This window comes from Maylandia zebra, linkage group LG23 (genome assembly GCF_041146795.1).
Source record: "Maylandia zebra isolate NMK-2024a linkage group LG23, Mzebra_GT3a, whole genome shotgun sequence".
Classification (NCBI taxonomy): domain Eukaryota; kingdom Metazoa; phylum Chordata; class Actinopteri; order Cichliformes; family Cichlidae; genus Maylandia; species Maylandia zebra.
This window is the reverse complement of record NC_135188.1, coordinates 33,992,713-34,125,002: the sequence shown is the minus strand read 5'-3', so window position 1 is coordinate 34,125,002 and position 132,290 is coordinate 33,992,713. Positions and strand designations below refer to the sequence as shown.

The following is a 132,290-nucleotide window of genomic DNA, read 5'->3' as shown; positions in this document are numbered from 1 at the left end:
TTTTTGTGAAAAGGAAAAAGATTCGATTGATGCAAATGATCCATAGCCAGTGTACCATCAAGTGGTACCTTTTTCCTAAATTGGTTTGAAAACCACGTAAAAATTTGGCTCCAAAAAGTTTTCAAGACAGGGCAATGCCAAAATACAGGGAGTGCAGAATTATTAGGCAAGTTGTATTTTTGAGGAATAATTTTATTATTGAACAACAACCATGTTCTCAATGAACCCAAAAAACTCATTAATATCAAAGCTGAATGTTTTTGGAAGTAGTTTTTAGTTTGTTTTTAGTTTTAGCTATTTTAGGGGGATATCTGTGTGTGCAGGTGACTATTACTGTGCAGAATTATTAGGCAACTTAACAAAAAACAAATATATACCCATTTCAATTATTTATTTTTACCAGTGAAACCAATATAACATCTCCACATTCACAAATATACATTTCTGACATTCAAAAACAAAACAAAAACAAATCAGCGACCAATATAGCCACCTTTCTTTGCAAGGACACTCAAAAGCCTGCCATCCATGGATTCTGTCAGTGTTTTGATCTGTTCATCATCAACATTGCGAGCAGCAGCAACCACAGCCTCCCAGACACTGTTCAGAGAGGTGTACTGTTTTCCTTCCTGTAAATCTCACATTTGATGATGGACCACAGGTTCTCAATGGAGTTCAGATCAGGTGAACAAGGTGGCCATGTCATTAGTTTTTCTTCTTTTATACCCTTTCTTGCCAGCCACGCTGTGGAGTACTTGGACGCGTGTGATGGAGCATTGTCCTGCATGAAAATCATGTTTTTCTTGAAGGATGCAGACTTCTTCCTGTACCACTGCTTGAAGAAGGTGTCTTCCAGAAACTGGCAGTAGGACTGGGAGTTGAGCTTGACTCCATCCTCAACCCGAAAAGGCCCCACAAGCTCATCTTTGATGATACCAGCCCAAACCAGTACTCCACCTCCACCTTGCTGGCGTCTGAGTCGGACTGGAGCTCTCTGCCCTTTACCAATCCAGCCACGGGCCCATCCATCTGGCCCATCAAGACTCACTCTCATTTCATCAGTCCATGAAACCTTAGAAAAACCAGTCTTGAGATATTTCTTGGCCCAGTCTTGACGTTTCAGCTTGTGTGTCTTGTTCAGTGGTGGTCGTCTTTCCGCCTTTCTTACCTTGGCCATGTCTCTGAGTATTGCACACCTTGTGCTTTTGGGCACTCCAGTGATGTTGCAGCTCTGAAATATGGCCAAACTGGTGGCAAGTGGCATCTTGGCAGCTGCACGCTTGACTTTTCTCAGTTCATGGGCAGTTATTTTGTGCCTTGGTTTTTCCACACGCTTCTTGCGACCCTGTTGACTATTTTGAATGAAACGCTTGATTGTTCGATGATCACGCTTCAGAAGCTTTGCAATTTTGAGACTGCTGCATCCCTCTGCAAGATATCTCACTATTTTTGACTTTTCTGAGCCTGGCAAGTCCTTCTTTTGACCCATTTTGCCAAAGGAAAGGACGTTGCCTAATAATTATGCACACCTGATATAGGGTGTTGATGTCATTAGACCACACCCCTTCTCATTACAGAGATGCACATCACCTAATATGCTTAATTGACCCAGTATGAACCTTCCAGATCCCTCAGGTCATCTGGATCCGGTCTTTTATCAGTTCCCAGAGTCAGAACCAGACACGGAGAAGCTGCATTCAGCTTTTATGCTCCTTATATCTGGAACAAACTCCCAGAAAGCCTCAGATCAGCTGAAACACTCAGTTTATTTAAATCCAGGTTGAAGACTCACCTATTCTCAGCTGCATTTGAATAAAGCACCAAATCCACACTTTTAAGCTTAAATTTCAAAACTTACATTAACTACTGATTTTATCTGTTTTGATTTTATATACTGTTTTGTTTGTTTGTTAGTTAGTTAGTTAGTTAGTTAGTTAGTTAGTTAGTTAGTTAGTTAGTTAGTTAGTTAAGTGGGTTTAGAGCTCTGGGTAGCTCCCCAGCTGGGTCTAGACTGGGTCTAGAGAGTATTTTAAATTCAGGGAATTTAAAATAGAAAGTAGCTCGTCCACAGAAGGACTGGTAGCTCCCCTTACGATAAGGGTTCAGATCGCACGAACAGGTGTGAATGTGAATGTGTGTGTTTAGTTAGTTAGTTTGTTTGCTTGTTTTAATCAATTTTAAATCATGCTTTTTTTTGTTTTTGTTTCTAATGTCTCTGTAAAGCACTTTGAATCACCTTGTTGTTGAATTGTGCTATACAAATAAATTTGCCTTGCCTTGCCTTGCCTTAATTGGTACTACCAATTAAGGCAAGGCAAGGCAAGGCAAATTTATTAGGCTTTCGAGCCTATACAGCTTGGAGTAAGACAACACGCATGAAGAGGATGATGTGGACAAAATACTCATTTGCCTAATAATTCTGCACTCCCTGTAGATGTGCAAGGGAACCTTCACCGATATTACATCTATCACATAAGGAGGATACAGAATTATAGATCCGGTTAAGTTTAAGTTTAGAAAAATGTAATCTGTGAATGACTTTAAACTGGATTAATTTATATCTGGCATTTATTGAGCCTTTCTGAATATTGGACAAACAGTTTGACCATTGGTCCTCAGACAGAGGAACACCGAGGTCTTCAGCCCATGTACTCTTAATTCGATCAGAATCAACTGGGATTATAAAGCACTTGACAAACTGAGATATCAGATGTTTAAAGTCTGCTTTCCGAATTATATCAAAGTAAGTATGACTTAGTGGCTTCAGTGGAAAGTCTAAAAAGTTTCGTTGAACAAAATTCCTTATTTGAAGATAACGAAAAAAATGTGATTGAGGTAACTGAAACTTTTGTTGAAGTTGAAGGAAAGACACAAATTTGTCATCTATATATAAGTCCTCAATGCATTTCAATCCCTTGCCAACTTTCTTCTGATTGGCCAATTCTTGCAAAAAGCAGGTCAGAACCATAGCTGGACTGGCCATCGGCCCCCCTGGCAAATGCTGATTTTTCGTTTTTATGGGCCAATGATTTTTGATTTTTTTTGTAGTAACGGTATAAACAATGAAAGGTGCTGAAAGGTGCCAGATGCTGGCAGATATGTAAAAATAACTCAATTGTTTGGTGGTGGCTATGGCAGAGCTTCAACAGAGTCCAGCAGGTGGATGAGGGAAAGGGGAGGCAGGAGGAGGAGAGATCCAAGGCGGCTGCCGGTGCGAGTGTCAGGTGAACTGAACTTCAGGTAAGAAGTTATGACCTGCAGTCTATCTGGGTCAGATATAAACCAACTTTAGGTGTAGTTTATTTTCGTTGTGCTGACTTTTTACAGTCAGTTACAATAACTCGTACTGTGTACTAGCTAGCATGACAGAGCTTACATAGAGCTGCTGGGTGGGTGCAATGATGTTACTGATAGTGAACTTTATTTCATTCATAAGGTTAGTTAGTAGAGTTGCCAACCGTCCCTTAAAAAATGGAATCGTCCCGTATTCAGGGAAAATATTACGGGTTTCGTATTGAGCCGAAAAGGAGCACAGTTTGTCCCGGACTTCAGCTAGAATGGAAAAAGACACAAAGCTGGATTTATTCTGCGTCTTTACGCTGTCAGCTGTTTCTTCTTCTCTCATTCTCTCCCCCTCCCTCTCCTGTTTCTACTTCAATCGTGAAACTGATCAATGATCAGCTGATCGGCTTTTCTCTCTTGTTTGTTTATCGCCCACTTTGCGCCAGAAAGAGGAAACCAGCGGATGTCGCGCTAAACAACAGCAGCAAGTTTAAGCTTGGTCAGCTGTTGTTAGAATTTATTTAATATTAATTTCTAGTATCAGCTGATGTTTGCTGGAGCCACAGCTGTAAAAGCTGCTGGTCATGGTATCAGTTTGGATATGTGATGAGAGGGAAACATGAAGATGAAACCAGGAGATGCCCTTACTGAATCATCAGAGCTGAACAGGTGATGGAGAAACAGGTTTACCTTTATAGGTGGTTTGAATGAGTTTAAGGGAAGTTATGAACTGTTTCTGAGAAATAACACCAGGATCCTTTTCGGTGTAGCTGACAGCTGGTAACTGTGCAGGGGTGGGTCTAGCAAAGTTCTGTCAGGGGGCCATGTAGGGCATTAACAGGGAAAGGGGGCCACAAAGAAATACTTTTCTTTCTTATTCTCATTTAAAATGTCTCGCTTTTATTAAATAATTATCTGAATCTTACAACCAAAGTTTTTATCTGACATAAAATGTATAGAAGTCATACATATACCAACAAGACAGTGTACATGACTGTCACAACAGCGTCTGTTTTCATTCAAAGGCTTTATGGCTTTTCCTATAATTTTCCTGGTGGGCTGGTCTCTAGTCAAAATGCCCGGGCCGATTTTTTGTCCCAGTCCAGCCCTGGTCAGAACAGCAAACCGTCTGTGCTCACAGCTGTAGCTGTATGTGTGCTTGACCTGACCATATTAGGGATCTGCTTTCTATGACATCATACGCATGTGTCTACATTTTTTTTCTTCTTAATCAAACCACACATTACTCTGTGCTCTATAGTTTGTATTTACCCAAACCTATTTTGGCTGCTCCCTTATTCACAAGGATTCACCACAGTGCACATTTGATTGGGCAGACTTTTACACTGGATGCTTTGTCCAGACACAAGGCGTGTCTCCTAATTTACCTACTAGCAGTCAAATGCCATCCTTAGGAAGCACCAACCCGAGCTTGATTTACTGCCGTGTTTGGCTGTTACTTTCACTGAGGGCAGGCCGTACTAATTGCAGACTCATACAAACCCTCCCTGCAGCCGTGAACCTCTGTTTGGTCTTATTACTAGCTCATTAACTTCCCCTGAGTGCGTGCAGTACTGGTGGTCCAGGAGTTGCTTCCAAACCATTTGTCTTCTGCTTCTGTCCTGGGTGCTGCTGCTGGTAGCAGCTCTCCAAAAGCTGCAGCCAGCCTAATGAGAGCATTTATCCCATTAGGGACATCATATTTCAGCAATGCTGGATTTACAGCAGATGTTTGCATCTCCAGATCGTCGGGACTGATAATCTGCTCCTGTGAGTCCTTTTAGGGGACCAACGGCAGCACTTTGTACTCACAAAACTGCACAAGGAAAAAGAGCTGGTTGAGTACCTCTAATTAAAGCCTGTCACTCAAACGCTCACTCAGCATCACCTGGAAATAGTGCAGAGTGGGCGTTGGGTTACAGAGTGCACATTGAAGTACATAATATTTTTTTAACTACTAATGAAGACAGTTTTTATCTCTTATTTTGACAAATTTGGCAGAAGACTGCTGAAAAACATGCCTTAATCTTTATCAATATCTTAAGCATAGAATTTTAATCGCAAAACTATGCAACAACTCTACAGGGAATCTAACAACGTGTTAACAACAGGCCATTATTCACAGTATATGATTAGGAAGAGGTGTCTCATCACTTATACTTTAAAAATGTATTCATGCGGCATTTACACATAACAAAGCCCAGGGCGCCACAGGCAGCTGCCTGCACCTTAGAGATGATGCTAATGAAGGTTAGAACATATCAAAGACTCCCAAGACTCATCAGTGACATTTTTGAAGGCAGGAAAACATGGCCACATCTTTGTTGGAGGGCCTTGAGCTGAGCCAATTTTAACGTACCCCCCGTGTGGTCCCTTGTTGAAGAGCTGAGGCAAAGGCCATCGCTTCACACAGATGTTGTCTTTAAGAAAATTATTAACAAATTGTATTTCAAACCCCTTCAGGATTATTTATTAGAGTCGTACTTCATACATAATGACACAAGAGCACAAAAAACAGGAACAGTTCAAGACATTTTTCTTACATTAAAGGACACCACGTGAAATTGTCTTCACTTGTCATGAACACGCAACGACCTCCAGGGTGAAAATTGAAGGCCATGTGAAAGTGCCAAAAACTACAGTTCCTCTAAAGCCACGTGGCACTTGTTCCAAAAGCAAATCAATCCCAAAGATGAATATAGCTGCTGTGATGCCTCAACATTAGCATCTGGCTATCACTTTTGTGGAGCCAGAAGTTACTGTACTTGGACAAAAGGAAGACGTTTTTAGCTAATGGTAGCAGGCTGTATTCACAAACACACAAGTAGCAGGCTAATAAAACCGAAGCACAAACTTTGATAGTTTGCACCACAGAGCAGGTTGTATTACCTGTCACATCTTTCTATTACAAAGGGCACAGACAGTAACATGCAAACACAAGTCCAATTAATGAAAGTGAGACGGTAGCAGATGGCTTGTATCTGGACACCTCTAATTCAAGTATCCAAATGAATTGATTATATTAAATTTATATAAAAATTTTCTACTAGGATGTGGTAATTCTGTAAAGTTGGGCATTTTAACATGGGCGTCAGTGTGGACTTTTGGAGCCAGCATCAAATGGCCATTAGAGGAACTGTAGTTTTCGGCATTTTCACTCCAGCTTAATCTTTAAACCCTGGATGTTGCCTCTTGGTAACTCGCCATAAACTTCAAATCTAAAATTTATAACTCTACATTATTAAAAATCATGCTTTCAGCCTGGTGCACAAAGTGTTTGGGTCTCTATGGATACTCTTTCCCTCTATGACAACTGAACAGGAGGTAAATGTTTCAGTAACTCACCAGCCATATGGGTAAGACGTGACACATATAGCTATCGCCAAAAACTTCATTCATGTATGTAACTGAAAGAATCCTGCTGCTGGTTCCTTTTGGAGCAATATTATTATCTGGAAAATAATGTGGCTTGCTGTGAACTTTAGATACCAATGAGTAAAAATCGCAGTGGCCATGCACATCTTTCATTTACAGTCTATGATCATGTTGAGTGTCTTCTTAGGCTCTGGAGGGAAAGCTCCAAACGTAACTGGCTAAACAACCTCAGATTTGATGTTTTCCCAATGGGTTTGGAGAAAATGGATATTTAGAGGCTAAGGTCGATCAAATCAAATACACTGTGGAATCATGGGAAACACGAGTCAGTTTTTCCAGGTTCAATTTGAACCATTATTTTCTTAATCTCTCTCTCACAAGTCCGTCAGCTTAGCTAAAGTGAAACATGAAACCACTGGAGCGCCCCTTCACAATGGACAGATTATTATGGCAGAGCATTCCCTTGCTGCTGCTCTCTAATGTGGATCATTCACCGAAATTACTGTCAGAATTAAACCTTCCATTTCTGGTTAATTGGCAAGTCTCCTTTCTGCTGCAGAAACAGTTTTAATAACTGCTTGGCTAAAAATCTGAAAGAAGGAAGGACCGACCCCCATCCCCATTCTCCCAAAAAGCATCTGAACCCTTCATAATGATTCTGAGTTTGGAAATTGAAAAACCAGTCAGCAGCCTATTCATTTAAAATTAATAATAAGCTGTCTCGTTAAGAACACAAAAGACAAAACTCACAGAAACTGAAAACCCTGAGAATTAGTGTCGTTGGAGTTTTCATGCTGTAGATTTTATTAAAGAGTTTATTCCTAATCGTATTAGGAACAAATTAAAAATGCTGAGTGTCCATTTAAATGTACTAGAGCCTCTTCAAGCCAGATATTCAGTGTCATTCATCACATGCCCTGCTTTGATTGAATCAGTCACCCATGTCTCTTTTACTATCTTAAACTTCCTCCTAAAGCAGCGCCTCAGAGTTCTCAAATCCAGAAGTCTTGTTGCCTCTGCAATAATAACATGTGAAACGCCTTCCTCCAGCTCTTCCACCACTTTTCCTCCATGGTAACGAAATTCCAATGCCCTGGTGTCCAGGCAGGTGGCAGGTATGGCACTTTTAGGGTCTCCTATGTCAGCAAATCTGTCCATATATGCTGTGAACGGTCTGAACATGCTGGTTGGAAGGTCATCCCAGCCGTAGCGTCCCTCCACCTGCGTGACATTCACCTCGTTTGCTGCGTCTGCGCTGCTGATCCTGTTGAACACTTCCCGCAGCTGCTGCTCGTCTGTGTCAACAAAGTAGCTGTCACCATAGCTGTCGTACTCCTTGGCAAAGTGCTCCCTGGTGGAAGGCGACATGTGGATCATGTGGCGGGGTTGCCATGGAACCACCTCCTTCTGGTCCAGGCACTCCAGCAGCCAGGTGGCCCAAACTATGTCATGCTGGTTGGATGAAATCAGGTTCTTCACGCGCATGTTCTCCACACCGGCAACCACGCAGTAGGTGTCCCGTCCAGGGTTCTGAACTACAAAACCTCCACACCTAAAGTGGGAATTACATAAAAAATTATTAATTATTAGACACTCAGTCATAACCACCACCTGAAGTTTCTTCCTGTTAAAAAGGAGTTTTTCCTTACCAGTTTTACCAATCGCTTGCTCACAAGGGGTCGTCGGGGTTCTCACTATTCTCTGTATTTTAGGGTCTTTGGCTTCCAAATGAATCCTTTCATGCATGAATTATGACAACCTCAATCAGGATTTTTTTCTTGAGTATTTTTATTCATCTTTAGGCATGAAAAAAAGAGTGACCCCTATGCGTGAAAGGGTTAAAGTGCCTTGAGGTGATTATTGTTGTGATATAGCGCTATATAAAGAGAACATTTGAGACTTTCCTCCAACAGCTGGATAGACTCCAACTCTTGGAATCCAGTGGATAATGAAAGTCCTTGTCCTGTTGTTGCCTCTCTAACCAAACTTAAAACACATGGAAAGCTAGTGCTGCTATGCTATAGCTTACCATGGCTGTAGAGCAGAACAAATGATATTGTTTCCAGCTATAGTCCAAGATAGTCGAATTGGAGTCATCTAACTGGTTGAGAACCTTTTGGAATTACAATTCATTTAAGAAAGCGAGGAAGTGCCTCCTGAATGCCAGTGCCACTTGCACCGCCACAGTTCTACTTATCCAGATGTTGTTTACTCAAACATAAACACAGAAAAAGTGATCATAATAACAAAAGTTGAAACAGATGTTCCCTGTTTCTTCACAGGGCTTGGCTAACACACCATTAAAGTCCCTACTGTTAGCTAAAGCAGTAAAGCTGTATCTCTGCCAGGGCTGTCACATGTTTACATTTATTAAAAGTTTATCCATTTACATTTTCTTACAATGTGTCTTCATCCTGTAGACACATTATAAAATGTATTTATTAACAACTTTATTAAAGTGAGAACTCAGCCACGATATCAGCGCTTTACTTTAAGATAGACTTGACTTAATCATAAAAATTTCATTAAAATACTAAATACGTAAAAAAAATGTTGTCTGCCCAAAATTTCTAATTCAGTCATATTTTTTTCTTTAACTAAAATACCAAACTAACATTTACTTTACTAGAAAAAAATAACTTCTGTTACCTGGCCACACCCTTTTCCAGTTCAGACTTGGGATGATCTTCGGTGCCATTCAGGATGCAGAACTCCACGTCCTCAAACATATCTGTTTCCTTGGTCACCCCGGAAAGGTCCTGGGGCTTAAATTGGTCAATGACGCCGATCACTTTCTTGGGTTTGACTGGGAGCTTGCGCTTCTTCTTTTGCGGTTCATCGTTGTCAATGTGAAGGTGCCGAGAGGCAAGTTTCCCAGACGCCTTGCTGCGGAACTGATCCAGCTCTGCCAGTGTCATGCACTGGTACCATTCTTTGTCATCTCGAATCTTCTCAATCCTGGGGAAGCGCAGAGTACAGTTGGTTTTATACATGTCGCTTCCGACTATCTCAGCCGCTTTAACCTGGATGATAACGGAGTTGCAGGGTTCAATGTAGACTTCCGGTTTCTCTGTTCCACACAGGATGGATGCTGGTGGGTTGTTTTTCCGGTAGACCTTCCAGTGTTTGGTGAGCTTTAAACCAAGGTCATACAATTCTTTCATGGTGTAGCCGGAGCCAATGCGGCAAAGGGTATGGAAAACTGAAGGTTTCTCGCCAGGCTCTGGAGCTTCGGCCACAGCACATAAGAAATGGGACATCATGCCACCCCTTCTCCCTTTTCCCCAGTAGCCACCAACAATCAGCAGGTCAAGCTCATCCATCAAGCCATCCACATATTCTGGTTTTATCTTCAGCCAGCCTTCCCCTCGCTTGTCAGGTTTGTAGATGGATAAAGGATCCTTCACCATGATCCCCTCTTCTCTGCTGTCAATAGCATCGTTAAGAGCATTCACCACCTCCTGCATGGTTCTGGCTTCAGCCTTTGGCACCAGATGCAGCCTTCCCTTGGCTGGAGTGAAAACTGTCTGAAGAATCTCATGTCGCTTCTTGAGAGTTTCTTTGCCTAACTTCTGATCATTTATTAAAAGCACGTCAAACACACAGAAGCATGTCTGCAACTCTGAGTCATCCATCAGCCTCTTGATGTCAAATTTGCTCCCTTTCTGCATGAAGGTGTCTGCTGCCGGGTTGTATGCCATCATCTCACCATCAAGAATGCAGTTCACCACATTGCTTTTAAAAACATTGTGGATATAAGGCGTCAGTGATCCTTCCAACGGGGATCCTCCAAACTGCTGCGTGTACTCAAAAGCATTTCGGCTGAAGTACTTGTACACATCCCCATCTTTGTGCAGCTGAATGCGCTCTCCATCCAGCTTTGTCTCAATGTAAAAAGTGCTGTTTCCCATCTGTTTCTCCACGTTGCGGATGTTAGCCACAGCTGCCAGCATAGGTTTGAAAGCAGAAAAAAGTCCAATAGAGACTTCACTTAAGGACACGGCTGGATTGTGTAACTGCTGGCACACCTTGTTCAAGTCTGTGTTGACGTTGTAGAGCTCAGCAGCATCTGGGTGGAAAACTTGGAGAACGGTTTCTTTGCTGATCCCGAGCTTCATGTCCTTCAGAATCATTCTAATGAGCCACTTTTGCTCAAGAGCTGAGCTCTGGGTGATGAGGTGCAGCAGACTCTTTTTGACAAGATCTTTCTGCTTGGTGGCATTGCTGGTGGCTACTGAATCCAGGAAGTCGTTGACCTCTTTAATACTGAGATTTCCTTGGCTGGTGCATCGTTTCTTCAGCACAAAATACGCCATGCCAGCAAAGTCTCCAGCTTCTCCTTGGGACGTGGTCGGTGCACGGTAATTCAACAGCTTATTAGCCTCAGGGCCATTCTTTGGGAGGCCTAATACATCAATGTAGAGTTTAGCCAGCATGCTCTCTTTGATGCCATATGCCACTCGCTCTCGTTCAAAAGGCGGGACTATGAGGCGCATGGCAGGATAGAAAGAGTCTGTAGTTTTGGAGTTGTCTTTGTGGAGGGCAGAATGAAATTCCCGCCATTTCTCAACGAAGTACCCAAGGATCTTGGATTTCTCTGGACGGAGTTTGGACTTTTGAATTTTTTCTAATGTGGTACACAAGTGAAGGAAAGGAACCTGAGAAGCAACAGATAACTGACTGGAAGCATCAGTTTTGGAAGTGCTGTCCATGGTGAAATCTGTAAGACCAGTTAAAAGAAAGAAAAAGTCTGCTCAGTTTAGCCCTTCCTTGAATTCCTCTATTTACCAGCATTTAACAAATTAAATGAGTCATTTGAGAAATTAGTTATTCAACAACAACAACAAAAAGAAACAGATTCTTTTAATAATACAACTTTAAAAGAGGGAATTAAATCTGGTACCACATGTGAGGACTTAATGCTTTCCCCATTTTGTGTGAAGCTGAATATATATTTTTAGACATTCAGACAAAACAAGATGAAGCCAAGACTTGACATGCTCAGGAGCGCAACAATCCAGTATCTAGACTAGATGTTGACAAGTCCAACACACACACACACACACACACACACACACACACACACACACACACACACACACACACACACACAAAAAAAAAAACAAAAAAAAAAACACTGAATGTCAGTGATAATGAGCCAAACTGTTCCATTTCATCCTGTGGTATTCCATGTTTACTACACCACTCGTCATTAAAGTAAAAGATCAAAAGTTAAAAGATCTTTTGCACTTGCTATGATAACATGTTTAGACTTGATAGCATCACAGAATTCTTGGCTGCACATCCATGATGGGACTGATGACTATGAAGGCAATTTGAGTAGTTGGAGATGATGCATTCAGCATTCAGAAGATTGATACATTGTGGTCATTAAGGGATGGACATGGTCAGTGATAACACTCAGATAAGCTGTGGAGTTTAAACAATGGGGCCTAAAGTGGGCCATGAAAATATCCCCTACATTATTACACCATCAGCACCAGCTTGAACCACTGGTACAAGGCAGGATGAATTCATGGCCTCACCAAATTCTAACCCTACCATGCTTGGTTTCAATTCCAGCAGGTCACCTTGACCATGCGTGCATGCCTAAATGCACTTGCTACCATGTGATAAAAAAATGATTGCACATCTTCTCATCACAGTGAGAAATAGTATGTTAATGTGATAGCGGTATTAACTGGTACTTGAAATCAGCAAATATATAAAGCCAAGGTATAAGTTGGAATAAAGCATGACTATAAAAGCGCAATACATTGCTGAAATAAAAGCAACACATTTGTAATAATAATGATAATAATATTACTGCTAATAATAATAATAATTTGTTCTCTCTCACTTTCAATAGAACAACTTGTTTTTAACAACTTGTTTTTTGTAGTTTTTTTTTTTTAGCTCAACTACAAAATAAAACTTAATTCAGAAATAAGCAATCAACTTAAACCACTGCTAAATACTTGTGGGTAAAAATACATTTTAAAATGACTTAACTGCTACTGTAAGTTTACAGCTGCACAATCGCTGATTATTTGTCTGTGAAGGTTCTCAGTCATCCAGGTCATCGTAGTCAAAGGAGCTTGCAAAGAAAAGCGTCTGGACTTCTTTAAGTTACTTGAAGACGTTTCACCTCTCATCCGAGAAGCTTCTTCAGTTCTAAGGTCAAATGGTGGAGAGTCCCAGATATAAACCTAGTGGGAGTATCCCCCCACAGAGGGACAAAAGGACCCCCTGATGATCCTCTAATCGCCTGAGCCAAGGTGTGAAACTGGGTGTGGGTCCCAATCAACCAGAGTTTCGGTGTGTTCATTGTGAAACCTGGCCCCACCTTATCATGCGAATTCCTGAGGTCCGATGGCCCAGGATGTGAGTGGGCGTTAAGGCGTCTGGGAAGGGAACTCAAAACTGGATTATAGATGGCAGAGAGTTGGTGTCGTAAACCACCGCCTCTGTTCAAAGATGGTCGCTCACAGTGGACATAGATGGCTTCTTTCACTCCTCTTTCAAACCATCTGTCCTCTTTGTCCAAAATGTGAACATTGGCATCCTCGAAAGAGTGTCCTTTATCCTTAAGATGCAGATGGACTGCTGAGTCTTGTCCTGTGGAGGTGGCCAAACAGCCACTTCACAAGCGCATGGCACAACACAGAAGAGCCACCTCCACAGGACAAGACTCAGCTGTCCATCTGCATCTTAAGGATAAAGGACACTCTTTCAAGGATGCCAATGTTCACATTTTGGACACAGAGGACAGATGGTTTGTGGGGGGATACTCCCACTAGGTTTATATCTGGGACTCTCCACCATTTGACCTTAGAACTGAAGAAGCTTCTCGGATGAGAGGTGAAACGTCTTCAAGTAACTTAAAGAAGTCCAGACGCTTTTCTTTGCAAGCTCCTTTGACAATCGCTGATTATTGTTCCACACAGATCAAACATGCTCTGACATGTCTCACACTGACTATAAACTCGTTAAGCAGCAGACACTCCTACAGAACCGGAAAACTGTCTTTACCTACCTACCTTGTAAGTATTGAGTTAATAATAGCTATATATACTGAGAACTTGATGTCTGGTACCATAAAGAAAAGCCTTTTAAAGTGTTTGAAAAAAGAAGCAATTCCGCTTACGTTTCAAAATAAAAGTACTGTTGTCGTTTCACATTTGTGTTCGTCGGGGCATGTCTGCTCACAATGAGTTCAAGACCCTTAGTGACAAAAGCTAAAACAGATATGAGTCATTTTGTGTTTTAATTATCTGAGTGAAATATTCCGTTCACACAAAGCAAAACGTGAACTAAGCGCATCAAACACTCTGCTAAAGTAATGCCGGTTCCGTTTGAGAGAGTAATGACACATATTAGCAAAAATAGTGAAAAATAAAAGGTTAAAGATTTACCGTGTTTGCTTATATCCTCAAAAACGGCAGTAAAAGACTGATTTTTCTCACCACAAATACATGTTTACGCTTCCTCAAACTTTAGGTGGGGAGCTTCAAGGAAACCCTTCCCATAGAAACCGAAATGGAAACTTGGTTCCTAGAGACAATGTTTCCTTCCTTTGAAAGAATTATGAAAAATAATTACAAATTTTCTAAAAACCCACAGGTTTAGCATTCAAACAGGACAGGAAGCGCATCAAAGGTTTGTTCTCTTGGTAGTGCAAGCAACTGAGAGACGTGAATTATTTCTGAAAACGTGAAACGCCATGTCATTAATAAGACGTATTCATTCATCAAACCGGCTTTTGTCGAAAAGTGTCTCCGTCCTGTATTTAAAGTCACTGCTGTTCAGACACTGTATTCATGGGGTAAGTTATTGGGTGAAAAGCTGTGTTTGTGCAACGCGTGAAAAACAGAGGTCAGAACAGAAGGGGTAGTCCTCCTGGCTTTTATTTGGATTGGTAATCATTTCTACTCTTTATCTTTGTTTTGATTCTTTATTGTGCTTTGTTTTCTAATGTATGTATGTATTTATTTGTTTTATTATTATTATTATTATTATTATTATTATTATTATTATTATTTGACCTGGTTTGTGGTTTTTCTTCACCGATAACTCTTCCTCAGTTCAGTTTTATTTTTTTATATTGGGCTCAGCGGTGATTTGTTTCTTGTTTGTGATTGCAGATTAACGTCTGCTTTAAAAACACAAGCAAAAAATATGGTTTTTGTCCTTTCTTTTAATGCTCAACAAATTTGGCAAAAGAGACAAAGGATATAGTAGCATATGATGTTGTATTGTAAAAATAAAATAAAATAAAGCCAAAATCATTTTTCTATATTTGAACAGCAGGTTTTGGTTAAATCCAGTGAATGCACCATATATACCACACAGGATAACCCTTCCTCCATTGCAATTAAAGATTAAAATAAATTAAAGGATCTTTGTGTGACTCATTTGATCAAGAGGTTGGTTTAAACCTTAAACACATGTTTCAGTATTAGGAATGCTTTTTTCATAACTACAGGGCTGCTTATAACATTTGTTGCTATCTTAGTTAATGTGATTATCAAACTGTGGACATGTTCTTATTTTTATTTGACATAAACATCTTCTCCTTTAAATTTCCCTCGATATCATTTTCTTTTTCCTGTATCCACCAGCAGAGGGCAGAAATGAAACGCTGCAGTGCTGATGGAGGTACAGGTGGAGGTTGTTTACTACTCTGATCTTGGGGCAGCTGAGTCCGAAGCAAAAGTAAAAGGTAATTATGCATTCATACTTACTGGTAACCATGAGGCCATTCTCCTCACTATAGAGTTTGTGTAATCACTGACCAGAGTCCACCGGAAGGAGGAATGTTTATGTTTTCTGATAATTTAATAGATTGTAACTACGTGCAGTGTTCTCAAGTTTCAGTTTACAGTATTTGGGATTTACCAGTGTTTACTCAGAGAGTGCAGTACTTTCCAGAGTCCCAGCTATATAAATAGAAAATAAATAAAAGCCCCTGGAAGCTTTCCAAGATAAATGGTGTTATTGTCTTTTTCCACTGTGCGGAATCTGTATGGTCTTATCTTTACCTGGCATGTCAGGTGTCACGTGCAGCACATGTAAGTGGGAGAAGTGTGATTCATTGTACTTTGATGGTTGTAGAGCAAACAATATCAGAACAAGGAAGCACTTTTAGCCCTACTGCAAAACTTTGCCAGATATTAACAACAACAACAAGTTGTTGATCAGTAATCTGCCGTGTTGAGGCCGTGTTCTGCAGAATTCTGCAAAAACTGAAAGCCTTGCCTCCTCTTTATTCTAAGCACCTCCTAACACATACAGAATATAGGGGTTAAATTATGACTGGGCTGGCTCTAAGAACACCGGGAGAACCATGTAGCGGTGCAGCATGCATGTGGAAACGACTTGCAGAACAATTTGAGCTGTAAACTTAGTAAACTAAGATTAGTTTTCTTTGTGTACACGCTGTGATCAGGTGACCTGCACTTCTGCTGCTGCTCTGAGATTTACTGCTCTTTGTGGATTTTCCCAACAGCATTCTGCAGTAAATAAGAAGATATAACATTAGCCAGAATGGCTGCTTCACAACCCCTATCCAGTGTAAAGCAAGAAAAGATGATACTAAAGAGCTTCATGATCTTAAATTCAACCTAACCCATAACCAATCCCCGAATACCACAATTTGCCCTGCACCAGGTAGTTGCCCTCCAGCACTGTGAACTTTATTACAATACTCCAAACCCAGTTTTATTTATTATGATTCATTTAGCTGTAAATGACATTTCACAGTATAATATAACAAGAAGCACTCTGAGAATACAAACCTCCACCTCCAATTGTATTTTCTATATATTCATTTTGTTTTCCTTGTTGTTGTTGTTGTTGTTGTTGTTTTTACTTCAAAGGATTTTTACAGCTGTAAAAATGAGGTCATTGATCAAATGTGATGTGATATTTAAAATCGTTATGTGGTAGTTTCTATATGTCAACTATACACACCAAACTTGTAAGACCTTTTGTCAATTTTCAACTAAGAAATCATTAAATTGACCTTGAGGACCTTGATGGATGCAAGGGAAGTTTTAATGAATTGTCATAACCTCCCTGGTTATCATACACAGATTCACTGTCTGATTAAAAAGCCTAAACTTGAGTGCTCTGATTTTCCTGCCTTTCTCACATCTTTCTCCATCTGTAAATTCTGTCACACGTAAACATTTTGTTTAATTTACCCATTGTCCCCGGGACATACAAAAATATAGTCAGTCAGATTAGAAATCAACTCTCTGAAAAGTTGCATTTGACATGATATTAGCGACCACTGATTATTAATAAAGAGCATCAGCTAGATGATGAAATTGTGCCACTGCAGCTTTATTGACATCTGCTCACGTGAACACAAGAGAGAAACAAGAAGGTGTATGTGAGTCTGTATTTCCATGGCACCAGTCTGAAGGGATGCTGGGATCCAGCACATAAAAAATGACCAGATGTTATGATTATTAAACAGCCTGCTAGATTTAATTACTCATAAATTAAAGGTACAGCCCTGTTCTGGATCATTCCAGCCCACCGTAACCCCTGTATATACGAGATTCGTGTATTCTCTTCTCTGTTCTTTGTATGTCACAGACCTGATCATGATTTTGAAAAATGAACTAACATAAAACCCAGTGAAGGTGCAGGAATCAGCGTCCCCTCTTAACCACTTGAACTACAATGTGCTGAAACCATTAAAGATTACTATTAAAGATTTTCCATCCAGTATGTTGCATACTCCAGCTTCAGTGCATATAATATGATTTACAAATTCAACATTTGACAGTTCTGCCATGTCCATGTGTGAGGGATGCAAAGGGACAGCTCGACTGCTTTTTAGCCATCGGCTTTGTTTCCATTACAAACTTGTTTTGACACTTCATTAGCTGGTAGCTGGTGTGTTTCCAAGTACACGCCTGTTTCTTTTAAAGTAACGCGAAATCGTTCCAGTGGCATCTGGCTTCAAATCAAAACTATTTGAGGCATGTGCTGATGTGGAATCCAAAAAAACACAGGTCACATTCCACGCCCGTCCAGGCAGGGCACATTCTTTGAAAATAAACACAGATGCTCATTTCTCCGAAACCTGGGATCTGAGTCTGTTGGGCGTCCCTATTGGATGGAGCGGCTGAAGGCTTTTTGTGCAGTTTGATCTGTTATTAGAATGGCAGCTCTCCTCCAGCTTCAGAGGTGCTGTTCAGTCAATGACTCTAACTTCTGATCTGTGTGTGTGTGTGTGTGTGTGTGTGTCTCTCCCAAGCTTTACTTTAAAGAGCACAAATCAGCACAAAGAAAAATGACAAGTACTGATAATGTATAGGTGAGATTCTGTCATACTATGAATCTTAATAGAGAAAACGTATTCATAGACGTGAGACACATGCTCCATTAACACTTAAACAGTGACATTGAAGCTGTTTACAGCTGTTATAAAGTATTTATTAGATCAGCTTAAATAAATTGCCATGAAGCAAAAGGTCACCAACGATAAAAGCATTCAGGAATATCACAAGTGAGCTGTCACTGTGACCATTACCAGAGATGACAGCAGCATTTTTTTAAAAAGACAGAATATCTGATCTATTGGGAAAGATGAATTCAATTCTGCTTTATTTATATAGTGCCAAATGACAACAACAGTCGCCTATATTGTAAATATCTGTTTTATATGTAAAGACTCTGCAATGATTCAGAGAAAATCCCAACAATCCCCTACAACTATCCTCTGCAAGCAAGCGCGCTTGGTGACAGTGGGAAGGAAAAACTACCTTTTAACAGGAAGGAACCTCCAGCAGAGCCAGGCTCAGGGAGGGACGACCTTCTTCTGAGACCAACTGGTGGTGAGGGGAGGGAGACAGGACAAAAACAAACTGTGGACATCAGAGGTGTCTCACTTTTTACATGAACTCTCTGGCGATAACATTATGTTTAACTTTTTTAAAGATCAGTAGACGTCCTGTTCAAGAAGGTTCGGCAAGTTTATCTATTATAAGCTATACATGATACATTTAAAAAGACCATGAAAACAATAAAATACAAATTGGGCCACAAACCACTTTAAGGAAAAATGCCAAACAAAACATTTCAAGCACAGTCCAAATCTTGCATGTTATGAAACACTCAAATGAGTGCAGAGAAAATGCAGCTTAATCTGTTATTTGTCTGGTGTTTCCTCTAATTTAAGCACTGACATCAGCTCAGTAGGAGTGGACCACCTGTCTAGCAGGAGGACTTAATTTTGACCTGATAAATAAAAAAGACCCCGGCTCCACTTTCACTTCCTCAGCAACCCAAATTTGGTTTTGGTCATTGCTTCCTGTTGCCAGCAGGGGGCGAAGTGTGTCCACTCTCGAAAAGGCAGGCAGCTGTGAGCCAGAGTTGTTTACCTCTCTGCTGATGCTGCAGCAGCAATGGAGGACTGTGGCGTGTGTGTGTGTGTGTGTGTGTGTGTGTGTGTGTGTGTGTGTGTGTGTGTGTGTGTGTGTGTGTGTGTGTGTGTGTGTGTGTGTGTGTGTAGAGGGGGTCCTCTTGGAGTTATTATGTGCTCCAGGAGTGAAACCTCTGTGTTTTCAATCCGTACACAATGCAGGCAATGGAGGGAAAAGTGTGTGTGTGTGTGTGTGTGTGTGTGTGTGTGTGTGTGTGTTTACTGTATGTCTGCATACAGTATGTGCATGCACCTGAGCTTATGTGCGTGGGGATGATGTATCGTGCAGGCTGCAGCATGAGACCCCCACCGACCCTCCCGCAGCACACACACTCTGCAGTAAAGCGTCCGTCATGCTGACATGAAGCAGGCAAGGGGGTTACATAAGCCCTGCTGGATGTGCTGCTGCACTGCAACGAGAGGCGACCTACAAGACAGTAAACAACTGACGTCACTGCTTCCGTGGCATGCGTCAGCTCGCACTGAAGAGAGAGAGAGGGGGTGAGAAAAACGAGGAGGGGGGCTTGTGTTTATAGCGTGCTGGTGGGACTCGGTATCCTGGCATGGAGGCACAAGAGGAGGAGAGAGAGGGGGGCTGCAGAGAAATCACGCTGTTTGTGATTAAATGGTGCTTCCACTTTCAGAGTGAGCTGTTGGAGGAGTGTGGCTTCAGAGACAGTGGTAAATAGGGCTGGGTATCGTCACTGATTTCTAGAATCGATTCAATTCCGATTCACAAGGTCCCGAATCGATTCGATCCACGATTCGATTTAATTCGATTTAATTCGATTCGATTCGATTTAAATCTGGGAAATTTTGACAGTCAGAAATATTATAATTCAGATCAGTACATTTACATATTTTTGTATCAATAAAAAGGAAGCTGACACACGCAAGACTTTATCACAGGTGTGAGCGTCACAGCAGATGCCTTTGTGTCAAAGTAGCTGAAGATAAAACACAGAAAAACATGAAGGTGAGTTTCCTGGCCTGGGATTTTATAAAATATTCTGCAGTACATCAAAAACGAAAGAAAACCATTAATCAACATATGAACATTACCTCTGAAGTTACAGCGGTTTTATTAGAGACACGGCTAAGCGTTTTGCATTTTGTATAACTTTAAAAAGTTTAAATTTGTTCAGTATTGAACAGCAGAAATGAGGTTTTCTTTTCGGAAGAATGTAAAAGGGAAAAAAACAGCGGCTGACAGCGCTGTAAACAACAGTAGACTTGTGCGTAACAAGCAAGCGAATAATGAAGAAAGGGAAACTGTTCTTGAAGTACAGAGAGAGAGAGAGAGAGAGTTGTGCATCGCGGTGGAAGCAAAACAGTAAAAGTCAGAGTGAATACATGACGATGTTTATGTGAAGCGTTTGGATCTTCTTTTGCTGCTGGTTCGGTCAATATTGTTTGGAGAGAGATCAAACTAACAGCTTTAGAATCGGCTCATAAAGGGCGTGAACACAAAGCGTGGACCCGCCGACAGATCAGAATCAGCGAGCTGTCGGCTTTCAGCCCCGACCGTGAGAAAGGCGACATCTAACTGATTCTGATCCGCAGGTCGCGCTGTGTGTTTAAGTCTATGTGCAGAATCCGTGTTCCTGCTCTCATTTACTGTCTTAACTGTTTGGTGGTTCTTGAAATTTTGTGAGATGTCACCAGAGATTCTGGCATTTCGGGCAAAATAAATTTATATTAAAAAAATCGATTCAGGATTTTAATGAATCGATTTTACGTTATCCAAGCCAGAATCGATTTTAATCGATGAATCGATTATAAAAACCCGCCCCTAGTGGTAAACACTTCCTGGCCCATGCAAGGGGGAGGCAGGGGGCTGACACACTGAGAAATGGGTTTGCCAAAAAGCTTCACCCACTTTTTTTACACTCTGCTCAGGTATGAAGGGGTGGAGGGGATCCAGGTAAAGGATGGAGACAGAAATGGCAAGAAACAGAGAGGCAGTTTTAAAAGAGCTGCTAATTTTACATGTGACAATCTGCTAACTAGTCAAGAGGAGTGCTGCTCAGCCGTGAAAGCAGTTGTATAACATTTTCTGTCAGCCCGGAGGGAGCTTTTTATGGGCTGGGAAACTAACCCTAATGATGTCAGAGTGAAGTCATTAGAGTTTAGAGTAAATGCTGTGCTTAAATTCCAATATCCCTGTTGGTAACACTCACTCTGTGTACACCATGTACTTGTTTGTGTAGTATGAAAATCCAGTACAAGCTGTTCAATTCAAGGAAGCGATGTGTTTGCAGCATTTGGAATTGATTCTCCTGCTAGCTGTGGCTTTTCTTTAAACTAACATTTAAATCTCTGAACTCGGAGCACACGATGCAAAAATCTTCCACACTCAAGCACGGTGGAACGCAACACCTGAAATCCATCTTAGAAGACCATAAATTCAAGCGTGGCCGCTTAACCTGTCAGATCAGCACATCTAAATGCCAGCTGACATCAGCTGATATGCTTGTGTGCATCTGTTTGGCAAATATGTTGGCTGATTTAACCTGTCCCTGCTCTAATTTCATTCTACTGTTGTCTGTACAATAAAGCACCTGTTGTGAACTGGACTCTCTGAGTCCACATATTGAAACTTATAAGATACAAAAGGAGTCAAAAGAACCTCACGACTAAACTGCTGTTAAATCCTGATTCTTTGCTTAGAACTTGAGCTTAAAATCCCTTACCTCTGGCATGGAAGCCTTCTATATATTCAATTAGCAAATATCATACAGGCCATGCTATTTAAGCTGCTTTGACCTACATCTGCAAGCCACTTTGGAACCAATTTCAACCCCAGCATCTTTGTGCTGTATCTGACTTAGACTAGTATTTATATTGCCTATGGATATAACAGTCTCCTTTTTGGCTGTAGTGGTCCTGACCGAACATATTAAACAGAAATGCTCGTTATAGATCTGAAGAGTATTCTCGTCCTGATGGTTCCTTCCCTTCTTCCACTAGATGCCAACCCCTGAGGGTAACAAGTGTACAAGTATAAGTTCCACACACTTTTTGGTAGTTTTCAGCATACTATCCTGGTACTGATAGTGTACTAAACATAGCCAGTGTAAAAGCAGTCAAAATACCCAAGATAACATAAACTAGGCTTATTTTGAATTGCGAATCAGGCAAAGCTACTATAGTAGAGTCCAGGAAATGAGCATAATAGGTGTCTTTTAAACCTACATTGTCAAACCTTACTGTTGATCCATCTCGAGTGCTCAGGGGAAACATTCCACAAACATTCTCCTGTAATTAATTACATTTAAGCATGTGACTTCATTGCAGCTTAACCACAACGCCTTTACCTGACTGCTCTTTTTTTTTCTATTACAGCCACAGTAATGTGGTTGCACAAGCTCAGTTTCAAAGATAAAAGTGAAAATAAGATAAAGTGGGTAGGTTTCCAAAGGCTGATAGATTGTTACTCTTTAGTCTTACCTCAAAATTCTTACGAATTTCTGTGCTGTTATATTTTATATACGGCAGGAATAGATATCCAAAAGTCACGTTCTAGTCCATTATCTGTGCTTACTTCATGTTTTTGGTGCTGCTGCATCACCTGAAATTCCTCAAATTCACTGTTGTTTACACTGTTGTTTGCACCGTTAAATGAAGCATGTTCTTGAAACCCCCGCGTCTAGTGCACCCGCTGTAAGCAGCAGCCCAAGGGCTCGGTCTGATATACATCACAGGGCTTACAAGCGTACGTGTTTTTCCGTACAGTATGTACCAACACGTACAAGTGCCTAATTTGTGTTCCCAGTAGTGGCTGTCTATACAGAGTGAGCAAAAAATAATCCACGCTTGCCAAAGCCACGTTTGATGTTGTGCCGCCGCCTCGAGACACAAATGAACTCCTCACCACATAATCTTACATAAATGTCAGGAGAGATGAGGACAGTGCGATCCTGTTTGTCAAAATTGCAGAGCACAGAATTTTGTGCGAGGCCTTTTTTCTCTCTTTTTTTTCAGCTGGCAAGGCGAGCCAGACAGAACCAAGAGATATTAGGATACATTAGACATCACTGTGATTCTGGAACTCTTTGATATCTGTCTGTCTTCCCTGTTTACTCCCCTTCATAACATGCTGTGTCATAACAGCACCTCCCCTCTCCCTCTCTCAGTTGTTATGAAATGCCATTCCTGTGAAATCCCTGACTGGACAGCAGGCTAACCTGTAACCTGTGATTATGTCATGTAGCATAATAGCATAGGGTTCAAGGGGTCAACACAGCAGCACAAACCAAGAGACAACAGCTAGTTCAGCCATAAAACAAGGCAGATGCACCCCTGGTAGCCAGGGTTAGATTATTAGAATGTGAGACTGTGAGACTTGTTTTTAGGAGCTAATTAAGTCATAGAAGTCATTCAACAACACTCGTCAGGTCCACTATCAGCACAGTAGACTTGTGTGAGTACATTAAAGGGAGGTGACGGGTTAATGCCAAACTCTCACTGATGCCTTTTATGCCTTAAACTTAAGCCCATTCAGACTAGTGCTTTCTCATTGTGCTGCTGCTTTTGGTGCCGCCAAATACATTATCCGAATTTATTAATAAAATTCCAGATTTCACACGTCAGGATCTAAATTAGATAGCTTCTCTCCTCTGTCTGTTCTACCGGAAATTTGCAGTCTCTAGTGTTTATAAACAAAATGAGAAAAACATAACCGCACGCCCACGCCAAAGCTGATATTGACTCATCAGTGCTTCGAGGTACGATCGCATTCAGAGCAACAGTGTCAGGAAAGACGAGGACAGGGAGATTCTGCTTTGCTAACTTTCAAAATATTATGTTAAGTTTTTGTTTTCCAGCTAGTGGTGTGGAACTATGGAACTAGTCTTCAAGCGAGAAGTGGTGTGTCTATAGTACAGTGGCCCTGAAAGGTCAAACGCATTGCAACTTAAAAAAATACCAACAAATCCCACCCCCAAAAGAAAATGCTGCAAAAGCACACAAAACACATCAACTTTGAATGAATGGAAATAAAAAATTTTCTTGAAAACAAAAGTACAAACTTCCTGTAAAGTTTATTCCACAGAGCAAACCATATTATGGTTCTCAGAGGTTGTCATAAAGGGGAAACTAATTATAAAAGCCCAAACCATTTTTTTGTACCGCGCTGTATATCAGTCTAGTTTCAGAGACTTCCGTAGAACTGAGTATTGAAGGTGCTCAAAGATGTGTTTTTAACTGCCGACTCTGGAAAAAGTACTGTTTTAAACCTTTTAGGCTTCTTTTAGATTCAAGTGAGCTTTTGTTAGCTCACTTGAATCTAATAAGGTATCTGTGAAAGGTATCACATTCAAGTGATACCTTTCAGCCCAAAAGCATCACTTGAATGTGCCTCAGGGCTCGATTCTGGGGCCTATTATGTTTGTGTATGTTATGTTTGTATCCTATTTGTTTTCAGCCTGGGCCCTCACTGTTTACAACCTTGCATTTATTTTTTTACTATTTCAGTAAATGACCATGAAGGAAGTCTTTGTCAATAGTAAAAGTTGTAAAACTAACAAAAACACAGTTAAAACTCCAAAAATGTATGCACTTCACCACATTTCTTTCACGAGGGGACTCAACTCAGCTGGCTGCCAGCTGGTTGTATTCTGGTTATTTTCCTATAGAACATGAACGTTGCTTAGCAGAAATCTGATAGTTAAGTGTTTCTGTCTATGTAGAGAGGAACAAATGTTTGATTTTCAGTGATTTATCATAGTTAATTGCTGCATTATCAGTAACAGATTGCATGTACTTTTCAGCATGACCCCATTCAACTGCAGACACACTATTTCTTATGGTAATATTTATGGCAGGTTAATAATCTCATTTTGCAGCAAAATGAATAACTACAGTGAGATAACTTTATCTTATTGTATAAAACAGATACTGACAAAGTTGAACTTTGAGGACATATTCGAAATGTTATAGATTGTGATATATCTTCCTGCAAAACCAAGAATATCAGAAGAATGTAAAAATCACAATGATATTGTATTGCTAGTGAAGTGTTGTGACAATGTTGTATCATGGGGTGTCTGGTGGGTCCCACCTCTAGTATTTGCATTGTTATTCTGTCCATTTCTAATGTAAAAGCAACACTGTACGGAGTTCCCTGTATTCTCAACCAAGGCTCTCTGCAACATACATTTGCACTGTTGTCATTTATAATGCCAGGCTTCTCCTCCCATAAGGTGATGTTGTTGATCTCACTGACGCTGCTGTAATTGTTATCTGCTGCAGTCTTACTATCTGAATGTTTTCTATGAACTCAGTGACTTAAAGAGCTTTGTCGTCAGGAAGAGCTGCTCCCATCCTGACCTTCAGCCTAAACATGACGCGCTAACCTTCACTCGCTGATAATATGCACAGTATCAGCCACCACAAAGAAGTCAAGACATTACCCTTTAATACATCTTATGTAACCTTATACTATCACTGGTCCTTCTCTAAAGTACGAAGCTCTGCACAAACAAGTCCTTACGTAACATTCAAATTAATGACATTTCTGAGGGACAAGGCATCTTGTTTGGTGAGGGGGAAAAGCTCTGATGCGAACGCAAGGGGTTGTTCCAAGACAGTAGGCTGTACACTTTGAACTTACTAACATACTGTTGGCTACTTCACTGCTGTGTTGTTTACTTTTATAACAATTTATTGTGTTTAAACTACAGTTCCATCATAAAAACATGAACCTAGATATTTACGCTCCTGTGAAATGTTACGATCAGCTCAGGATTAATTTATATAATAATTATATATAAATTGCATATACGTCGCTCTGTGTTATTGACATGTTTTTGTTTTCCTCAGGCCGGCACTCTGGCCCTGCGTGTGTGATACCAGTCTGGGACACTTGGCAGTGGCTGTAATCCAATGAGCAATTGGAGCGACTACAATCTGGTCATTTGTAAACAAACATTTGCTCGCAGCCTGTCTGGGTGGCCCAGAGCAGCACTGTCTCAATGTTTACACTCATTTGTATTTTGAAAATGCCAGACTATGCATGTCCAGGTCTGTGATACTGTTAAAGTCAAGCAATATTATAGAGTTAAAGACTTTAATCATATTAACATGTGAGCAAACCCTCAAACAGCCCATTAAGAGCAAGTCAGATTCACAGATCCTATGCGACATTACCTGCTAAATGATTTTTAGTTTGTGTTTAATGAAGTGATTTCTATCAATTACTAATGCTTTGTAGACTTATCTATAAAAACCCATTGTTGTTTCTCCTCCATATTAATTGAAACTTACTTAACTTCTTACCTTAACAGCATCTGCCTAAGCATGCTGTTAATGTAGCATTTTGAAACACAGTAAGTCCACTTCCTGAAATGATTTCTCATTCCTTTTTTCCACTGAAACTGATAAAGAACAACCCATTAGGATATTTTTGACTGTACAAAGATTGATTTGATTCAAACATGTAAAGGAAAATGGGAAAAAAACGCAAAGACTGTATATATATATATATATATATATATATATATATATATATATATATATTTATTACAATGAGGGAAATACTCCAACAATGCAGCAAATCCCAGATTTGGAGGTGAACAGGGTCCAGCATTCTTGAGTTAAATCATTTTTCTTTCTCTTAATGTATAGTTCTGAAAATATTTTCATAGTTTGTGTTGCATGTGTTGTAAAAAAACAACCCAGTTATCGATCACAGCACAGTGCGTAAATTCTGACTTCCTGATTCACTAAGCAAACTGCTGTTCACGGGTTTGGACATTTCCATGGTAACAGTGACCTCCACCAGTCAGTGACATCGCTGTTTCAACTCTGCTGTAGCTCTTTTTCATGACAAAGTGAATCGAACGCTCTTTTGTTAAAACAAGGTTGCTATCATGCAGACTTGTGTTTCTACGGGAGCACAGATCATCATTTCACAATGTCACACCTCCCACTAAATCTGCTTTGGATGGCTACAAGATTATGGCTTATACTCAAAATTCCTTATGGAGAGCCAGAAGTTTCCATAATTAGGTAAGAGGGGGGAGTGCTTTCCGTTCCATTTCTGCATTTGTTTCCTTAATGGTGTTTTATTTTAAATATTTCAGGCATTTAAGTATTTTATGAATGCAAACTTATATGTGAGGTCATGAAAAATAACAATTTTGATGTGACAAAAGTCAGTCCTATTCACCCTATTGTCATGTGTAAAATAATTATTTAGTCATTAAGTTGTTTTGTAAAAATTCATAAAGTTTTGACCTATGACCATCTTCAGCTTCAGAGCATTGCAACAGTGTGAAAAGCCTTTTAAGAGTCAGGTCCATGTTTAGGTAGAAAATAACATAACTGGAAGCACAATAGCCCGCTTACAGCCCCACTCACACCTGCAGGCGTGTCTTATTTAGTAAGCATTATGACAGGAAATAAAAGGTCATGCTCTGTTTACAACCATCTTACATTAATACAAAAATTGTCACGTTTATGATGTTCGTTGAACTCCTTGTTGAAGCTTATCACAGATTCCACCCCACCTCCACCCTACTTTATGTTGTTTCTACAAGCTGGCTTCAACTGTTTTGCACCTGCTGGTGATGTCAGAGCGATGGGGCATAGAGTTGTTTACTGGATTTGATCAGCAGGTTGCGTGTGCAGCTTCTTTGCGTGCTGCCGACCTCCATTAAGCCCCTCTGAATGTGTGTCTCCGTCTTACTCGGCCCTGTCTCTGTAAGCTTTAGCCGTGTGGCTGGGATGTTTGACAGATGATTTGCTTGGCTGCCATGCAGGCAAACATGCCCCCGATGTTACCTCGGTTGGGTGTTGTCGTGTCACTGACTAGGCTTTCTATAGGCACTAACCCATTCAGAGTAATGGGATTGTTTCAAATTGTGGCAGACAGCCATGTGTAGAAAGATCATATGGGGAATATGGGAAGCACTTTCACCACAGAGTTCTCTTACACATATAAACATATCTGTATATAGAGAACTCATATTTCAGGTTTTATGTATGTTCATGTTTGTAGCTACTGTATGGACATTAATAGTGAAACAACTAGTAGCACAATGTTCCAACATTTGGAAGAAGTAACTGTTATCACAAATGAGGTACAACACAAATGCTAAGGCAAAAGGAAGCCTGGATGTCAGGTCAGGGGGTAGATATCATCACCCCCACCTGAGATTAGGCACCAAGCCCCAAGTCCAACAGAAGGAGCGTTGAGTGCAAGAGCTGACCTGAAAGATAGCATCACGGTGAAGCCCCACTAAGACTGGGAGAGCATCTGGGAAAAGGACGCAACACATAACAGCAATGCTCAGTGGCTAGTAAAGCTAAGAGCAGACCATAGTAACCTCTCTGAACAGGGGCCAGTAATCTTCACAGTGGCAGATATGCAAGAATGAGTCTCCAGTTTGAAGACTTGGACACAACTGACCATGTGCTTAGTGAATACTTCAGGCAACAGAAACCCAAGAAAGAAGAGGAGCAAGAAGAAGAACCATCATAGAAGGACAGGCCTCTGCAGGGTGTGTACCACCGGCAGAGAGAAGAAGTGGCTGAATCCTAACAGCTGGACAAAGCTGGACTGAAAGACAGCACAGAGACACTAGTTATGACAGCACAGGAACAAGCTCTAAGTACAAGCTCCATAGAGGCTGGGGTCTATCACACCAGGTAAGACCCCAGGTGCAGGCTGTATAAAGCACTTGGTGCTGTGAACCCCAAGCTAGGCAGGTGGCTCCAGCAGATCCCAGGACAACAACCGAGATCTTCATCCAGAAGAACAGAGTCCTATATATATACATATACATGGGTTCTGCGCTATTTATGCATTTATTTTCATCTGTAAACCTCATGAAGTACAGTGCATTGATTCTAAAAGTGACATTTAAAATGGTTTTCTGTTCAATCTGACCCAATACTAAATTCTTTGCAGGGGGGTGGGGGCATCCAAGAGCCTTTGGAAAGAAATATCGACTTGCTGTGCTCATCAATAGCTCCCTAACATGGAGTGTTTTCAGCAAACATGAGAGGAAATTTCCATAGATTGGTCAGAGTATAATGGCAACACACACACTGGAACTGGTCAACAACTGCCCGAGGTGCATGTGTTTCCACTGTGTGTGCTGTGTGTGTGTGTGTGTGTGTGTATGTGTGTGTTCAGAATGCGTAAGCTAAGTGGGCCTTTATCTTTGTTGTGTGACCTTAAAAGCCCGGTTATTGGTCATAAAAGCGCACGCGTCAGGACACTGTGCGCAGACAGAGTGTAAGGCCTCAGCACCAGTGTGTGCAGTATGTGTGTGTGTTGGAAAGCTTAGCAGTGTGTACACAGGGTTTCTTTATTTGATCACTGTTTAGATATGCTGTGCGTGACACCAGAAAGGCCATATCATTAAAGCTGTTTGTTTGTGTGTGGGTCAGTGTCTGTGTGTGCTGCCCTGTGAGCCAGGTAACAGGGGAAAGTGTACTTTCTGATAGATTAAGCCTTACATAACTCCGCATTCCACTCAGCAGGTAAACAAGCACCAGGACTAAGGTCAAAAACAGTGAGGTACCAGCTCAACTGTGGAGCCAGACGCTGGAGCCTGAAGCACATCCCAGCCTCAGTGACCCACATGCTCACAAACCCAAGCTGTCATTAAAATCTGTATGGCTTAGAAAGCTCAGTAATCAACAGGAACTGTAAGCATCCATTTGCGTAGTCACTTAATTGCCACTGTAGTGCAGTGACAGTCTCCAGCAGAGGTCGAGGAGTGCTTGGAAGAATGTTTGGACATACAGAAAAAGCCTTTATTTACACTGACACACTCAAGCTAGGAAACGTACGGCAACTTGTTACATTGGGAATAGATAGAAAGAGAGTTGCTATAGAAGAAATTCATAGTTAGTAAATCTTGGCTTCGAATTTAACAGAGTCTACGTGCAAGAAAAGTGAGATCACAATTGAACTAACGCTGTGAGGTCTAAGTCACGATTGGTGACTGGGCTGACACCGCTCACATGTCTCTTTATTTATAAAACTGGAACCCGGAGAGCAGTTAGCTTAGCGTAATGACTGAAAACATGCGGGTAGACTGAAGTTTATAAACTGTGCTTCTACTTTTCTTGAGTAGAAAGCACATTTTACACTTCACCTACACACACATTCATACTTCAGCACTTTTAGTCTATCACTGAAATATCAGTGAATGCATCAGGGTTCAGCATCTTGCCCAGGGACACTTTTCACATGAGGCTCTTTGCTGTGTGTCTTCACTTTAGGTTATCTAATCTTCTCCAGGTTTGGGTAGTGACTGCAGCACTCTGAGCAGAGAATCCCAGACTTCCCTGACCCTGGCCACCTCTTCCAGCTCATCAGAGAGGACACAGTCTTTCCCAACATGTACACATTATGCTTACGTGTGGACGACTTTAATGCACAAGGCTAAGAGGCAGGCATGACCCTGGATTCACATGCACGAGCCTTGCTAATAGATTCACGGAGATGGAATTAGAGGAAAGTATTTGCAGGGAGGGAGGTTTTAACATGATTTGTAACAGGATCAAACTGCATTTGCATTGGAATTGACAACTGAATTTGCATCACTGACCAAAACATTCAAGTCCAATCTTCTAAATATATAAATTCATTTATAAATGGTTGTTCTGTGATGTACGTTTATTGTCCCAGTGTTAGCTGTATATATGTCTGCGTGTAGAGCTTTTATGACCATTTATACAATGCTTAAATAAACATTGTGTGATTGGTGTTTATCTGTGCATATGAGCACAAAATAAAGTATCCCAGTGGTATAGTAGCACTGAAATTTAATTAGCTCATGGACACTTTTTGGCAATAGCCTCTACTCTGATCCTTACCAGATGTACCTGACTCCTCAGACTATCAGATATTTTACTCTCACCTTAGGAAACTCACAGGCTTGATGGGTAATTTTCAATGCTCACTATACAGTTATTTTTCAAGCTGTTTGGAGAAATCCAGGAATTAAACTGACAGCTCGACAAATGAACAAATTCAACATAAATCTGACTTTCTGACCTTCTTGGCTTCGTAAATTTCTGGCAACATTCATCGGGCACGAGTTCAAGAACTTTAAGCACTGCAGGATTACCATGGACAACTCGGTGCTGTCATTTAAGTTTAATGTATAGAACCTTTTTTGATAGGTAACTAAAACCATTAAGGTAGCAATTAAACAGTCTTCACTTTTTGTCATGAGCCTTAGACTGCATTGTAAAGAGAATGATCCACTTCAATAAAAGACAGAAGCTGAACAGCTGAACGTCCTTTGTTAAATACCACATAATAAATTCAGTCCACCAACCAAAGTTGTTGGATAAATGTGTAAACCCCCTTACCCTCATGTTATCAGTTTGAGTCAAATGGCGCACAACCACACACAAGTGCAATCTGTCAGGAAGGTCACTTTACTATTTCCAAGATTTATTTGCTTACATTTAATGTCTTTTATTATTTTCTAATGTAAATAGGTGCAGCTAAAAACCAAAGAAAATGGTCCAAGTAATGCTTGAGGTAAACAGCGAGAGCCTGTGTTGTGTTGTACATGCGTGTTTGCCGATTTTAGGTCACCAACAGTATCATCCCAAATCCAGCGAGTCAGATTGGTTGTGTGCTAAGGCTGCCCTCAATGTTAAACTGCCATGCTCTGCATTATAGGCTTAAGCTAATGCTCATTAGCAACAGCGTCTCAGTGGATGGGTTACATGCACACATTTTTTGATTGAAAATTTCAGGTCAAATTTTACATGGAAAGTGATTATGATGATTCTAATGTTTGTGTGCATTTGTCTCCTGCTTATCTTTCTTTGATCAACTTCCTAAAAGTTCGCAATCATTGCAGTCCAGTAGTTATTGCAGACTGTTGTTTACAATTATATTTAAAAAAAATTAAAAATGCATTTTTGGGAAGACAAGAAATGTATCAACACATTGATGCCAAGATGAAGAGTGTGTTCAGAACAAAAAACTGCACCCAGAAAGTAATCAACTATTCAATCCACAAGAAGTGGGCTTCATGTAAAAGTAGCTATATGTAGTAAAGACAACAAACTAACTTGAATTGCATTGTCCTCCATTACAGAAACATACGAGGCTAAAGAAACGGGACAAAGATGCAGAGTGCATTAGCAATAAAGAAAGAACAGTATCACACATGGACAAACCTCTACGGCATTCTCCACATTATAAAGCTCCTTAGGTGTGTTCAAATTCCTGAGCATTTACCTCATGTGCATGAAAACATATGCCACCAAATGACTTCCCACTTGAACACTATAGCTTGGTAGTGAAACATTCTGCAAAGACGCCATAGCTAAAGGATTAAGCAGCGATAAAAAAGACCAACAGATTAGGCATCTTCAGTAATAGTGATAGAGAAAACTCTTTATGATGCTCTGCGTACAGCAGCATGGGTCTTTAAAGTTGTTTGCCCTTGGGCCAGTAAAGGTCGGAAACACAGATGGAAAACGTGGATAAGCCGACAGGATTTATGTGCCCGACTGTATGTGTGCACCAAAGTCACCATTTCTCCTAATCTTGCCTTGTGTGTTATGGTTTCTGATAGCGGCAGAGAACTCCACACTTAAAAATCCACTCATGTCATGCACACGCTGTGTTTCCTGACATGAGTGGATTAAGTAAACTGTGCATGGAAGCTGTGCTTTTACTCTATGTTGTGTTCCGTGACTTTAAAGACAATTGCATAATTACAGTGAAGGAAGAAGGAAGAAGAAGCTTGCTTTCATGATAAATAAAGGATTAAATGGGATAAAACAAATGTAGTCTTTGACCTTTTTAGCTTAGCTAGTGACATTACTCTAGGGATGCTACAGTGACTTCTGTCAGCCTAGACTCAAATACATGGATCTCAAATCATCTCCGATAGAGTGCAATTGTATTTTGGACATATATTTATTCATTGTACTGAAGATGACTTCTGATGACTTTCGTGTGTGATCAGATTTGAATTGTCATGCCACCACGTTGACATTTTTTGGCCTTGACTTTAATAGCGCAAATACTTTTTTCCAACCAATTCAGGATGAAAACATTGATGCTAACTTTAAAATTGTTGACATTCACTAAGATGGCATGCTAATCCAGAGGTTAGCTGCAGCAGCAGCTCACTATTGCAGGGAATTTATAACCTGAAACTTTAGCTGGACTATATTATCATTATATGAAACATGAAAAAGCACTTGCTGCTTTATTTTTCAATAATATATAAGAATGAAAACATTGTGGCTAACTTTAAAATTGTTAACAGCCAGTAAGATGACATGCTATCTAATCCAGAGGTTAGCTCTAGCGGCAGCTCACTGTTGCAGTGAATATATGACCTGAAACTGCAGCTGGACTGTATTTGTCACAGTTCTGGGTCGGTTCGACCCAGTAGTTTGAGTTCTGATGTTTTGGTTTATTTTTGAATGATTGTTGTGTTTTCGGGTGCTATTATTATTATTGTTATTAGAATTCTTTGTGTCTGTTTGTTCTTGTTTAAGGATTTGTTCTTCGGTCGTGTCTGCTTAGTATAGGTCTAGTTCCATGTGTCATTTTCTGTCTGTCTCTCAGTGTTGAGTCTGCGTCTTTGTGTGATGATTTCTTGTTCCTGTTTTATTGTGAAGGTCTGCGTCTCATGTGAGTGTGTTCAGTTTTACCTCTTGTCTCGTCTCGTTAATTACTCCCGGCTGTGTCCCCCACCTGTGTGTAATCTCCCTGTGTTTCTCTGTGTGTATTTAAGTCGTGTCTTCTGTCTTTGTAGTTGCTGGTCCGTCTGTGTATCTACCATGTTCCTTTCGTGTGTTCGCCCTGCTGTCACTGTCATGTACCATCTTCCGTCTTCCTTCGTGTTCAGGTTCGTGTTCTTGTTCAGGCTCAGTAGTTTAGTTGTCCCAGTATAGTTTAGTTCTCCGTTTGCCGTTTGTCTATTCTTATTTTTGTGTTCAATAAACCACCTTCACCACTGCCTGCGATTGGATCCTCCTTTATTATTTCCACATGGCTCATTTCACTCACTGACAGTATTATCATTATATGAAACATGAAAAAGCACTTGCTGCTTAATCTTTCAATAATATATAAGGCACTTTAGAGCTTTTAGTGATGCTGTATTGTGATTGTTAGTTTTCATTTTCTTCAGTAAGGTACAGTGCTCTCTGTTTCCAACTTGCGATTCCATGTACACATTTCTCTATATCTGCTCAAAAAAAGATAATCAAAATAAATGATGGGCACACCAAACATCTGTATGCAGGGGTCTGTAACTTGATGATCCAGGTATGTATTGTACCATCTTGCTAATTGCAAAATAGAAGGCTAAACCATTCTATGTTCACTTGCTCAAGCCAATGAGCTTATGCTGTTTTCTGCCTTCACTTAGTCTGGTTTCAAAATATATGAATTAAAATGACTATGGCAAAAGTGTTCAGCTTGAGGCTTCAAACTGAGACATGACTAATGAGTAACACTGTGGTGCCTTTGTCTATGTTTTACAGGCTATATGGTTCATGGCTAAACATCTACATCCTAGCATTACTACGCTTGCATGTTGGTGTTCTTGCGCACAGTTTAAAAGATCCCCTACTGTTGCTGTATACACTTAAATTGGCACAGTCAGAAACATTACAAAATTCCAAAAAGGAACCTGAAAACATATTAAATGTTGTCACTGGTAACAACATTGCCACTCTGGAAGTCTTGAAATGGAGCATTAATAGAAAACATAACTGTTATCTAACCCTGATCAGATGGTGTTGATCTCTTAAACTGATTAAAACAGGAGTGAAATGAATGAATAATGGTTGAAGATAATACCTGAAATGAGAGTGGAAGTACTGAACTTCACACTAAGGCTGATGTAAATAGTCACTGCAACACACACACACACACACACACACACACACACACACACACACACATTCAGTATCCAAAAAGCAAAGAACTTTTCTAAACTTACTGTTTGTCTGCAACATTTCCACTGATGTAGGTGCTGCTGTGATCCAATCATAGTTAACATTGGCTAATGTTCACAAGTTAGAAATATGACTATTTCTAATTTTCTTATAATAATATTATTATGTCTGTTCATGCTGTTGGCAAAATGATGAACTTAACCACACTCAGAACAGTCAAAATAATGGATGTTGCTTATATAAATAACTAGAAGATAAATATGGGACTCGTTGTTTGTTTTTATACAGCAAAATACCATCCATCCATTCTCTTCCGCTTATCCTTTTCAGGGTTGGTCTGGAGCCTATCCTCTCTTAGGGCAAGAGGCAGGGTACGCACTGGACCTCGACAGAGAACTCACGCAAACACGGAGAGAACGTTCAAATTCCACTCAGAGAAACACGGCCTGATTGTCCAGTTGAACTCAGTGAAGCAACAGTTCTAACCACTGTGCTGCCCTTTGCAAAATACATTTATGTAAAATTATGGGACTGCATTGGCTGTGCTTTCTCAGCCCTACACTCACCAGCCAGACACTGTTGACACTCCTGAAGTCTATAATAAAATACTAGTACACAAGATCTTCCTCAGTTAAGATGTTTTTTAATTCTCTTATAGAAAAAAAGAGGATTTCATAACTCAGCTTTCATTATGTTTGCATATTCCTTATAGTTTAACTATAGAGGTCAATGACATACATGTAACAATACATGATGATATGGAGGAAAAAGGGTGATTAACATGTCTTGAAGTCTCATTGCTTTAAATACATTTAAAAAATTATTTCTTCGACTTTCTCTAACAGATAGAATTAGGAAACATTCATTCAAACTGAAATGAGGAGTGTAACCTTGTCACTTTTTAATATTTTATAGCTCGTATTCACAGCAGAATGATGTTGGATGTTGATCTTCTGGGTTGCATGTTAGCTGATCGAGGCTTTATCAGCAAATCTTTCAGCTTGCCAGAAATTTGTCTTCACTTCCTTGTCAGCTGAATTCCCTTTTCCCAAACGGGACTAACACTTCATACACATCCGTTTTGCTTCTGTGAGACTAACATTCCAGCCTTAAACAAGTTTCAAGCATGAGGTAACTGGGTACAGGTTATGTGTTGGAAGACAAGAGGGGAAGAAAACCAGCCTGGAGGCTAGCAAGGTCAACCACAACGTATTCTGTTTTAGCTGAATCCAAAATTAGTAACATCGTAATGCTGCAGACATATCGCTCCCATTCAGCATGTCAGCCACTGAAGGTCACCAGAGATATAAAAATATATAAGCCTAGTTATGTTTGGCTTTTTTACAACTGTTTTCCCTGAGAATTCCCTCTGCAAAACATGTTTACAAGCTGTGAGAGTGTGTCGGCTGATAAGACAGCATGTGGACAAGCAGGCTGGAGTCTTCCACTCTGCTGCCAGCATGGCAAACACCAGTGGGAGTGTTTGTGAGCAGTGGGCAGGACCTGGACTCCACATGCTGTTCAAACACGTGGATTCTGAATGCCGTGGAGCAAGAAACACAGAGCTGTGGACCATCCCTCCCTCCCTCCACCCACACGCACACACACAAACACATGTATGCACAGGCTTCTTCACAGACATGTGCTCCTATTTATAAGAGTAAGACAGAGATGTCTTACTCTTATAAATTCTAAGAGAAATCCAAAGGTTTTAGACATAAATGACTAAGCACAGAATCCAGAGTTTCCTACCTGGGAATTAACTATTAAGAGATAAATAAAGCCAACTGACCTGCTGACCTCCCATTGAGATCACAAGACTAGCTAAAAACAGACTCAGATGACCTGATCACATGACCTCTCACCACTTTTTTCCGTGAATCAGCCTTTAACAATTTAATACCTACTGCATCAAGTTTTTGCTTCTCCAGCTTTTCTTTCTGTGCGATTACCAAACGAAGATCTCAGTTTGTTCAGTGGATGATGTCCACATATGTCCAATATGATTTATTCCCAACAGCCACTCCTCTTTATTGTGCTTTGTGTTGGATAAACAATAATGGTGAAAGCTGTTGTCATGGTGCGGCTGGCTGGGCTCAAAATCCTTATTTTCCTGTTTCTCTAACCCTTCTTGGTTTTAGTCTCAGGAGTTTCTCCGTTGCTGCTTTCTTACACCTGCTGTGCATCAGGTAATCAAGTGTTTGGTGTTGGAATGTTTCTCTGCCAGAGCATCATTGCCATTATGGTGAACCTTCAGCTCCCTCTCTTACCCATTGCTTATCTTTGTTTGCCTGCATTAATCCAGCCTCTCCTCACCTCTCCTAGTTGTCAGCTTGATGCTCCTGTTGAAAACTAACTAACTCACCTACTCTGTTACCCACTCTCTGCAACATGTCAGGACTTTTCTGCTTATCTGCCTGCCCACTCTCCACTTGTCACCTTTTCCAGTTCTTGAATTACTGCCAGCTGTTTATATACTCCCACCGAGTCTCCATTCCTTGACAACGCAAGTAACATTGTCTCAAATTATCATGTTTCATCCTGCAAACAGTATTTAGTTTTATTTATACAGCGCCAAATCACAACCATCACCTTAAGGTGCTTTATATTCTAAGGTAGAGGCCCTACAATAATACAGAGAAACCCCTAACAACCAGACGACCTCCTATGAGCAAGCATTTGGCGACAGTGAGAAGGAAAAAAACCCTTTAAACAGGAAACCTGCCCTACTGTGAACAGGTAGTGCTGTCCAATGTTTCAATGAATCATCTACTGATTATATGCTGTCCCCCTCCAACCCCACTATTAGAAAATTAGTTGCCCTCTGACAATAAACACAGTAAACTTTCCAACTGTTCTTTGAGTCTGCTCCTCGGGTCGGCTTTTTGCCAAAACATGATAGTTCTATTGTTCTATTTAATCTGAACATGGCCCTAAAAAAGTCAGTGACCACTGTGGAACTCTCTTGGTTTTTATTACCACTGTTCATTTTAAAGCTCAGTTTTTAAAACCTTACGATGTAACTACAGCCCAGCCCATGCAGCACTATATTAATGATTGACCTTGATTAGCTTCACTGTTTATATTATGCTAACATAGCTGTTTCGCTAGCCACCATGCAGCACATCATTATATACCAAATAGCCTAGGGTGACCAACCGTCCTCTTTTCCCCGGACATGTCCACTTTTCACGTTCTGTCTGGGGGGATTTTCGAGATTGATAAAAATGTCTGGGTTTTCCTATATTCCGACAGAGTACCCATGTGTGTGAAGTCATCCCCGAACTGCTGCTTTGTGAGCGCTTGTTCTGCGCTCACAGACGGGAGAGACAGCGTGCAGCAACGCGCCTAATGATGTTTAAAAGATCCCAAAGCGCAAGTGCATCTTTTCAGACAAACTGCAAAAGAAATTTCCCTTGTACCAACCATAGCTGGATTGGCCATCGGGCATACCGGGCATCTGCCCAGTGGGCCGACGGTGATTTTTCGTTTTTACGGCCAATGGTTTTGTTGTTGTTGTTTTGTAATGCTATAAACAATGAAAGGTGGTGGATTGGCCAGATGCTGGCCGGTGTGTAACAATAACTCAGTTATTTGGTGGTGTCTGTGGCGGCGCTTCCACAGAGGCCAGCAGGTGGATGAGTGTCAGGTGAACTGAACTTCAGGTAAGAAGTTATGACCTGCAGTCTATCTGGGTCAGATATAACCCAAGTTTAGGTGGAGTTTATTTTCGTTGTGCTGACATTTTACAGTCAGTTACAATAACTCGTACTGCGTACTAGCTAGCATGACGGAGTTTATATACAGCTGGGCGGATGCTATGATGTTACTGATAGTGATATGATGTCGGTTTGGATATCTGGTGAGAGAGAAACTTGAAGATGAAACCAGGAGATGTCCTTACTGAATCATCAGAGCTGAACAGGTGATGGAGAAACAGGTTTACCTTTTAGGTGACATGAATGAGTTGAAGGGAAGTTATAAACTGTTTCTGAGAGACAAATAACACCAGGATCCTTTTCGGTGTAGCTGACAGCTGGTAACTGTGCAGGGGCGGGTCTAGCAAAGTTTTGCCAGAGGGGCCAGGTAGGGCATTAACAGGGAAAGGGGGGCAAAAATAAATACTTCCTTATTCTCATTTAAAATGTCTGGCTGTTATTAATTAATTATCTGAAGCTTACAACCAAAGTTTTTATCTGATGTAAAATGTACAGAAATCATACATATACCAACAAGACTGTACATCACTGTCACCACAGCGTTTGTTTTCATTCAAAGGCTTTATGGCTTTTCATATAATACCTGGTGGGCCGGTCTCTAGTCAAAATTCCCTGGTCAATTTTTTGTTCCAGTCCAGCCCTCATACCGACCCAGTACTGGTATATTTTTTTTATGCAGATGAGGCATTATTTCTGTACCATTATTTAATTCCAGAGGTTTTTAAGTTATTTTTTTGCACTTGTTGACTTGTAAAAGCCTATATGACATATTTTATTTCACAATTAATTAAACACACAGAGAAGGCATCATTTAAATATGTTAAATATGTTTCTTTAAGCAAGTTCTTCAAGACTGAGCTAAGTGTCCTCCTTTTTGGAAATCAAAATATGGTCACCCTAAGATAGCCCAACTTCAGTAACCCTACAAACGTCACTACTGTCTAGTTTTCTGTCTTCATTTATGTTGGAAGTGATAGCAGAGCTGTACGTTTAATTTAATTTAATTTAATTTTTCAGAAATCTTTCAGTCTGAAGCTTACAACCAAAGTTTAGATGGAAACTAGTGAGCTAACTTCCTGCTAACTTCTAACTCCGTTAAACTTCATAAATGCTGTTTTCATGGATGCCTGGATGTTAAACTTAATTGTTACACCTGGTAGAGCAGAACACTGATCATTTTATTAAAGATGAAAGAATTTAGACAGTTTGTAACTCTCAGTGATGCCACAGTGTTTGTTTGATTTTGGGACCTGAAGCAGAGTTTGGACCTAGAAACAGCTAATGACATCAGACTTAAAGACCTGATAGAGATGGCCACCCCAGTGTCCAGTTTGCACTCAGTCAAAAATGAGAGCAAGAAGAAATTGTTTTGGGCAGAGTGAAACATTAAAAGACCAGGACTAAAAATTAAGCTAACACAGAAGCATGAAAAAAAATTGCAGCTTCTCTAATGGCCACTTGAGGCTTGTCCAAAAAGTGAGTCAGCATATTAAAATTCGTTTTAGACAGTTATGTAAAAACATTTAGTGCCAGGTGCAAAAAAATGTTTGGGCTTTATGGATAAAGTGCCCCTTTTCTTCCCTGTTTGTGGTGGTGGTGGTGGCATTTTTCAATGAGTCATCTACTGTTTATATGATTAGCACTAATAAACAGTATTCACTGGCTTCAAAATAATAAAATAAACAATATGGACTTTTTTTTAAAATCTTCAACAAGCTTTCTACATGTTTTTAATTTTCAAAACATTTCTTATGTGTTTTAATGCAAAAAGAGTTGTTTTTTCGTGTGGTATTTCTAAAATATATGTCAGTATGTTATGTTTTCATGCGTATCAGCAGTACTATGTGCCTTTATTGCCTCCTCTACGAAGAGCCAGGGCTGGCCACTGTAAGTGGGTCACAGCTCCACCCTGCTGCTGCTGTGCGGTGGAGCTCAGTGAGCCCGGCTGAAACCCTCCTTAGGCTGATTCAGGGAGAAATAATGGGGCCAACGACTCCCAATCCCCTCAAGAGCCATGGCAAAGCACGGCAGCAAGCTGGCAGGGAGGCCCAGTGGAGCACAGGGTGGAGGAGGGTTTCAAAGGAGCAGCTACTGGCTCACTAAGACCCTCTCACATGTTTGTAATCTACAGTGTATGTCACAGAGGCCGTTTTGATTTACAGTGCAGCAGGTCTATACTGTAATTAAGCAGAAATGCCTTTGAAAGTACTACCTGATATGATTACGTCCTATTTGGCTGCATTCTGCACATCAAGGCACTTACTAGTCAGGCCTCAGATATGAGTTTTATTTCACTCATGCTTTCCTTCCAGTTTCCTGTAGATCCCAGATGGAGGTGGACATACATGCCCCTTAAACTTATAGTACTATTTGTAGGCTGAAAATTAATTATCATTTTTGTTGCAATATTCTACAGTCAAAGATCCCAAAACTGATAATCAGTAGCTTGTCTATAAATACAATACATCACAAAGGATCATGTCACATGTACATGTTTGTACAGTACTTTCTGTTGCTAATTCAGCTAACATGCTGCTGTCTCTACATGACTCCTTTTGGAAAGTAATGTCAGCCATGTCTGTTGAAGTCAGAATTTTTGCCATATTCAAAAGAATCTGCAAAATTGAACATGTGGAGCTAGCCACTGGGGCAACCCTTTGTGAAAAAGGGGGCAGCTGAAAGTAGCTTCTTCCTCTTCTACCATCTTCAAAGATATCTACACACAGTTGAGGTTGCCAGGCTACTAAATCAAAGAGAAAAATGATGTTCAGCTTCAACAGCCAGGCTGAATTCTTTGCTGCTTGTCCGTGTGTGCGTGTGTGTGTGTGTTTACATATCTTTGTGGGGACCAACAACCTTATAGGTCAGACTCAAAATGTGGTTTTAGTGTCAGGTTAGGTTTAGATTAAGAGTTGGTATTACACATTCATTTTTGATGGTTAGGGATACGCGGCTAGGGAAAGCCTTATGTCAATTAGATGTCCCTACAAAGATATGAAAACACGGTGTGTGTGTCACACACACACACACACACACACACACACACACACACACACACACACACACACACTTTTTGAGAGCAGCATCCTGTAAACTGTATTTAGGAAGCCTTAGCTGTTGTAGCACAGGCTTGAGAAATCCACTCTGTTTAGGAAACTGTTTAGTCCCCTTTGTTGAGGAGCACAATGACAGAAGCGCTGCAGAGCAAAAACCTGCTGCTTTTCTTTCCTTCTCCTGTGGTTTGCCTTTGGATCAGAAATGCCCATAGAAAGATTTTTAAAGAAAAGGGAAAGGAATGATGCTGATTTAAAAAAAATAAAAATTCAGTTTCAGACAGTCAGTGTGGAGAGGGGTGAGGAACACTGTGTTCCTGCTGGTGGCTTGCTAGAGGGGTCTTATGTAAGGCTGGTTTCTTTCTGGCAGCAGTGCAGAGCCCCCGATGACAGTGTCATACTGCTAATTAATACACACCAGCTAGAGGTGAGTCCTCAGTGGCTGCTTGTGTGTGTGCTCATTTTTGTGTCTACATGGGAGACTTAGAAAGCAATGCTGATTGATTATTAAAGGGTCACAGATGCATTTTAATTACACTGTGAGACCTAAGGTGCCTGTCTGAAACTAGATTCTTATTGGAATATCAGTGTAGTCCAGATGTAATCAGTTTTAATGAAAGGCATTTTCAGTGGTGGACTAATGAGATCACCCTCAGCACACCCACTAAATGTATTGTTGTGGCTACAGGAAAGCTATACAAATACACTATTACTAATATATTTTAGTGTAGCAACTCCACTGGGGCAATTTCTTTTGAACGAAATCTTTAAAAATAAATGGATTCAAGTTTGAAAGAATAGACATTTCAGGAAATTATTTCTTATCATGTGGAGAGCAAGAATGCAAATTGACACCACTCTCGTGTTGAATCTCCTGACCTTCCAGCTCTGACTACACAGTCTTTTCTGGATCCAGTTGGCTTGGCAGGAAGTCATTGGCTCAGTATGAGCTTCCTGCTTCTGCCTCAGCCTGAAATAAAAACACAGAGAGAAAGTTCTGGCTGGAGACTCCAGCTCTTCACTCTCCACAGGACAGAGAAAGGATATCCTCCTCTCTTCACACACAGTCAGGGAGCTGTTTGACAAAGTGCCAAATATACGATGATATCCCCAGTGTTTCTTTCTTCTTCTTTTATCTCATTAATTTCTTCATTTAAAGTTACGCTTTCATTTAGAGCTGTTAAAGATGTTTCTTAGGATCTATAAACCTTCCTTCCTTTTCCCTTAAAATAAAATATCTAATAAAAGCATAGTTATTATATGAATTCGGTCACTTTAATGACACATATTTGCAGATATATTTAACATAGTTTTGCACATTTGAACTTAACTTAGATAAATAATGCACTGTGTAAAATAGCAGCAAAAAACATTCTTTGGCATTGTCCATACCTACATAGTTAATTTTACTCTCCATTTTGGCCTTTCATGCACATGTAAACAGCATTTTAGGTCGCTGGAAGTAGAGCTTTTAAAAACTGCTTTTTTGGAAACTCGGTTTGTGTTTTTACTTGTGGAAAAGGAAAATAAGATTTTGTCTTGCAGCATCAAAGCTGTGTACTTTTATTTGGTTTTTAGTCAGATTGTGTGTCATCTTATTGGCCAGTTTTTCTATATGGTTGGGGTTATATCACAACTTGTTTCTTTGGCATGCCTTTGACAGGACTTGATGTTTGTGTTTTCATATAGACAGGGATATTTTCTAAATTAAATTGAGAATACCGTGCCTTAAAAAGTACTGTTGTGAGTGTGGGTGTAATGTTACAAATCATAAGCAATCAAACAGACACTTCTTTCTGGATCAGTTCTAGATTTTGCTGCTGCAGCCTGTCTTGGTTTTATTATCAGCTTGTTAGCTAGCAAACTGTAGATGTAAACAGATATTGCCGTGCAGTTTGGCTTCATAATGATGCATGTTATGTATTATGTATTAAACATATGAAACAAAGAAAGAAATTAGTAATTACTGTTATGATGTAGTTTGCAAGAAATACAACTTATGGTAATGAAAAAATAAGGACAAAAACAGTAGCTCTTTAAATAAATTCATTTATTTCCTTAGGTTTGCTATTCATAATTAATACAGACAAAAGCAATACTCGACTACCAAAATTTATAAATCATTATAATCATCTCTTGTGTGCATCACAATAAACAGTATATTGAATTATGTACACTGGAAGACAACACATTCAAACTGAGTGAATCAAAGATGAGTGGATAAAGAAAAATCTGTCTATGGACACAGAAATGGGGAAAGCGCATTTAGACATGTCGCGAACAGAGTTCCCAGCCATGGAAGAACAAAAACACTTGGCAGAAAGAGAAATGTACAAAGAGCTAAGCAGCTCCTGCTCATCACAATAAAGAAAAAGAAATCAATGCAACATTACATTTGGTTCCACAGTTGTAAACTAGATTTTATTCATGTCACTATTGCATATGCCATTAGGTAAAGTGTGTCAACAAGGCAAAGAGATTTCTATAGTAAAATAGACAAAGATAATTTTTTTTCCCATATAGTCACTGTGAGGGAGAAAAGAATAACATAAACTGTATTTCCCAAAACGCCCCCGTCCCCTCTTTAAAAAAATCGGTAGCCAAAGTCTTTACAGAGGAATATCATCGCAACATATTTTAAATCTAAGTACTTTATGTATATCCAATAGATTTTTTTTCTTTAGTTAAACTCTATATACATAATATACACATTCAAGATTATGAAGATAAATAGATACCACGACTTAGTGTGGTAAAGCTCCAATATTATTTCACTCTTGTCAAAACCATTTGCACATTGTTTCTGAGGTGTTTCCACCAGCTCAACGATACATTCAGACATAAAATTTTACAATCTACTGTACACTAAAGGGGTAGAGAGCCAGTTGGAGTTGCCACAGCAGACGGCACAAAGACCACAGTTAGGATACCGATAGAGTGCTTTAAATTTACCTTGAAAACAAATACCCTAGCGGCCATTTTGGAGGTTCACAGAAAGAGTCTTGATTCAGATTTGTTTTTTCTTTTAATAATTTCCCCCCAACTGGATTCATCAAATTAAAACAAGCCAGTTTTTCTAAAGAGGAAATAACAAATTTTTCCTCTAGCAAATTAAACTGTGAATATTGCAAACAGTAAAGTTAAAGGTTTTGTGTCTACGAGTTAACATTAGCAACATTTGCTAACAGTCCTAGCATTACCGAGCTTTTGATAACATTAGCCAGTTTGCTTACTTCTGAAATTTCTTTAGACTTATTAGCTTTACACAGTATGTTAGCATGTTCAGAAACAGAAAAACATACACATACAGATTGTTCTCTTAGGAGTTCAGACATATATTGGTCTGGAATAAACAGTTGCTAATGGGGGGGTCACAGGTAGCCACAGGCTAATGGTAACTAATAATAGCAAACGTTAAATAGACACATTTGTGTGATACATCTTTGTTATGTCCATTTAGTTATCATTATATTTATTACTATTGCTGACTTCTACTCTTCTTTGCTTGGGCTAATGCATTGTACTGTCACGAAATAATTATTACATAATAATTCAATTACAACGGCTTGCTTTAATTCGTAACCTTATATAATTTTCTTCAGCTAGCTCTAATTTTGTTATACTGTCTGCAAAGTAATCATATTTTCCAGACAGCTGACTCTTCCGTGAGCCTCCGTGGGGGTGTCACATGTGGCTGTGGGCCTCTCTTGTGCTACATTTTCTTTGCTGCCCAGCCCTCCTCCCCCTCGGTGCCCCGTTCCCCTTTTCTTCAGCTCTCCCTTGCCGACCAGATATCGGCTCAACTGCGCTCCCCAACCTCAACAGCTATCGTTGGCTCCACCCCTCCGTTATCACCTCGCCTAGACAATTGTACAGTCAAACGATATCACAGCAGGGCGACCTGCATCGAGCTAAACAGCAGGCCGTAGGTTTGAAGGTAGGAGTGTGTGAGGTTTTCAGGCTCAAGTGACTGAGGAGCTGTGGGAGGTACAGTGCATTCAGATGCCTGGTGTTGTGGGGGTCTGAGCTGAGTTATATAGACATGCATAACTCTTGAAGACATTTAGAAATATATTTCTTTTAGTCCAGCACTTCTGATTGGACAAAAAATAAACTAAGGTACAATTAATAAGAAATTATTAATTAAGAAAATACTTTAATATCAATACAATAAATCAGCTCTCAAGCAGCCCCACAGTACTGTACATTTCTTAAATAATATATAGATTTAATGGTAAACTAGGCATTTTACTTTCCACAAGAGAATAACAATATAGAGATGTAGGTCCAAACAAACATACAATAATAGAATATTTATCACTTGTTTCATAGAAAACATAAGGACAGTATAGACATTAAGGCATTGTGTAGGTCTTTTCAGACATTCATCATCCAAAAATAAATAAAGTATCTAATCTAAGTATACTCAGTGTACCTTAGTATCCTCTCTCCCTTGGCCATTTCTAGGTTTCATTGTTCACTGGCATAACTGTTGGTCGTATTTTTGTCAGAAACACGCACACACATGCAGGCAGTCATAAAACTACCCTCAAGTAAATAAATAGTATTTGGGTACCATTAGACTTCTGTTATTGTCTGACTATCTTCTGTGCTTGTGCCAAAAACTGGGTCACAGGAGAAATGGCCTCTAAAAGTGCAGGAGACACACCGATTCACAACACATTAACACACCCATCCACACAAACACACCTGCCCTGCCATCAGCAAATCCATGACATGCATAGATGGTGATCTGCTTGTGTCCCAAGTGTGTATTTGTGATGCCGAGGGTCCACACAGTCTTTTCGGGCTGCAGAGCCCCGTAAAAGGGCAAAGTTTGGGTTTTTTTGTTGTTGTTTTTCTGTTTTTTTTTTTTCTCTCTTCCTTTTGAGCAGCAGGTCAGTCAAGATGCCAAGTCAGAGGACAGATCAAGTCCTTCAGTCTGGAAGAGATTACAAGAGAGAGAAAACAACAGTTAATAAAAATATTTAACATTTTCATTCTTACAGTGGCTAAGCCAAATAAACTAGTACACCTCAACTTGCACCCTCTAACAATCATATGCATATTTGGTCATTTGCATCCAACTGTCAAGCAAAGCACACTCAAATTCTTGGCATGTAAATCCATGCAAATAAGCCTCACTTTAAGCAGTTTAATGAATGGAGACTTAAAGCCTCAATTTTCTTTGTTTGGAAACAAAATGACTAAATCTTGTGCAAATATCATCCAAGATCTAAGAACTGTTTTTTCATAAAGCACCTGTAAGGTCAGCTGGCCAAACGCTGCTCTATAGCACCACTAGTGGCCAAAAAGACCCACACTGCACCTTTAATGCTGCAAAACATCCAATGACTTGACAAATCTGGTTCTTCGACAATTCAAAACACAAGTTCTTTAACTAGAAAACTGTAACAGTCATCCTAAAAGGAAATGACCCGTGTTAGTAGTCTGATAGTTTCCCCACAAACAACACTGGTGCCAATTAAGCAGCTCTCTTGAGGCAACAGACATGAGGGCCTCTGAGAGAACAGTGTTCACTCTGTAAGGTACACATGTACTGTACAGAGTGAACTCATTCACAGGCTCAGATTAGGGTTTTGTGTGTCACAATAACAAGGAGGCACAGGGAAAAACAGCTTAAATATCAAGTGGGTGCCACACACATGGGACAGTTCTGAACATATAGTTTTACACATCTAAAACAACAACACGTTTGTTTTTTTTACATCAATATCACACATGTTGTATAATCTGACTCTAGCCTGGTTATTGATTTAAAGGCACTTTGGTATTTGAAGCTATGCCTCTTATCCACAGAGCTAATGTTGGGTCATTTTGACCTCACATTTCTAGAGCTGCTACTGACTAAATATGAAGATCTTTTGTCCAATAAAAAGTATCCTGCAGCTGAAGGTGTTAAAAGTGTGTTTGTGTGTATGCTGGGCCTTATTGGATAGTAATGTTCTGATCTTAACACACCAGCTGTTTAGCCCAGGAAAGACTTGAAGGACAGTTTGTGTGTGGTGGGGCAAAGGGGCTCATCCACAGCAAGCATAATTACATAATCTAGGATGCAGAAAGATGAGGAGGGGGTGGGTGTTCCTGTCATGCTGCTCTGGACACACGCTTAGCGCAGCTACAAGCGGTACAGCAGCATCTCTAATATTAAACAAACGGAAAGGAACTGTGGCTGCATTTATGCTGCAATAGACGATAAGAATGGAACATTTGTTTTCTTTCTGTGGAAATGCAGCCGCGGTAGGATCTGAAAAAGACAGGGAGCATCAATGTCCTTAAACAGTTTGAGCTAAGAAAACTTTAGCACTGTAAGGCTGATGAAACCCTGGGGAAGAAAAAAAAAAGCCAGCTGAACGACCTCAAATATGCGCAGCGATCAGGCTGTTTGTGTTAGTTCCTGAAAAGCTGCCATTTTTGGATCTGTCATTCAGCGCTCTTATAAACAAGCAGCCCAGTTCTCTTTCACAGAACCACACGTTTAGATCTTTTGAAGATATTTTAGGCCCCATAAGATGATAGTGTAGCTGAGGAGGATGTTAGAGATGTTAATCACTAAATCCAAAGATAAGTCCCTCGATCTTATATGATTTTTCAGAGATTGACTATAATGACGAGATCATTTTACAGTCAGGGTCAGATTTCTGTTGAATTCAGCTTTATAAACATGTTCAAATTCGGACAAAACATCCTAAATGCCCGCACCTTACATTACGCATTCCCCAGCTCCTCTCCATGGAGCATCCACCGGCTCTTGCTGATCTACCCTTGGCCGTCTAATCTTGCCCGCAGAGGCTATAATCTCATCTGGAGCCGTGGCTGGTTAAATGTGGGGAACGCTGGCCACGCAGTTATCTAGCAGCTAGCGCTTCTGTCTGGAACATCCCGGCCTACTTTAGCCCCCCTCCTTCTCACTGAGCCGTGACACACACACACACACACACACCATTGGAAACTCTGACATAGGAGCCTTTGGCATTACGTGTTTGTTCTCCATATATCATGTAACATGGCATTTCTGGAGTTCCTGCTTTGGTTGTTTGCCGTTCTTTGTTATTTTAGTAAGATCCCAACTTCAATTTTCCTCTGATGCAGGTGTAAATAAACAATTTAACAGCCGGCATGCGTATGTGTTCAAGGGTCAGGGTATAGCAAGAATGGATTGTGCAATCAGGCTAATGGGTACAATCAGGTGTCATCTTTAGGAGTAAATCCACAAATTGCGGAAAAAAAAAAAAATGTTTTTTTAAATGTGGCTGTAAAATCCAAACAGAGCTCTTTGTTGGGGTAAACATTTAAAGAGGATGCAATAGTTCCAATGCAACCATTAAATGCACAATTTATCTGCTAGTAATTGTGCCATCAAGTTTTAATATTTCGAATGGAGTTTGAATTTCCTGTACAAAAACCCATTTTTAGCAAAAAAGCAAAACAAGATACTTTTCCCCCCTACCATTTATCTCGTGACGCATAACACAAATCTCAGCCCTTACTTTGGGAACTGAATAACAACCTGGTCTACTGGGCATGCTCTGAGTAACTTAGTAATGCATGGCTGGGCAACTTAGACCGCTTTTGCTTGCTTCCCCCTCTGACATCAAGGACACGAATCAGTGGAAATTTGTGTAACAGATACACAGTGCATGCAGTGGGTGCATTTACCCACTGCATGCACTTTGCAATGACATCACTCACAATACAACCAACCGAATGACGTCAGGGGGGAAGTGGGATTTGAGGAGATGGACGCGGATGTCTCTAATCTGGCCAACAAATTACACACACACACACACACACAGAACTGATACACTCTGTAGCCTGTGGGCGCAGCAGATGGTCTGGGTTGGGGGTGGGGGTGGGGGGGTTAACCGGTTTGGAGTTTGGGTGTGTACTGCAGAGAGAAATATAGCAGGATATATGTACGTTTACCAGGTAGTTTGTATGCATGTGTAAGGGAAATCAGTGTAATGACAGTGTGTAAAGAAAGAACAGGATGGCAGGTGTTTCACCTCCCCCCCCAACAAACCCATGCGCACTCCGGAAAATGGCCATCTGCCACTAGCACTCAGGAGGGACTTGAAGTGACACAGCAGGGCTCCTTTTGGACTTGCAGCCCCCTTAGGCCTCAGTCTATTTCCCACCTTCTGCTAATGTTTAGTTAAAATTGAAGCCCACAGATAAACACCGCTATTCTAGGTATAGATTTATAACACGTGCATGTTTCCAGTTTTTGGAAAGTTTCACTAGTTTGCTAACTATTTCTGTTTTCAATAAGTGTCTTTCTAGCAGTAGTGTTCCAAAGGTTTCAGACCAAATTACCTTGCTATTATTACAAGTGTGCCACAGAGCTCCATTCCTGGACCTCTTTAATTCATCCAGTACACACACACACACACACACACACACACACACACACACACACACACACACACACACACACACACAATATCACTTGTGCAACCCAAAACTGTACCGTGTATCTTAAGACAAGATGACATCATTTCATACGCCATTATTATATAGCTTCCCTTGATCTGGCTATTGCAGTTCTGTTTTGGATACATTTGAGAAATCTCTTGCTAAACACTAGGTTTTTTTAAGCTCAAGGGAGCTCAAGATTGCTATGTCACAGTCCAAGCTGATAATAAAGTATACAGAGATGGATGCTGCTTTTAAAAGTTAAATTGTGCATGTCAGAAACTCATTCTGAAACTCATCAGAATGGTGAGCTGCTATGTTGTAATTTGATACAACTGTACAGATGACTGTTATGTCTATTCTGATAAGTATATTAACAGCAGAGAAAGAATTCTGAATGCCCAGTTCCTTGTATGCATACACATACACGTGTACTCAATAAAGCAGATTCTGATTCTGCGCTTTCCAGACTGGAAATAGCAACAAGAAGCTGAGGTTTCAGAGGCAACAGTGCATGGCTTGGTTAGCAGCTGCAAGAAGGGCAAACTTCACCTTTAACAACATTTTGGAAATTATGCTTTTGTGATCACTGCAGTCGTTTTGCATCAGCCCAAAATATGGATCTCTTGTTTTGAATGCATGCAAAGTGTCCAACGTGAACACAAACACATCTGCACCATGAGCATTTAAGCAGGTTATTTCCCCAAAAAGTGATACAGAATGCACTTCATCCATTCCTGATGCTTGTTTTTTTACATAAAGATGCTTGCATCACAACTTTCTGAAAAAAGATGTGAAATCCACCTAATTTTAAGGAAAGTGTCTGACAGTCAAACAGATCAGGTCCAAACCCACTGCCTAATGTGTTCCCCTCAATGCTTAAACAAAACGTACAGCCGTAAGTCTAGTGAAGGACAATCATATCAATACAGCATTAGGAATGATCTCTTCAATCATCACAGGAAGCAGGAGCTGATTGGTGCCGTCAGATAAAGGTATTAGTCAGAGGTGGTGGAAACAGAGACGGCTGACTTGGCTAATCTGAGTCTGGTACAGAACATCCACCTGGCTGAGCTGCGGCTAGCCAGGGCCGCAAGTGGAGACAGCCTACTTGGGTAAGCGCGGCAGTAAACACCGCCTCTGAGTCACATGGCCTGGCTCCCTGACAAAACAGGAGGTAAACAAACTCCTGATACTTATGCCAGGCGTTTAAGCTCACTGGAGGTGGAGCATAGAGAAAAACAAACAAGAAAAAACAACAAACCAGGAAGCAGCACGTCACGTTTTTTTTCAAAATGCAAGGCTGTCACATGGAAGGAGGAGCAATTTGGGTGTTTAGTTGCTTTAATCCTCACTTTAGAGTGAAAGTTACCCACCGGGCCAAACTGCATTTACCTGCGAGTATAAAATTAATCAGCAGGGGTGTTTGGCTGTATTGAAAACCTGCAGACTTTTGGGTCAGAGTGGCACACGGTCCAGGAGCCCAGTGTGCCGTCCCTATAAACACGGGATCAAAGCCCTCCGCCAGCGGGGCCAGGTGCCAAAATCCTCCCTTGCAGAATGCTCTGACCTCCTTCACCCTGCTTCACCGCGCAGCAGAGGAACCGGGTAAACAAGGGCTCCCGCTCTCCCAGAATGTACCTCAGTGGAAGAGGGGCCTCACAGATGAGTTTATTTGTTCCTTTAAAAAGCCAGAAAGCCTCCCCTCCCCTTTCTACCGAGCACTCTGCCGCCCCCGCCTCCTTCTCTCTCTCTCTGCTTACTTCTTCTAAGTGAACAGACTAATGAGACAGAAGGGCAGCGGAGTGCACGTGCCATCCTGCCCCATTATGCACGCATTTACTCGCTCTCCCGCAAACAGGCAGGCAGCACTGGAAAACAACACAGCCTACACACTCTCTCTCCCTATGCACATCTTTGCCAAGCATTCAAGGATACAGGCTCCACCGCTGGAAAAAAAAAAAAAAAAAAAAAAAAAAAAAGGGAAAAAAAGAAGAAGAAACAGAGAGAAAAAAAAAAAAAAAAAAACACCCTATGTGTACGTGCTAGAGTCCACATGTATGTTCCCTCCCCCTGTCCCCTTCCTCTCCATGGTCAATTCAAAAGCTTTATTAGTGTCATAAAAATATTAGCACTTGTCAAAAACATGAGTTGGGGACACGTGCAAGCCTGCAGAGACAAAAACAAACATGTCACTGTCTCGGTATTGTTACATTCCGCTTTATTTACCAGAGTGCCACTGACTCTCCAAATACTAATAACTTAACAGAACCCCCCCCCCCCCCTACCCATTTCTACATCCTAAAAATCAAACCTCCTCACATGAGGGGGGGCTTTGTGGTAAAATAAAAGCCACCGTCTGTTCAATCGGCCTGGAGCCAGAGAAAAGCAAACCCCCTCTCACAGCAACTTTTTCTAACCAGCTCAGCCAGGAATGCAGACCATGACATCCAGTTACCTGATGGCCCTGCTTTGTTGTTTTCCCCTAGTCATTGCTCACAAGGACATGCACATATATCCACTTACACTGGGCCTCACATTGGGGGGTACAACATCCCTCCACCCCCTCCAACCTCTACGTACTTGCAAGCACATGTGAGCTGCATGTCTCAGTTGGATGGCAAGGGTGTCAAAGAGTCACACTTAGCTTTAAAGTCATAACTGTGCTGCCCCCACTCCACAGCACTTTTTGTTTGCTTCCCCCATGATCCTTTCGTCTACTGCCCCACACTGGGGCTTTTGTTTTGCTCACTGGGATATTCTGGGACGCAGTATTGATCACAGGATGGTGGGAATAAGGGGTCTGTAGAGGTCACATTGATGTGCAACACATCCTAATGCCTACCCAACTGAAAAACAACAGCCGGAAATGCCTGCGGCTCAGAGAGACATTACAGCTGACAGGAAGCCTCCACTAGGATTCCCGTGACATCGACAACTGGGTTATGCCTGCTAATAACCATCCACAGTAAACCAGTTACATACACTTCACAGATAAATATTTAATGACTTATTAGTTGCTCTGGAATTTTTTTGCATGAGGTTTAAAATGAATCTCTAATTTGGAATTTCTGCCCATTTTTGCAACAAACTTCGACTCTTTATAAGCGTCGGTGGAACTCTGAGCTTGTATTTTCGGTATCATCAGCCCACGACAGCAACAGCGAGGCAGCATCCTGCTCTGTCATGGTGCTTGTTTACTTCACAGCCCTCAGCCTGGTCACGTTTCATAGCAGTCACATGGTGTGTTCACATGTTGTGGGAAATACTGCAAATTCTCTGATAGTGATCTTAAAAGCAGTTAAGAGTATCTTTAAAATTGCTGCTGCTTTCCTCGCTTTATGTGGGCACTCCCAATTCCCAGTAGCACCCTAACATTTAAGCACAAAGAGATTAACTACTCACAGAAGAACTCAAAAGTAGAAGCTTAAAATGAGCACTTGAAGGCAGCATCCGCTGCTGAGGGCCAGTTTGAATTTGAATCTAGAGGAAATTCAAGTCTCTCATATTTTTTTTCCTCCCAAATTTTTCATCTGTGCAGTACCGCTTTCTTTTTAATTAAAGAGATGCCTCCCACATTCCTGAAACCCTTCATTCCCTGTGCTAAAATCTGACTGTTTGGATATTTTATTCAGCAGTATCTGACATAAACCTGACCCACCTTTGGCAGTGGTTGCAGCCTCCTTGAATCCCAGGCAGACATATGGTGAGCTGTGCAATCCATTGATGCCCCCTTTGCAGCTGCTGGTGGGTTTGAAGCCGACCAGATCCTCACACTTCTCAAGGTTCAAGGCAATATAGTTGAGTCCATTGGGGTAACCCTCTGAGCTCTGCCGGTTCTCAGGGCTGCCGTACTCCTCGTCAGAACCTTCGCTGCTCCGTGACGAGATGTTCTCCACTGAGCTGTGCCTCTTCACGGCGTCGCCACGAGCAAAGGATGCGAAGACCGGGGTCACAGTGGCAGTAGATGAGAACGTTTCAGAGCTGTGGCGCCGGCGTCCCTGTGGATTTGCCCTGATTACCTTGGCAGAGCAGTCAGGGTCCACTGTGGAGGAGGAGTTTGGACCGAGCAGGAAGACCCCAATGTGCTCTGGAATACCCTGGTCTTCCATGGAGCGCATCTTCTCTCTGCTGCCCTGACTACTGGAAAACAGAAGCAGAGAAATTAAGATAAAAATAACTAAAAATGTGACTAAAACTAAATATGAATTAAATTTAAATGACGTTTTGTTGCCACCTGCAGTGAACCAGGATTTTTACCAAAACACACAACCAAATACTTTAAATAAATAATAATTAGTGATAAAACACAACAAACAGACACACACCTTGCTGCGTTCAGAGGTACGAGCTGTGGGGGCAAACTGGTCATCCCAAATGTCATCTCAGTGTAATCATTTTTCACCTCATCACTGAGGCCCTGGGAGTCTTTCTCACTATCCACATGGTATACGCCATCCTCCTCCGAGCAGGGGCACAAGGTTAGCTCTGGGAGTGTGTCCAAGCGCTCAGCAGGAGTGTCAGCATCCTTGGGCGAGTGTGATCCCAGCTCCAGGTTTATGTAGTCTGCTAGAGATGACCTCCCAGGACCCCCACCGCTGGAGCCCAATGATGAAGACTGGCTCTCTGTGGATACGACAGAGGGCGGAGAGAATCTGGCACCACTGAAGTCGATGTTAATGTACTCCCCAGGGCTCCTGGGCTCCCCTGGGAGGGGATGTTCATTCATGCTGGGCAGGGTTCTGAGTGTGTCCAGAGACAGCCTGTTAGGCCTGCCCAGCCTCCCCCTGTAGGAGAGGTTCTCAGCCCGGCTGTGTCTGATTGGGGAGGGTGCTGAGGGGCACAGCGGTGAGGAGTGAGCTGCACTGGGTTGCATCACTGAATAATAGTCAGACTCCCCAGGTCTCTGCCTCAAACTCTGGGGACTCATCAGCACATACTGGCTGTTATCGTCATTCTTGGAGGCCTGCAGTTTAGCAGGTAGTGTGAGGGAGCCGGTCTGATATGCTGATCTAACTGATGTGGGTTCAGCAGCCAGCAGGCCCAAGCAGTAATCTGGTGGAGTCTGGAGAGGAGGTGGGTTTCCAGGGGACATGTTCATGTATTCACCATGCCGATCTGGGCTTTCCATGGAGGATTTAGCGCCACACCACATTCTCATGTATCCGTTGTCTTCTAGGGAACTGGAGGAAGGGGAGTTGGTCTTGTAGCTGCCACTGGCAGCCGCCTGAGGATGCACCCTAGGGTTCACAATCTGCTTCGGTGCAGAGACGCACATGGGGCTCATAGGCACGTAGTTGTCTGCCTTGCCAGACTGAGGTGCTATACCTGGTATCATGGGCATATAGCCATCGTCACCAAGGTTGCTGCTGGAGCTTCTGGATGAACCGATTTCAATATCACCGTAATCCTCCGGGTAACACACTTTGGGTGAGGCAGAGTGGGAGCTCTGTCCGTGGGTCATCTTCATAAGCGTGTACTCATCCAGAGAGGCTGAGGACAACGGCGCTACCACCCTCTGTTGACGCGGTGTGGTGAGGGAGTGTGTTCTTTTCCTGTAAGCCAGACTCTCACCCCTGTTGCACCTGCTCCCATTTACTCCCTCCATTATCATGTAGCCACAGGGGTCACTAGTGTCACGGGAAGGAGGAGTGCTAGACAGGGAATCGGGGGTGTCACTGCGAGTAAAGGGGAGGAACCGGAGTTCACCTGGACTGGAACTGTAATCATCACACAGCATGAAGCCAGTATCGCTGAGAGAGCCCGAAATGGAGGCACTGCAGCTGAAGGGGCGCCTAGCTTTGTCAGGAGTAGAGATCCTGCCCCCCCCTCGTGGAGACATGCTAATGGGGCTGGAGACAGCGGGAGGGGAGTTGGACACTGGCATCGAGCGGCTGTGATGGAGGTTGTATGTGGACTCCAGCATCCTGCAGGTGCGCCCATTGCTGAGGGTGTAGGATCTGTTCAGGGGATTCCCAGAGTTTGGACTGGTGGGACTCCCGTTTACAGATATGGACATTGACACAGGCCGGGTCACACTTCCGTCTCCCTCGCTGGACGTTCTTATCCGACAGGGCGTGACCTTCCTTCCTGGGGATGTGGCTGCCATGCTGTCGGTTCTGGATCTCCTCACCAGGCCCGTCTGACTTGGGGGGGGATTGTTCAGGTTGCGCCGCGTGGGCACAGAGATGGGGTTGGTGCTAGCAGACTGGCTTTTGCTCCTCGGCCTGAACTCAGACAGCTCCTTCATGGCCTTCATGGCATCCAGGATCGTTTCGTGGATGTTCTGTGCCACCACCGAGTCCTCCGCCTGCATCCAGAACTCCCCGGGCCCCGTGACCGCAGAGCGGCCAACCTCTATGAAAAAGAAGCTGTCTGAGTGGCCACATCTCCTGATATTCATGAGCTGTAAACTGACAGCAGCTGTTTCAGAGTTCAGTTTCACAAAGCTGATGGTCCTGCTGGACAAACACAGCCTGTACACTCCAGTGAGGTTCTTCACCTGACCTAAACCTTTGGATTTCAAGTTGACCTGCCATACCTCCTTGTAGGTAGGTGTTGCCGGAGTGAGGAGTCCATAACTGGCCTCTTCAAAGCCAACTAGAGAGGAAGTGGAAGCAGGACTGTCATACACTTTCCCCTCAGCTATTAAATCAGTCAAAACCCTGTACCAGCTCTCCTGCTCCTGCTCGTTGTCTGCAGCTACGGCGAAGTATTCGTCCTTGGTGTAGAGGGCGATGAGGTGCTTGTGTTTGGCGTCGGCGCGTTTGTTTACGCACAGACAGGAGTCCAAAGTTATAACCCGTTTCGCGGCGGACTTGTTTCTCCATTTCTTCTCGCTCTCATAATACTCCAGGCGGGCCGGGCAGCGCTCGATCGGCTCCCGGAGCACAAAAAATCGCCTGTGTCCGTGCTTCTGCTTCCTCAGGTATCCGCACTTCTTCACCCCATTCGTCCCATTAGATAACAGGTGTCCTCCCGTCGCCGGAGGACTTGCCATTTTCCCTCCGCTTTTCTTTTCAAGTCCAGATCGGCAAATTCCTCTTGCTTTTTTTGTTCGAAACTCACAGCAAAACGCAAAATAAAGAAATTATTTATAAATATATAATACAAACCGCTAAAAGAAAAAAAATCTCTAATCCATTGCAGGATATGTCCGCCACGGCAGAAGCAACAGTGCAGTGGGGACCAGACTGATCTGATCCAGGAGAAAAACAACATGTGACGCTGCTGCTCTAAAAACAGAATAAAACACACAGTCATAAGGGGGCGGGGCGTCCTGCAGGGGCCGTGCCTGTCCGTCACGCCAAAGCGTCGCCGACTATTGGCTGTTTTACTCACTTGAAACAAACAAACCCCGCCTCCCTCCCTGCTTCTCCAACAGCAACCTCTCTCACGTAGAAAACGAAAATACCAGCGAGTCCATTGAGGAACGTGAATTCCTATTTCCCACTGTAAAACGAAAGCGTCACGCACCCCCACTACCTCATCCCGCCCCCTCCGGGGTGTTTTCTTTCTTTTTTTCTGTTTTTCTTTTAAAACACCGACACCTCACTTCAAAATATATCCATGTTTGTCGATGTGATTGGCAGGCCAATTGAGCCCGTTTGGATTAATGGGGGATTTGAAATGTGCAGCATAATGCTGGATTGTAACCCTTTATTTCTCAAGCGGGGACGCTGTAAACAAGCCTGACGTCCCACTTATTATATAAGGCGTGTTGTGGCCTATTTTTATACCTGTGGGTATTCCTATCCAACTGGAACCTCGTGTTTCCTATTTGAGCGCATCTCCATTTATGCTCACATCCAACTGCCCGACTATATTCGGTGATAATTAGGGTGATTAGCTCTTTAAAAACTGTCTTTTTTTTAAATGATGGGGAATGAAAAAGCAGAGAATGTTGGGGAATTCGTTGTTTTTTTTAGTCTTGGGTTCGGTATTCCCTTATGCTTATGTTGTACTTTATTTCCAAAATGTTCACACTGAATGAAAAACAGCTATCTCACAGAGAATAGTAGGAAAGGCTGAAGTAAACACCTCAGAGGCTTATGTACGAGCAAATTCTGCGGAAATGCTGCCATCATCTGTTTTCTTGGGCTCACTGCACAGCGTGTGATTCGGGGAAAACAAAGCAAAACTTTCCCTGGATCATATTTATAAAGTGTACGAACAGGAGCAAACCTGCACACAACATTCGGCATTAGAAACAGCTGCAGGCAGCAACAAATGGGACTGTTGTTGACATTTGACTGGCAGCCTTGGCGACAACATGAAGGGAAGGGTGCCGAATACGGTTGTTTTGCTGTTGATGGGAACGACACGTACAGGGTTTATTTAAGCACTCATTTGGATGCCTTTTTCGTGGGCTCTTCCATCTTTAGTGTAAGCTCAGTTAAAAATGCAATAACACCAATTTTACACCTTCTCCAAGTATCATAATCCAAAGCCTAAATTTTGATTTTGTTAATTTTGTCTGATGCACCTTTTAGACCTCAGTACTAATGGATATATCATAGTTTGAATAGCAAAACTATATTCAGTGTAATGCGATTATGACATAAAGAAACATGAAGAATGATTTATGCCCCTAATTTACGTTTTCTCATAACTCACCGTAGACAACTTCGGAAAGCGTGCTCTGGGTAAATATTTGAGAGGTTTCACTTTTATCTAAATGATTTTACAGCCCATCATTAGTTGTGTTTCAAAATAATGTTCTAATGAGGAATAAAAACCTTAATAATACTGACTGAGTGAATACTATACATGTAAACAACGTGCCAAAGGTGTGGTTTACAGTTTTAACTCGCTTGCTCCTATTTCGCTTTCAGTTTATGTCTTAGCTCAGTAACTTTCACTTCATGTTAAAAACAAGCTGCCTGTTTTGTCATGAAAGCAGAGTATGATAACAATAAAGTAATAATGTCATTAACGTAGGATGTTTGAGGATTCTTTCCGGCTCAGTGAACTTTATTCTAGACCAAAAAAGACTTTAAATGGTCCCGATACAACTGAAAGACCCCTTACTTAGTAATTATAGGGTTTTCAACTGCCAGTATTGACAGCATTAGGGATAAAACAGAGTGTCTCTTTTAGTAAACATCCACAGCCTACACATCCCTATACTCAAATTCTGATTGTAATTCATTTGCCAAACACATCAGAAACAAAGTTTAATTGATACTAAAGTTATTGTTCCTCATGTTTTCTAGCTATTGTGATAATATTAATTATTCTGAATTCTTTGGGTGAAATTATGATATTTTTTTTTTTTACAGTAGATCAAAATAAAGTTTCTTAAAATAAATGTGTTTATTTTTACATTTTTTTAAACCAGTAAAATCCAGTGTTAATAGTCATAGTTGCACTAGTAAAGTAAAACGGTGGCAAATGGAAGACTGAAGGGAGTGTGATACCAGATCAGTACAAAGCTTTATATTTAGCTCTTTTAATCAGTACCATGTGGTGACTTTACTGAAAGGCAAGCAGAGACTGTGCCCCCACCACCGCCACACTGACACAAACATACAAAAACATCTTTTTCCACTGTTAAACAGGACAAATCAGACCTCAAACATAATGTGCTGCCTTTCTTTTATCATCTCGCCAGCTTGCCTGTATGAATGGACATTTTCACCTTTCTGGCTGAAGAATTGCAAAGACTTGTGTAGTTACATAAATATCAAATATATTCACCCAAAATATTTATCATTAGCTCGCAGTGGAGACTGGTGGAGGAATTTCTTAAAAACCATTTTTAAAGCAAAAGAAGCAACATGTAAAACTGCATTACTGGCAAGTTGTACGTAAATGATCAAAACTTCAAATAACTCTTCAGTAGAATAAATGTCTTATATCAGTGTGACAGGGATTGAAATGACTGCTGAAGGTGTTAAAACTGATGTCAAACATTTCATACTTTCATACTGTTTAATCTACAGTGATGCATCATATTCTATAAAGTCTTATGTTTGTATTGGCTAAAAAACACCTTTTAATGCTCTTGGGAAAATACCCCTACACCTTGATTTAAATAGAAATGCATTAAATATTTATTAATAACGAAAAATAAAAAATAAAATATCTGCGTGTGATGGTTAACTGTCAATTTCTGCAGCGTGATTAAAATGGACTGAAAAATGAATGTAGCATGCAGCAGAAAGGTTAAACTTCCAACATTCATTCAACAGAGTGATTTCTCATAGCTGTTATCCTGAACCTGTTTAGTTTGCCTGTTTTATTAAACTGGATTTGACATCTTCTCTTCGTCATTAGGAGGCTTTCTTTGCTAATGTACTAAAGGAGTGATAAGAAGTTTTTCACACTGCACCTCGTCTTCAATACGTCACGCATATTGGCAAAGGTGGTCTTTAAAAGAAAAGCCATCTATTATGATGCTAAACCCCAGACGCTCGTCTGTTTGCTAATGGTTGCTCCATTTTGACACAGTGCAGTTCAAATAAATTTTAGTTATATAGCACCATCACAATAACAGCAACCTAATGGTGCTTTATATTGTTAGGTATAGACCTTGAAATATTAGAGAGGGAACCCAAACAATCTGGTGATTGCTTATGAACAAGCACTTGGTGACAGTGGGAAGAAAGAACTCCCTGTGAAAAGGAAAAGGCCTGGGTTATCAGAGGAGCTTTTTAATCATGAAGACATGCAGCTAGCAGGGCTAAAAAAGATGCAAATATTTCTCTTGTAGCTGTATGACTTGTTCCATTAGTTATTTACAAAAAAAGCTTAGAAATTTTCAAAATAAGACTTAAATAATCGGAAGACTTTTGGGGGAAAACCTGGTTTTGTTAGAAGACTTTGCATCCATCCCACATTAGAAGGTGCAGCTCTGATTTGTAGAAGTTAATTTCCAAATTTATTAAACATTTAAATTTACAATAACAGACTACACAACAGTAGCCAACAAATTTCATTACAGTAGATGTATTTCTGAAAGCGCTGATGTTTAAGGAAGTTTTTCTCTGTTATCTTCTTCATTGTGGCAATCAGGTCATAAATTAATCCTCTAATTGGAGGTTGGCGGCTCCCTTACTTGGACACTGGCCTTTTGGCGGCACCTCAGCCAACTTGACGATTAAGTTTGTGGCCCACACAAACAGGTGAATTGAGAACTACAGGCAGTTATGATGCCTTTCCAACCAGTGCCATGATGTTACTGTCCTTGAAGATGCCCTCAGACAAAAATTGTTGTAATAGTAAAGGATGAGACTTTGGACCTTCTTAAAAGTATAACAGCTGGACAGGGATCTTTCCATTAATTTGTATGGGATCAATCCATGGGCATTGGAAAGATCCAGCTACAGTACTGACACATCCCCTCTGCTCCCCCGAGTCTCTCTTATCAGCTGGTTTACTACAACCGTGTGCTCTATGGACTCCTTCCCTCCTCCTCAACTGCTGTGCCAACATAGGAGTTCTTCAGAAGCAAATCCATGAAGCAATTTGTAACAATCTTGAACATGAAGTGTAATGCATAATTGTTGTTTATGTTACGAGTTTCGTCCTACTCTTCTGTTGTACTGTCATGTTTGTACTGGTACAGCTTCCTACAAGTATTTTATATACAACTAAACCCACAGATAAATACCTGTTAATTTGCACAATTTTAAGGCCCTCATTTTACTTTACTATTGTATGATGACAAAAGATAAAGAAAGCCCTCCAGCTCTTTGAGCCCTCCTGAGGATCGGTAGCTGTGGTGTAAACATCTTTGAGCTTTGCACTTCTTGCTGCCAACAAAGAAAATGAGAATGGCGCAATTGAATAACAATCTTAGGAAAAGACAAAAAACTCCTGTTACACACAAAATCTAATAATGAACAGATAAACAAACAAACAAATATTAATGTAACTCCTGCATTTGGCTTCCACGTTGCATTTCCAAGTTCATATAAATCCCTGCGCTCAGTTCTATTTATGTAAAGCTATAAAATCCTTTCTGTTGTCAAAAAACACAACGTACAGCAAACTGTATAATGTAAAATAATCTAATATATAAATTGTATAAAAATTATATAATCTATTTATATCACTGAAACTCATTATGTATACTAAATCTAAATATACCTAAGAAATGTCACCATATTTGCGGTGATACTGTACTTTATCCAGTAGCGGTTTTTGATACGGGCGACACGGGCGGTTGCCCGGGGCGGCATAGTGGTGGGGGGCGGCATCACGGGCATCGGCAAAAAAAAAAAAAAAAAAAAAAAAAAAAAATTGCTCGTACTCATGCTGCCCCGACGTCATGCCAGCGCATACTGGGGATGGCATAGGCACCGATCGGTTTTCTATCGCCCATTTGCTGGGAGTAAGGGCGAGGTGCCTGCTGCTTGCGGCACAGGGAGGAGAGGGCGGGGTGGCGGGGGATTCTCTGGCTGGCTGGAGCAGCATCTAATAACCAACTCGCAAAATAAAACAAAATAAAAACAAACCAACAAACACGAAAACACCCGACATTATGATACAGACTTATAATTTGCATGTTTTTTCGAAATTCTGTATGCGAAAAGTGAGCGCGAGAGCCCTCGGTGCGCTTCCTCGCTGCTGAAGTCAAAGTAAACTTTATTGTCATCTCCGCTACATACAGTCCTGTATATAGACAGACGAGACGACGAGGCTCCAGTTACAGCAGTGCAAGTAAACAAACAATAATTATAAGAAGAGCAAGAAAATAAATATACACTTTAAGACTAGGGATAAAGGGATCAATAACAATTTAAAATTGCTGCTCTGTCACTTCCGTTTATCGTTTCGAAATAAAATCTGACCCAGTAATTATGGAGCAAATGTGGATGAAAAATATCATCGTCGGTTTTATGAATACATATGAAAATAGCAGAAATACGCCCACCTCAATGGTTCCTCTTTTTAAATTTAATTTCCTTTAAAAATATTGCCAGTTTATTTTACGACTTCCGATGTAATTCGAGTCTGCTGCTGACTTGACCCAGCGCGCACAAGAGAGGAAATCGAGCCAGTTAGCAGCTGAAGCCAAGACAGGTTAGCGCTCTGCTGACACAGACAGAAACATGGTGCCAGCTGCAGTGCTCTTTGTTTTCACACTGACCTGTGTGTGTGGACGAGCCGCGGCAGAAAGAAAACTAGTGTATACGACTGTGGTGAGTAACGTTGAAGGTGTTGAAACGCCGCGAAAGCTGTGCGGAATTCCACAGTGTGTAGACGGTTGCGGAACTACATTTATAATTTAGGAGGTTTTCTGTAACCATCGGTTACTTGTCAACATGTATAGTGTCCTGTCTAGGAATGACATCTGGCAGAAGTCTTTGGAGTCTTTTAGAAACATCGGCATATAAATAATACATTCACGAATAATTATCATTAGGAAATTAGTAGGTAGGTTGAGTGTTTTGCCTCTCACCAGTAGCTAGTATCGTATTGAACTAGAAGGCTGCAATGCTAACCCGTTCTAAGACTGCACACTGAAGGAATATGTCAACGTCAAAGTATTAGAAATTGTCAAATGGCACGGTGTGCACTGACTTCAGACGAAACCACTACAGGAATCCTCACTACATGCTAACTCTGTTAGCAAGTGTCTATCATTACTTTAGTAAGAAACCTGAGGTGTTGTGGGCTGTAATGTTAATGTCACCGCTGGCACCAGGAGCTGCATGACAGGCCTTACCTTTCTGACGTGACAACTTAGCGAACTTAATGAAGTTGGAATGAGCTCTGTCGATACACACAAACACTTAAAAAAAAAAAAACCCGAACAATAAATGTGTAAATGTAGGTCACAGTGATGATAGTGTAGAATGAGCCCAATAGTCAAAGAACAGATGCACAAACTACAAAAGAGCCAATATTTACAGATGATCGGGAACACCGGCATGCCTCATTAAAGAAAAACAAAGTGTTTAAGGATAAGGAAGTTATTGTCTTCAAGAGGCAACAATGAGCTATACACTGCAAGATGTACTGTTTTCTGTTGTCTTCCAGTCCGTATGTGTTTTGCTTGCTCTATGGGTGGTGCACATTAGGATCTTTTTTTTGCATGTCTAAGACTACCAACTGAAAAGGGAAAATTGCCTGTTTTTTAACACTTTGTGTATTGGGGAGAGCTCCAGGTCACATGTTCCCAATGTGTTTTAACAGGCATTGGCAACAAAAATGTTGCCATAGTGTGAAATAGGAGATCAGGATATACCTGGACTCATTTTTAGAAACTTACATGGAGAGCCAAGACTGTATTGTAGAACAGATAAGATTAGAAAGGGATAATCCACTCTTCAAATAGACTTGTGTAAACTAGAAAGCAGCATTTCTCTAGAGTGGTTTGAAAGCTGAAATTTAAAACCATTTGATGTGTACTGTAGGCTGTTTAGGTGGAACTGCTTGTAATAGGATCTCCTTCACTTGAAACTGATCGTAATCAACCCTCATACCAATGTTAGGGTTCATAAAAGACCTGCTTCATAAATACAGGTTTCACTGTAGCCTTCTTATTATTAAATATGACACAAACTGCATTTAGTCGTTATCCGTGCTGTTTTTAGGGGACTGGTGTTAAAGCCATTTGTCCTAATGGTTTGACATTATAGTGTTTGCTAAGCAGTTTCAGGTGTCTGCTGACTGGGTATTATGTCCACCAGTGATACTGATAAAAGTAGAACAAAGGTTTTGTCAGTATATGCAAGATAAGCTGCAGATGTTGCAAACAGTGATGTGCACTGTCGGGCAAATATTTTTCCTAAAAAAAAAAAAATCCAAACACACACATTTTTGACCTGTTTACTGATTTACAGTTTCAGAACCACCAGGAGTAAGAGCTTGTTTCGTTATAATTCATGCAAAGCACCTTTGGTAGACTTTAAAAATATGTTTATGAAGATGGAAAATAATATTTCATGATTTGTGCGTATAAATGATACACAGAGCACACTTTGTGCAGCTTTGAATATTTGAAAATATTAAATTAAACTGTTTTAAATGCCAGTTTTTCATGACACTCTTTCTTTAACTTCTGTCCTTTCCAGTTGTTTCGGCATGGCGACAGATCACCAGTCAAAGCCTATCCCACCGACCCCCACCAAGAGAGCGACTGGCCGCAGGGCTTTGGTCAGCTGTCACAGGTATAACCAAGACTGCTTTTTATTCTAATGTAAACTGTTAAATCTACATTTACTACAGCAGGCAGTATTGTGTGTAGTAGAGCTGTCACACAGCTAAAGCTGATACAGAAAAATGTGTTCAGGGTACAAGCTAGATTACTGTTTTCCAAGTTTGTACAAAAAATAAAAGATAAATGAGATAAATACAGGTCATGCAAAATGTTGCAGCCAGGCTCCTGAGCAACACCAACCAGCTGGCCCATACTACTCTGATTTTTAACATACTACATGATTTTACAGTTCTGCTACTTTAGCCAGAGTGTAACTTATTTCATATTTGTCGTTGTAGATAGGGATGCAGCAGCACTTTGAGCTGGGCCAGTTTCTGAGGACTCGATACAAAAAATTCCTCAATGCATCCTACAACCGGCACGAGGTGAGATGGAGCCTCCTTTTCACTTTTAGTCCACATGACAAGTCGTCATGAAGCTTTTATAGTCAAACTGTGACTCTGGTTAATATTTGACAGAAGAGGCCTCTTCAGAGTTCGCACCAGCGCACAAATTCCTGTAATATGACGGAAGAGTGCCTCTGTTTTTGTGCAGTTTGTTTCTTAATATTTAACTTTTGACTGTTGATATCCTAAATTTCAACTATAATACATCTTAACCTGCTTAATGCCTTTTGTCTTCAGATCTTAGTTCGCAGTACAGACTACGATCGCACCCTTATGAGTGCCGAGGCCAACCTCGCAGGTCCGAAGACCTCTTCTTTCTAATATTCATACTGCTGTTTCTGGTACTCTTCTCATTTGGCGTGCCATATTTTTTTTCCCCCCTCATCCAGGTCTTTATCCTCCCAGCGGCCAGCAGGTCTTCAACCCTAACCTGAAGTGGCAGCCGATACCTGTCCACACGGTGCCGCAAAGTGAAGAGAGGGTTAGTGTATGAAGTCACTGCTGTTTGAAGTTGTTTATGTTTGCGAAAAGTTAGTCGGTGTCTGAAATATGTCTTTTTTGTTTTTTAGCTTCTCTCATTTCCTTTGAAAGACTGTCCTCGTTACCAGCAGCTGATGAATGAAACCGAACACACGGAGGAATTTTTAAACGTTACTGCAACGTACCAGGTACCGCTTCTCTTCTTTAGTATATCTATCCATTACTGTTGGGTCAGACGTATAGACTCAGCTTTAATTCAAGCGATTTAATATAAATAGTAATGTATTGACTGTTTAGAAATGCACTCAGTTTCATGTTTTTATGCTTATATAATGATAGCTAATTATAAATATAAGGAAATTAAACAAATGGAATTAACTTTAGACGTTTTCTCTCATCGAATGCTGTGAAAATGAGCCACACCTGGCCTTAAAACAGATCATTGGCCAATCACCTTTAAGCATAAAAAATCGACTGTATATGTTTGGTTTTTTTTGTTTTGTTTTTTAAGTGTAGTTTTCCTAAATGATTTATATTTTAGTTTTGTTAGAGAAAAAGTGAAAGCCTGCTTTTCAGTCATGCTGTGATTGCTTTGTTTTCATTCAAATCCTTTATGGTGGGATACAAAAGGGGAAATCGTGCCATTGTCCCAAACGTTGTATAAAGAAAATTTTCACAGAGCAGACTTGTGAAAAACTCAAGTGCATTCTTATGGCTTTCATCGAAATTGAGAGGATTAGCAGCAGCTCGGTGCTGCTAATGAATTAATCAAGTGTGATCACCCCTATAAAAGCAGAGGTTTTGGCAGTTGACTGATCTGGAGCATTTTAGCTATTTTAACAAAATGCTGGAATCTTCCCAGCAAATTCGCTAACAAATTCAGTTAGCATGTTAAATGTTAAAGTTCAGGAGGGTAGAAAAATGGTCATAAAAATGACTGAACAAGTACGGCTTATTTTGAAAGGTTGCTAGAAGAAAACCTCCTGACATGGCAGCATGACTTAGGTTTGCAACACTGTGTTTAAATACATCACAAAGCTTTGACCAAAGTACTAAATGAAGATGTTTGACAAAAACCAAACGCAGTATATCAGCAGAAATACCTCATATCAACTGTTAAGCATGGTGGTGGAGGGGTGATGATTTGGGCTTGTTTTCCAGCCAGAGGACCTGGGACCAAGAACTTCTTTGTGTACCAAAGTACTCCAGAGCTTGGCTGAAACAGGTCTTGTTACAGTACAATTATCCCAGGCACACTAACAATCCTGACAAACAAAAGAATCAATGCGTTGATACAGTCGTAGTCAAAGTCCAGACCTCAAACTGGCTGAAATAAGACCTCAAAGGGCTTTAAGAGAGCTTTGCGTAAACAAATATCCACAAACAAAATGAACTGAAGCAATGTTGTAAAGAACAGCGACCCAAAGAGAGACAAAGTCGTACAGAAAATGATTACTTCCAGTCTAAAAGCTACTGAATCATGGGTGTACTTGGTTTTTCAAAGAATGCATACAATCCTGTGAAAATGTTCTTTTTCACATGACTGTAAATGACTTTTTATCATTGGAGAATAAAGAGTAAGAGTTGGAGGTACACTGTTCACAAGTCTGCTTTGTTCTTCCCTTCAGGATATCATAGAGTTGGTGAGGAACAAAACGGGGCTGAAGGACACCACTGTGGAAACTGTCTGGAGTGTGTATGACACTCTCTTCTGTGAGGTAAGAACACACACACACACACACACACACACACACACACACACACACACACACACACACACACACACACACACACACACACACACACACACTAAAAACACCAAGGGAAAGCCAAATTCTCTGTCAGCCGGTTTGTTGAGTTTTTATTTACAGCAGCAACATGTCAGAGCAGAATAGGCCCAGTTTTAAATGATCCAATGTTTTCTACTGCTGTCAGATATGCAGCTAAAAGAGGCCGTCACGTTGCTTTAGTTTCAAAATAACAGCACCGTGCTAGTCAGGACAAATCTCATATGTCACATGAGTTTTATTCTGATAACTCAACTGACCATTTTGAGGAAACGATGAACAGTTTTGGTAACACAATGTTTGAGGAACAGCAAAGTGCTGCTCACAGCAGTTTCACATTTTTCTTGTCTCACTTCCTGCATTTCAGCCTGACTTTAGGTGGACCGCATGAGCAGTGGCGTGCCACTGTTACACTGTTCACACTTTTACTCTTAGTGAGAATAAAGTAAAGTAAAAGGTGCCATTTATACACCAAATGGTGTTAATTTTCATTTGAGCAGAGTACAGCTGGGACACAGAGTGCAACCGCTGAGTAACTAAGTAGGAAAGTATGAAAAAACTCGTCTTTATGTCTGTCTGTGTTGCCCCCCCCCCTTCCAGTCTCAGCACAACATGACGGCTCCTGATTGGGTCTCGCCTGACGTTATGAAGAAGCTCCAAAAGCTCAAAGACTTTGGATTTCAGGTAAAAGCTGTGGTTCCATCTCAGCTTTCATTTAAAGTTTCTGATCTCAGTACTGATATTTACTAATATTATCTAATGTGACATGTTTGCAGGTCATATTTGCGGTGCACGAACAGCAGGAGAAGAGTCGGCTGCAGGGAGGTGTGTGTCTGTGTGTGTGTGGCTACTAAAACTAAATTTGTTATGTTTCAGCGTCAGCCTGACAAGAAGATGTGGTTTGAAAAAAAACAAAACCCCAATAACCCAAGTATGTGTTTGGGTGTCTTGTTAGAGTTTTTAGAAGAACGAAATGAAAAACATGAGAACACTTGTTATGATCAGTGTTGGGTAAGTTACTTTAAAAAAGTAATTAATTACTAATTACTCAGTCAATATTGTATTTAAAATACTTATCTAATTACTGTGTCAGAAAAGTGACTTAATTACTAAATAAGTAATTTAACTAAATACTTCTTAAAATCCCTATACACCTTGAGTGGGCAAACAATAGAAATTAAACTCTTTAAGTAATAAATACATTTTTTTTAAAGACGGAGACTCGACAGTACGCAGCAGTAGCATCTCTTCCACAATGTAGCCTGCAATCATTGTTTTAAGCTCACCTTCAGACGCTTTCTGTGCTGCTGAAGTAAAATCAAGTTTTGCCTGCTTAGCAGGAGTTGCCGCGGTGTTATCCATGGATGATGAACAAAGATCACTCAGAAGTGTTCGTCTATGCTCTCGTGTCAGGCGCTTCTATAGATTACTCGTGCTATTAACAGCGGCCGATAGTTTTTTCTCCCCAGGACATAGCTTACATATTACTCTAATATTCTTGTCTGCTTGTTTCAGAGAAGTGAAGAGTCGGGAATATGTCCATTTCAAAAAACAGCCACTCGCTTCAGCCAAGTCCGACATCTTCCGCTTTAGACTACGACTATGCAGCAAACTGGCGCAAAATGACGAGCACCTGCACTGCAACGATGTTAAAGCAGCAGAGTTTACTTCTACGTTTAGAAGACAAATTATTGAAATTAAACAATGATATTCAGCGAGTTTATTTTACAATGTAACGCAAGTACATTGAAAGTAACTGTAATTAAAATACCTAAAAATGAACAGTAATTAGTTACTCTACTTTTTCAGTGAAAAGTAATTTAATTACAGTAACGCGTTACTTAGTAACACATTACACCCAACACTGGTTATGATGCAGGAATACTTGACTCCATCTGCAGTAAGTACAGATAAATAGCACTCTTGGATTGGATACTTTTAAAACTCCCGCCTCTGAGTACAGTGGTATTACAGTTGCTTTGTGTTCGCTCTACAGTACTAAAATATAAATATAGTATTAATAATTTAGCATTAATACACATGAAAAATGATATATTGACACAAAGAAAGCCATTAAACAAATTTTGGAGTATATTTGTGAATTCTGTTTCTAAGAACAGTAATTAGTTCATTTTTAAGGAGAAATCTGTGAACTCTGCACCGTGACTTGGCAAGGGTCTTCTGTATTACTTTTGCATATGTGAAACGTGCAGTTTCTGTAAAATTCAAAAACGGAAATGTGATTAAGATAAGAGCATGCTACAGAAACAGTACGTAATCTGCTCTTACTCTCTGGTAACAAACATGTAGCACTGAGTTATAGAGACAGGACTGTCGAGCACACTTTTAGATTAGATATAATGAAGATTTCTGCTTTCATACAGAGTCAGCCTGTGGTTGTTTACAGCCCAGTTCTGTGTTTTTTAGAATTTAATTTGTGGGATAAGTCACCCTACGTTGGTGTTCTGGGGTTAATCTGGCAGTAGGTTGGAGTAGCATCATGAATGCGATAAATTAAAAACAGCGGTGCTGTTGATTTTCTCATGGTTTTTATATATGTAAAAATATGTTAAGAGTAGGTGAAAAAATCCAACACTAAAGGGAGTATTTGTGACGGCTTGATGATGATCTGCAGTGTGTTCATGTCTGAAGGCGCATGTTGTCCTTTTTTAATCATTTTTTGAATAACAATGGATCTGTGTTACACAAAGTCTTTTTTTCTGTTCAATTTATTTATACAGCACCAAGTCAAAATAACAGTCACCTCAAGGCGCTTTATATTGTAAGGTAGACCCTACAATAATACATACAAAGAAAACCCAACAATCATATGACCCCCTGTGAGCAAGCGATTTGGCCACAGTGGGAAGGAAAAACTCCCTTTTAACAGGAAGAAACCTCCGGCAGAACCAGGCTCAGGGAGGGGCGGGGCCATCTGCTGCGACCGGTTGGGGAGAGAGAAGGAAGACAGGATAAAGACATGCTGTGGAAGAGAGACAGATTAATAAAAGATATGATTCAATGCAGAGAGTCTATTATCACATAGTGAGTGAGAGAGGTGACTGAAGAAGAAATGCACACAGCACTCACTAGAAGGAGCAATAATTGCAAATGCTGTTTGTTTTTTCAGGAGATTTATTAACAGTATTAAAATGATTCGAGTTGTCATTCATGGCTACAGGATTAAAGGGATAATAGTATCTACTGTCTGTCTTTCAGGGATGCTGCTGGGTGAAATCGTGAAGAATCTTTCCAAGATGGCCGTTCCAGACCCAAAACAGCAGCTGAAAATGATGATGCTCTCAGCGGTGAGCTAGTTTGAAGACTTATTAGTAACTTTTTGAATTGTTGGTAAAAGATTGTTTTGTTTTTTGACTGAGCCATGTTAGCAGTCTCCCTGTTTCTGGTTTTTGCTAAGCTAAGTAAGCTAGCTTAAGCTGTCCTATACTATTCTTTATATGTGTGTGTCTGTGTGCCTCACAGCATGACACCACTGTAGCCGCTCTGCTGGCCAGCTTGAGCGTATTTAATGGAATACAGCCGCCATATGCCTCCTGTCTCATGATTGAGCTCTACAGGGAAGACAACGGGTAAACACACACGCAAGCATCACAGTAAAACAGACTCCATTGAGTTGATAACAGTATATTTAAGTGGGATGATGGGACTTGTAAAATTGTAAAAGTCTTTGTCTCGTGTCCACGCAGCTCTGCTTCAGTGTCCATGTTTTACCGGAACAACACCAAGGAGCCCCCGTACCCGCTTCAGTTACCGGGCTGCTCCCTTGACTGCCCCCTGGATGAGTTTGTAACAATTACAAAGGTCTTCATCTCAGACGACAGAGACAAAGAGTGTCAGCTCCCTTCAAAACACACAGATAAACGTGAGCACTTCACACATAATAAAACATGACACACTTGACTGTAAACATTAAAAAAAAATATAGACTAAAACAGTTTTGCACCATTTTTGCATTCTTCTTCATATTTGCAGTGGTCATCACCAGCCTGGCTGTGACCGGATGTGTGCTCCTCGTCCTCATTGTCATCCTCCTCGGCGTTCTTTGTCGGCACAAGGATCCAATAAACAGCCGGGGATACCAGCATGTGATCAACCAGGAAGGCGGAGAGGATTCCTGACAGAAGCACAAACTCCTTCCTCGGAGATCTCCAAATCTTGCATCTTGGGAGACCAGCGATGACGATGAACTTTGAACTCTAACCCACCCGCTCGCAGAAAATTTCAAACTCAACCCAGAGAACAACTCAGCAAGACTTTAGATCCCGAGATGAAAGCGGAGAACATCCTTGGTTTTAACATTCCTTGAAAAAATTTTTTTTAAAATTTGCATCTTTATTGCTAAAGACTGAAAATATAGATTTTTTTTAATTGAACGTAAATGAGTAGATTTTAATGAAACGTGTGGAGGATGGGGTTGGGTGTTGCATTTTAAGAATCCAGATTTTTATAATAGCAGTTAAAAAGACAACAGCTGTGCTGTGAAAAAAGTTTTTTTCCTTAATAGGTCAGTCAGAGCGCGGCCTCATTCTGGGCATTTGCAAAATGAGTCATTTACAGATGCTGCACTTAATAACTCCGCGGTGACATGGCATTACATGGTTAATGGTAAGGACCCATCACACTTACCATAGTTGCCCTCACAAACAGCAGTGCACACCCATCTAGTATACACAGTGACAGGGCTGTGGTCGCGCCACAGTTTGCGCATAATGCTACCAATACAGCAACCATAATGGGCAGTTTATGCACTGTAGCATCATGACTAACTGCTAGGTAAGCTAACCATGTCTTGTCAGCTCCTCTCCAGCACATCACATGTTACATAACCCCACTTGCTTGTTTAGAGTACGTTCAGATTCACCAAGTGCCACACTGGGAAAATATATGCCTTACACAGTCATTTCATGTAGCCATACATTTGGTCTCCATTAGCCCTTCAGCCAGTTCACAAAGAGTTTATTAGCCTTTGTTAAACTTAGTCAAGCAACATGCTGCATAATGATTACAGTTCTCAAAGGTGGCAGCAATACAACCCATTCACAGCATCATGCTTCACAAGTGTGAATCTGAGCAGTAATGCAAGTATGTGCCGCTGAATAAATCCAAAATATATCCTGATGGGAAGTAATTAATCTTACACAATATTAGTGCAAGTCTTACTTAACAACCTGTTTCTGTGTTAAACGTGACAACTTGATGACTGTTGAGGTGTGGAGGTGCACTTATCTGTTTGCTTTGGCATTTGCATGGTGCTTTGCAGATCTGTAAACACAGGATGGGGTAAAAGCTGCAGCTTTTGGTTCTATTAATTTACTAAAGAGGTTTAATCCAGCATATGTCTTCTTGTAATTATATCATTGCATTCTCCTGGATATTTCTAACTGCAAACCTGTGTGTTTGTGCCAGTGCTTTTATTCATTCTGCCTCTCAGTGTGTGTATGTGTTGCTTTTGCACACTGGGGGTAAGGTTGATTCATTTCAGCTTTGGATCTGTTTTGACTCCAGCACCTAATGATCAAGATGCCTTGTATGTTTTTAATAATATGGTGTTTTTTATGCTGTTTGTAATTTCAAATCTTCCATCTGTGTTTGATTTAATAAAGGGAGGTCTGTCACTGAATGCTGCCAAGCACATTGGCAGCTTGGCTTAAGCCCAATGTTTAATCTCTTTGCAGCAAGAAACTAAAATAGTATTCTTGGAATTACCAAGAAGAATCATTAGGGTTTTGGGGGGTTTTTTTGTTTTGTTTTTTTGTTAAAGGTGTAATCTGAGTGGGGGTTTTTTGCCCCCCCCAGCTTCGTTTTTAATCGATCCATTTATGAAAATCTGAGAACTTGGGAACACTGGAAATGCATCTTTGACTCTCTGCCTTATTTTTTTTAATACTTTAAGTCATTAAAACCCATTAATGGTATCTCACAATGTTTTACAAAAAGAAAACACCCAGTTTTGGATGAGATTTTCAGACTGCATATAAAAGATGGCCAGAGCTTCCACCCCACCCACCTTTGTTATAGCATTCATGTTACATATTAATTACATTATGGACACCCAGACGCATTTCTACAACAACAAGCATGCACACTGGGTTGTAATGAAAAACCAGTTGAGTCGTAGCAAGTCCATCGGAGTAGGTACTAATGGAAAAGTGCCTTTAGAAATACAGCGTGTAAAATCTCACCACTAGATGTCAGTAGACAGCAGTCGACTAAATTCTGTTTTCTTGCCCCTCCCAGTTCAGTTGCATAATCCTAGTTTTGAACTGGTTGCTGGCATAATCTTAGTTTATAATTCAATTCAATTTTAATTATATACTGCAACAAATCACAACAACAGTCGCCTCAAGGTGCTTTATATTGTAAGGTAGACCCTACAATTTGTGATCTTTAAATTAATAACTTACAAGGTGCACTACATATATGGCTGTTCTCCAGTGACATACTTGAAACGCAGTCAGGTGGAACGGCGATGTCCATGTTGGTTTTTTTATTCCAGATGGTGGGGCAGCATGGCAACTTCGATAAATCTGTGCTCACTCCTGTGTCTTTTTAATTGATTAATCCTAAGTTTATGAGAATGCGTTAGTTTGTTGGGAGACATAATTACACACTAATCAATGAGTAAAAATGTTTTTCTGTTAAATGGGCTAAAATAGGTTAAATTGTTTTTTTCAGGTAGAAAACCAAGTGGTATAAAAGTCTACTGAAAAACAAGTTTAAGTTCATTTAAAAAACGTTATTCATAGTAAAGTATTTGAAAAAAAACAGTTTTAACCTCCTAGGACCTGGCGTCCACATATGTGGACATCACATTTTGGGTTATTTAGACCAAAATACTAAATTTTGCTCTACAAGGGCCTGATAGCCACTTACGAGGACATTATACTGCTACTGTTCTATCAAAATTTTAAACGAATATCCTCATGTGTGGATATTATTTTATTTTTCTTAAAAACAAAAATAAGGTAATAAAAAAAAAAATCTGGTAATTCTTTGTTTTTACATTCATTGGGCCCCAATATGCCCAAATATTAAAGAGAAATTAAAAATGCATACCGTGGAAGAGTTCGGGTCTTAGGAGGTTAAGGCAGCTGAGTGAAAATACACTGGGTTAAACAACGAGACTTCAGTAACCAATAGGTGATGTAACACTGGCTATGTCCATGTTATATTTCAGTCTGTTTTGCATAAGTAAATTCAGGAACCAAATTTAAGTCTAAGCCACGAGGATGTGTACTTTGAACTTGCATTTTGCAGTTATCACAAATCAGTTTAAAAATAAATAAAAGAATGGACATTTGCTAAATGAGCCAAAATGTGCTGTTATTTTTTGTGTGCACAACATGAAAAGAAATTACATATTCCAGGGAAAATGAGACTTAAATCTAATCAGAAATCAAAGCTGTTATGTTTTCTGGTGCTACATCTTGCAGCTCTCTGAGGAATAGCTAACATCTCACCTTCAGTTCGGATCATTTCCATAATCTTGTTAGCTGGTCAATTCTGCTGTGTGTACTCGTAGGCGAAGTCAGAACTGGTCAGATCCATGTTAGCAAACATAATGAGGACCTTCTATACATGAACGATTTCCATCTTAAAAACAGTGCAGTAGGCCTTTATTCAAACATGGTAGTGTTTTTCTTGCATACATCATTAGTGATCTCTTGCACAGTAGGTTACATTCATTATGGCCACAGATGAAACAATTCATAACATGAAACAGTTATCACTGCTTTTTTGTAGCAGGAAGAGCAAACACCATTTTTACACAAGTATTACTAGCTTCAAACGAAAATAGGAAACTGAGTTGTTGTGCACCGTTTCAGAAACATGCATTCTCCACTGCAGCTGGGTCAAAAAGAAAAATGAGAACTTCATTTCTTTCACTATGTTTCAGAATATCCAGTATAACCTGCTGAAGAAGTGATGAAAGCATGAAATGCAATTGAAACGATTTTATTGCTAATTTGTTCCACAAAAGTGAACCAAACAGACACTTTCTTGCTTCCACCCCCCCTTTTGGTGGTATGAAGTTTGCATGGTCATTTACAAGTCTGTTGAAGTGTTCCAAAACCATGTGGAAACATTTTTTCTTTCAGTCAGAAGAGATTGAGGGATTCTGATTTGTGAGCCAGGTCATAAAGCAAAAAGGTTCCATTAAAAGTGAAGCTTACAGGCTGCAGTCTGTTATGAGATTTGGAACATTTGAAACATTATGAAGAACAATGGGGCAAAAAAATTAACTGCATAATCTGTTAGACAGTAAAAATTAATGTAGAATAAACAGTAATGTAGAAAAGCATAACACACAGACTCAAATTACTTCACACACCAATTAGAAATTACATAGCCAGACACAATTAACAACATCATTCAACCTTTTCTTTTGTGCAAAAATATTTTCCTTAAGGAATGAAACTATTAGATATGATGACGTGATGGCACATTGATGTTTTCCTTTCCAAAAGGATAAATGGTAAAATACAGAATAACGATGATTACTGAAGAAAATACAAGGTTTGAGAAGAAAAACCTACATTCAGGCCCTGAAAAGGGTTTTTTTTGTTTTGTTTTTTTTTTTTTAATTGAAGGTGAACTTCTTTTCTAAGTGCAAATCGTCGCCTCACAACTCGCAAAGAATTAGGTACCATAAAAGTTTTTGGTCACGTTTCACCGAACCTTTCCCTTCCAAACGAACAGTAAGGGCCAAGTTATAGTCCAATACTGGATGTAGGCCACATAATTGATGATATAATCTCCTATGTATGATGTGAGATTGTGATTGAGATGAAGCTATGATATATTTTAATTCTTCTTCTCACATAAGAATATGTGATAGAATTTTTGCTCCAGTCTTACATTTTCACAAATTTTCATTGTATGATTTTGTCCAAGGTTGCCTGGATGTAGCTGTTAAAATTTGTATCCAAAATCAGCAGTTTCATCAACATCGGCATTCTCTAGAAGCCAAGCAGATTTTGTTGAAGTCTGGCTCGGGCAATAATCTGTTAAACAGTCTTCCTCAACCGGGCTGATTCTGTTGAGATTGATACCCATACAGCTGCTACATATAAATCTGACTGTTTTGGGGGTTTTTTCCTGGACATAACTCTTTAAAAAAAAAAAAGGTGCCTATTACAAGTTAAAGAATCAATCTATGACTTCATGTCCACAACATATGTGACTTGTGTTGAAGTAATATCAGCCAAGTTGAACTAGCCCATATTTTTGTAATACCAATGTCAAACACAAGAGGGCGCTCTGAGTCAATCAGGCAAGTCATTAAGTATGCATTCGTTTTAATGGCAATCTAGATGCCTCTTGAGGACACAAGGGTGTGGCTAAACAGAAATGTGAACCTAATTCAGTACACCTGTTGTTAAAATGCTGCCTCCTGGTGGTGAAAGTGCTGATTTAACTTTTCAGAGGGTAATGACAAAAAGTACCTTTAAATGTAACAGTATTTTGCAAGTTTTGAAAACTGTAAACTTATTTGACCCAACCAACATTACATGCCAGTAAAGAAGTGGTTCAGCAGCTTAAAGTAGCAAGGTTTTTGATAGTTTTTGTACACCTTTCTGTTTGTGTGGTACAATTTAACGGAAACATTTTAACAAAAGTAATAAATTTGCCTTTAAAAACAGATTCCTACCGATCTGTTTGGTCAAGGAATTGGTTATGAAAACACATGAAGCTAAGGAATCATTAGCTTCTTGCATTTTCTTGGTCTCTGCTAATTTTCTTGCTAAACAGATTAACAAAAGTGTCAGCACTCTGTATAACCTAGCACTCGCTGAATCAACAGTCACTGGCAAATTAGCAAACGCTAATTCCTGTCAAAACTAGATCTTAAGAGTGATAAACATCTTGAAATGTCTTTTGCAAAAGTACATAATTTAGTTTTCATAGTGAAGAGATACTCCTATGTTTAAAGGGTTAGATTTTAATGGCCTAGCTTATAATGGTATTATGACAAAGGTTTGAACTTTCCCAAGAACATTCTCTATAGCATAAGAGGATTGTGAAAAACCATTCCCAGATCTCAATTGTGGGAACAAATCTCTGTCCAAAAAAAAAAAAAAAAAAAAAAAGTATGCATATGTAGGAATGTGTAGGCTTACAAGATTTCTGGTTTCTGTTCATAGTCCATTAGCCAAATAGCACTGGCCAGTTTAATTTGATTAGGCTGTTTTTGCATTCAGGTGAACCATCTGCGTGGCAAATAAAACAAGGAATGATAATTAAACTTTTTATTAGCTTCATCTTTTTTTTTTTTTTTTTTTTTTTTTTAAATGTAACTACATCAGTACACAGTGGCAGGCACACAAAATATTTTTTCCTTGTTAGCTGCTAGCCACACCATTCTCTCCTGCAGCTAGCTTGTCAAAAGGTTTTAGCTATGGCTACAGCTGATGACTCTTGTGTTTGCGTAGCCATTTATTTAATAACGCTTAAGAAATATTTCACTTTCAGAAAAGTGCAAAGAGGTGTTAATGTGCGATAACTGCATACTGAATTGGTTCTTCTTTTGAAAAAGCCCACCTGCAGTGCTGTGCCCTTTCCCAACTTAGCCTACTGCCAATTAAAATAATTGCATTTTTACAATTCTATTGCAAAAACCGTCACATGATCCAAACAATTTGACAAGACGTCCCAAACTCGTCACTGTCATACTGTTGCAGATTCATGATTAGCCACTTTAGCTTACATACCTGCTTGATTATCGTATATATGTCAAAATAAATAGTGTCTGAGTGGAATTGACCAGGAAAGGGTGATGATTTTTCCCAGTCGATGATTGGTTCCAATCTCAAGAAGTTATTGACCAAAATATTAAACAGCAAAAAAGCATCTTCATTTGTAGGCATATTAGCCACTAGTGCTGCAAATTGTTCCATGGTTTCTGTTTAAAGATGGCTTTCAAAAAGCAAGTAGTCATGGTGTGCCAACCTTATACCCCCACATTTCTCCAAAATTATTTGGCAAACCAATTATGATGCACAATTTGGTCCAGAGAAAAAAAAAAATTGTACAAGTACAAGCTATGACACTGTTTGTTAAGCAGAATGCAGACAAGGAAAAAACAAAACATTTTAAGTAATTAGTCCCTCTTCTTTCTTCCCCCCCCTTTTTCTTTTTTTTATCTTTATGACCACTCCAGCTTAATTCTGTGGGGTGGTGAAATATGTCTGTGATCCGCAGTGATAATTCTGTGGCGTAGAATAATAGTTACTGTGATGGTGATGGTGGTAGTTGTTCTGGGGGGTGGAGTAGTAGTTGTGATGGTGGTGATGGTGACTCTGGATGTTTCCATAGGCAAAAAGGAGCGGCGCAGTGGAAGATGGTGGCTGCTGGGCAGATGACACCCCTGCTGCTAAAGGTGCATTACATTGGATGGAGCCATACCAACTAGATGCTCCTGGTTGGGGTGTGGTGGACAGGAGACTGAGGATGGGAGAGAACACATTTTTTTAAACGACGAGCTTAACATGATTTAAAAATGGTGACTTTTAACTTCAAATGTTCATACCCACCTGGCCCGATCAGTCCTGTTATTGATGCTTCTGGACAGGTCGTCATCGCTGTCGTACCGCCGGGGATTGTCAAAGAAATAAGCCCTGGAGCTGAAACTATGGCTGTTGATCATGCCTCCTGGAGCCTGAGAGATGCAGACATATTTAAGTTTTGTCTCAAATTTACAACTTTTGAAAAAGTTCACATGAGACAGTATTTTTAACTTCTTAGTTTACCAGGTTTTGGTTGGGTCTCTGGACTCTAAAGAAAACCACCACTAAGCTGGTAGGCAGCAACTCCCAGAAGAACAGAATGATCCCAAACACAATGTAGGCTTCACCGCTGATCTCCTGTACGTCAGCCTTTAACAAGAACACGCTGTATTACAGATATTTTCTTTGACCTATAACATATTGAAGGCAGCAAATAACTGAAAAAAAAATTTAAAATAATAATAATAATTAAAAAAAAAAAAAAAAAAACTTAAAATATTGAAATAATAAAGAAGGCTGAGAAGCGATGGATACCACTCTGATATCAAAGTTCCAGTTTGTAGCTAGCGCCATGTAGCAATTATCGCAGCTTAGCCTAAATACTGGGAGCACGGAGAAACTGCTAGCCTTTATATATTTAAAAATATGGCTTCCAACTACCTACAAATTTACACATGTACCTTTTTTGTAGACAAAAAAACTCCAAAAGAAACAGTTAAAAATATTTACTAAATTACCAAACCTCAAGTTTCTATTCCTTTCAGTTTGTATGCTAAGCTAAGCTAATCAATTCCTAGCTCAAGCTAAAATAGTAGGTTTTAATTTTATTAATTATCTCATAAACATACGTTTAAAAAAAAATTTCCTTGTTTACGTAATATTAGAACAGATGGGTGGGGTCTCATGGAACTTAAAGAGAGGTTAAAACAGCATATTTCTGACAGACAAATATCACTCATGAATCATGCAAAGCCTCTAGCACCCAATATGGAATGATATTGTCGGCCAAGATTAGGTGCATGCTAATCTATCATTATCAGCATTTATAATATTAAAAAAAACAAAAACAAAAAGGAGGTGAACCACCACCACAAAACCCCCCAATCCAAACCAAAACCCTTCAACCATGTTTTGACTGTTGATGTTCCATGCTGTATCCACCAGAGGGCAACCTTGATCATCATTGACAGCAATGCACATGTTTAAAACTAAGGAGAAAACAAGCTGAAACAAGTACTGGATTGGTTTATATCAGGTGGGCTATACTTAGTACACACTTATCGAATAGTTTGGCTAGTAATTTAGTGGCAAATAATCTTCATAGACAGAAATACCAAATAATACATATTATCATTAATAATAATAATAATAATAATATTCACACAATTGTTGTCTGTTATGTGTATGCGTATATCTTCTCGTGATGTAAACTGAAAGTGCTCAGACGCTACACAAAGGGATAGAAGAATATTAGACTGCCAGATTAAGGAAATAATATCAGATTACACTCCTGTTAGAGATCTGTTACTGTTTGTCGTGTGCAGTACCTGCCCACAAAATACACAATGGAATGATTTAAAAAGCTCTGTCCATCTCAAAGCCTGAACTCAGATGTAGGTCAGTTCACACAGACACATAGTTATTTATAGCAAACAAAGCCCTTTACCCCATTAAGTATCATCTTACCAAATCTCCTTAGATGGACTGTCCACACACACACACACACACACACACACACACACACACACACACACACACACACGATATATCTATAACTTAACACACATGATACAGTACCTGATCAGAAACACTGTACCAGCCATAATTAAAGGGACTGAATCGGTCCTGTGGGGTCAGGGCCACCACCACCAGATTATAACAGGCTCTGGACATGAAGAGGAGAATCACCATGGCACCGATGGCTGTCGCTTGGCACACGGATGTACCCTAAAGGAAGAATTTCTGCATTTATTACAAGCTCACGCATCAGCCGGCCAGCTTTCCTGTAATGTATTGTCAGATGTGGGCCACCGATGTGATCCACCAGTACAACAGATGCTTTAGCGTGACAGAAATGTCTGACTACAGCCAAAGATTGAACTATAGGAGAGATATGATATTTTCTCATTGGATTTCTAAGGTTGTGTCCAGAGAAGCACCTTGTTCATTCATTCACTATTCCCTGTGTAAAGGTTACTTTATAGTTTTTATACTTTGGTAGTGTAAAATAATTTCAAATTTTGGGACTTTTGGGAAAGGAGGATAAAATATCTCAATCGCCCCCATGTGGCTGTTTGCAGAATAGCTGATCATATTTTTTTTCCCCTGATAAATTGTTTTTTTACGTTATAAAGACAGTTTATATCATAAAAACAATGGCAGACTCCTGCAGATGGGACGAAAATATGCAGGTTACAGTTTTCTTCACTTCCCAAACAGTGCTGTTGGAAAGTGGATGATCTGAAGACACTGAATGATCAGCATCAAAATTATTAATTCCTAATATCTCACATTGTTGAGTATTAACTGTATTTATTGATTAGAAGAAAGTAATATCAGTGTATCTAAAGAAAAAGCAGCTGAACAATTCATGCTTTTTTCTTTTCTTTTTTTCCCCTTCTACCTTTGACTCGAGATAAACGTTGGCAGATGACATCTTGGCGATCTTGAAGATGCACACAGCCAGAGATATGGCACACAGCACAAACAGACTGTCGTTGATCAGGACCCGGGCCAAGACTGCATGTCTGACACTCCCATCACTGGAAACACAGAGGTTATGCTAATGTCTTTAAATACTGGGATAAAATTCAGAATTAAAACTGTGCTATGAATGAATGTTTTCTCCGTTATTTTCAAGTAAGTAGAAAACATTCAATTGACTGTTTTGTTTTGATTAAAGGTTTTTGTGTACCTCGGGGATTCAGAGTGTTCAAGAGCTCCTTGCACTAACAGTGCACAAGTCAAATTCACCACCAGGAAAAATATACTGAGACACAGGAAGAACAAACGTAGGGGAACCCTGGAGAGGGAAACAGACAAATACAGACAGGCAGTAAAAGGATGGCCAAAAATGTGACGTTATTCACACACAACTTATTAATATTCATAGTGTTGAAGCTGCAATCCATCTGCGCGCGCGCGCGCACGTGTGTGTGTGTTTGTATAAAGAATAAGAAAGACAAAAGAGAGACTCTAGCCATAAGCAGAAGAAGGATCTTATGACTTATTCTGAATTCTGTCTTAAATAATCAAGGTTAAAGGGAATACTGCATAACTAAATGCAGTTTACTTAAAAACACAAATATTACAGATTAAAAAGAGACTTACTTGTACTTTGTGAGCTCTGGTGAATACTTGGCTTTAGCTTTAAACATCACCTGAGAAAGAGACAATGATATCACTTTTATTACAATTATAGGGCAGATACTGTACATTAACAGTGTACTTCCAGTCCATACTGTTATCATTGGCATTTAGTATAATAGCTTTGCATGCTGTAGCCCCCTCAGTTCAGCCCATGTCTCAGTTTAGCCCCTCAAGCTGACTTTCTTCTCATTGGCTGCCCCAATGATCGCAAATAAATGATTTAAACAACAGGTAGGTGGGGCTTCAGTGTTCACAGCTAGACATCTATGCCTGACCTAGCCATATTAGGGATACCCACTATCAATTATATTATATAGAGCCAAGAAAAAGGTAATCTGTCTAAAACCGAGTTTAGAGCAGTTATAGTGACACCTTTTGGCTGAGCAAAAGATAAAGAAAAACATCATAGGGGCAAAGATGTTACTTCCACAGAAACCACTAACAGATATATGGACATATGGCAAGTCTTTTAATCCATGCACTGTTAGCTTTTCTAGTAAGACATAATTTGGACTTTCTAGCTGAAGGTTAGACAGGATCACATTGTGTGCTTTTCTTTTATATATTGTTGATTTTAGAAATTACATTTCTGTATGTTTGGGCATTTTATGACTCACTGATTATCACAGACTGTCCCTATGGAGCAATAAAACTGTACTCTGACACAAGCAGAGCCAGTACAGCTGCACTTGCAAAACCTCTACTGGTTGGCAAGACTGTCATGTTGCTTTAAATATTATCAAATTGCAACATTCACATTGTAAAGGCAAACTAGATGTTAGCCAGAAACTAAATGCTAATAACAACTACTAACTGCTCTGCTGTATGCAGATGAGTAAATGAAAAATATGTCTATAGCCATCTTCCCCCCCCATTGACACAACAGAACACACTGATCATATAATTTAGAGAGTAGCAACACAAAACATAGACAAGTTCTTCAGGTTGGTCTTTAAAGGTATTTTTTTCAGTTACAGTGTGCACGGGTTAATAACATTTTCACCACTAAGGGTGATGTGTGCCGTTTTTCTTCTAACTTTTGATATTTCTTTGTTCTCTACCTACATTTATGTGCCACCAGTGCACATAATGTGCTCCCAATTATTAGCCTGTTTAACTCTTATGGTTCAAATTGGTACTGCATGACAGTATGACCCAGCCCCAGCTTAACTTGAGTCGATTACTCTCTACAACAACAGAAAGTTAAAGAGCCCCCCACCCCTACATGTCTTTGACTTTTACAGCTCTGGCTAATTTTATAAGCTAATTTTAGATAATTTTTAAACATAGGAACCCGTTAAAATACTTCACCTGTGACAATCATATTTTTGTAACATCATAAAAATTTGGAATATTCTTTAAACAGTAAAACAGCTAAAAATGAAATAAAATGATGTTAGCTGCTATGCAATGCTATGCTATACTATGCTAACTGCTGCACACAGCACAAAAACGAGCTAATAAACTGCTGAGACCTGCACTACACAAGCTATTGACTCTCAGCCACCTTGTTGCCAACATCTTATCAGTAGCTGCCTAAAAAACATTAACCTGTGCCCAAGTCCAGCTTAAAGGTACAAAAGCTGGAACACAGACATCCACTGATCAAGTTCACTTGCTCCTTGGAATGAGTCCCTTTTCATAGATATTTAGCAAAACAGTCTTTATTCAGCGATTATGAGGTACAAACAGGGAAACGCCAACATTTGCCTTTGAGCAACGTTAAATGAAATCATCATCCATTTCTGACATTACTATATGTTACATTTGCACTGGACACACAGGACACTGACCAAGTCAACGCTGAGTTTAAACACACACATGGACACGTACACACATTATCAGTGAGCCTTTTGTGTGAGAATGTAGGCCAGGAGGAGGTAATTGGTAACCTAGAAATGAAGCATCAAGGCAACAGATTACTACCAGGGTGTATACTTTATGTGCACTATGTTTCTGCATGTATGTTATGGAATTAAAAAATAAAAAACCATCTATATAAAATGTCCACTTATCAATACTTTGTCTTTATTAATAAGTAGACAATGAGAATAGTTCAATTTGTTATTGTGTTTTCTCTCAGCATAGGAAACTCATCACTACATTACACTTTTTGTAGGAAGCAGAAAAAAAATGTATAATAATGGGAAGTACATCACATGCCAGGAGTCACAGCTAACTCATCAGAAAGACACTATTTCCACACATGCATGTCACACAGCAGTTGCATGATAATATATCAGACCTCAGCTAAAGAGGCAAGTGAACATTAAACAGTGAGGTGGAAAAAAAAAAAAAAAATCATTCAATACTGTTTGAAAGAATCGGTCATGTGTTTCAATAGTAAAGCCCTGCAGATCTAAAGGTCTGTGATGATACTATGAAGCTCTTTTTAATGCATTTTCAGAAACGAAGTCAAGTTAAGTCAGAGTATTTGCTGAGAAATGAATGCCAGTCTATCGGCATAGAAAATACTGGGTACAGTTTTTAGGCTCGCGTGCAGCTCTGTGCTCTCGTACAGGAGTTCTAACATGAAAAGCGACACAACACACATTTTTAAATACTGCTTTATGTTTAAGAACTGCCTTGCAAGATGGAGAAGTAGTATTTAGACTCTTAAATAAAAGCAATGACTCTGCAAAAGTAGAAATACACAAGTATTAGCATCAAAACATTAAAATACCTAAAGTTAAAATATTCACTATGCTGGGATATAAACATATCACTGGATCAGAATTCTTAATTTGGACCTTATTTTAATGGCGAGATGATCTGAATTCCTCCTATTATGCTGCATATTTTCATAAGAATCTTATATATTAGCAGGTTTAAGTTTTTAAATCTATAAAATGCTAAATATTTCAATTACAAATGTTACAGTAGCCCTGGGGCATTTGTCACGACCCTAAGAGGTCCATACCTGGACTCAAAGAATAATAAATTTCATTATTTTTGACAAGACATTTACCAGTTTGGTCATTTTTCAATAACAATAAGATTTTGTTTCATGTTTTTAAGTGTGGAGTTTTCTTAACAGTTTTTACAGTAAATGATATCGTTTTGTGGGTTTTGATAGTCAGCAAAATGACCCTTTATGAGTCACTGTCACATGGTTAGTGAAGACGCTTCCAGTTAACCCTGAGTAAGTGTCTGCCATTGATTTCCAGCATTTTTGGCTTTTGTCCCATTTACACAAGACAATATTTGTCTGGGAGTTAATATTAACCAAAGCCATATTTCTGATATCCATTCATGCAAATTGTCACAAGGTAGTTTAATGCAGAAAACAAGCAATAAGCAATCGCAACCCACAAATTCCAATTCTTACCAGCTAACTCTGTTTTATTTTTTGTAACAAGCAAAGTGACAAATAAAGCTGAAAGTTTGTAAAATTATTCAATTCTTTACAAAGCACAGTTGAGTTCTTTGATGCTTCATTGCTGTGAGTAACTTTGCTTACATGCAGGCCAGCTGAGCCACCGCTGGCGTAGAGATAACAATGGTGGTCAAACAGAAGAAGTGAGCAAAAAGTGTTTTCTGCTATTACTGAGCCTGCAATAGTTTACTGCAGAGAGAGCTTTCAGTTTGAGCTGTATACACTATAAGAACATATGATTCAGATATATTACTCAAATCTGGCCAGACCTGGAAATGTTCATTCACTGGGCTGGCCTGTCACATGATATTCCAACATGGGTATATTTAAATTTAGATTTAAATCTATAGTGACAACAAAGTAAAACAAAACTATATGTGACATGATTCATTTTTGTTATTTCAACACAAGGAAATGTAAAGCTAATTTTATTCATATTAAAAAGGAGCATAGTTTGTGTGCATTTACACATAAGCAACAATGACTAATCAGCAGTCATAGGACACCATTGGTTTCATTACCAAACCTCCACTTAGCCAGTTGGATGGGCTTCCTTTTTACTCTCCCTGTATGTAAATGAGACATTAGTGAACCAGCCGAGAGTGTGGAGGTGCTTCTGACCAGACGTCAAACCACAAGCTGGAAATGTTTGTTCACTGGGCTGGCCAGTCATGTGACAATCCCAACATGCGTAGATGCATTTGGCACGGGCAGGTGTTAAACAACTGCGTCCGTGACAGCAAACAGGGACATTTTCTTGAGTCCAATCCACTTACTGCACAGGAAACACTAATGGAGGTTAGAAGCAAATGCAATCCACCTTCTGTCACCCCAGGACATGAACAGAGTCTATTTGCAAAGCTTTCAAAACCAACCCAAACTGCTTCAAACCAGTCCGCCCAGAACATGTAGGCCAATGGTGATAACACTGGCCATATTTATTTAGCTGCGCATACATTTTTAGAGGGAACCCCTGCTATTTTAGACACCGCGTAATGAAAAACTGGCTATATCAAATTGATAGCTTTGATACTGTCACTTTATGACAAATATTTCAATAATAAGATTGAAGACACTTTTATATCCATCCATTAAGTATTGATGGAATATCACTATTACTATTTTTAGTAGTAGCAGTAATAGTATTGGCCAAGTATGACATTACAATTAGCAGCTGATTAGCTTAGCTCAGCATAAAGTGTGTTTAGGCTTATTAGCATAACAACTAAAACTGCAAGCCTTAGTTTCTCCAAAAGTAACAAAAACAATTAGGAAAGCTTAATAAACCAAATATACAAGAACATGTATTTTCCGCATGTAAGGTTTCCGCAATCAGAAATGTTCTTACATCTGAGAATGACCACTTCGCACTAATTAGCCACTTTAATAAGAATACCTGCTCTCATCCGCCAGTCACATGGCAACAACTCACTGCATACAGGCGTGCATGACGATCGAGACGACCTACTAAAGCAGGGGTGTCCAACTCCAGGCCTCAAGGGCCGGTGTCCTGCAGGTTTTGGATGTGTCCTTGATCCAACACAGCTGATCTAAATAGCGAAATGACCTCCTGAACATGTCTTGAAGTTCTCCAGAGACCTGGTAATGAACTAGTCGTTTGATTCAGGTGTGTTGATCCAGGGTGCTATCTAAAACCTGCAGGACACCGGCCCTTGAGGTCTGGAGTTCTCCACCCTTGTACTAAAGTGTAAACGTGAGGATGTATCCAAGAATGGGAAAGAAAGTGACTTTAAATGCTGCATGAGTCTTGGTTTCCATATAGGCTGGTCTGAATATTTCAGAAGCTGCTGATCTGCTGGGACTTTCCAGCACAAACACCGAGTGCCACTCCAGTCTTTACCCCAACTTTAAGATAACAGGGTCTGAATTTGATGTAGACAACATGAAAACGTGGCTCAATCCTACCTTGTATCAACGATTCATGCTGGTGATGGGGTTTTAATGATGTGGGGATATTTTCTTGGCACTCTTTAGTCCCTATAATACCAATGGAGCATTGTTAAAAATGCTACAACCAACTTGGGTATTGTTGCTGACCATGTCCATTCCTTTATGACCACACCGTCCGCATCTTCTGATGTCTGCTTCCACCAGAATAACAACGATTTAAGCTTTGTAATAGGACAACTATGTGACAAAGCTGAAATACTCTTAAACTTGTGTCTTCGTCACCAGATCTCAGTGCAATGGAGCACCATTCAGATGCGGTAGAACAAGAGAATCTCATGACTTTGCAGCAGACAAAATCTTCAGCAACTTTGTGATGCAATCATGCCAATCTGAGAAATGTTTTCAGCACTTTGCTGAGTCTACGCCACAAAGAATTAAGGCAGTTCTGAATGTCAAAAGAAGATTCAAACTGGAACTAGTAAGGTGCACCTAATAAAGTGGCAGATGAGTGCAATATAAAACGTTTTATCGTGCATTCAATGAATCTCTGAAGGTGAATTAATTGCTGCCTACACCTTTGATGCATGGTCCGCTAAAAAGTATTCATAATGTACAAGTATGTCTATGTGAAACACGTGATACTTGTTTATTGAAATACAAAGCAAACACTGAGCTACTGAATCTGATAAACTATCATGCAGCTCTGAATTCATGACACACAGAAGATGTATTATCTGTAAAACCTTTGACATACCATTAACCTTGTGCCTGTCCCTCTATGTAGCTCTTACTTTCTACAGGTGTGTCTTGTGATCTGTGCTTTCTGGTTCACCTGGTAAGTCTCTCTGTCTTTAGGCAAACCCAATCTCTTTCTAGGCTGTCCAATCACCCTATTAAACCTGCAGCACAGTTATACCTCTTTCCCCCCATAGAGACGACATTTGACGACCTCCACTGTACTCTCAATGACCAGTTTCGACACTTCAGAATATATCAATAAAGACTTGTTTTGATGACCATTTGAATGGTTTCTGGGTTTTTCCAAGCGTAGAGACCACCCTCACTAATTTCTGGTGCAAACAGTCATTTTGTTCTATATGCAGGCCTAAAATATAACAGCAACCGCTCAGTTCAGAAAAGAACTTCAAGCTACTCCTAATAGTAGCTTGATGAGTTTGCGGTGTTAATATCTAGTTTAGAAAATCCAACATAATGCTCATTTTATGTATTTTGCTCCCCTTTAGAGTACAGAAGGCTCTCTTTAGGTTGGGCCTACCTACCGTTTGACTGTCCAGTTCCTCTCAGTGTCTCGGTCATATACACCCTGTGTTTGTAACATGTGGTTTAAAAAGTTAGCATGCCAATGTCCTTCAGCTCAAGCCTTCAAAGACAGGATTTAGTGACATCATAGTGGCAACATCCATATAGTCTGTTATTAAAACTTTTCAAACTGGCAGCACAAGACCTTAAGAGCACTGGATCCTTCACTGATGATGTGTTTTTCCAGTCCCCTGTGACTGACATTTGCACTAGACAGGTGGATAAAGGCATCCCTGACCAACTGTAAGTGCTTATGCTTGCATTTAGGGCCAAAAGAAGGGAAAACTGCAGTGTCAGCAGTTTAATGAAATCTGGTATCTCATACAAACCCTGTACATCTCACACACACACCCTTACCTGTGTGAAGTAGAGGTTGAGCAGGCAGAGGGTGAAGAACTGCAGGCAGACGGGGAAGCAGTAGAGCAGCCAGTAGGCCAGAGGCTGCAGCTGGTTGGCCTGCACCACATTTTTAAAGTAGAAAGAGAAGAGCGTCGTCCGCAGCGCTGCCCACAGCAGGCACAGAAACAGAAACACGCTCTGATAGCTGAAACGCTTGTGTCCGTAGTGCAAAATGAGCCAGAGCTGCAGGTAGACGAAAACAAACAGGAGGGAGTAGAGGACGGTGTAGACGGCAGTTAGACTGAGCTCCAGTGCTGGGGAGACTGCAGCTCCGGAGGACTCCTTCAGTGAGGTAAACAACTGGGAATGAACCTCCTCTCCTGCCGAAAACATCTCCGCCGGCGGCTCGCACTAACACATGAGGTGCAGTGAAGGCGAACACACTTCAAAGTGGGTCAGACCTGGGCTAAATTCACTGTGGGTGACAAAAAAGACGAGGGGGTGCGGGTGAAAAATTGCGAGAAAAGCAGTTTATTCTGAAAAGAAGTGGCATTGTGGAACTGCGCTGTGCTTTAAATTCGCTACGGGTCTGAAAACGGAAAAAAAAAAAGGCTGGATTTAGTTTTTTCTAAAGCGCCAGGTTAAAATAACAAGACAGAGGAGAAAGAAAACAAGAGAGAGGTCCCCTTGTGATTCTCTGCAAAGCTGCTCTCTGCAAAAAAACAACTTGAGGGGGGGGGGAACCTCCAGATCAGCTGTGATGCAGTTATATAGACCCGCCCCCTCGGTCCCAATTAACAGGGAAACTGGCTCTTCGCAGGCCGCCATCTTGGCTCCTCACCAGCCTTGTTTTATTGGAAAACATCTGACTCCTGAGCCGGAGGTTGTAGCTGTTTTCCGAACACCCATAAGTGAACGTCAGTGGCACACCCACATTATCAGAACACCGCTTCATTGGCTCATCAGGCCGCCCAACCTCCAGAACTTCCTTCCTTCATTGAGTGACGATGATGTCAGCTGCGGAAGTTTCCGCCCCCTGCGCGCGTGTGATTGGTGATTTGCTCAAGTCAAAACCCTTCCACAATGTGTTTGGTTCAGGGATGCCAGTGGGTGTCTCTCGCAAGCAGATAGATAGATAACAGATAGATACTGTTGGCTGAAAGTTGGGTAAAGGAAAAAGTCAGAGGCACCAAAACGTCTGTGGTTTCAATATAAACGCACATGCTAGCTTTACGTTAACTAAAAAAAAGAGAGAGCAGCCTGTAATTGTTTTTCTATTTTGTTTTCAAGAAGTCACAGCTCCTTTTGTCTGTGAAGGTTCTCAGTCATCCAGGTCATCGTAGTCAAAGGAGCTTGCAAAGTTCTAAGGTCAAATGGTGGAGAGTCCCAGATATAAACCTAGTGGAAGTAACCCCCCACAGAGGGACAAAAACCCGAAACTCTGGCTGATTGGGACCCACACCCAGTTTCACACCTTGGCTCAGGGGATTAGAGGATCATCAGGGGGTCCTTTTGTCCCTCTGTGGGGGGATTCTCCCACTAGGTTTATATCTGGGACTCTCCACCATTTGACCTTAGAACTGAAGAAGCTTCTCGGATGAGAGGTGAAACGTTTTCAAGTAACTTAAAGAAGTCCAGACGCTTTTCTTTGCAAGCTCCTTTGACCACAGCTCCTTTTCTTTTCTTTTTTTAATAAAGTGCATTCAGGCGACTGTGTTGTGATTTAGCGCTTTATAAATAAATTGAATTATCATTTATTTTCACTCCTGTCCTTGTCCCTGACCATTTCCAGAGGAATATTAATCAATATCACCAATTTGTACAGAGGTCATTAGAAGAGAGGTACAACAGCCAAGGTTTAGGGGTGCATTTCAACCAGTGGTGTTGGGTATCTTATCAAAATTGATTGAATTATAAACGCAGAAAAGTACCGTTAGATTCTGATCCGCCATGCAATACAAACAGGAACGCATCTGATTGGCAGCAGTTTAATTTTCCATCATCACACTGAGCCCAAACACACTGCCAAGGCAATAAAAGTATACCTGGATAGAAAAACCTAATCAGTCATTGATTTTTTTCGTCTCCAGAGTCTGAGCCTCGATATTATTGAAGCATTGCTGGATAATATTGACAGAAAGCAGAACAAAAGACAGCCAACATCCCAAGAAAGAGCTTAAAATGTCATTCGAGAAGCTTGGGGAACCATTCCTGAGGACTGCTTAAAAAATTAGAAGAAATAGAGGCTGTGATGAAGAATATAGCTGGTGATACATGATATTGACTTTCAAGCTCTTTATAACTGTACAGTCCTTGTTTTTGGCTTATATGCTATATTTTCATGTTTGCTTGCACGTATAAATAAATTTTAAAAAAAATATATTATTGTGGTTTTATTTTGAAACGCTTCCCGGAAGTGCCGTCGTAACTGAGCATTTAACAGTGTTTTGCTAAGATTGGAGAGTCACATCTTGAACTATTTTCTTAGATTTCATTGTGTATCAAGGCGAAAAATAACATTGGAAACAGTTTTGGTTTGGGCCTAGATTCCCCGCGGACATATAGCGACATGCATATTCTAAATTTAAAACTAATATCAGCTAATTGTTAGCTATTTAAAGCCCTTAGCACGAATATCCATCAATAGGCAGCTAACAAGCCTAGCTAAAGAATTAGCTTTTAAGAAAATCTTAAAGCGGTGTTTTTGGACTTTTTGGACGTTTTATATTTGTAAGATAGTTTTTTGCTCATAATTATCGCTGTGATGTTTCTCCCTCCAACAATGCTTTAGCTGTGGTTTTTACCTCTTGGAAAGAAACAAGTTAAGCCTTAAGGTTTTCTGCAGTATGCTTCTTCAGGTAACAGATAGCATGCTTTTTTTGTCACTTCTTGCGTGCTGCTGTTCATTTGATTGAGCCGAACAAGAAATATTAACCAGTTATAGCAGATGGTATGGGTCACATAAAAAAATAACGAGCCTTAATCGTCCCCTTTTCTTGTTTAGGACTCAAATATGACAGCTCCCCTGCGCAGTTTGGAAATTTCAGAAGCTGAGATTATTACAAACTCTCTCTATATATATACAATTGTGCTCCTTTAACAGTATTGTTTCTTCCAAAGAACACACCTCAGCCATGATGTGGATGTGTGTTACTGTCTTCCTGCTGTGGATGAGGTCGGGACGGTGCACAGACAAGGCCAACACTTCAGACCTGATTGAATACACAGCTGCGGACTTTTATGAGAAATTGCATTCTGGGAAGATGATGTTCATCTATTTTGAGCATCAAGGTAGGCCGCTCACTGCTCATGCTATCTCAGCTGTGCTGCTGTATATTTGTCATAGGTCCCACGCTCCTCATTATCAGGCTTGTGATGTGAAACATGCAAGCGTGCTGAACAAGTGTATTTTGATGAGTTCAACATGCTAATGAAATTAGCAGCCATGCTGACGTGACGTCAGTTTACTGAAATAAGGAGCTGTGCGGCATTTTTGCAGGAGAGCCATCTCTTCTACATGAAGAGATGAAGAAGAGCTTTGCAGAGATTCTAGATGATGCTGGAGGGTTAAAAAGACCAAAATGACTACCAGAACATCAATGTGTTGTTTCTGGCTGTGCATAAATAGTGAGTGACATTCTGTCTGCTAGGGCCCTATTCCAGGAAGCAGGATTAGCTAACATCTCTGGGTTTGCTTTCACCATAAATAAGGGAAACTCTCGCTTTCTGTTCCAGAAAGACGATTAAATTAAATTCTGAGTCAGTTGCCAGGGTAACAGACTCTGTGAACTAGACCTGCTGGCAGGCTTAGTTCACAGAGACAGTTTCTCTCTGACTCCTCCCCTCCTGAACCAGGTGACTGATGCTTTGATTCCATTCCAAGGTAATAAAGTTGCTGTCAAAGCTCATGTTATGTTTTTACAGACACAGAAATACCAGTTTTACGGGAGTTTGCTGTTTTGTGTACTTAACATGAACACTTTCCCAGTTATTGAGTCATAAATATATAAGGACAGAGACAGCGATCACGTTTATTCATAACCAGCTCACAATCAATTCTGTAGAGTCCACAACTCTAACTCTGTGTGTGGGCAGTACTGCAAACATTTACTGTATGTTACACACTGATCAATGATCAATTATTAGTCGTGCTGTAATCGGTCACACTAATGGAAAACTGTCTGTCACAGTTGGATCTTGCAAATGATGTGTACTTTTGAGTGAAGCTGAAGCTGAAATGACTTTAAGGCTCTAAACTGAATCAAATGTATTTAGAGTGACGTTTTCAAAGCAGCTACAGTCTGATTGTAATCCAAACACATTTAATGTTGAAATGTGTTCACAGATTGAGATTCAGTCATTAAATGATGTCAAACAACATTTTTTTTAAGGTTTAGTTTTTTAAAAGTTCAGTTTAATTAAAAAAATTAAATCTTTAATACATGTGAATGTGTAGCATAAGATGAGTAAGAGAAAATTCATCATACATTAAAACGTGTGGATTCAGATTAATGGAAAGCAGTCCGTGTCTGAAAGGCGTTTCTCTTTGTCGCCTCCTCTGTTTCCAGTCTCTCCGACCATCTCTCTGTTCCTGGTGGAGTTGGAGAAGTCTGTTGAAGCTCTTCAGGATTATGGAGTACTAGTTGGTAAGGTAAGTGTAGACCCCTGTGAGCACTGCGCTTCATCAGTCATTGAAGTTGATGTTGAATCACTTTTTTGTCGTTGCTTTTTAGGTGAACTGTAACAAAGAGCTGGTTTACACGTACTGCGCAGAGGAACAGCTGCTGCACACTGCTTTTTTGTTCAGGTGAGTTGTAAAGTCTCAGTATGTGTTCATTCTAAAATGACCAGAACATGGAGGGGCAGCCAATCAGAAGAAAGATGTTTTAAAGGATGGGCAAAGTGAACTAAAATAGCTTGTTTCTGAGCGTGGGTGAAGTGGGACCTACAGCAGCCAAAGCACAATAAGTGACGGTTATTTTAAAGTGTGAATCATGCTAAGCTACAGTAACAGAATGGAAGAATAACAATTCAAGTCTGTAAATAAGGATAATAAATCTGCTGATTGTCTCTTTCTCTGTGATTTCCAACTTAATTCACTGGCATTTGTTCACACTGGGAAGTGATGTTCACATTTAATGTAAAAATTGGTGTAATTTAGCTCTGTGTTTGAATTTGATCTCTGACTCATCAAGAAAGAAAAGACGTAGCTTCCCTTCAACCCGATTCCTGACTCCATGAGCAATGTTGGCCGTGTTAAACAGGCAAAGTTATTCCACCAAACTATATCTAACTGGTCTCTCCCCCACTTCAGTTTCTCTTGCTCCTCAGTATGAAAATATCTGCTGCCACCTGTTGGCATCCACCCTAAATGCTCTGCATCAGAGTCCAGAGGAAGTTCTAACTACATGTTGGAAGGGCTACTGCTCATATTAATGAAAACTTTACTCTCATTGTATTTCTAACAATCAACACAAAAGGTATTATCCCAGCTATCATCACTGAGATACACTATTAATGCTACTGTATCAACCTTTTTACCTACTCCCCTAATATATAGTAATGAAGTGGACAAAGTATTATGGAAACTGAAATGTAATGCAGTAAACTTCTTAACAGCTTCCCTTTAAAACTAGAATTTGTAACTGTAAAAAAACATTCAGTGTCCATAAAGTTTCATCAATGACTTTCAACAGCAGTGAGAATAAAAACTGAACATTATAACCTTCATGAGGGTTTTTGTGTCTGCATGGTTGCAATCTCGTTGAATCTGCCCTTGTCTTTCTGTTGCTAGAGGCGGTAAGGAGTTCTTGAGTTTTGATTTGGACACTATCTTTGACGTCAACTCGATAGTCTCCGAAGTCTTGTTGTAAGTAAGGCTTATGCTCTGTGTTGTAGAGACCTTTGTGAAACTTTAACTTTTGAACCCTTTAGGATCACATACATTCAGATGATCCACTGAGATTGAACCAGAACCAAAGTCACTCATTATTTTTTGTCTTTTGGTGAGCTTTGTTGGGGGAAAAAATGAAAGGAGGGAGCCAAACGTGTACTTCTGGCATTTAACCGAAGACGGCTTTTCTCTTCCAGCGCCATTCTACGTGATGAGATAAAGTATGTCCACACAGACGCTGACCTCCTCGCAATGGAAAAGGCAGCCAGAGGGAAGAAAGACATTGTGCTTGGTTATGTTTGCAGTCTGGGAACACAAGGTATGGGAAGAAGGACAGGAAGGATAGTAATTAATGTAAGGCTGGGCAGTTAATTCAAAAGGAATCAAAACGGACAATCACAATCTTGCCCGTGTCTGTTATTTTTGTTTCTTTGTTTTTCATTTCTGTTAATACTTATATAAACTATAAAACATACCGTTTGTGTTGTCACATGACTCAGAGCGTAATTCGAACACTGAGCCGACTGTAAAACTCCAGCAGATGGTGATTCTACATTGCCCACAGGTGCGAGTGTTGTCCGTCTCTCTGTGTTAGCCCTGCGACAGGTCACCAGCCTGTGTATGTGTATGCATAATCATTCATCGATCAAAATTCAAAATCATGATGTTAATTTGAGGTCATATCACCAAGTCCTAAATTAAAGATGGTAAACTTTTTAGTAGCTACTCATAGGTTTGATCGTACTTTGTAAGACACACATTGTCCCAGTGATTGATTCAATGTATCATCTTTGTTTGTTTTTTCTTAAGAGCACAGATCGATTATGGAGACGGCCTATGTGTATGGATCCAAATATCAGTTTATTCTCATAACAGGAGGACCCGTGTTGAAGCACCTAGGGTATGTTTTTTTGGCCTTTCTTTGTGTACAGAGCAGGCGTCAATGACAACACTTGTACCTGGGAAGTATTCACAGCGCTTCACTTGTTCAGCATCTTGTCACGATACAGCCTTCTTTCAAGTTAGATTAAATTCAGTTTTCAACTAAAACATTCTACACACAATACCCCATAATGACAAAGTGACATTAGTTCGCTTGAATTTCTTGTAAATGTATTTAAAAAAAACCCCACACAAATATAACATGTACATAAGTATTTTTACAACTTGATTGGAGTCCACCTGTAGTAAATTCATTTGGATGTCATTTAGAAGACACACCAAGCACAAACCAAGCCGCAAAGTTCAAGGAACTGTCTGTAGACCTCTGGTGCAGGATTGTATAAAGGCACAGATCTGGGGAAAGTCCCAATGAGCACAGAGGGTTCAGGGTAGAAGGGCCTTAGGCTATGTCCACACTAATGCGCTTTGAAAACGCATCTTTAATTCTCACTCGCTTTTGCAACTTTGTACTTTTGTGTTACTCACAGCAACAACTCCACCTCATTGTTAGTCCATTTAAAAAACTCAGTGCTTTTCCTCAACATTTTACTGCGACGTTTCAAAGAGCTGGAAAGTAAATAAACGGTAGACAAAAATGAGGCAGGTCGAATCGTCTTGCTTTTCCCGCATGCACAGGACTGGAACATAAGCGTTTTCGGACGTTTCAATGTGGACGCAGAACTCTGTGAAAACGACTGAAAACACTAGTGTGGGCGTGGAGCGTTTTTCAGACGAAAACAGTTTTCAAATCTATCCGGGCTAGTGTGGACGTAGCCTTAGTCAGGGACGTAACAAAGAACACAATAGTTGCTCTGACAGAGCTCCAGGAGAACCTTCCAGAAGGACAACCACTTATGCAGCACTTCAGTAATCAGGCCCGTGTGGTAAAGTGGCAAGATGTAAGCCACTGCTCAGTAAGAGACACATGACAGCCTACGTGTAGTTTGCCAAAAGGCACCTGAAACAAAATTCTCTGGTCTGATGAAACAAGGACTAACTTTGGTTTGGCCTGAATACTGTGGGCCGTGTCTGAAGGAAACCAGGCATCACTCATCACCAGGCCAATACCATCCCTACGGTGAAGCATGGTGGTGGCAGTATCATGCTGTGGGAATGGTTTTTTGGAGCACGAACTGGGGGACCAGCTATGTACAGAGACATCCTTAATGATAACCTGCTGAGTTATCATCCAACAGGACAACAACCTAAACACACAGCCAAGATAACAAAGAAGTGGCTTCAGGACCTCTCTGTGAATACCTTTGAGGGGCCGGCCAGAGCTCAGACTTAACCCGATTAACCCGATGGCTGTGCACCAATGCTCCCCATCCTGCCTGAGAGGAGAAACTCCCCCCAAAAAGTGTTTCTTGTTGCATCATACTCAAAAATACTTGAGGCTGTAATTTTGCCAAAGGTGCTTCAGCAAAGTATTGAGCAAAGGCTGTGAAAAATTGTGTACATTTAGTTTTGCTTTTAATTTTTAATGCATTTGCGAAAATATAAATCAAATGTTTTTCACCTTGTCATTATCGGGTATTGTGAGTAGAATTTTTCAGGTGATAAATGAATTGAATCCAGCTGGGGATAAGGCTGTAACATGACAAAATGTGGAACAAGTGAAGCGCTTTGAATATTACGTAACACAACATAGAAAAGAAGAAGCTGAGATTGAGGCTCTTTGCAAAGTGTCCTACAGCTGTGCAGCAAATGTAGTTCCAGCTACAGTAGCTCGTGTGATATTTACTGAAAGTTTAAGATGACAGCTGATGTCTCTGCTGTGGCCTTGTGACCTCAGAGATACATGCTCAAAACCTTAAACTCACATGGCGTGAAAACCAAAGGGACTGTCATTCGAAACAGGCTTTTAACATACCCAGGATAATTTTTGCTTTTCTGGTCTGACTCCAAATACTTGGGAGAAAATATGAAAAGTCTGACATCCTGCTGGAAATGCATAGACAAACACACAAGTGTGGATACAAAGAAAAGGATTCATGTAATTTCTCATGTTATAAACTAAAGACCCGACAGTATGAATGTGTTTGATGTTAGTCTGTGTTTTCAGGAAGTTGTCTCTGTGTGTCTTTCAGTGTAAACGAATCGTCTCCTTCGTCTCGAGTGTGGTTCCTCCACTGCAGAGTTCACAGTGGGTTCATGACCCCAATGACCTCTGAGCGCTGCCCTTTGACCCGCATGAGGAAACCCCTATCCACCTTAAGCCTCCACTCCTTCCTGCAGCTCATGGAGGCTCCACTAGTTGTAAGCTGGTACAGGATTACTTTGTAAATTAATGCAAAATTTATCAGGTTATTTGGCGTATAAAATGTCATCGAGCTGTTGGCGTCGTGCGAACAGAGTGAAGTTCATGGTTCAGTTTTCTTTGCGTTAGCTGACTTGACAAAACCCCAGTCAGAGATAAGGGTTGTTATCAGTGTTCTTTCTGCTTTAGGCTCAGTGTCTGTGCTCATTTGGTGATACAGATCTATGCAAATAAGACAAGACAGCGGTGCTGCAGTTGGTTGTTAATCTTCTCAATTTCTGATCTTCACAAACATGCCAAAAAAACAGAATACTGTCTTGAGTTGTTTAAGTGTTTTATTTCTCAGTGCCCTGTCATTCCTGCTGTTTGTTACTAATGTGACAGCTGCACATCAGCGCTCTGACACCTCAGATACATTAAAATATTTAGTCAGTGTGTTCAATCTCCCACAAGCTCATAGAGGAAAAATTGAGAACGCTTTATTTGTTGCCAGGTCAAAGTGAAATTTATTTTAATAAATGAAGATTATTGGCAAGAAGTGGCCAACAGATGTAACTGATCACTTTTCTAATCTGATCTCTGTTAGGTGCAATTCCAGCTGCTGTAACTCTTTGGCTGGGCTTCAATCAGTGGCATTAGTAAGGTACGGCTTAACAACTTTCATGTATAAAGTGTATTTCTTCAGCAATGAGTCTTTATAGCTCTAAAGCAGGGATGTCCCCGCCGTAGTACATTTTCCAGTTGACCGGATTGGACACTTTGGCAGGTCATTTCTAGCCCCCGGGCCTCACAGTAGGCATCCCTGCTCTAAAATATATTTTAAGTGAAAGATTCGGTGAGAAGCTGGGCTTCAGCATAAGTTACCACAGTGATTTAGCAAGGGTAAAATAGACCAACCTTCATGACACTGACAACTAAACTAAACTAACCTGTTAAACTCAGCGGTCCAAAACAAAAGAGCAAGATCAAAAAGAAATTCAGGAGTTCAGTCATTAAGAAGCAACAAGAGTGTATGAAATGATGCAAGAGACAAAACTACTGATGTGTCTCTAAGTGGAGATGTTGCTGATGGGGCTAGCGAACATAAGAAAAAGGAGAACACAGCCTCCTGTTCTCTTTGTGTATAGTAGTCACATATCGTGACGTTTCTTTCAGTTACCTGTAGGCTGACGTTTCTGAGGTGCGAATAAAAGTTGGACTTACTCGATGCTTCCTGTAAAAGCAGCTTTAATAACAATATAAGACTCACTACGCAAGCTTCTTCACAGTTCACAAGTCAAGTCAATTTAGTTTTATAGTGTCAAATCATAACAAATGCTTTATATTGTAAGCTAAAGATCCTCCAGTAATACTGAGAAAACCCAACGATCAGATCACCACCTATGAGCAAGCACTTGGCGTCAGCGGGAAGAAAAAACACCCTTTTAACAGGAACACAGCATATTAGATCATGTGGTTATTGTGCTGTCATTGCAGCTGTGTTTTGTAAGTAGACCTTTAGAAAAAAGCAACGTACAACTTACCAAATTTACAAAAAAAGTAACCATGAGCATGTTGTGCACAAAGAGCCACCCTACCACCAGGAGTAGAATCTCTTAACACTTTGTGTCTCTTCCTTACCAGACCGAGGTGTACGACGACCCCTCCTCAGTCCAGCCCCCCCAGTTCCCCTACCAGCAGACTCCCCAGGTCTTCCTCTTCTCTCATCCCGCAACCGAGCACCTGGACCTCGATACGGCCACCACGCTGGCCTGGAGGCTGCGAGGCCTCGCCCTGCTGCTGCTTGTACACAGGTGTGTAACAGCTCCAGCTACATGTACGAGCATGGATATGAAGACATTAAGATAATTTCTTTTATGGGTTTGTGTGTTTCCAGGCAGAGCCCTGCAGTGAAAACCCTTGATGAGTACAATGCTGCTTATAGGCTGCCTGAGAAGGTGTGACTCTAACATGGCACGAGATAATACACAGAATGAGAGTACCTGTTATTCTTACCCACGTTTTTGTTTGTGTGTGTGCACCTCCAGAGTTTAGAAGTAAAGTATTTGACCTTAAACAGCCTCGATGAGGTGTTGGTGCTGTTCGCAGATCAAGAAAAAGATGAAGAGGAGGAGGAGGAGGATGAAGAAGACAATGAAGGTGTGGATGACGATGAGGAAGATTCACATTTTGGTAAAGGGACTCAAGAGTGAAAGAAGCGTGAAGAAAAGGAAGAATGAGAACAGGAGATTAACTTTTTTGTGTCTGCATCTGTCTCCAGGCAAGCTGGACGATGAAATCGCAGCAGCAGTTTTTGAAAACAGAGGCACCTTATCGGACATGGATTCAGTTACCCAACTGACGTCTGACAACTTTCACAGTGCAGTAGCACAGAGTGGCCTCACAGTGGTGCTCTTCTACCTCAAATGTAAGACAGAGTCGCTGCTTTAGAGGCGTCTTGGCACTTTAGGCAGTTAATACAACAAATTCAGTATTTACCAGGAAAGAGAAACTACATGTATAGAATCATCAGAAAAATCTGATATAAAACTCTAACAATGTTGCTCATTTACCGTACTTCTAACAGTCTTTATGAAGCCTTTTTCCTCCCCATGGAAGTTATACTTCTACCACCATATTTACTGTTTTGGAATTCATCTCTTTCATATAATGTCTCTTATATGAACCAGGCATACTTTATGTTTAAAAAAAAAAAAAAAAAGTTTTCCTCTTGAACATGAAATGCAAGTAAATTGCAGTTTCTGTTTTCTCCCACCAGGGGATGCTGTTTCAATGGCTTTTCTCAGCTCTTTCATTGAAGTTGCAGAGAGACTTGCAGGTAAACAAGCAGTTTTTTTTGGGGGGGGGGGCTATGTTTCCACTGTTTATTTTAGCAGACGTCAAAACAGAGATCTGTATTTGAACAGAAGAGTGTTTGGATGGCAGTACCACGTCAGTTATGACTCCTATTATTGTGCTTTACAGTTTGTCTAAATTTACAAAAGATGAAACCCCCTTGTGAACCAACATACAGTCGTCTAAATCCATGTACTGAATGAATTGCCCTTTTGCCTTAACCACAAAGGATTGTTATCTAGGCAGATGTAATATTCAGGCCTCATTTGCACATTTCAAAACTTGATTAATAGCAACAATGGATAGAAAATTCACTCATCAACACATGATTTGCTCTCACTGACCTTAAGACTCAGAGGTCAACGAAGTTCAGATGAGTGTGGTCGACTGCAGCGAATGGACCGACCTCTGCGCCGCTCAGCCAGGCAGTGCTGTCCCCTTCCAGCCAATCACTGCCTTTCCCAGTGTCTTGCTTCTTCACCCCCAGCATCCGGCCCAGCACTTCAGAGGAATGCTGGGTAGTGAGTCACTACATCGCTTCATCATGATGTGAGAAAACATGAATATAACTTTGAAGTCATATATAAGCCTTTAACCTCAGTCGGGTCCAAATCAAGGACTGATGAAATAGCAGTTAGTGTACTTGTACAATCCTTTCCCTTTAACCTGAAATAGAAATGGAGGTGTGTTTAGTCTTGTAGCGCTGTCTTTTTAATGTCAGTCTACTTACATGTACACGTGTGTTTGTGTGGACTTGATTTTTTTAACCAGAAGCCGTGTAGCTTCTCCTGTTCGTCTGTCCACTCTAGAGGAAGCGCAATCATTCCTTCTGGAAGTGCCTCATCCTGAGCTAGCAGGGTACCAGCTTGACAGAGTTGTGGGATTGTTTGAGGCCCAGACACAAACAGGTAAGATGTTGTTATTGTGCATTGTTGTTGCAAGGGAAGCCTCAGTGCAAATGCTAAACTTCTATTAGTTATGGTTATACTACTAAGGAAGATCTCCCAGTAGCTGCAATCAAAACAAGAACTTTTAAGGGAGTGGGGGAGAAATACTTGGAGGTGTTTTGTAGCTGTTAATTAACACTTTTGTCTGTACTCATTCACATTCAAAGCTATCTCAATGTTAGCATTGTGTTTACAGTAACAGAGTAGGTGTAATCAGCTAATACTTACTCTGGCTAATATATAAAAGATACATTTAGCTACTGTGACCTCTGTTGGTTTGTGAACTCGATGAGATGAGTGTTTTTACTGTTGCTATCTTGGTGTTTGGAAAGTGGGGGTGATAAATAAGGGGCAGATCACTACACATGATCACTATATGAATGGGAGTGGTAAACAATCGAGTGGGAAAGTAGCTGTCTGTCTGCTTTGTCACAATAAATTCAATTTCATTTATATAGCACCAAATCACAACATCAGTCATCTCAAAGTGCTTTATATTGTAAGGTAGACCCTACAATAATAGATACAGAGAAAATATACTAGATACTGGAACCAATGAAGGGAAGCTCTCTCTTTCATAGGAGCTACAGTATTGAGAGTCGTACGTAATGAGGAGGTAAAATTATTAACAAGATAATCTTCCAGAAGGAAGTCGCCCAGGATTTTCACATTGATATCACTGAGGCTGCTTGCTTGGTGCATCCACTGCGACAGTTGAGCGATCGGTCAAAATAAATTGCAGTGTGAGTGTTCATGGTAATGTGGAAATATATCACCTGATCTAACAATGCAGCTCGTTGTTGTGCTTTCATTCAGTTCTGGACAACACAAACGAATGAGTTCAGATTCTGCTCATTGTTAATTTTAGTCTTTCCCTCTTTGTTATTTTAAATAGATGGTGTGTTTCCAGTATCTTGTATTACTTACTCTTTCTTTCCAAATTTTTCTTTATTGCCATGTTTAGCAGCGTTTACCGAAGCAGCAAAGTCCCTGAGAGGAGACGCACTGACTGGACTGCTGACAGATGAACTGGCAGAGAAATGGTACGAGCTCTACCATTTCAAGGTTGAGGCAATTTGGCAAACTGCTTCTTCGAGTTTAAAGTCCTAAATTACTGGAAGTTTTGAAAAACACACTGTAGCTGAAGTTTGAAAAGCACAAAATATAGTTCCATGAGTTGTCTGTTTTTCCTAACTTTGAAATGTAGGATTTCCAATTGCTTTTAAAGGCTTTAGGAGATGGACAGTTAAGCAGTTTGTTTTTGAGGGGTGGAAATCCTACATGTACCTACTATAATCCAACCTGGCTTTGGAAAGACGCTTTAATCAGTGTTGTAGTTACATTTTGTAAAGGTTTAGACATACCTGTCATTAAAAACTTAGCTGTGATTCTAATGTTTAATATTTAAACTTTAACCATTTAAAATATTGTTTATTAGTTTTACTTATATTGTGCGTGTGCGTGCGTGCGTGCGTGCGTGCGTGCATGTTGACTATGCAGGGCTGCAGACCACACTGTAGACCTTCCCGCAGTGTTAGTGTTTCCATCTTGGAGGACACACACTCATCCTTTCACACTGCCTGCCTCCTCGTCTGCTGAAGAGCTGCTCACACACATTAACACTGCGCTGCTCCACCCAATGGTAAACCATAGTGTGTGTGTGTGTGTGTGTGTGTGTGTGTGTGTGTGTGTGTACACTTGTCTTTATCATTTTTTGCAAAATTAGTCACAAATTCAAGTTGGATGACTTGTTTCAATGCAATCATCCAGTCAGGAATAGTGAGTGAATAACTAAGTCCAGCTTGATTTTAATCACTATAATCCGTCCGTCTTCTTCCTCTTATCTGGGGCCGGGTCGTGGGGGCAGCAACTTAAGCAGAGAAGCCCAGACCTCCCTCTCCACGGCCACCTCTTCCAGCTTCCGAGAGATATAAACTCTCCAGTGTGTCCTGGGTCTGCCCCAGGGCCTTGTCCCAATGGGAGATGCCCAAAACACCTCACCCAGGAAGCGCTCATGTTGCTCATGGAGGAGCAGCAGCTCTACTCTGGGGCCCTTCTGGGTGGCTGAACTTCTCACCCTATTTCTAAGGGAGAAGCCAGCCACCCTTCGGAGGAAGCTCATTTCCACTGCTTCTATCCGCGATCTCGTTCTTTCGATCACTACCCACAGCTCGTGACCATAGGTGAGGGTAGGGACATCGATCGGCCAGTAAAGTGAGAGCTTTGCTTTTACACTCAGCTCTCTCTTCACCACGACGGACCAGTACAGTGTGTCCGCTTCACTGCAGCCGCACCAATCTGTCTGTCGATCTCCCGCTCCCTTCTCCCGTCACTCTTGAACAAGTACCCGAGATGCTTAAACTCCTCCACTTGGGGCAGGAACTTGTCCCTGACCCAGAGTGAGCACTCCACCCTTTTCTTGGCCTTTGAGGACCTCCTTAATCCCACTTGAAAATACATTACAATACAATATACAATTCTTGGATGTTTATAAAAGCCACTATGGCGTGTTCATAGTATCATAGTCTCAGGTAATGGGCTTCACATGTGGTTTAGTTACGGCTTTCCAAATACAGAGGTCATGCCAGGTCAGAGTAATGCTTCGGTAATCCTTGATGGATGATAAGATGGGTTAAGGGTCTGATTCCTGCTGTGGAAATGCTTCCATGGAGCTTGGGATCAAAAGTCCAGTCAATGACACATTCTCCCCTCTGGCTGTGCTGATGACCTCACACCAATCAATCACAGAATATGACTTGATACAATGAGTTAAATGGAGACATTAACACTTGCTTCTGTGTTATTTATGATGGTGAGAGAGTGACCTGGACTGAAATGTGTCATATATAATTCAAGGGGAATTGCACCCTCAGAAAAATCCCTGCTAGTGTTAAAAGCTGCTGACGGGACTGATGAGGCGCTTTGTTTTATATCTCTTTGTTTCCTTTTAACTGTACAGAATTCGGAGAGTATTTAAACAGAAACGTGACAGTAATTTGTGTCAGTTATAGTAGATTGCACAGGTCAGCATTAAATCAGATTTGTGCATTGTCAGCAGATGACTCGCAGTACCGTCCACTCTCATGGATACGTTTATTTTGCAGTCGCAGCCTTGTACTCGTGCTCTGCTTAGTAAATCTTTATCACTTAATATTGGCTCAGCCATCTCACTATTTAATTGACAGACCCTCTTAAAATTCCACCTGCAGTTTTCTTCACAGGAAGTAAACAGCTGCTTCTAACATGCTTGGTGCTGACCTTTGTAAGCAGGTTTTCTGCAGGATGTTGCAGGTGCAGCAAAAACCAGTGATGTGTAAACTTTGGATAATTAGCCGAAACTCAAGATTTGTGCTGATTGTGTCAAAGTCAAACCTTCTCTTTTTCATTTGGGATGTTGTTCATTTCACTGGCCTGTGTTTTATCTGGTTTGTAGTGTGATGACTGAGTTTGTGAAAATGCAGATATTTGAAGTCTTTGTGTTATTTGGCACTTCTTCGTCCTCTTTTCATGATTTCTATCCCCAGCCTGAGCTGACTGTAGAAAATCTGCCATCCTTCCTCTTGCTGGGCAAAGCCCTACTCCTTCTGTTTGTGGGAGAGGAGGAGGACAAGATTGGGCGAAGGCAGAACCAGGCGCTGGTGAAGGAGATGAGAACATTAGTAGAGTCGGAAGGGGAAACGATGGAGCGATATTTGGCCTGCTGGATCCATCTGTACGTTTCTGTTTCTGCTTATTTGCTGCTCTATTTTTCCATCGTGTACACAATCCAAAATCCCCACTTTTTTATTTATACTTTTTTTTAAAATATATTTTGTTTTAGTGGACGCACTCCAGCTGGTATGTCCGTCCTGGGGTCATACGTAGGCTCTATGCCCCCTCTTCCTGCACTAGTCCTCACACACTTGCCCTCTGGAGACCAAATATACCAGTACCCACCCAACACCCCCATAGTGGCTTCCTCAGTCCTTCACTGGCTGCAAAGGGTCGAGGATGGTACTGAGTCACCAACAGGTAAGGAGGGGAGAAGAGAAAGCTTAAAGCTGAGTTTACAATCCCATAAATTCCAAGACAGCTATGCTATACAGCTATAATTCTGCCTTATTACAGACAGTTAATGAACCGGTCACTCTTAAAAGCAGAATTGAGAGTAGAAATGTGCAAGATTACCTTAAAGATTGAAATCTTTAAGGTAATGTTCAGGTCACCTTAGTCTGGATGGAATTTCCAGTCAATAAAAAATCAATAATAAACAATTCAACTATGCCTCAGATTTACCTTTAGCAGTTTGTAGATTCTAGTCACCTGGAATTTATTTGAGTTACAAGCACATTTTGAAAATCTCGCACAAAGTCATCAAATGAGACTGGATGCAACGACAAAAGCAGACATTGTGTGTGATTGTTGACTGACCTTTGTGATCAAGAGGCTGTCCTTCTGTCTATTTACATTTGCCTTTCTACATACAACAGTTAGTCTGAGAAATTACTTGTACTGGTGATATTTCTAAATGGAAATAATACCTGTGGTCAGCACATTCCCACCATAAAGACTGACTACACATTCAGCAGTCTTCTCTATCAGTGAGAGAACTGTTAATATAACTGTTGAACGTAGTTCAGATATGAAACCCGAACTATCTGGAGTCCTCTTTTAGCTCTGGAGTGTATAAAGGCAAGAGCCGAGATAAGATGCTGGTCTCCATCACTGAAATGCACAACGTTTAATTGATTCTCTGCACACAAACTGCAGACTAACAACCTTTTTACTAATGCAGCAGGACTTAAGGTTCTGTTTTTGACTTGCTGTAATCTTGTTTTAACCAAAACTCTTCTGCTGGATTGCAATGTATTCATTTTTACTATTCATCGATTTGGAAATGCTGTTAAACCTGTATTATGTTTGCAGACTCGCATTTAGTTTACAGGTAGCGATGGTTGTCATATATGAGTGAGTCCTAAAATTATTATTTGATGTCATTTTATAAAAGTGAAAAAAGTTGTTGTGACGATTATAAATTGAACTTCAGGAACAAAAATGGTCTATAAATAAATAAAATTTTATTTAATTTATTTATAGAAATAAATAGAAGCAAAACTAAACACACTGAACATGGAACGCAAGACTATCAAAATAAACCAGGAAACACTAAGACACAGACTAACTCATAGCATGACACGGGAACTGAGAGGAAAGGACACACAAGGAAACAAGATGGATTAGGGAGATAACGGAGGAGATAACGAGGGGGACGCAGGAACAGATAATGGAGACGAGACACAGAGAGTGAGAGGAGAGACATGACAGTCTGGGGAAACATGGGATAAAAATGACAGGCAGGGGAGGGATGAAATGAGACATAAGGAGGAGAACATGGGAAGAAAAAAGGGAAAGAAGACACAAGGACACACACATAAACAGAGACACACAGAGAGGGACACAGAGGACAAAGACACAAGGGAAACCTAATAACCAAGGAGCTAAAACAGGACAACCTGGGCTATATAGAATAAACTCAAGAAGACTGGAGAAGTTAAGCCCGACTGATACATCGGCCAATATTAGCTATTTGCTGATATATTGTTATTGGCATTTAAAATGACTGATGAGTAAAGAAGACACAAACGAAATTGATGTTACAGCACTCTGACACCAGGTATCAACATTCCTGTGAAAATTCCTGTGTTTTACTTTCTAATCTTAAGACAAATATGCTTTTAACAATATGATTCATTTTAATTCTGTATGAAACTTCACATTATAATAAAATATTTTTGTTCTGTAGGTTTGCTGGATGAGGATAGCTGGCCACCTGCTTTTGAGTTCTATGACTTCTTGAAAATTATGGACATGCAGGAACCTGACTCTGCCCAGCAGCAAACTCCTGAGGAGGAGGAGGAAGAGGTTAATGTGAAAGAACATGTAGTGGTAGAGGACATGACAGGTGACAATCGTCACGCTCACTCTGAACTCTGAACATCAGATGGAAAGAACACTGCTGATCTGATTTGTCTGTTTCTTTGTTTAAGTTTTCTTTTCTATTAATAATATACAGCTTAAATGTTGGGTTACTGAGTATTTAATGAGAGATTATTATAATAATGTAATAATAGTAATAATAATATTTTTGCCATTGTGTTTTAATGTGACATGCTGGCTATTAAACCTTTCAGTTGTTCCTGGATGTTATTTTTGGATTTTTTTTTTATTGAGACTGTTTCATTGTCTGATTTCTTACTGCTGTGATTTTGTGACTCTTTTAACTTTGTAGATGCATCTGATTGGCTGTTTTTGTTTTGTTTTGTTTTTAAAGCTGCTCATGTGCCAGTTAACTGAACTAATTATGTGTCAGTCAGTAAACTGTCCCTTAATTTCGTTGTAACTCATAAACCTTTGGAAAACAAAAAGTGTGTTTAACTATTTTTATGAACGCATTCATAAAAATGTGTTCATTCCATTCATTAACTCAAAAACCAGTCTTATGTGTTATCATCGTGTCATACTACTTGGTGAAACAAATATCTGTACCTTCGACAACATACGTTTTCAAAACAGACTCGTTACATTAGGTTCAGCAGTTTCATTTGTAGTGTTTATACTGAGGAGTTAAAGTGGGCTGGAAGGAGTGCAGGTGTCAGAATCTAGCTCGAGGAGGAAGCATGAAGACAGTGATGTTTATTTAGTTGCAGCTAATTTCAAATTCAGCGTTTCTATCAGCTCAACAAACACCAGCAAACACACAAACTCTGTGTGCAGTTTGTCACACTGTTTCTACTAGCTAAAGCTTCAGCTGCTGTATTTCCCAGGGACAGAACAGAGTGTGAGAACTTCACTCAGAGATGTAAGAAAAGACAGGACAGGAACAAGAGAGGTTAGATTTAAAGGATTACTCAGTGATGCCTGATAAACGGCAGATTTAAAGCTTACATATTTGCTAGGTATTTAATGGTTTCAGCTTAGTTTATTTTATCTAAAACTTAAGTGCACGGTCCCTGAGATTGACTCATACAGATCCCAGAGCACTCCAATGAAGTAATCAGTGAAGCTGATTACAGCTTAACAACCAGTACTGGGCAAGTTACCTTGAAAAAGTAATTAATTATATTTACTAGTTACTTCTTCAAAAAAGTAACTAAGTTAGTAACTGAGTTACAAGATTCTAAAAGTAATTAATTACTTGAAAAACAACTATTGCCTTACTTTAAAAAAATGTTTAACCCTCTGGTTATGTTATGTACAGTTATGTTTTTATTTTGACACACTGTATTGATCTAAAATCAGACAAAAAACATTAGATCCGATTAGAAAATGTTATATTTTTTACTGTTTCAACCACAAACATGTTTAATGAATCATATTTCATAACTTTAAATGCAAATATAAATGGTCAATTTTAAAATTAAATGCACAAGTTTTGCAAACCACAAAGTTTTTTGCAGCCATTTACCTTTCACCCCTTTTTCAATAAGATGCCACACAAATTATTTGTGCCACTCCAAAAATTTCTGTCCAGTATAAAGGAGAACATCACAGCCTGATACCTGCAGGTCTGACAGCAGCAGGTGCATCACTCCCGTTTCTACCTGGAGACAGCAGTCACCTTATTGTTCTGACACACAACACAAAACTATCCTCGACACTACACACTAACTACATAAGACAACACATTACAAACACGTTAAACGTCACAAATCTCTCACATCTCAAAACTCGCTCTCTTTCTTTTTCTGCTGTCTTTCTTTCTCTCTCTCTCTCTCTGTTGATAAATAGTAACACGACCGCACCACATTTTCTTCTTAGTAAGGGTAACGGCGTTGTAACGATAGGAATAGAAATTAGTTAGATTACTCATTACTGAAAAAAGTAACGCCGTCAGTAACTCCGTTACTTGTAACGCCGTTATTCCCATCACTCTTAACAACTGACTGCAAATCAACTCAAAACCAAAACAAACCATGAGAGGAAAACCAATAGGTCAGCAGGTAAGAAGGGAACCACCTTCTAACAATACAGCATGTGTGTTTTAGTAATAGCATTTTTACTTCAGCATAGCTGTGCACAGTTACCAGTTTGTCCTTGGAAAGTCCACATGAGTCCAGTTTTCATTCAGTCTTTTATTTATAGCATCTTTTAAGTGATGATATGGTCTGGGAATATATGTGAAGCTTGCTATACTCATCAGTGAATGAAGAGCAAACAGTGTAGTACTATTGTCATGGGAACATGCATGTATTAATTTAGTGATTTATTAAATGTATAAATGTTATTATACTTGATTCTAATCAGATGCTGAGTCTTTTACGCTGATGGAAATGCAGATAACACCGATTTGATCTGTGACAAACTGAATGATTCGTCTCCTGTGCTCTTTTTAACAATGTTGCCTTTGACTGGTATATTTTTATGCTCTTTATACTGCAGATTTTTACGTCTCTCGAATAGTTAGTGCTAATAAGGATCATTTTCTATAGAAGAACACGGATATGATCAGTGAATTAGATTCATAGATGACCGCTAGATTAATTTGATGCTCAGTTACCCAACTGATGTCTGACAACTTTCACGGTGCAGTAGCACAGAGCAGCCTTACAGTGGTGCTCTTCTGCTTCTACTCGAAAGGTTTGCTTAGCAATTGTGAAAAACTTGAGGGACATAAAGTAGGGGATGCTGTGTTTATTGCTTAAGATAGCTCTTCCTTTTGTTTAAGCAAATTGTTAAAATTTAAATTGAGACATGTTAATTAAAGCTACAGAGGAGCACAGAAAACTACTGCATGTGTCATTCTGACAAATTTATTTTTCAGAAAGAAAGCAAAGAGCTGACCAGCTGAGTCACAGTGTAACGTATATGTTACAGCGTAATCAAGTGTTATTTATCATCAGATGATTTGCTCTCACTGACATTAAGAGTCAGACTTCACCGAAGTTGAGATGAGTGTGGTTGACTGCGGCGAATGGATCGATCTCTGTGGCGTTCAACCGGGCAATGCCATCCCCTTCCAGCCAATCATTGCCTTTCCTAGTGTCTTGCTTCTCCACCCCCAGGATTCGACCCAGCACTTCAGAGGTGGTCTATCCTTCAAGCTCGGGTCCTCTACCAGAGGCCTGGGAGCTTGAGGGTCCTGCGTAGCATCTTAGCTGTTCCTAGGAGTGCGCTCTTCTGCACAAAGATCTCAGATGTTGTTCCTGGGATCTGCTGGAGCCCCTGGAGCTCTTCTCCAAGCCCTTGGTATTTCTCGAGCTTCTCGTGTTCCTTCTTCCTTCTTCATATATCCAATCAGGAATAATGACTGAATAATTAAGTCCAGCTTGATTTTAATCACTTGAAAATAAATCGCTATAAATTATTGGCTTTTTATACTGTAAACATACTATAAACATGCTATACTGGCTTTTATTATTATAAAAGCCAGTATAGCATGTTTATAGTATGTCTCAGGTAATGGGCTTCACATGTGGTTTCGTTACTGCTTTTCCAATACAGAGGTCATGCCAGGTCGGAGCAATGCTCCGACCTGGCATGGAAACAATCAATACAGATATTGCTCCATAGGTCAAGTTCGACTCTCCCTTTGAGTGTTTGTGGAATGTTGAAATGTGGGCGCTTGTCTTTTTTAGTGGTACTGTGAGGGAAAATATGATGTATGATAAGTCAAAGGAGCTTGCAAAGAAAAGCGTCTGGACTTCTTTGAGTTGCTTGAAGACGTTTCACCTCTCATCCGAGAAGCTTCTTCAGTTCTAAGGTCAAATGGTGGGGACTCTCCACCATTTGACCTTAGAACTGAAGAAGCTTCTCGGATGAGAGGTGAAACGTCTTCAAGCAACTCAAAGAAGTCCAGACGCTTTTCTTTGCAAGCTCCTTTGACTACGATGACCTGGATGACTGAGAACCTTCACAGACAGATGTATGATAAAATGGGTTAAGGGTCTGATTAGTGCTGTGGAAATGCTTCCATGGAAATTGGGATTAAAAGTCCAATCAATGACACATTCTCCCTTCTGACTCGAGTTAAACGAAAACATTAACACTTGCGTTATTTATGTGTTATTTATGGTGGTGAGAGAGTGACCTGGACTGAAATGTGTCATATATAATTCAAGGAGAATTGCACCCTCAGAAAAATCCCTGCTAGTGTTAAAAGCTGCTGACGGGACTGATGAGGCGCTTTGTTTTATATCTCTTTGTTTCCTTTTTACTGGAATTTGGAGAGTATTTAAACAGAAACGTGACAGTACAAATATGCAATGCATATCGTGCAAATGATAGAGAAAACAAATTTGTGATGGTTTCCAGTGTTCTGTGGTTTTAGATTTTTTTCTATGTTTTTCCTATTGTCACAGAATGCAATCCAGGAAAATGCTTGTTCAAAAGTGAGTTAATTCTTTCATTTCCTTTGAGTTTTTTTTTTCCATCCTTGCATATGGATCCAGTTCCACATATTTGTATGAGTGATCGTATGCTTGTTCAACTTTGGCATGATAAACAAATGAACACAGCCGAATTGTTAGTTGAAAAGATAATATTGGTATTGGCCAAGATATTTAAAATCAGTACAATTTGGATTTGTTGTTATTTTATTCAGCCTTCAGTTTCACAGTTCACAAATGTACTAGAAAGACATCAGACTGATTCTTAGCACTTTTCTACTCTCCCGGAGCGCTCAAAGTGCTTTGTACAACATGCCACATTCACCCATTGACACAAGCACTTTCTTCTATGCGCGGTGCTTCCTAGCTAACATTCACACTCCTTTGGGAAGGTTACTGAGTTAGTAAGACAGCTATGCTAAGGATACTTGGGATGCAGACTGGGGGAGCCAGGCATCTACTAACCTTCGGCTCAGTAGATGACCTACTCTACCTCCTGAGCTACAGCCGCCCATTCAACAAGTACAAAAAAGAAATTAAAGATCAATCAGTGAGAGAAAAAAGTTATTTAGATTTGACCTTCTTTGGCCTTCAGCATTGCCTTAATTCTTCATGGCATCGATTCAACAGATTCAACATCAGATTTTGGTCCATACTGACACGAAAGCATCACGTAGTTAATGATTTGTTGGCTACACATCTATGATGCAAATCTCTTGTTCCATCACATCCCAAAGACGCTCTATTTGATTATGATCTGGTGATTGTGGAGGTCATTTGAGCACATTAACCTGCTGGAGGCAGCCATCAGAATATGTGTACACTGCGGTGATAAAGGGATGGACATGGTTAGCAACAATATTTAGCTAGGCTGTGGTGTTTAAACGAGGCTCACCAAATATTTTCTCTTTTTTGGACAATTCCCTGTAAAAACCTTGAGATGTTTTTGCAGGAAAATCCCAGGAGATCTGTCGTTTCTGAAATACCGAGAGCAGCCCATTTGACACCAACAACTATGCCATGTTCACTTAAATCACTTTTCTTCCCCATGCGGATGTTGTATTTAAAGCATCAGCAGGTCATTTTATCTAAAGGTGCCTGTTCTTTTCTAAGAACACTAAAAAAATAAATGAACTGTTAATCATTCAAGATTATGATTTCTTGGAAAACGACCAAAAAGAAAGACTTTTAAAATAAAAACAAAACAACATCTCACAGTGAAAAACGTCGACCTACTAGATCTACTAGATCTCCTCCCCTTTTTTCCTTTTTAGCTCTTCCAAATCATTAGTTGTGCGCTTATACTTAAGATTCATACTTTGTGAATATGTAGAGGCCGCACACTGAAGAAACAAAGAAAGAAAGAAACAACAGACACACACATGCCTGAAAAATGTTAGTTTTAGAACATTTAAAATAAAATCCTCTGCCTCTTTCATATTTAATCAGGAGGGACATGTACGAGAGTTTTAAATGTTAGAGGACGGTTTCATTTTGTAGAGCACTCAGTGATGACCAGGTTTGAAACCAATCTGAAGTCTGTATCACTTCCCTGAATTACATTTGAGCTTTGCATGGCACAGTGACTCAGCATAATCACTCAAAAAGGAAATGGCCGTGCATATTTCAGGTATATAACTAGATTATGGTCTAATCACACAGCCCCGTGTCACACGCGAGTGATGACATTAGTGTCCCCAGACTGTGTGTATCATTACATTTGTGGAAATTAAAAACACACACACACACAGACCACATTTCTATGTTGCCTGCGTGTTTGTTTGTTCTCTTGGTAGTACTTAAAAGAAGTCATGTTTTTTTTATGCTCACATCACCATACAGTACTTTGAGTAAAAGCAGGCCATAGTTGTAAAGGAAAAAATGACTAATTTCATGTGCTGTTGCTTCAAAGTATTTTTCTGGTTTGCATAACATCGACCACAGCCTGTGGTTCCAGCTATTTGCGCGAAAAGGAAGAATCTGGCTTGTTGTGCAGGACATGCTATGTGTAGTCTATGGCATAGTGACAGACAGATGTAAGCATGTAAAAAGCCAAGGAAAAAATCCAATGATAGAGACGGAGAAATACAGAAGAAGAGAGAGGAGGATGCTTTTTATAAGCTTAATCTTGTCTGTTGGAAATAGGATGTGTTATCTGTGATTGTATATTTTCCTGTGTGTGTGTGAGTAAAGTTTATCTGGCTGGGAATATATACTCCCAAGTTTGTGTGTATCTAAATCTCAACCATAATTGCACAAAAAAACTCCTATGGGAGGTCAGATAATCTGTGTTCTCACAGACACAGATCCCATTGCCAAAACCACACTGCATACAAGATGACGCGCATCACCCCTCCCCAAGCTCAGTCGTGATAATCAGTAAATCTTTATTACTGCAACGTTATCACTGGATGACATTAAAGCCTTTATCACAAATAAGGGACTGAACTGGAACCAAAGACAGCTTCTTTCTGTGGCATGCGGTTTTACAGAAAGGCAAACACAGACACAACTTGTACCACATTAAAACATACTGTTCTGTACTGCCTGTCTTTTATTCTTTTAAATACACGACAGCCTCCTGCAGCTTGCTGTACTCTTTCCTGTGTGAAAAACTGTAATATATTATTACTTATGCAGTTAAATAAATATCTACTGTATTACCAAAAATGATTATTTTTTAAATATTTTGATGAAATAGTAAAAAAGTAATTGTTTTCTGTCAGACTTAGGATACATGTATTTGTTTAAGAAATACAATTGTCCCCTTATTGCTGGCAGAGGCAGGAATTTCTCTGTTCTACATAATCTGCTATTCAATTAGGACACAGATTTCAGGTTGCATTAAAACACATTATTTCCATCATGTGTTCAGATATGAATGCTTATTTATTTTTATCACGCAAATCTATAATAAACTAAGAAAAATGAACAGCACGTGACACAATTATTGTGTGTCCTTGCCCCAGGGTTGTTGTTGCAGTCTCCACTGTGTGCAGTGCTGCATGGGAATGCTCCAGTCACTCAGAGCTAAACGCATGGCTGTACAGTCATCCAACTGACACCACAAAGTGAAAAATGGCTTAATTAAAAAATTACTCTTAGATATGGATTAAAACTATAACAAATAAAAAATGTAAACATATCATATAATTTTTTCTTTCAAAAATCAGTCCATTGGGAAGTGTAGCATTTAGTTTATTGAAAATAAGTAGCAGGTAAAGCTTGGTAGGGTCAGGGAGCTGTCTCAGTGCAGAAAGTCCTCAGGCTGAGACAGAAAGGAGGAAAAAAAACGTAGTCTTGGGCAGGTAAATGCATTAGGAGATGAGGTGTGGTCATTTATTTAGTTTACTTTATTTGGTATAATTGGCTAGTTAGCCTTACACAATTACTTTTTTTCAACTGGTGGCTTATTTTAAATTTCTATTTTCAGTATTTTCAGTCTCATTTGAGTTTTCCACCTCGTCAGACAGTCACGGTCAAAAGGACAGCAAAGCCTAGAAAAACTATTTACAAGACTTCTTAAATGTGCTCTCTGCCTTATTTATAGCCATATTTCACAGATGTATTGGTTAAGCAAATAAACCTGTTAAATAGACCACAAAACCACATGCCATAATGTTATGTTTTATTTGAAATTTCACTCAGTCAACCAACCAAAATGTTGTTGGATGAAAAAGCACAAGATAAAATAATTTACAATTAATTATTTTTTCCTGGTTCTCATTATGTGTTTGCTAGCATCACCAGGCATCAGTTAGCCTATCAAAAATCTACTAATTTATTCATGAATATGCCAACATGTTTTACTAAAGAGGTGAGTTTGACTCATGTGTGCTGATGACATACATTCTTGTTTTGTTTTTAAAGAAAAACAGCTTACCTTTTAAAAATGCACTTCAAATTTCTATGCTGCTATATATCTATGGCATGATTAGTGTGCATTGCTTACTTGTGGCCACAATTGCAAGTTTTATCTTTGCTATGAAGAAAACTGGTCCTGGGATCAAGGGAGATGACTCCAATCAAGGACTCAGAGGTCCAAGTACTCATACACATCCATTAAATGGAGTCAAACTACAGTTTTCAACTGGAACCAGGGCAAGCAGAGCTTTATATACGGTCTGGTTATTGTCCACAAAGACGCATCCAAGGGAGGTGAAAGACATTTTTATGTTGGCATACCATACCCCAAAGCTTTAAGAAAATGTGTCTCCTTCCTGGTTCATTGTTCATGTTGCAACCCCCTAAAGTCATCCTCATGACCCATTTAACACGTGCTAATCTCACGTATTATCATATTTAATACGGTGATGGTTTGTCTTACAGTCAGGTCAGACTGAAAGATGTTACAAGGCAACTTTTCTTTGGCATACACTTATTTTTCCTCTGTTCTGTTTTGGATTTGTTTCCAATAAATACAGGAATATCTTCCAGATCCTGGGTCCTCAGGGGCGAAGGAACGAGCCGGGGTGTATTTTTGTTACAGCTGCTTAGCAGAACTGTTTTCTTGGGTTTAAATTGTCCTATAATTCCCCTGCTTCAGGGTGCGGCAATTGAATGGCTGTGATTTAAATTTGTATTTTCATTCTGTAATCTATCTTTTTGTGCAGACCTATAAAATTGACTGTTGAGAACGATTTTATTACACACCATAAACTGAAATTCCAAATAATGTGACTTAGTATGTTTATCATGAGTTTTCCAAGGAAATTCTTTTTTCTCTCTTGGGGAATTACAAAGGTATGCATCAGTGTTGAATGTGTTTTTTTCTATTTTAAACTCCATTGAACATTACTAAGATTTGTTGCAATGTCACTGGTGACGCATGTTACCCTGGAAAACACCTACCACCATTTCCAATCTTTAAGCCAAGGCATAAAAAGACTGACACAATGGCGTGGTAACCCTGTTGAGTCAATTTTAGTAAATTCGGACTAATGACATAATGAGTTGAGTTATTTATTTTGCCTATTACACTGACGCAGTCATGACTGTTGAATAAAGGTGTGAGTTCTCTTTCTGTCTCTGCAGACTAACTCTGTAGACAACTCAGAGAAGCTTTGTTGAGAATATAATTTAATAGTGCATGTTAAGCACTATTTTTATTCTTTTGAAGTAAAATTCTATTTTTGTCCTATAAAAGAGCAGACTTTCCCACCACTAAGCTCCTTGGCTTAGCTCTCATAATAAAACAGATCATTCATCTTAACAAATAATTTAGATCTGAAAATATTTACACAGTCATTTTATATTTGAAATAAATTACTTGTACTTCCTGACCTTGGTTTCTGTGATTTGTCCAAAATGCCCAGAAACCTGACAACATCAACTATGCAACAATTTTCTAAAACTGGTTAGTCGGTTCAGCAGCATTTTAAATTATCTTTAGCAAGCAAAGAAAAAAGGTGGTGAAGAGAGCATAATTAGTATACTGCTAGGAATCTGGATTTGAGCAAGTGGTGTCTCATTGAGGACAAGCAAGGCAGACAGTGCTTGTTTGCAATTTTTACATTGCTGCCAACTCCAGTTGGCTGTTGTTGCTGAAAGCTACACTCATTTCATTCTCATAGGAAAGTGTAGTGGTGTCTGTAGTGGTTTTTTATGGATGTGTCTGTCTCCCATGAACAGTGACTTGAGCTGGGTAAGCTGAGAGGCCAGCAGCTTTCTTCGGGCGGTTAGTGCATGCACATTGTGGATTGACATCTAGTCACTGACTCTAAATTGATGTGAGACCAGCATGCAAGGCAAGCTGCTGCTGACTTTGCTTTAACTGCTGTGAGATCAGTTACAATCTGCTCTTTCTGTGGAACCACCACATGCAAGCTTAGCAAGTAAACAGGCTTTAGGGATTTATCACAGTAACAGAGGAGTTTCCTCTTGCTAACCACCTTATAGAGTCAGTAGAAGAAGAAGTCAGAGGATAAAAAAAAAGTTGTTAACTCCTTTAATACATGATCAATGAAAGCACTGACAATGATAGAGAGGGGACAGCAACTCTGACTTTTTCTATAAAGGTTGACCAAATACAAGCTCAGAAGAACTTTCAGATTAGCATCTGAGATTAGCATGAGAGCTCACTAGAATACCTGAATGTATTAACTTTAACCATCTGCTCTGGCAACACTCCACTTTCATTTTTCAATAATATTTTGAATCTCCCCTGTAGATTTTGACAGTTAACCGTGCCACACACTACTCACGTCTTTTCATTCAACTGATTTTGTCACAGTCTGAGCTGGCAGACCGTGTAGAGTGTAGAATGGACCCAAAAGCAGACACTTGCAGAAAAAAGTAATATTAAACAAAAGGTGAACCATTTATTAAAGGCACAAAGCAAAATGCAAAATGAGAATTGACTAAATAAAATAAACTGAGCAGACTAAACCTCAAACTACCACACAGGAAAGATGGAAACGTGAGACCTGACGAGGAATCTAGAACGTGGAGAGCTATAGGACACAAGGTAACTGACATAACATAAGCACACCAGAGTGATTACGGAGAGTGGAAACACATGGGGGAAAAGCTGGAACCAATAAATGTAGTCATATGGGGAAGTAAAACTGAAGACACTGGACACAGGACTGTCAAAGTAAAACAGGAAACATAAAAACGCAGACCAACTCACACAGCTTGACACGGGAGCTGGGAGAAGGGACACTCAGGGAAACTAGACGGACTAGGGAGACAATGGGAGAAGACACAAAGAAGGGAACACGGAAACAGTTACGGGAGACGAGACACACAGACATGAACAGGACACGAGAGACACAAACACAGATGACATGACAGACACATACCAGCAACACAGAGGAGAGACCAAGACACAAGGAGAACCTTCAATTCAATTCAATTCATCCATCCATTCGCTTATCAGGGTTGGGGGGGTGTCACTGGAGACTATCCCAGCTGTCATAGGGCGAGAGGCGGGGTACACCCTGGACAGGTCGCCAGTTTGTCGCAGGGCTAACACACAGAGACAGAAAGCCATTAGCAATTGTGTGAATGCCCCGAAAAGCGCTATATAAATGCAATTCATTATTTTTATTATTATTATTATTCACTCCCGCATTCACACTTACGGGCAGTTTGGATTAATCAGTTAACCTATCCCCACAAAAGGCATGTCTTTGGACGGTGGGAGGAAGCCGGAGTACGTAGAGGGAACCCACACGGGGAGAACATGCAAACCCCACACAGAAAGACCCCAGCCTGATGGTGGAATTGAACTCAGGACCTTCTTGCTGTGTGGCAACAGAGCTAACCACCAGCTGCCCCAATCAATTCAATTCAATTTTATTTATATAGCGCCAAGTCACAACAATAGTCGCCTCAAGGAGCTTTATATTGTAAGGTAGATCCTACAATAATACATACAGAGAAAAACCCAACAATCATATGACCCCCTATGAGCAGCACTTTGGCAACAGTGGGAAGGAAAAACTCGCTTTTAACAGGAAGAAACCTCCGGCAGAACCAGGCTCAGGGAGGGGCGGCCATCTGCTGTGACTGGTTGGGGTGAGAGAAGGAAGACAGGATAAAGACATGAAACAGGATAAAGACATGGTGTTCATGTGTTTTTCAAATCAAAATCATAATCATATGGGTGGTCCTGCCCTGTAGCCACTCCATGCCAGTCTCATAACAGAATATGAAATAGTCGGAAAAAGGCTTTCTGTTTGTTTGGGAGGATCAATTTCTAACTTATCTATTTTGACAGAAAGTTTTTTTGATATCAGAGAAAGTTGGAAGGTGTTACCATGGTAGCCAAGAAAACAAAATGCATTTTAACCCAAACCACGATCTTCTATTATTATTCTTACCTAACCCAGGAACTTGCCTAAGCCTAGTTGTCAGTGCCTAATTGTTCACGAAGGGACATATTTTTTATTAATAAAGAAGAAATAAGAGCTGCAATAAAGAAGCTCACGTTCTCTGTCTCACCTGACACTGGTCGCACAGCCGTCCAGTGACTCCCGGCTTGCAGTGACACACTCCTGTCCTGTCATCGCATGAAGAGGTGCCACATTTGTCACACTCGCACTCTGGAAAGAAAAAAAGAAAAAAAAAAGGAAAAGAAAAACAGTGGGAAGGAAAAACAGGAAGAAACCTCCGGCAGAACCAGGCTCAGAGAGGGGCGGGGCCATCTGCTTTGATCGGTTGGGGTGAGAGAAGAAAGACAGGATAAAGACATGAAACAGCCTAAAGACATGGTGTTCATGTCTTTATCAAATCATAATCATAATCATAATACATAACAATCATAAAAAACACAAGAAACTCAAGAAGCTCGGTCAAATACCCAGAACATGACAGATTTTTTTGTTTTTAATTTATTGTAATTGACCCCCCCCCCCCCCCCCCCCCCCCACTTTTTTTTCTTTTACATAGTTTCAAAACTCTACACCAATACCTCATAATGACAAAGTAAAAATGTTTAAATTAAATAAAAAACAACAACAACAAAAATATAATATATACATAAGTATCAACAGCCTTTGCTCAGTATTTTGCTGAAGCACTTTTCAGTGTGAGTATTTTGCAACAAGCTTGACACACTTATTTTTGGGCACTTTCCCAAGTAATGATATTTTATGGTTCTTTTACAATTCTTCAGCCAGGAATGAGTGTGGAAAGGTGAAAACCTCCATGTAGACTGCAGCAAGCTGGTAGCATATTTGAAGACGATGATGTAAGTTTGTAGCATTAGCTTAGATAAATGTGTCCATTAACCCTGCCGTCGATAGAAATCTAGAATGATGCTATTGATGTTATTAATTATTGTTATCTGCAATTACTTTTACGCTTGTATGTGTGTGTGCAATAGAGAGAATGTGAAGATAGATTTGGCTGCTACATTATGACCATGGATACGCTCATGCAAGAGTTTTTTCTAATGAAGATTATGTGCATGGAAATGGCCTAATTAGTGGTTTACTTTGTGGTTAATGCCATACCATCAAAAACAAGCTGGACAGAGACCACTAGAGCAGCTGATGCCTGGGACGTGCATGGAAAACAGAGTGTGTCGATCTATGTAAAATAGAGAAAGTAATGTGATTGGTGGTAATTAAGATGTTTGTTTAATTGAATTTTATATATGGTGGGGTGGTATGGTGGCGCAGTGGTCAGCACTATCACTTCACAGTTAGAAGGGTTCAAATTTAGCCTGATGCCTTTCTGTGTGGAATTGGCATGTTCTCCCTGTGTCTGTGTGGGTTCTATCTGAGTACTCCAGCTTTTGTCTAAAGAAAGGCTATGTGATTCTAAATTGGCCATAGGTGTACTTCACCATAACAGGCTCCAGCTTCCCCACAACCTTTAATTGAATGGATGATTCTTTTGAGAGGAACAAAGCTTGTGGATGAGCAGAACATGACACCAATTCTTTAAAAAAGCAGCCTCTCAATAAAATAACCATATTCACCTAAATAGCTCCCAATCACATAGAGATAACACATACAATTTTATGCCTACCAGTGTATCGAAACTTGTGACAACACTGTACAAAAACAGTGGTCTTCACAAAAAGCCACAGCTTCAGCTGAACAGTAAAAGCATGGTAAGTACGTATCGATTTTTTCATAAGCCCTGAGAGTAAATTACTGTCTTTAGATGGCATTAGAGAAAATGCTGACAGACCAGAAGACTGAATGACTTCAAGTAAGAATGATAGAGGCTCCTGTTGTGGTATTTCTCGTAAGTCACATTCTTGGAGTTTGCATATTAAATGTTCAGTATAATATCTGATAGTCAAAGCCAGCTGTATGTATTTATACTAGCTCTCACTGTAGTACTGTCATACCTGTCATATCTATTCCTGCTTAATTTGTGTAGCAATTAATGACTAACTTCTACAGTATTATTCATTCTGTTGGTGTAACCTATAAGTGCTTTATTAGAAGCACACTTTCTGCTGTTTATAGTATTCACTCACGGGGTCTAAAGTGACATGCTAGTTTAATGTGACTATTAGCCTAGCTTAGCTCCTAATTGCACCAGCAGCATGGCAGCAACAACTGTCTCACCAACGCTTTTCAGCTAAGTTGTCACCAGTGTTGGTCAAGTTACTTGAAAAAAGTAATTAGTAATTAATTACTTCTCCAAAAAAGTAATCCAGTTACTTTACTGATTACTTATTTTCAAAAGTAATTAGTTACCTAGTTACTTGGTTAGTTAGTTACTTTTAAAAAACATGATACACAACCTGAATGGGTAATAAAGGAATAGACATTTCAGCCCAGTTCTATTGCATAATCCATCATATAAAATTGAATCAAATGAAAAAGTCTCTTAATCTTTTAACTTTATGCACATTGCATCAAGCAAAAATTAAATTATATAGAACAGTCTTTGACTTGAAGAAATTCTTTAACATTTATACATATTTTCTGCATATTCCAGCATATAAAATAAAATAATGTTTTGTGTTTACATTCACTCTTTCAAATAGATGCAAGTAAAACAAAACAAATAAAATCAAAGATTCAGCGGCACTAAGTCCTGTCGCTCTTAAATCTATCTTCACCTGTGTAGCAGGAGTGGAGCAGGTGGATGTTTGCCTGGTGCCACAGCGGTCATGTCAGTGTCTGGGTTTCTCTGTGAATTTCACATTCCCTGTGGCAGCCTGCTCGGTACTTGCTTTAATGGAGTCAGCCTTAAATAAATGGCTCATCCTTATTTAAATCAAAGTTTTGTTTTGAGTGTCTGCACTTGGGTCCTCCTGCTCACTCCACACAGTCATCTTCAGCCCGACTGTGACAGAAGTCTCAGCTCCACACCATTGAAAATAACCAGCTAGCCAGGCCCCTGCAGTCCGTGCGGGCATTGCTTAATGTCATTTAGATTAACAACAATAGCTTACACAGCAATGGGGAATATGTTTAACTACAGTAAGGTGCGCTTCTGAAATAGTTGTGAATTCACCATATATTTTATAATACATCATCTCAATGTTCAGTCCATGCTCTTATTTTGTAAGTTTTAAAAATTAACTATATAAAAATAAACTAAGTTGAAAGAAACATGATCTATAAATATGCTTTCTGTGATTTAAAAAAAAAGCCTTTCTACTGAAGTAAAAGTGTTCCTGTAGCACCACCAGGTTTAATTTAAGTTTTAGTGATTTTTTGTTGTTGTTAATAATGACAGTTTTTACCATGGCAGTCATTGACCAAGAAGGTTTGATGTGAGATATTTATCCTTTACTTCATACTCACATACTCATGCTTATTTTGACCACTAGTATTTGTTAAAAGATTAAAAACAAAGAGTACCAGACCTTACTAGATTAAATGTTTTAGTTTTTTTTTAAATCCATCAATAATTACCAAGGAAGTGATTACCTGAGAAGGTATGAAATAAATTAAGAAAAACACAAATTCACAGATTCTAAATTTCAATATTAAATTGTTTTGATGACCTGTTGTGATTGACACCATTCATAATCTGATTGTGCCTGCCCCTCTAGTCTCATGAATATGATACTGTGTGTGTGTGTGTGTGTGTGTGTGTGTGTGTGTGTGTGTGTGTGTGTGTGTGTGTGTGTGTGTGAAAGAGAGAGAGAGATATCTAAGAGCTTTTATTGAGTGTGTCACACGATTCTGGGAAGAGAAACACAGTAACTGGCCTTAGAGGAGAAGAGGAGGAAATCTGGTGTTTTTGTGTGAGCGTCTGGTGAGAAATAGAGAGAAAAACAAAGAAACAGAGACAATACGGCAGACGGTAACTCAACTTTGCATAAGTCCTCTCTCACCTTTCCAGAACTTGATGCATTTTTATTCCTGTAATGTTACAAATACAGTGTGGGTGGTCATTTTTCACATTTTGTAGTACATTAGTTTAACAGTTGTTATTTTGAGTTGTGATAGCATCTCTGTAACATGGTTAAAGAGTTCTGGGGCCGAAACAAAATTGTAATGTGCACTGCAGTTTTTCAAAGCAGACCTTTTCGGGAGGTTTCCTTTCAGGAATTCAGCTGCAGATAATCACTCATGTGGTGCTTCATGCTTCATGTTTTCAAAACGAAATACAGGTTTAAGACTTTAATTTCAAACAGCTGACAGAAAATGTCAATAGATACAATTGTGATTTATATCATAATGATATTTGTCTTAATGGTTAAATGGATAAAATAACCACTTATTGGCCAAAATGTCCATTTGTCACGGTTTGCGGGGCAAGCCGTGTGGATTTGTAGTAGGACCAAAAGGACGGCAGTTCTGGTGCAGGTGGGTGTTTATTTATGATAGTGGGTCAATACAAACAGCAAGGGTGGCAAAACATGAAACTAGAAACCTAAACTGGGTAAACTAATAAGACAAACCAGAAACGAAGATGCAGGGAGGTCCGGGGAAATACATACGGGGAGACCGAGGGGAAACAACACAGACAAACCAGCGATTACTGAGACAGAAAATACAACTTAAATACACTCAGAACACAGGGAGATTACACACAGGTGGGAGACACAGCTGGGAGTGATTAACATGACGAGACCAGGGAGGCAAACTGAAAACACTCACATAAGACGCAGACCTTCACAATAAAACAGGAACACACGGGGGGGAACAGGGTAACACCAATTAGAGAACAGAACCAAAATCGCGAAGAGAAAACACAAAACGCTGGGTCAAAAGGACCCAGGATCATGACACCATTTGTGGTGTTAATGATTCGCTTCTTTGACCAAATGATTTTAAATATTATAAATCTAATATTCCACCACACTTTTTGTATTGGCATTGATATATAATGATGAATGGGGAATTCAAAGATGAATATAATGTTGGTATTAATGATTCAATAAGGGTAAATACTTGTGGACGCAGATTTCCGTACAAAGTAGAGGAAGCTTCTTTTTCATACGGGATCACCTCAGCAGATGGAGCCCATGTTTGAGTTGGCAGACTTTTAGGCTTGATGCCCTTTCTTATGCAACCCTGTGTTGATGGCAAAGAGGGGATTACAAGTACAGAAACACAATCTCGAAACATCTATCAGCTGATGCAGTCATAAAAAATGACCTGCCCTCAGGAAAATAAGACTTGAAATGGTTCTGTTTCATCTGGTTTTCACATGTCTCGGTTATATCAGAGGGCTCAATAATGCTGGCTGCCATCCCTATTTATTACTGGATAGCCTGCTGACTGGGCAGCATGATTGTGCAGTCATCTCACAGCAAGAAGTTCCCTTAAATCCAGTCTGGTGCCCATCTGTGTGGAGTTTACGTTCTCCGGGTACTCGGAGTCAAACTCATCCAATGTTCAGTTTTAGACAAGGGGTAGATGATCTATGGCAGACCTTCCCAAAGTGTGGGGCCCGCCCCCTGGGGGGTGGGGGTGGGGGGGTGGGGTGGGGTGGGGGGGACGCAGAGCCATGGCAGGGGGGGCGCGGGATGAAAAGGGGGAAAAAAACCCCAAAACGCTTGGACACTGCTAGCACGGCCGCCTACAGAAACGCAAAGCAGGAGATGAAGCATCGCTGAATATGTTTCCAAACCAACTTCATTCTAAGCCAAAGACTAGAAAATATAGTGAAGCATATCTTCCCTTTGGCTTCACCTGCACAAGTGCCGAGGTAGGTCTCCCCTGCAGGATTGGTTTTCCCTTCGTCAGAAGCAGCGCTGGGCTGTTTAAATCATGGACAAACACTATCCCACATTCTTGATTTTTAGTTCACAAACACTTCTTGTAATGACTAACTACTCCTGACATTTTGGAAATATACATACTATACTATACTTTATACAGTAAAGTTACAGTGGGATACAAATAATATCAGGCTGATCCTGCCACGATTTGTCCCCCCTGTTCAAATCCCGGACAAACAGTATCCCACAGCTGTTTATGTTTTTAAACCTATTTTGCACAGAGAGGCATTTTTTGAAAAATGTATTGATAGCAATGTTGACTATTATTACACAGGAAAAAAACAACTACATGTAAAATAATCACATCGTGATGCCTCTGTCTTTGTAAATGGAGGGACAGTAACTGCATGTGTATATGTAAGTGTGTAAAACCTGCAGATAGTCAGATTAACAGTAACAGTATTTCGTCTCTATCTGCCATTCTGCAATTCATCTCATGTAAACAATAACGTGGTGCACAGCGTGACGTGAAAAAAGGCACATAAATTTGACGTTGCGTGACGAACTCTGTATTCCTCGTCCACACGTAAAAGAGTTAGTAGTATTTTCTTACTACCTGTAATTTATTGCAGATTACTTGTATTTGCTTAATTGTTTACTAAATGTTTGAGGTGTGAAATAAACCGCAATGGAGCAAAATATGGGTGTGTGTGGTTGGAGGATGGAGGGATGTGCGTGCTTGTAAAACAAAGGGGGGCCCAGCAAAAAAAGTTTGGGAACCACTGATCTATGGTAACAATGTGCCAAATACTGTCAGGAAATACAAAATTGCATGAATTGGTTAAGAGGTAAAATATCATCCGTGCTCCAACACAAAGAAATGCTCTGCTTTCTCCAGCACTTGGCAGCCACACAATACACCTTTTAGCACCCACTGGATTAGCTGACAAAAGTTCTATTATGTGTGTGCGCGTGTGTGCGCGTGTGCGCGTGTTTGAGTTCAGAACAGGGAAGCAAAAGAAGTGTTTGTCAGTGGCACAGAGAAGAAAGTCTGGCTGGCAGCTACTCTCTAAAGCTTTTCACAAAGATTTTCAGAAGGAACACCCTAATACAGAATATTTGATACACCCCCCCCCCCCCCCCCCCCCCCCGCCCCCCCCATTCTTTGTCTCGACCAGAGAAGAAAAACATCGCCATCCATGAGCAGTATTTTTTTTTTGTTGCCTGTCAGCAAGTACTCAGACATGCCTAGAATTGGTAACACATCCCAAGTTCAACTCCAGGGGAATCTGGGAGCTGTTTTATTTGATTAGGAGATCCAATCTGATGGAATTTTGAGACAATTAATAGTTGAGAGTTACATCAGGTTTAAATTTATCCATGCTTATCCAACCTTAGATTGCAGAGGCTTGGAACCAGTCCCAGCTGTCATAGGCTGTGAGTCAAGGTACACATTTGTTACCAGTCTATCACAGGGCCGACACATACAGACAAATTAAAGTGGGCCAGTATAACAGTGGGAAGAGGACAGTTCAATAAAATGTCTTAGTGTTTGTTAATTACTGAGTGCAGGTTTGAAATATTTGTTAATGGGAGAACAGATGTAGTCTAAGGAGCTTGGTAGGAAAAGCATCTGGACTTCTTTAAGTTGCTTGAAGACGTTTCACCGAGAAGCTTCTTCAGAACAACGGTCAAATGGTGGAGTCCCAGATTTAAGCCCTATGGGAGTGTCCCCCAAGAGGGACATGGGCCCCCTATTGATCCTCTACCTAATCACACAAGCCAAGGTGTGAAAATGGGTGTAGGTCACAATCAGCCAAGGTAGAGGATCAATAGGGGGTCCACGTCACTCTTAACTTAAAGAGGTCCAGATGCTTTTCTTTCCAAGCTCCTTATTATACAAGGTGTGAAATATTGACTGTATCTGTCCTTGGGCAGTGGAGCTGAATATTAGAGAACGTAGACGTAGAGGGTGGTCAGCATTATCTGTGATTGATAACAGTTTGTTTAGTGACCTTCACAACTGATAGAAAATCTCTGACATTTTGCTTTCCACATCGAAGGATCTCATTTTCCAAAGGAAATAGAGCACACTCATCCTTTCTGTATATAGTCTCTGTGCTGGTCTTCCACTTACGCCTGTTGATGATGTGGACAATCAGGTACTTCTCCTCCATCACATCAACATCCTGTTCCAGGATAAACATGGGTCACGCAGCTTTCCTCTTCCTTCTCAAGTTAAGCACTATCGCTCTGATATTATTCACATTCAGGAGTTGGTGAGTCCTTCCAGAACACCCCGCAACATCATCATTAGTGCTCTGTACTCTTCCTGTTGCCCATCATTAATACATCAAAGCACAGCAGAATCATTAGGGTATTAGTGTAGGTAATGACTGAAAGTAAGATTTACACGATGAACAGAAGTGGAGACAGCACAGTCACCTGCAAAGCTCCTCTACTGCACATGACCGTTTATAATCAGTAAAACTTGTGCATGCAACAGGTGATGCAGCTACTGTATTGAGTAGCTAGCTCAATCTACATAGTCTACATATCTCAGTCTATACGTTAACCAAGTGCTGTGTATCCTGTTTGCTAGGGTAGAAAAAGTAATTACAATGAATTGAAAGCCCCAAGATTCCAGCTGTTAGCTCCATGTTAGCCATAATTCTTGACATTTTTATGAGCTGCCTTAAATATTATAGACACCTGAAATAAAAGTAGTCATATAAATAGTATTTATATAAAAAACAAAACAATTATACTAATTATAATAATAATACAAGTAGTTACAAATTTGTTGTTTAAATTCATATGCACATGTATTAGCTTCTTGCTGTGGGAAGCTAACCTTGCGGGATATTGTTGCTGTGAGGCAACACTGCTAACCACCATGCAACTGTTCTGCGAGATAGGTGATATTCCCCAATAAAATACAGCTATCTGTCCTCACTTCGCTCTCAGTGTCACTACAAAGGCTCTGTAGTACTGGTGAGTATTCCAGCTATATTTTCTTTAGCTGTTTAAATCATGGGCAGCACGGTGGCACGGTGGTTAGCACTGTTGCCACACAGCAAGAAGGTCCTGAGTTCAATTCCACCATCAGGCCAGGGTCTTTCTGTGTGGAGTTTGCATGTTCTCCCCGTGTCTGCGTGGGTTCCCTCCGGGTACTCCGGCTTCCTCCCACCGTCCAAAGACATGCAGTTTGTGGGGATAGGTTAATTGGATAATCCAAATTGCCACTAGGTGTGAATCTGTGAGTGAATGTGAGTATGAATGGTTGTCTGTCCTTGTGTGTTAGCCTTGCGACAGACTGGCGACCTGTCCAGGGTGTACCCCGCCTCTCGCCCTATGACAGCTGGGATTGGCTCCAGCGCCCCCCGCGACCCTGGAAAGGATAAGCGGTAGCGGATGGATGGATGTTTAAATCATATTTTGGGGTTTTAAATGATGATGATGATGTTTTCTCTCCCTTTCCATCAATGAAAATATAGCAAAAAAACCCCCAAAAACTTCTTCCCAAAAATTATACAAATATAGCCAACAATATTTTTAAAGGCTGATTTTTTCAGTCCTTTAAACAAATCAAGATTTGAAGTGATGTCTGTAAAATGATCCTAGGAGACATCAGCAGTCAAAGGCTGACTCTACGCAGACTTCCTGGATCTTTTGCAGAACTTACAAACAAAGCCAATCAAAGACAGCGCGGCCTGAACGTCAAGCATCGATTAATGGCAATGCTTTTTGGAAATTACTCAACTTCTCTTCAGTGGGACAACAGTTCAACCACAAAGTGTGCTGAGGTCACTTGCACTTCAGCTACTGAAGCAATGACTTGAGAGTTTCGCTGTTGATATACTGACTCTCCTACTCTCTGAGACATTCAGCTCATCCAGCCTAATTACATTTTGGCCCTGTATCTTACAGGTTTCTCAGTTTTGATTTGACGCAGAGCTGAGACACAGTTGTGACATTGCACTTATTTCACACCCAAGGATCCACCGTATCACACCTGTATTCAGAGTTTAAAGTTTTTCCCATGTCACTCAGTTAGCCAATTCCAAATCCTTTTAGGCCACTTACAAAGCCCTGGGACTGTCTACCTTTGACTAATTCTGGGATCTTTACTCCCTTCATAAACCAAGTTGTCATCACATTGGCATGTCAGTGCACTGAGGGAGACCCACAGCGTGAGTACATGCATGTTGTCTTTACTTATGCATGTCCATGTCATGTCCTTGTGTTACAGAAATCACTGTGGGGTCACCGTCCCAAACAGCATAGTGATTTAAGAATGTGTGGGAGAGGGATGCTGTCCAAGATCTGTTAAGTGAACTTTTACTGCTCCCACGTATACAGGGAGGCTGCTTTTTTTTTGCTTCCTTTGTGCCTTTATTTTGCAGCATAATTTCGGTCAGTCCTTAAACAGTGTCTTGTGGAGACCAACAAAAAATAATTTGCTTGCTCAAAAAATATGTATTAGATAACCAAAGCTAACATTGTGATGACTAAATGTAAGTTTATATTCAACCAGTATATTTATAGACTACTATCATCCTGTCCAGGGTTTAGCCTGCCTTTCACCCTGTGCAACCCCTGCAAGCTCCAATAAGTGATTAAGAGAACTTATGTATGTTTATATAGCCTGCTGTGAAAGAACACTGTTATTCTAAACCTGAACACTATTTTTGTTGAGCATGGAGCATAGAGTGAGATGTAGCACAGTGAAATTCATAAGAATTTTTGTTTTCAGCATTCTGGTGAATTTTTATGCACTATTTTTCTATTTTTTCTGTAGCGATTTATGGTGGTAATGTCTTTGTTTATGTGAAAGAATACACATTAATAAGCTATTGTGTCCTGCCGAAAATCTGCTCCTGTGTTTCTGTACTATGTCCTGCAGCTGAACCAAGATGTAAGGTGGTGTTAGCAATGTTGTTATACTGTTATTCCTAAATTTTAATGTCCTCTGATATTTCAGTACTATTCCAGATATTTATTATTACTTCTCAACTGCTAAGTGGATTATATTCAATTTAATTCAATTTTATTTATAAGCACCAAATCACAACAACAGTCGCCTCAAGGTGCTTTATTTTGCAAGAGTCATATGACCCCGTATGAGCAAGCACTTTGGCGACAGTGGGAAGGAAAAACTTCCTTTTAGCAGGAAGAAACCTCTGGCAGAACCAGGCTCAGGGAGGGGCGGGGCCATCTGCCAGCTGGGGATTCAACAACAGCTCTTTTTAATTAAAGCAACACTTTGATGGCCACTGTTTGGTTAGACTCAGTCAGCAGGAACATTGGAAGCCTAGATAAGGTTATGGAAACTTTGTAGTTTTGCTTAAATGTTAAATAGAGTCTTAGTTTCTGTAGAGTATTATAGTATTATAGTGGTGAACAGTGTTTGCTGAAAACACTGTATGAGAAACATTTCAGCCTAAACCTTTACTGATGAGTGACTTACTTTTATGAGTCTCTCAGGCCCTTTGTTTTATCTGACATCTCCGTTATTGTTCCTAAGGGACCACTTCATTAAAGTGCTGGTTTACTCGAAATCAAATCAGCCCT

At 40.2% G+C, this 132,290-nt stretch overlaps 5 protein-coding genes across 10 annotated transcripts; 2 read left to right on the top strand and 3 right to left on the bottom strand.

Moving 5' to 3' along the window:
* Nucleotides 1–5,724: 5,724 nt before the first annotated feature.
* lig4 (ligase IV, DNA, ATP-dependent) lies at nt 5,725–14,189 on the bottom strand. Of its 2 annotated transcripts, none has more exons than XM_004573277.6 (3): nt 14,073–14,189; nt 9,307–11,377; nt 5,725–8,209 (listed from the first exon to the last, which is right to left on the bottom strand). In XM_004573277.6, the coding sequence occupies exons 2-3, from the start codon at nt 11,367–11,369 to the stop codon at nt 7,540–7,542; spliced, it is 2,733 nt and encodes a 910-aa protein (XP_004573334.3). In that variant the 5' UTR covers nt 11,370–11,377; nt 14,073–14,189; the 3' UTR covers nt 5,725–7,539. The 2 variants fall into 2 exon arrangements, with proteins under 2 accessions (XP_004573334.3, XP_004573335.3); XM_004573278.5 differs by having other exon boundaries at nt 14,124–14,183.
* A 29,620-nt stretch (nt 14,190–43,809) lies between these two features.
* Nucleotides 43,810–57,445, bottom strand: LOC101465453 (insulin receptor substrate 2). 2 transcript variants are annotated; one of them, XM_004573276.6, is made up of 3 exons: nt 54,542–57,445; nt 53,875–54,356; nt 43,810–46,719 (listed from the first exon to the last, which is right to left on the bottom strand). In XM_004573276.6, the coding sequence occupies exons 1-3, from the start codon at nt 57,211–57,213 to the stop codon at nt 46,715–46,717; spliced, it is 3,159 nt and encodes a 1,052-aa protein (XP_004573333.1). In that variant the 5' UTR covers nt 57,214–57,445; the 3' UTR covers nt 43,810–46,714. The 2 variants fall into 2 exon arrangements, with proteins under 2 accessions (XP_004573333.1, XP_014267118.1); XM_014411632.4 differs by having other exon boundaries at nt 53,875–54,353.
* Nucleotides 57,446–63,180: 5,735 nt separating this feature from the next.
* Nucleotides 63,181–73,710, top strand: acp2 (acid phosphatase 2, lysosomal). Its single transcript, XM_004573275.4, has 13 exons — nt 63,181–63,361; nt 65,240–65,335; nt 65,664–65,750; nt 66,009–66,069; nt 66,161–66,252; nt 66,341–66,439; nt 67,880–67,969; nt 68,639–68,722; nt 68,815–68,863; nt 71,258–71,346; nt 71,522–71,628; nt 71,746–71,921; nt 72,032–73,710. The coding sequence occupies exons 1-13, from the start codon at nt 63,272–63,274 to the stop codon at nt 72,175–72,177; spliced, it is 1,266 nt and encodes a 421-aa protein (XP_004573332.2). The 5' UTR covers nt 63,181–63,271; the 3' UTR covers nt 72,178–73,710.
* Nucleotides 73,711–75,658: 1,948 nt separating this feature from the next.
* On the bottom strand, nt 75,659–93,098 carry gpr137c (G protein-coupled receptor 137c). Of its 2 annotated transcripts, XM_004573273.6 has the most exons (9): nt 93,009–93,098; nt 89,900–90,356; nt 82,897–82,946; nt 82,481–82,588; nt 82,190–82,328; nt 81,364–81,513; nt 79,810–79,935; nt 79,594–79,718; nt 75,659–79,504 (listed from the first exon to the last, which is right to left on the bottom strand). In XM_004573273.6, exons 2-9 carry the CDS (start codon nt 90,272–90,274, stop codon nt 79,222–79,224), a joined length of 1,356 nt encoding a protein of 451 aa, XP_004573330.3. In that variant the 5' UTR covers nt 90,275–90,356; nt 93,009–93,098; the 3' UTR covers nt 75,659–79,221. The 2 variants fall into 2 exon arrangements, with proteins under 2 accessions (XP_004573330.3, XP_004573329.3); XM_004573272.6 differs by lacking the exon at nt 93,009–93,098 and having other exon boundaries at nt 89,900–90,632.
* On the top strand, nt 92,305–111,104 carry txndc16 (thioredoxin domain containing 16). Of its 3 annotated transcripts, none has more exons than XM_012925321.3 (20): nt 92,305–92,739; nt 93,002–93,172; nt 94,450–94,532; nt 94,615–94,688; nt 95,676–95,750; nt 95,972–96,093; nt 96,585–96,675; nt 98,807–98,975; nt 100,600–100,769; nt 100,853–100,913; nt 101,004–101,115; nt 101,237–101,383; nt 101,735–101,794; nt 102,162–102,360; nt 102,583–102,719; nt 103,723–103,801; nt 104,259–104,400; nt 106,283–106,470; nt 106,579–106,769; nt 108,541–111,104. In XM_012925321.3, exons 2-20 carry the CDS (start codon nt 93,016–93,018, stop codon nt 108,729–108,731), a joined length of 2,448 nt encoding a protein of 815 aa, XP_012780775.3. In that variant the 5' UTR covers nt 92,305–92,739; nt 93,002–93,015; the 3' UTR covers nt 108,732–111,104. The 3 variants fall into 3 exon arrangements, with proteins under 3 accessions (XP_012780775.3, XP_004573331.4, XP_076736871.1); XM_004573274.4 differs by having other exon boundaries at nt 101,004–101,148; XM_076880756.1 differs by lacking the exons at nt 104,259–104,400; nt 106,579–106,769; nt 108,541–111,104 and having other exon boundaries at nt 101,004–101,148; nt 106,283–106,425.
* Nucleotides 111,105–132,290: the final 21,186 nt, after the last annotated feature.

Bases quoted from the DNA above. Each gene is read 5' to 3' on its own strand.
- lig4 (XM_004573277.6), bottom strand. From the start codon at position 11,369: ATGGACAGCACTTCCAAAACTGATGCTTCCAGTCAGTTATCTGTTGCT. The intron at 8,210-9,306 runs GTAACAGAAGTT...TTCCCACTTTAG, and splicing joins CTGGAAAAGGGTGTGGCCAG to GTGTGGAGGTTTTGTAGTTC.
- LOC101465453 (XM_004573276.6), bottom strand. From the start codon at position 57,213: ATGGCAAGTCCTCCGGCGACGGGAGGACACCTGTTATCTAATGGGACG. The intron at 54,357-54,541 runs GTGTGTGTCTGT...TCTGTTTTCCAG, and splicing joins GTACCTCTGAACGCAGCAAG to TAGTCAGGGCAGCAGAGAGA.
- acp2 (XM_004573275.4), top strand. From the start codon at position 63,272: ATGGTGCCAGCTGCAGTGCTCTTTGTTTTCACACTGACCTGTGTGTGT. The intron at 65,336-65,663 runs GTATAACCAAGA...TTGTCGTTGTAG, and splicing joins GCTTTGGTCAGCTGTCACAG to ATAGGGATGCAGCAGCACTT. The intron at 71,922-72,031 runs GTGAGCACTTCA...TCATATTTGCAG, and splicing joins TTCAAAACACACAGATAAAC to TGGTCATCACCAGCCTGGCT.
- gpr137c (XM_004573273.6), bottom strand. From the start codon at position 90,274: ATGTTTTCGGCAGGAGAGGAGGTTCATTCCCAGTTGTTTACCTCACTG. The intron at 79,936-81,363 runs GTACTGTATCAT...TTCTTGTTAAAG, and splicing joins GGTACAGTGTTTCTGATCAG to GCTGACGTACAGGAGATCAG. The intron at 79,505-79,593 runs GTGGGTATGAAC...TCCCATCCTCAG, and splicing joins AACAGGACTGATCGGGCCAG to TCTCCTGTCCACCACACCCC.
- txndc16 (XM_004573274.4), top strand. From the start codon at position 93,016: ATGATGTGGATGTGTGTTACTGTCTTCCTGCTGTGGATGAGGTCGGGA. The intron at 101,384-101,734 runs GTAAGACAGAGT...TTCTCCCACCAG, and splicing joins GGTGCTCTTCTACCTCAAAT to GGGATGCTGTTTCAATGGCT. The intron at 106,770-108,540 runs GTAAGGAGGGGA...TTTGTTCTGTAG, and splicing joins TGGTACTGAGTCACCAACAG to GTTTGCTGGATGAGGATAGC.